The following is a 144,179-nucleotide window of genomic DNA, read 5'->3' as shown; positions in this document are numbered from 1 at the left end:
CAACCTTTGTGTGAATCGTACTTTTTGTTGGAAGCCAGTATCAGATAAACAGGGCCGCTATGAATGTGAGGAATTGCCATTAAATAACACTGGTACTGGTACTGCAATGATGATGATATCCACGTGTATGGGGATTGTCAAGTTGAATAATTGGATTTTAATTTCAATCCAAGAGATGTGAACCCTATAAGTTTGATCCTACAAGGAGTATATTCAACATGACGGCACAAGGCTGTTGTATTGGCGATATACTATATTCTCATTTACTAAGCGGTCACTTCAATGTTATCCTGGTTTTCATCATAACCACGTTCTCAACATGCCGAGGTGCATGTGTGTGTACTTTAACAAGTATTAATGAAACAAAATTGACTGTCATCGGACTATGGAAAAGTGTCACCATGCAGAAACTCAAAATGACAATGGTGATGACGTAGAGACAATCAGTATCCTTAATGTTTTACATGGTTAGAAATTACTCCCATGTGTAGGCCTACGTGACACAATGCAGATTCATAATTCTTGCGTTTGGGTTGGGGTGGGTATGGATGTCACTGTACTTAATTTGTTGGTTGCATGTTTAACACCTTGCTGCACATGATCAGTAAACCCACACCTTTCGGACACAAAGCATACACAAGCCTCTAATGTCATTTACTCTTAATTTCGCAAGGACTTCCAAGTGGTTTCATCGCACCCGCAGCGAACCGAAACAATGTGGTAAAACAAACCTGCACGAGTTGTAGTAGAGCTACCCAATAGAGAGAGTGTTTGAGTTTCTAAGGGCACAATGCAATTAGCCGCCTGTTACCCACAGGCCAGTCTGACCTATAGGCGTTTGTAATTTCAGAATGATCATCGTTCCGAGTTTACTCTCGACTTGTAGTCAGATATCTTCCCTGTTCTACGGTATGGATCGCGGCAGAATTCTTGTCCGGCGAGAATTGTGTTCTGAGACGTAAGAAACTAAAATGAGAGCTCATGATATGTCCAGGGGTTTGGAATGCGGGAATGCTGTAAAATTGCCATCAAATGGAAATGGTTTTGCTTTGGGGTAAACTTGGCAAAATGTGACTGAATGCATGTGTATAGAACCTACAGGGAATTCGGAGTTATGAAAGCATTGGAATTTAAGTTTTTCCATCCTTTTTTAACAGCACAATTAAAAGGATCTGAAAAATATAATAAACTTTTATGATCTGACCTAATTATGTTTTTGAAAATCATTGGAAATCTTATTCAACCATGTGACTGTTCGTTTGATAGGACTATGAGGATACACACAGTCATGGTGTTACCGAAAACCAAATATTTGATACCTCACATGCAATGACTCAAATCCATTTACGTGGAAATGTATGTATTTCAAAGATTCTAGCTGCCAAGATGGGGAAATTCCATTACTTTGTAGTTTTAGTCTTAAATTTGCAAATGTCAAGTGTTTGTTACTCGCCTTGCGATGCACCTTCTTATTTTGTCAAACTTCACTTTAATAGATCGAGATTTATTATTGGTAGGCCTCTGCTAAACCTATGAACCGCTTGATGGTTCAAGGGTTTGCCCTCTGTAAACATTGAGACCGCGCTTCAAGTTCACGAACTGGTTGGTCCTTGTATTCATAGACATAACAGGCTTTTAAATGATCATCTTTCCTCAAAAGAAACCTAAGGAAAAAATTGTTCTTTAATCTCTGGAATGCGCTTGGGAATCAAATGCAACTGTCGCTCCGTCAGCTAGGGTCGTCTCGAATCAAATACAAGGAGCGCGTAGAGCTCTACGGGGTTAAATCCTAGGTGGAATTCAGACTAGATAGAAAGGTCGAGCTGTAGTTGAAAACACTCCATTCCAGTCCCAAAACTCTGCTTACTAGAACTCAACGTTTGTTGTTTTCATTGGTTATCTGTATTCATAGTCATCTATTTCTTATCTGTAGATATCTGAGTTGTTTTTCGTCTTGTGGGTGGTATCCTGACGTGTTCACGTGGAGTTGCACCATGTTTAATAATGCCGCCTGAAGCTAAGCCCATCCTACAAGGTACGTCACAATAATAAAAAGCATACTAAAAGTAACACCTAAACGAGCCTGTAGAACTATAAAGTAATAAAAACGTCTCATATACAACCAGTCTCTATATCCGTTCAAGATGGCTCCCGGCATTTTGTGCAATATTTCTGTTGTTTAGAAGGGTAAGAATATCTTCCAAGTCACGCACGGCATGTTATGAGGGTACGTCTAATTGATTAAGGAACTGGCTGCAAGAACATAAGTGAGCTAATATTACCCTGGCATTCATATAAAAACAATATTGTGGAATTTTATATAAAGGTGGTTTTGACCATAGTGGGCGGTGAGAAGTGAAACTAAACACGGCCTTCTAAAGCTGACATTTTGATAAATACACGGGCTGGCCTTGTAAGATTTCACTATTAGGCGTTTTGTGCTGTCCACCTCCCATCTCAACACGCGCGTATCTAGTGTGCCATACTTTGGGTGTTTTTTCATCTTCTTTTTTTCTAGGTTTTGCAGAATTTGTTCCCGATTTTTCCAGTGTAGCGGAAATTAAATTGTCAAAATATTGTCAAACAATACAAGCTTAACTTTCAATATTGACAAACCATATATCAGAAGCCAACAAAGTAATAAGTTTTGGTGTTTAGTTTCCAAGAATGTTGTGAGGAACCGAACCCGATTCTTCGTATTGTTTGTTTGTGAACGTTGTGGTTTGATTCAAAGCCTGAGGAACTCGTTTTGTTGAAATATAATAAACTTAAATGAAATAACAGACGATTTGATATCTGTCCTTTCTGTTGCCTTGGATATCAGTCGGTAACGATAAGAGGTTTGTTTCTCCAGAGATTGGAGTCCCTAGTGGTAGTTCAAGTATCTGTCAACATGTCAAAGTTGCGCCACTGTGTTATCGTCAAACTCAAACACATCTCACTATAAAAGGTCATAATATGTTTTATCAATGATGTATACGTTGGTTGTTTTGTAGATGTTTAAACCGTTTGAGTGATCTTTGTTTGTGTCCAGACATACTTGCGCAGTGTTGTGTCATTTCAAACAATAACTGCAAGCGTGTGGGTTTGCTTGTTGATTGCAAACTTGATTTTTTTATAGAGTATATGTTTATAAGAGATAGAACGCCCTCTTGTGGTGATGTTCAAATTATTCATTATTTGCATAATTACCTCTAATACCTTTGGATGATGCACTTGATTTAAAGTCATTGGATGTAATTTTGCATTTTCATGCGAAATGAGCGACTAAGATTGTAATCATTCCATAATTGTTATTAACCAAGTGAAAGGGTTAATTATGAAAAAGAATGCTCTGAAAGAGTCTGCAAACTTGTTATGACTCTGAAAAACTTGCTTGGTGGAAGTACAACAGCTTGTATAGTACAACGCATTTTGATAAACTGTTCACTTCGAAGTACTGCACTTATTGAAAAAGATATCACTTTTTATCCCCAAATATTTGAATCTGAGCAGCGTTTTTACTGTAACTTTCTCAGAGAGTGTATTCCTTTTGTATATTATTCTTCCTGCGTAACTGCTCCAGATTATCGGCAGTATTACAACCTTTTGAAATGAAATTTGCACAGGTTAGTTTGATATTTATTTACAGATAGGATTGAAACAAATAGTGGGCTCCACAAACGCATACAGTTATCTATACTTTAAGATATGAGATTTTGATAACTTTTTGCTGCCCTCGGATATTGTGTAATGTTTTGGGGTCATGTTGTTTTCCATACTGTATGGATATTGTGTAATGTTTTGGGGTCATGTTGTTTTCCATACTGTATGGATATTGTGTAATGTTTTGGGGTCATGTTGTTTTCCATACTGTATGGATCTTGATGTAATTTTTTCTTTATGTGTGTACATGCACATAATTATCATTCTTGAAAGATCAGCAGATGCCCTAGATAGGAAATTGAATCAACTTGAACCTTCCAAATGTCAATTATGCCCCTACCTAGAGCTTGATGACTCGAAATGCAAGATGGTCCACTTTCAACTGATATATTTTTGTGAAACTCTAATCAATTGTCATATTATAGAGAACGACAAGAGAGTGTATACCGACACACACACACACAAACCCCCACACACGCAGTCTTGCAATAGCAGCAAGTCGATGTGACGGAGCACCCTAGGGGGCATAGACTAAGACTAGATATTACACCGCCCATGCAGCCAAACCAGTCTTAGCCATTTGCCGCTTACAGTCCCCTCATCGTAGCCCCGGGCTTGTTTCTCCTAAGCTGTTGACATCAAATATCCGTTCAAAATTAAAATTCACCCAAAAGTGCATCCTGGGAGTCACATAGATCGCAGATTTAAAACAGAGATAGTGTACATATAGAAATAAAAATAAAAAAACAATGAAACACACGTTCGGTAAAAACTGCTGCTTGTAAACATTATGAGCACACTGTGTTCATATCAAGATTCAAGACTTAATTCGAACGATGTATGCGCATATCGCTCAAACACTGCTGCTTCTTCTTTAGTTGTTACCCTACGGCCATTTTATGTCTGAGACAGATCAAATACGATTATAGCCAGAGAGCGCATGTAGATTAGTCTTTAGATTAATTATGATGAACGAATGTATGAGCTTTTTAATACTCGTAATAGAACCTGTGTGATTTATGACAAGTAAGCCTAAACAGATCAAAAGGAAAGTCATTTCAAATCTATACAAAATATAGGCACTTCGTGGTATTTCATTAAAAAATGTCGCCTTGAATGCGAAAATAATCTTGTTTAGTATTTATTCGATTTGGGGTGAGAAAGAATGGATATGAAACCTTCTAGATCTCGATCTCATGAAGTGCAGTTTACCTATTCGCGGGGTTTCCTTGTTATCAAGGATTTATAAGAAAACGATAGTTAGTCTTGAGTATAATGCATTAAGTGTCCAATCAAGCATAATGCTTATACAGAACTGATATTCAATGGAATCAGCCACCTCGTTGTAAACATGCTCATTTACTCATCAAAGAGTTATTTTGAACAAAAAAGGTAAGTACAGACATGTATCCTTGGCGTAAGTGAAAACTCAGTCTGCGGACCAATTATTATGGCAGGTTGTATTGTCGGTATGGTTTAGATATCTGGCTTTATCCGGAAAAGGTTTCTTAAAGTGAATAAAGGCAATAAATAGTGTCGACTGGCGTGCGTGTGCATAAAGCTCATCAGATGATGGCGTCAGGGTTGCCATTTTAACTTCTCTGGGGTGTAATACTTCATAGACGTCTTAAGAACAAAAAGTCAACTCGAACTCCATGTAAGGAAGTGATTAATGGTGGTCGCCCATTGATTTACATCAATTAAGATCCTAATAATGTTGACAGTCATCGTAAATGATGTCGTTTGGGCAGAATTATTTTTGTTAATGACGTCATGGTTATTATTAGGGCAGCTTCCTATTGGTTAAGAGTTGGACCACTGAATGCAGACTGATGATTGGTTAATAAGAAAACATGCCATATCTATCATTCAAATCTCTGTGCCATCGTTTAAAAGCAGCCAAATTTGGAAAAGTAATATGTTTGCTGCAAAAATAATTACACCAACATGTGATGAATGCAAAATATGCCTTAATGGAAGGAGCTTGGGTAATCATGATCAAAATACAATGGAAAACACATTATATTTTGAAGTTGTAGGAAAGACAGCTTTGTAAACTGACCCTAAGATTGTTAGCACTTTACAGCGTCTTTGAGTCCTTACATTTTGTCCGAAGTTAATCATGAGGAATTAATGTTTACCTTGGTGTATTTCTTGCCATTGTGGTGCATCTATTGGTGAAGACCTAGCATGGATAGCTTACTGTGGTCATTCACCTCGACCAGTTAGTCAGGCTCATCACATGGCCATAAAAGAGCTCAGATAAAAGAGCTCACCTAGGGTCAGACGTTATCATTTGTTGCTTCCTTTGAAAGATGTTGCCATCTTGGTTTTAATCTTGAAAATCTTCTTGTATGGCGACAACGTGTGGATCTGTCATTAATATAAAGGTGACTCGAATCAAATTAAACAATAATCAAAATGAGTCTTCTTCTTTATAGACAAACGGCTTTGGGTTTTTTATGTTGAAAGTCTGAGATTTTTTTAGTCCAGCATTTATTTTGGCAGATGCAATTTCAGTAGTGTAATACACCAGCCGTGTGATGTGTTGCAGTTATTATACTTGCTTTGCTCCAAACAACAATTAAGGATGAAGAAACAGGCGAAAGTAGAGACGCCTAGTGCCCTGGATGACCCTCATTGGAACCTATGTGGAACATTTCTTGTAGGTGTTAGTCCAGAGAACTGCTTCAATTTGTAAATCGACCAGAAAGCACTCTGCAATATTTGCCATTAAAAATACATTTCCAAAGTGGTCTCCCGTGGGAGCGTGTCTGTGTGCAAGTGCGAAACCCTAGCCTTGTTTCCAATTTCATCAGGCTCGGTCTAGGGTGTTTTCTTATTTTCGTAAGGGTTTCTTTTGTTGTTATTCTAACATTTTGGTGTTGTATGTGGGCGAAGCTGTTGCATGTTTACAGACGGTCTAATTTCAGCGACTTTCGTACTATAGTTATTCCGAAACATGCTCATGGAATTGATTTGGTTGGGTTCCCTTATACTTACTATCTGAAAAGGATAGATTGACAAAATGAAGAATGGAGACTAGGTTCAACTGTATTTTAGCTTATTTTATTTTCATACATGATTTTGTATTTTTTAAATTAAATTGTTGTTGTTCTTGTTTGTTTTGGTCTTTGATTTGTTGTCCTGTCTTTGAGTCGGTTTTTTTTGTGGATAACACAACTATTGATCTGCTAGATCCTTACTTGATAGGCTTTGAATATTGCCCACAGTATTTATTTGAAATAACTATGACAAAGTACAACTAGTGGTATATCAAGGGAAAATGCATGTCGTTCTCGATTTGGGTTCTTGTAAACTTGCTTTAAACCCCATCGTAGATTTAGCGAAATGTTTTACAATGCTATGCAATGACAAGATCCTAGCGGAAGTTGATTCAAGATGAATATATTCATAGTTCAGTTTGGGCGCCTTAATTTGTCTGTGCTCCGTTAGATCACTTTTGTAATTCTTTATTCTGTGGAACGCTTTCATAATTCTATGTCCTATTGAGCACGTCCATCATTGTATGTTCTGTTGATCACATTCATCATTCTATGTTCTGTTTAAGCACATCTTCATTCTACTGATCACGTTTTTTCAATCTATGTTTTGTTGAGCACATTCATCATTTTATGTTCCATGAAGCACATTAATCACTGTCGCTCTTCTGTGCTCCTTTCGTCCTATGTTCTGTTGAGCACATCATCATTTTATGTTCTGTTGAGCACATCATCATTTTATGTTCTGTTGAGCACATCATCATTTTATGTTCTGTTGAGCACATCATCATTTTATGTTCTGTTGGGCACATCATCATTGTATGTTCTGTTGAGCACATCATCATGCTGTTGAGCATATCTAGCATTCTATGTTCTATTAAGCACATTCAAAATTCCATTGAACATTTCCATCATTCTATGTTCTATTGAGCATGTCCACCATTCTATGTTCTATTGAGCATGTCCATCATTCTATGTTCTATTGAGCTAGTCCATCATTCTATGTTCTATTGAGCTGGTCCTTCATTCTATGTTCTATTGAGCATGTCCATCATTCTATGTTCTATTGAACATGTCCATCATTCTATGTTCTATTGAGCATGTCCATCATTATATGTTCTATTGAGCATGCCCATCATTCTATGTTCTATTGAGCATGTCCATCATTCTATGTTCTGTTGAGCTGGTCCATCATTCTATGTTCTATTGAGCATGTCCATCATTCTATGTTCTATTGAGCTGGTCCATCATTCTATGTTCTATTGAGCATGTCCATCATTCTATGTTCTGTTGAGCTGGTCCATCATTCTATGTTCTATTGAGCATGTCCATCATTCTATGTTCTTTTGAGCATGTCCATCATTCTATGTTCTATTGAGCATGTCCATCATTCTATGTTCTATTGTGCTGGTCCATCATTCTATGTTCTATTGAGCTGGTCCATCATTGTATGTTCTATTGAGCTGGACCATCATTCTATGTTCTATTGAGCATGTCCATCATTCTATGTTCTATTGAGCTGGTCCACCATTCTATGTTCTATTGAGCTGGTCCATCATTCTATGTTCTATTGAGCTGGACCATCATTCTATGTTCTGTTGAGCTGGTCCATCATTCTATGTTCTATTGAGCTGGTCCACCATTCTATGTTCTATTGAGCTGGTCCATCATTCTATGTTCTGTTGAGCTGGTCCATCATTCTATGTTCTGTTGAGCTGGTCCATCATTCTATGTTCTGTTGAGCTGGTCCACCATTCTATGTTCTGTTGAGCTGGTCCACCATTCTATGTTCTATTGAGCTGGTCCATCATTCTATGTTCTATTGAGCTGGACCATCATTCTATGTTCTGTTGAGCTGGTCCATCATTCTATGTTCTGTTGAGCTGGTCCATCATTCTATGTTCTGTTGAGCTGGTCCACCATTCTATGTTCTGTTGAGCTGGTCCACCATTCTATGTTCTATTGAGCTGGACCATCATTCTATGTTCTGTTGAGCTGGTCCATCATTCTATGTTCTGTTGAGCTGGTCCACCATTCTATGTTCTATTGAGCTGGTCCATCATTCTATGTTCTGTTGAGCTGGTCCATCATTCTATGTTCTGTTGAGCTGGTCCACCATTCTATGTTCTGTTGAGCTGGACCATCATTCTATGTTCTATTGAGCTGGTCCATCATTCTATGTTCTATTGAGCTGGTCCACCATTCTATGTTCTATTGAGCTGGACCATCATTCTATGTTCTGTTGAGCTGGTCCATCATTCTATGTTCTGTTGAGCTGGTCCACCATTCTATGTTCTATTGAGCTGGTCCATCATTCTATGTTCTGTTGAGCTGGTCCATCATTCTATGTTCTGTTGAGCTGGTCCACCATTCTATGTTCTGTTGAGCTGGTCCATCATTCTATGTTCTGTTGAGCTGGTCCATCATTCTATGTTCTGTTGAGCTGGTCCACCATTCTATGTTCTGTTGAGCTGGACCATCATTCTATGTTCTATTGAGCTGGTCCATCATTCTATGTTCTATTGAGCTGGTCCATCATTCTATGTTCTATTGAGCTGGACCATCATTCTATGTTCTGTTGAGCTGGTCCATCATTCTATGTTCTGTTGAGCTGGTCCACCATTCTATGTTCTATTGAGCTGGTCCATCATTCTATGTTCTGTTGAGCTGGTCCATCATTCTATGTTCTGTTGAGCTGGTCCACCATTCTATGTTCTGTTGAGCTGGTCCACCATTCTATGTTCTATTGAGCTGGTCCATCATTCTATGTTCTATTGAGCTGGACCATCATTCTATGTTCTGTTGAGCTGGTCCATCATTCTATGTTCTGTTGAGCTGGTCCACCATTCTATGTTCTATTGAGCTGGTCCATCATTCTATGTTCTATTGAGCTGGACCATCATTCTATGTTCTATTGAGCTGGTCCATCATTCTATGTTCTATTGAGCTGGTCCATCATTCTATGTTCTATTGAGCATGTCCATCATTCTATGTTCTGTTGAGCTGGTCCATCATTCTATGTTCTTTTGAGCATGTCCATCATTCTATGTTCTATTGAGCTGGTCCATCATTCTATGTTCTATTGAGCTGGTCCATCATTCTATGTTCTGTTGAGCTGGTCCATCATTCTATGTTCTGTTGAGCATGTCCATCATTCTATGTTCTATTGAGCATGTCCATCATTCTATGTTCTATTGAGCTAGTCCATCATTCTATGTTCTATTGAGCTGGTCCATCATTCTATGTTCTATTGAGCATGTCCATCATTCTATGTTCTATTGAGCTGGTCCATCATTCTATGTTCTATTGAGCTGGTCCATCATTCTATGTTCTGTTGAGCTGGTCCATCATTCTATGTTCTGTTGAGCATGTCCACCATTCCATTGTGCATGTCCATCATTCTATGGTCTTTTGAGCACATCACTATTCTATGTTCTATTGAGCATGTCCATCATTCTATGTTCTGTTGAGCACACCATCATTCCATTGGGCATGTCCATCATTCTATGTTCTGTTGAGCACACCATCATTCCATTGGGCATGTCCATCATTCTCTAGTCTGTTGAGCACACCATCATTCCATGTGGCATGTTCATCATTCTATGTTCTGTTGAGCACACCATCATTCCATTGGGCATGTCCATCATTCTATGTTCTGTTGAGCACACCATCATTCCATTGGGCATGTCCATCATTCTCTGTTCTGTTGAGCACACCATCATTCCATTGGGCATGTTCATTATTCTATGTTCTGTTGAGCACACCATCATTCCATTGGGCATGTTCATTATTCTATGTTCTGTTGAGCACACCATCATTCCATTGGGCATGTCCATCATTCTATGTTCTGTTGAGCACACCATCATTCCATTGGGCATGTCCATCATTCTATGTTCTGTTGAGCACACCATCATTCCATTGGGCATGTCCATCATTCTCTGTTCTGTTGAGCACACCATCATTCCATTGGGCATGTCCATCATTCTATGTTCTGTTGAGCACACCATCATTCCATTGGGCATGTTCATTATTCTATGTTCTGTTGAGCACACCATCATTCCATTGGGCATGTCCATCATTCTATGTTCTGTTGAGCACACCATCATTCCATTGGGCATGTTCATTCTTCTATGTTCTGTTGAGCACACCATCATTCCATTGGGCATGTTCATCATTCTATGTTCTGTTGAGCACACCATCATTCCATTGGGCATGTTCATTATTCTATGTTCTGTTGAGCACACCATCATTCCATTGGGCATGTTCATCATTCTATGTTCTGTTGAGCACATGCCATCATTCCATTGGGCATGTTCATCATTCTATGTTCTGTTGAGCACACCGTCATTCCATTGGGCATGTCCATCATTCTATGTTCTGTTGAGCACACCATCATTCCATTGGGCATGTTCATTATTCTATGTTCTGTTGAGCACACCATCATTCCATTGGGCATGTCCATCATTCTATGTTCTGTTGAGCACACCATCATTCCATTTGGCATGTTCATTATTCTATGTTCTGTTGAGCACACCATCATTCCATTGGGCATGTCCATCATTCTATGTTCTGTTCAGCACATTCATCATTTTTGGGTTTTTTTTTGTGTTAATTTATTTATTAATAATTATTATTCTTTAGCTACCTTTGTTGTACTTTTTATGGGTGAAAGCTATGGTTTACAGCCGGTGGTGGTCAAATCACCCTGACCGCCTTTCAGGAAGGTGGTTCTTAAGAAAGTTTGTCCGACCATGAAGTCCTGGATTCAACTCAGATGGTAACATGATTCCTACCTTGATGAAATTACTTGAGTGAGTGATGTAGACCGGTAGTACATGTAGTGATGTTAGTTGGAGTTGGGGCGTCTAGTACCCCCACAGGATCTTGCCGATCAATTGTGCGTTACCTTTACCACGTATCCCCTTACCTGATTAACTAATGGTGAACAAAATGTGAGGAAAGCATTTACGTATGGGGCAGTGATGTAAGTGAAGCATTTACAGGGGCTGACAGTGTGATATGAGGAAAGCATTTACGTAGGGGCAGGGCAATGTGATGTGAGGAAAGCATTTACAGGGGCTGACAGTGTGATATGAGGAAAGCATTTACGTAAGGGGTAGGGCAATGTGATGTAAAAGAAGCATTTACTGGAGCAGGCAATGTGATGTGAATTTATGGTTATTTACGTATAAGGAGGAATGTATAAGAAGCACTTCGTAGGGCCATGCAATGCGATGTAAAGGATTAAGCATTTACGTATGCTTAGTCCTTTACATCACAATGCTTGCCCTTTACGTATGGGCAAGCAATGTGATGTAAATGAAGCATTTACGTAGCGGCTGACATAAGAGAGGTTTCGCAAGCGTGCGGATACAGATACAGATACGGATATGATACCGTATCCGTTCACGTCAGCCGCGTGTTGGATTTTGTTTCGCAAAATATATTTCATTTGAGTGCGCTCGCATTCATCATGAGTGTTTTTCTGACAAACATGACCTATAGAGACCCCATGTTTTATACACTGCATTTTCTCATCGTTTTGCTTGCAAATGTCTAACAATTTTCTATGTATATCAAGCATGATACCATGCAGTGAAAGCAATTCCGTGGGAAATGTTTTTGATCTCGGACAAATATACAACTAAAAGTCTGCAAAACAGTATCCGTTTTTCTCCGACGTGTACACTCCCGTATCCGTTGCGTACGTGTGTGCAAAACAACATCAGTCGCGGATACGCGTCACGTGAACACACAAAGTGTCGACGTATCGGTATCTGTATGTGTACCCGTACATTTGCGAAATGGACACGCGTCACGTGAACACTAAAAGTGTCGACGTAACGGTATATGTATGTGTATCCATACATTTGCGAAACGGATACGCGTCACGTGAACACTAAAAGTGTCGACGTATCGATATCTGTATCTGTTTCCGTACAGTTGCGAAACGGATACGCGTCACGTGAACACTAAAAGTGTCGACGTATCGATATCTGTATGTGTATCCGTACATTCGCGAAACCTCTCTAATTTGATGTGGAGGAAACATTTACAGCGTGTCTTTGAACAAATGGACTTCGCCTTCAAGCATTTGTAATTAGTTAATTGTTTTTCACTTAACATTCATTCTCAGTAAATCCAATCGCTTGACTTGGTGCCTTATTTTGGTGAATAATATGCGTCTTACACATCGACATCAAGCACTTCACCATAGAAAAACAGTCCCAATTCAAAGAACAGAGACTCGTATCTGCCGCAGTGAGGAGCCTCGGTGCTTCTTCTTCCTCGTCTTAGATGTTTTTATATCACCCAGGAAGATTACAAAGCGCACAAACGGAAGTTTCCAAGATTGCATGTGATGTGACAAGTGACAAGTAATCGAGAGTTAGCACGGATGGTCTAGGTGACCCCAAGCTGTACCACACGCCGTCGAATAGGAGTCAAACTCAGGCGAGTAGTGGTACGCTGATCATGCTATCCGATCTGACTTATACAATCAATAACCTTACCAATGTATAATAGCTACGTGATGTCTCACTCAACATTGCGTGCTAAATTACAAACTTCAAACCCATCTTATTATCCGGATCAGTCTTTCTTAGCGAACATTAGTTTTCAAAGTTGTTTTTGTCTTGATTCAATCGTACATAGGAATGATGATTGTAACGGTCGTTAATTCAACGTGTTAGGCATGATGTCACGATCAAGATACTCATGAACATAGGGTTCAATGACCGGTAAATGCTGTGAACCATCACTAGATTTATTCAATCAAACTTCACTTTGGCCCAAATTGCGATTAGTCACGAATATTGTACTCTTAGGTTTATTGCCACTTTAAGAACTGTTTTGATTAAGAATACCCTAAGATTATCTTATACGTAACTCCCTTTCGTATTCCTGAAAGGGTCCAGTTTGAATTTCGAATTAGTTGAACCATGGAGGTAGAAATTGGTAGAACTGAATCTAAAACAAGTTTTTGTTGTAAGTTCTTGATTTTGTTTTAAGTTCTTGATTTGTTTTTGCTTCTTGATTATTGTCTAACTTCTCGGATTCTAAATCTGAGGTCTCGAAATCTTTCGCGAAAATTATGGCACATCAGAGGGAGCCGTTTATCACAATGTTTTATACCATCAACCTCTCTACATTACTCGTCACCAAGAAAGGTTTTATGCTAATAGTTATTTTGAGTAATTACCAATAGTGTCCACTGCCTTTAACTGAGAACTCTTTGAATTATTTTGAAAAAGCGTTAATCATTTAATGAATGTTTCTGAATCCAAAATCTTCTTTAACGTTTTCTTTTTTAACATTCAAGTTAAACAAACCATTCCGGGCTTATATGAGTGGCCGTCAGAAAACTACGTGGTTTTAGGAGGTGTTATTTGTTTAGGTTTACACTGACGTGAATTTCTTTAAATAAATAAATTCCTATTTTGTATTTTTGTTTGTTGTATTTTATGTCAGACACACAGCAGACTGTTGTAAGGATAGGGTTTCAGTAGCAAACACTCGCTCACTTGCAAGAAGCCAGTCGTTATTTCCGAGCCAAGTACACAAATCAATTTATCTTATTACTTTTTCAGGTTGAGGACGTGTTTTTATTATTCCAGTATTGGATCAAAGAAATTTGTCGTGTGAACCACCTTGAGGTCTTTATCATCAAAAATTAAATATGATTTCTAAAATTAGATTTAATGTGCAAACAAATATTGAGCGCAAACTTGGGCAAAACATATTGATTACAGGGAGCAGCTTGCAACCATGGTGATATACGTAATCAATGACGTCATAGAGAGTGGTGCATATGAGAAAACAATAACACGCTGAGTATTGGATCTGCTAGTGCGAAATAATGATAATGAATTGATTAAGTGACCTGAGGCTGAGGGTAAATAAACGAAGTAGCATAAAAAGGAAACAATTGCACCGCGGGATGGATGCACGTGTGTGTTAGCAACCTTAATTTTATCGTGTTTAATTTATTAGCTTCAGTATATGATGTGTATACAACGTTCAGGTTGCGTTATTGTTCCTGACACTTTATATTATGAGAAGGAAAATGCTTTCAGAGTCTTCCCATTGCAATCAAGAAACTAACGTTGACTATCTGCCTGAGAAAAGAAAACACCTTAGACCTAGATTAGAAAGGGTTGAATGTGCGAAGCCGCTATACAACCCATAATAAATAACATGCGATTTGCAGTAAAATATTCACACATGTCAAAGTATGTATTAGGGCTATGCTGAAGAAGACAGTATAAATATTAAGGTTTGGGCGAATCCTAGTTGAAGAAGGCAGCTCTATCATGAATAAAAAGGTTTGGGGGCTACGTCTGAATGGATACACCAGTACAGGTTCGTGTACGGATTTACCTTAAAACAACATGATACAGCACCAGGTTTATACATTCACAAAGATTTTCTACAATTAGTTTGATAGATTCGGTAGTGATCATTATAGTACATTATGTATTGTTATTCATTTGTTCAGATCTATGTAGGGAGCTATTTTCCTTCCCTTTTTTCCAACAAATGAATTGTGTATAACTCAATTTGAAAAGCACGTGAGTCTGTTCAATATCAATTTCATTGAAATTGCAACAAACATTTCTGCAGACAGTGTGGTAATTATAATTGACTTAAAGTTGATGTTATTATATAAATCATAGAGCGTAACGATTGGCCATGCAGATTGGATTAATTAAAATGATGCATGAAGTTCAGTGGCCTTTTTTAGCCACTTATGAATTAAAACCTAGAGGTAATTTGATAAAACCGTTGTTTGTGTTGATGGAAAGAACTTGCCGACTCAGGTCACTCACATACTGGCGGTAAAGTATCCAGCTAAAGAATTAAAACATAACCCCTAAGGTAACTTGTGTCTCGCTAAAACATTGAGTTAAGTAATTGTATTAAGTCATGTTCCATAGCTTACTGAGGGAAACAAAAGGTACGTCAGCAGATACAATTCAATTACATAAGTGTTATGTTAACTAAAAGCAAATGTGGAGTTTGAAGGAAACTCGGCTGATATATCTACAGGGATGTTTTGTCTACTTGTTAAATATGTTGACTTGTCATGAAATCATCAGATCTTGTAACACATTATTGTGGTTTTGTTTTTATTATTTGGATAGAAACTGTTTTTGGTTACCAAGAAGTAATTATTATATTATTTTGCATATGGTTCTGTGATGCTCTTGTTTGAGGTCTTTATTTGCGTTACTTCTCGCGGTTAAATTCTGCCAATTCCAAAATAAAGGACAATGGCGGTTTCTCTCCTTTAGAAGTAGGTTGCGTCAACATCTTCTGTCATCACACTGATAGGTTGCTAGGGGGGCCTTGTTACTCCCTCTGTTATAAACCACTGATTGGCCAACGGGGAGTTCATCTATATAAATATTCTCTTTAAGGACTGTAAATACCCAATAGACTATCATTGTTCCCCTTATTAAATGTATATATAACATTCTCGTCAATCAGTAAAGAAACGTTGTCATAGTAACTCATTATCTTATTGGGTGCTTCTCGTTTTAACTGACTCGGATAATTATGAATTTGAATGAAACCTAAACCACAAATCCTCATGGTACAGATTAAACAGTGACTGCAAACAATATTGTTTTCGTCCGGTCGAAGTTATCGCCAAAGACGGAAAAAACAACGGAAAAGACGATTTATAACGTAGTAAACACAAGATCTTACATTGCTGTGGGCCTGTTTCTTATTCAAGAATAAAATAATTTTGTGTGTTTTGTGATGGTTATTGAATATGTTTTCACTGCAGTAGTTAATGAAGGCTGCACGTATTTATTCGATTAACAACCAATGATTTAATAAAGTATATTTTGTTTTGTTTGATCAATAGCCTGAAAGGCCCCTTCATGTCGCTAAGATTGTATCTTAAATTAAATGTGTGTATGCTTTAAGTCAATGTGTTGGTTCCAGCATTAAAGTGTGCATGTCTCTGCCAATTCGGCAGTTTCCAGACTAACTCGGACCAAAGCTCAAATGTTTACTCTTTGATCAAACTATAGTAAATGTACAACTCATTTTTAAAAAGGTTACACGGCCCGCCCTCCCCTTGCATAACTGGGCCAAATTTCATAGCACTGCTTAGCGGCCATATTGTGCTTACTGTGTTATTTTTTATTTCATAGCACTGCTAACCGCAAGCACACGAAAAGGCATGCTAACCTTCCAGTGCTTACCGCACGAAAATAAATAACGTCACAATGCAACTCCATGGTAAACGCGCAATATGGCCGCTCACTTTTTTTTTTCTGCTAACCTGTGAAATACGCTTGCATCTTAGCAAATTGGTCTGCTACAGAAAGCAAGAAAATGGTCTTTTACACAATGAAACATGAAGCTCACAAAGGAAATTTGTGTTCATCAACCTGGACCCCACAAGCCCCACAAAGGAAATCTGTGTTCATCTACCTGGACCCCACAAGCCCATCAAAGGAAATCTGGTTCATCTACCTGGACCCCAGAAGCCCCACGAGAGAACTCTTTATAGAACAGGGAATACCTAATAATTAATAACAACACTATTTACGGGACCCCATAAACCGGATCCTTGGAATTGTGCGTGTGTGAGGGGAGGGAGGGGGCACCCCATTGCATCCATCATTCTATATGTGTATACAATACTGGATGTGCATGCCCGGCCCCGATTAGAGATTTGTTCAATAAGTCCATGAAACACAGAGGCCATGTAGTGTCATGCAGGTAACTTTAATTCCCAGTCAACCCCGTTGCGATTGACCCTCTTATAGAGTGACGCAGCTGTGAGCTTCAGGTATTTGTTGTAGTCTTTGCTCTGTAATTCAAGTTTGTCCACACACCATTGTCCCTCAAGGAAACTGGTTCTTCGTCCACAAACTTTGAATGGTGTACTGGCAGTGATAAAGAATGTTCCCTTTTGATGATGATTAATGCCTGGATACCTAAAGACATGTTAATAAACATGCTGTATGGCAATATTGTAAAACTGCAAGATAGATTGTACCCCAATTTTGAAGCTGTTGAACACAGAGATAAGCTGCAGGACACGTTAGGAATTAAGACGGGCCCTCATCTCTTCCGGTAACGTATCGATCCCATATTTAAGTCTTCCTCAATTGTAGTATGTAGTGGAGACAGTAAATCGTTTGTGATGGGAACGAGGGTGGGGATCCCCCATGGGATTCAATCAGCACAGGCTCATTAATGTAGAGACCGTGGCCAGACATTGCTACCTTGGTTCTTATAATAGTCTGTACCGCCCAGCGGGTACCAATCGATCCCAAAGGATACATCGCATCGATCTGCAGAAAGCTAAACACGACACTATCTCTGCAAGTCATCACATGAAAAACAAACATCAGGCGCGTTCTGCTTGAGTTTGCCCGCAAACAATTTGTTTGGTATCTTGGGTCTTATCAGTTATTTCAAGATTGTTACTCATTATTGAATTACTTTTATTTGTTTCCATGTTTTAGAATAGTTGCATTATCCGAACAACATTGCTCGCCTCAATCTTTCAATAATTGATTGCAATGAAGAAAAACCGTGATTGGTCAAAATTTAAAAGTTTACTTTTGGTGAAACTGGAAAAATGTTTGTCTGCAACGAAAGTCATAACCCGTGGGATCCCAAAGCCGCAATACGTCCACGTGACCTTAACATGGGTGCAGTTTATCTTTACTATCATCGTGAAGAAGCGATTTTCACTACCGTTTGCTAAACTCATTTTAAGATTTATCTTATAAGATAAGAGTTTTAGCCTGCAGAATATGTTGTTCGTGTTGAATGGTGCTAAGTCATCGTCCTGTATGTATGATATCATGTACTCATATCGTGATATCATGTACCCATATCGTCATACAAACACTAGACTTAAGGCTCCGCTTATTTCCTCTTACACTCCCTCTAGGATTTATTTACGCGGATCGTTTTCAGTTGATTTTCCCATTTGCAAATCAGATTTTGTAAGGCTAAGGGATCGAATCCTTCCCCACTGCAAGTATCGAATAACCTAGAATAACCTTTATCTCAGAGCCAAAGAATCCTTCACTTCACCTACACTTTCAACTGGGTGATTTTGTCTCGGTACTGACAAATAGTGTAGGCGAGGTACTTCCAGGCATTGCCCGGTATAACAACAAGCAAACAAGCCAGGCATGTTGACATTGTCAAACATAGTTTGACGCAAACAACGCTTTAAACCTAAAACAAAATGTCATTAAAATATTGTTCCTTAAAATTACATTTAAGAATCGATTGCAGCACTCGACGTGTATTTTAAAGATCGATGTGGACTGCTTTGGCTTTGAGTACTTCAAACCGAAACCATCAAATAGAACTTTACAATGTGAAGCATTTCAAGTAATTCGTTTCCTTAAATCGATTGAGCTTTTTGACGTGTTGCAAGTTCCGCTTGTCTTTAATAAGTAGGTTGGAAAAGAAAAGGCTGTTTTAGATACCCTCTCAAGTTGGATATTATGTTAACGTTGCTTCTTGTCGAGAGAGGATAGTCTGCTCACTGGATAGATGTCAGAATAAATCGAGATTCTCAGTTTATTAAACTAAGTTGGGTTTTTGCTTCATCTAAATTCCTCGAGTCTGTGTCGTTAACATTAGCTTGAGCGCCATGGTAATCATTTATTAAATCTTTTTTACAATATCAGAGAGAAAAAAGGATTGAAACGTACATGAAAACGTTTTAAGTGTTGTGAATCTCCCTGTGTCTGGCCTAACGGTCACAAATGATGAAGAAATCTTTAAGTTAGTAAAACCTTCCTTAGTTTGATCCGCCAACTCCCTAAATATTTTGGGTAAGAATTAACCCGGATTATGTGGCCTAGTGCACCTGACCCATTCTTAAGTCCAGCTGACCTTGAAACTGGTAAACAAACAATTAAAATATTTGCTGGTTCTACGGTAGTGTATGACCCAACAATTGGTAATTCTGACTCATTTCTGGTCTCAATGACCCAGAAATGAGCCCGGCTAGGCCCCAGGAGTTTTTCGAGTGTAGATTGAAGCTTATCAGTTATAATAACACTGAGATTGAGAAGTAAGATAGATGGACATTCTAGGTCAATATTAGATGATGGGGTTGTGCGTGGAGACAGGTAATGGTCAAAACACTTTGAGAGAGGTACTGGTCAAAACACCTTACCAGCAGTCTTCACCAGTCTTCATCACTCATCAACAAGAACCCTTTTAAGTACTTACTAAATCTCTCATTCTACTCACATTTTGTCTTCATTTAGTGAGAGTTACTTTCATAAATGGCTGTCCATTACTTTTAGATCATATTTCTGGACTACTGACATCAAGGTATAGACGTAAGAGTAAAGTTGGCCTAACATCGACTCCTTGGGCATCGTGTTTTGTTACTCGGTGATTCTTATCGCCCTGTACTAGATTATTTGTTGCGTACTCTGGGGAAGTATATGTCTCTATCAGAAGCAACAATGAGTATGAAATATAGCTCCAGGTTGGTGTTGTTATAGCAAAGAATCTGTGAAAACCATCTGTATCTAGGTCTGTGTTTTCTTAACTAATTGTCTATCATTTTGATTGTCAAAGGAACGCAAAGTTGAGCCTGGTTTCGACTCTTTCTTGTCAGTACACGGACACTCAAAATTGTGTTATTGTAAAATGTCATGAAAGCTGCACTAGTACAAAGCAATACACGATGTAGAAAAAGAATCAATCAAATCTTATTGTCACTTTTGGTTACTAGTAACTATTTGTTTAAACCTTCGTTGATTGGCACAAATGACGTCACGGTAACTTGGGTCAACAAATGAAAGTGTTGTCAAATGTAACTAGATGTAAAGTGCATGACACACCTCAAAGGTGACTGTCTCGAGAAAGATGTTGGTTCGTGCCTCTTGTCGTTGAGTCATTCCTGATAAGATATAAAGTGGGCATTTCTTCAATCGTGTCTTAGTTTTCAAACCAAGACATTTACTTAAACCACACAGGCCCGTATTAAAGGAACACGTTGCCTTGGATCGGACGAATTGGTCTTTGAAAAGCGTTTGAAACCTATTGTTATGAAATGATGATGGTTATAGAAAGATATTTTAAAAGTATATTATAACGATCCACACAAGTATCTCGAAATTGCACGGTTTTCCGTTTACGTCACGAGCTAACACGGTCGGCCATTTTATTGAGTCAAAATTTTGACTCCAAAAAATGGCCGACCATGTTTCTTCGCGACGTTTAAGGAAATTTGTGCAATTTCGAGGCATGTTTGTGTGGATCGTCGTGTTCTACTTTCAAAATGTCTTTCAAACCTTATGCATTTCTAAAGGACTTCCAACGCTTTTCAACGACCAACACGACCGATCAAAGGCAAGTCAGTCTATTTGTTTGAATATTGAGTCTCAATGGTCTATAAAGCCCATTCTATATTTTCCAATTTGATTTTGTTGTGGGTATTCCAGTCTGCTAAAGGTAATGTTTAGCATGAGCCGTGTGATACTTTTAACTGGAAGGTAGCTTTATACATTGTAATCACACCCGGGGACCATAATGCTTGCTCCTCTGAGATTAAACTCACTGTATTCCCAACCCATCAAATGGTTGACAATCAACTCGCAACCCACAGCCATTACTGTCACTTCTCCAAGTATATGAATGACATTATAGAGGATAGTGATGCAGGAAGTAACAGAAACATGTTACGTATAGAGTGTCTTACTGTTGCTTCTTGAGATGGATGTATCCTGTAATACTCGAGATAATCATTGATGTGAGGTAGACCTATCATCCTTAGCTGGAGATTGTCTAGAGTTAGTCTTTAATTCAAGGATACAAGGTGTAAAAATATCTCCTTCCATAACTCCTAAACTGTATATCAGACTGATTGCAAGTTTAAATATGTCATCACCAACATCATATTTAATAAATCACCATCAGTAACTATAGAGGCTTGCTGCGAATCATAGATTATAAATTAGTTCATGCTGTGACCGCATTTATTAAGTTTGATTAATTTTACAGTTATTTCTAAAGGTTAACTGCCAGATGTTTTACCTTGAGCCAGATTTTCTTTTCTTTTGCTTCTTTTTTCTCTTTTTTTCTCTATTTTTATTCTGCAATAATTCTAGGTTCACAGAACTAGTACAATGTGGGATTGAAGGATATACAGTGCTTGTTATTAAAATGTAAATTGTGTTTGGTTGTGGATTTAATTCATGCTCCTATTACAAATGGGCTTTTGTTTAATATAGCTGCTTAGCACAGACACAAGCTAAGCACAAAATGCTAAAGCCAAATCCTGCTTATTTTATGCATAGCAGCAAGCTGTAGGGAAATAAGTTATGCTTTAAGCAGAGCTATGAAATTGGGCCCTGTCTTGATATTGTTTTATTGAAACCTAAATAAATGCTATTACTAAGACCATACCTCTTATGGCGACTTAACATCCATTGTCAACTCTTATTGTTGTTTAGGCTTGGCACTTATATATTATCTAAATCAGGTCATAAATCAAGCGTGATATAAATCCATTGGTGGGCCTATAATATGCCTAGTAACAATATTTCTGACATTTGCGTTACCATTTTGGTGTCACGTATTCTTATGATAACATGACCATCTTTGTTAACCTAGAATTTCCTATAAATAGGGGAAATCTATTATGCTTTTATTTATGTTACAAACAAAGCTCACCTTTTTTAATTAGTTGGCTGATATATGTGTGTATATATATATTTGTGTGTATGGAATTCGCTGGTAATACGAGTTTACAACACAGACTTGTTATTAAAAACCGGGTGCCAATTCAAAGATTGATATTTTGTCTCCGAACAATCCATAAAATGTTATATTTGTCTACCCTCGAAGCTTGTTTGGAAAACAATTATGTAGACAATGAAGACAAAAACTTCATGTCGTTTGAAAACACAAAGTTTGTACCAGCCACAAAAGGTTTCATGGCAAAATTAATTACAAAGCAAATAGTCGATTTGTGAACTGAATGTGATACAGTTTTCCATAATATGCAAGGAGTGATTTCAGTGAAGTATATGGAATTTAAATTCCCTATTAGTTTGTTTGAGGCAAAAATATTTGAGACATGAAAACCTCTGAGTTTTCATTTTATCAAAACTTTAGAGGATGCAGAAAACAAACTCTTACTTGATTCTGAATGGAAGACTACTATTCAGAATATTAATGTTTTGACGCATTAAGATATCCCTTAGTCTGTATGTAGCCGCTATTTTTACTTGTCATGATCACCATCAACACTACCCATCCAAGAATCCAAGAAAGTGAGTGAAGATCATTCGTGACTAGATATTCATTAGGGATTATACGATGATAGAAAAATAGACTTCAAATACGAATATCCATATATCATAAACCATATATACCACTGACGGAGCTCGTTCGCTCAGTTTGTTATACACGTCTTAACACTCACCCACAAGACACTGAGGCGTAAAATGACTTGTCTTAGACCGGCTGGTTTATCACATCTTATACACGTGCCTGCATCTCATGACCTCGGCTAGAAGAAAATACAACAGCTTTCAAACTGTATTACTAATACCATGGAGGTAGAAATACCCTTCAAGGTACTACTACGATGGTCACGAAGTATAATGCTTTGTTTTGAGTTTTTTAATCAAACAATTCAATTCATTTTTAAAATGATTTTTTTTTGTAAAAATGTATCGAATTATTTTCATGAACACATATCTGGCAATTTTGTATGATAAAAACTAAAACCTAGCCACATTTCTTAGTTAAAATATATGCTAAAATCTTGAGGTAGAAGATTATCATAATTAATAGTGAACGGTCTTTTCATGGAGGTAGTCTTATGAACTGTCTCCACCTATCAAACCTTTCATCGTTTGTGGTATGTGTGTTTACACAGGAACTAGTCATAACGAACATTACAAAACGTGGCACCCAATGTATTAGAGTCTAAGGTGCACTCTTTTAGCAGTTTACCTGAATGACAGACTCCCCACTAACGATTCGACCTTGGCAGGTATTATTTCATTTTGATGCCAAATTGTGAAATCCTCATGACTTGCCGCCGACGCTTATTGAAGTTCACCGCACAAAAACCAATCAACCGGGTATTGTTTTGTTCGTAGTAGGAAATGAAATGTTTAACGCGTTATAGACGTCAGGCATAGCTAATTCTTAAAAAATTAAAGCAAAAACTTAATAATAAACATATTTTATTTTACGTACAGACTAAAAAGATTGCCCATGCTCCAAATATTAAAGCACTCTGTATTATTTAATATTTAGCAATAAATTAATGGATTTGCAAGGCCCAAAAAGCTTTTGGTTTCAGGTCAGACTGGTTACTTTTGATGAAATCTCTTAAATTTGTAAGAAATTATGTCCCTTTACAAATCAAATACTAAATCTTCGAGCTGTAAAATGTAGACATTTGGTCTCCTTATTTCATGAACCAATCAAAGAAAGTCATGTGGTTGCTTTTAATGAATTGATGGTAGGCTACCTCAGCGACTAGGCTTAAATGAAAACATTATGTTTTCATCCACGTTTGTTAATTAAATTACCACACAATGGATCCGAAGTTGTTAAGACCACCAATATTAAAGTATCTTATCGAAAACCAAATATGATACCTCACCATACAATGCCTCAAATCCCGTACATGTATATCGAAACGACCAGCGAAAACTATAAGGCTATCTGATCTTGGACCTTGAACCATTATAAACGTTTACATCTTCATTTGTTAAAATGTTCAACTTCGTGTTTTAGCTTTAAAGTGTAGTATGCAATAGCCAAATACGACCATAACCTCACAGAATATACTAAAAGCGTTCGGCCCGTGAACTGTTTTGGGTTCTATCGTTTAAATTATTCAATTCGAAGACAACCCAACACTGACATAAAACAACTCCCTGGAGCATTTGGGAGTTGAAGATTATTATTCTTTTGGAAATTCCTTGGGATATATAAGTAAAACGATACAGCCATATGCCAAGATGACAGATTTGTCAGAGCTTCGCTGTAGACGTGTTTGTTAAATCATTCACAAATCACACATGCCAATGTTAGCAAGTCATTATTAAACGGTAACATAGTTTAAGTAGGTAGATGATCACGTATACAAACATATCCTCAAGGCACTAATTAGTTCCGATGGAATCTTAATTGTTATTATATTAGTCGTCAAAGTCGGATTATTTGTCCTGAAGCTTCGTGGCAGCATTTGTACCTAGACTGGCCCTTATCGATATCTTATAGATAAACATATTATTCATTTATTGTGATGTTTTTGAGTTTTTTAAAGATTAAAAACAACCAAATAGAGTTCTGGGGAAAGTAAGAAGACACTGATAATAGCTGTTTCGGTTCTCTGGTAACACGTTTGTTCACTTATGGTCATTTTGTACTTTATGAGTATGGATTCTCTTGATTTTCTTGAAGTGTTGAGGATTTTTTTTTAATGGTTTATCTTTCCAGTACTCAAAGGAAAATGATTTCTTTCGTTTTTGGAACCGTTTGAATGTTTTAATCATGAAGATGTACGATTAAACTAACCTGTTGGACATTCATTCCGAAAGGTGGTCACGTTTTTAAGATGTCGCTGAAAATTCGGCGCGAATATTATGACCACGCAGGAAGAATAACGAATACCAGTCTGATAAATGGCGGTAACGCTACTCATATTCAAATTGTTGGCGTTAATGTTTTATTTTTTACAGTGAAATGTTTTTAAAAATACTCTATACTATCAAAAGCTGTTGAGGCTTCTAGACCAAAAGTTGGATTGTAACGTGATGCCAAACGTATACCTTCATTATAACAAGCATTAGTCGCTAATGATTCGTTTAATACGTTCCCATCAGACAGAAACCAGATCCACTTCTAATGATGAGACTAATTCGATTGTTCACAGGCAGACAATATTTTCTTAACGACAAAAACTGCCACAGAAGATTTAAACAAGTGCATTGAGCGACCTCCATATGGGATTATACGGCAATATTGATCCAGACTTAATCCTGCGAATGTAACATTAAAAGACGTGGAGAGACAGTAACATGACTACGTCATTAGACACAGCGTATTCTCTTATTGTGACGATAGAAAACCACAGCGTGTAATCAGATACATGCATCAATACCTCTACTTTATCTTCAGGAGTTATTTACTTCTCATTATGCTATGCTGGACTTCAAAAGGTGTTAAATCCAGACACTCTGTGTGTTTTTCATGAAAGATTTACCGATATAATTCAAATCAATTGAAGCATTTTATTAGTTTTCAAGAAGGTCCACATAAGCGTAATGGGACGCCAATAAGATTGGTGTGTGTCTTGGCATAGTTGGTATGTCGAGAGATTTAAAGCTGCTCGATAGAGTTGAACGGTTCTTGTAATGCTATTACATGTACTAGGAACTAATTGGCCCAATAAAGTGCACATCGTAAACAGACGTTAAAGCCATTGGACCCTTTCGGTACAGGAAAAAAAAAAGTTCACAGATTTACAAATAACTTACAGGGTTTACAGAAGGTAGTGGTGAAATACTTCTCTTGAAATATTATTCCATGAAATGCTTTACTTTTTGAGAAAACAGTAAAACAATATCAATTCTTGTTAACGAGAATTACGGATTTATTTTAAACACATGTCATGACACGGCGAAACGCGCGGATACAAGGGTGAGTTTTTCCGTTATTTTCTCCCGACTCCGATGACCGATTAAGCCCAAAGTTTCACAGGTTTGTTATTTTATATATAAGTTGTGATACACGAAGTGTGGGCCTTGGACAATACTGTTTACCGAAAGGGTCCAATGGCTTTAAGAAGCGTATAATGAAAAACCCACTCAAATCTTTAGCATTACTACGTTTCATGTACGTCAATCAGTTTGTGCCTCAGATGTTACAATTATTGAGCGTGTTTTACTTTACTGATCAAATATTTGCATAATTAAAAAATCATAATTCAAAATGTATTGTTAAATAAAGTTTAAAAACAAATGGGAAAACGTGATTGACAAACCAATAATGATGTGACTAACATTGAGCTTAATTTGCAAACTCTTATCTTTTCCATTTCGCTTCCTGTCCAAACGAGTTAATTTTCCCTTGTCACGCGGCTCAATTAAATAATATTACATTCAAACCATTAATTAAATAATATTACATTCAAACCATTAATTAAATAATATTACATTCAAACCATTAATTAAATTGCATGGTTGTCAATAAGACCTAATCAAACAATCCTTTGATCCTGTGTTTTCCTGAGATCATGGATTACGATTTATATGACCTATATAAATATTCACGTTCTAGGGTTGATTTTTACCTGAACAAACGGCGTTTTGCGATGCACGGCAAAGCCAAACAAACTTACAAAACAATAAAGTTAACTTTGACATTTAGCTTTGGAACCAAACGACCAAAAATAATTATTTGTGTGCATGCATTAGTCGTCATAATATTTGAGAATTTACATGACCCTCACCGCGACTAAAAGCAACAATACAGATTTTAGTTTCAAAATACTACCGGTAATACTTATTGTTGTTATTGTTGTTGTTGTTGTTGTTTTTTGTTTTTTTTCCTTTTCTTATTATAGGCCTATGTTATTAAAGAAAAACAAACTCTAAAATAGCTCTATTAACTGTATTTGATCCATCCACAGATTGAGCGTAAGGTAACTGTTATCTTAACAATTAGGATTCTTTAGTCATACAACAAAACCAACGACGTCAAATTACGTATTGGTAGCAAAGAGCGCTGACTGGTTCAAATGTATTCACGTTTGGTTTTTTTTCCCCAAGTGGTGGATTCCGTCTAGGGTTTGCGCCTTGACAATATACCGTCTAGGGTTTGCGCCTTGACAATATACCGTCTAGGGTTTGCGCCTTGACAATATACCGTCTAGGGTTTGCGCCTTGACAATATACCGTCTAGGGTTTGCGCCTTGACAATATACCGTCTAGGGTTTGCGCCTTGACAATATAATAATTTCTTACGACTCACTCTTCGTAATCTATATGTTTTTAAAAAGGGAACATGGTGTAGGACTATCCTTCATTCTCTTGAACAATTTGTTTAAAAGGGTTGAGATTTTCTGTGAACGATTCGATGTAGATCGAGCCCAAGTGTCACGACTTCATCTACTTCTATGTGATTTATTTGATGTATAAAGCACACCGAGGTGTTAGACAGGTATAATCTATAGAATATAGTGGCACGAATCACATTCCTGTCAATTCACATGTCATACAACCAAGCACCATGCCAAGCAAATAGAAGGGCAACACACTTCTATTAGGACGGGGCGCAGTTCAATTCAAATAAATCCAGTTGCTTTCAGGTAAAGTCTACTGACAAGTGATCAGTGCAGACTGATTCCAAGTATCAAAGCATTCAGAGAGACGGATCAAGTTTGATAAAGAAGGACCTACTTCTAGATATGCGATAAATCCAGGTGATTTAGGAGACAGTATAATACCAAGCTCGGAACATGTCGTCAAACTAATGGTCTCGTATCAGAGAAAATTAGGAATAATGGTTGACATATTTTCAGGGATTTAGTGGAAGTTTGTTAAATTGTTTTTATTTTTTTCTTGGCATAAAGTCGCGCATGTATATCTGTGTTTCGTTGTACAATATACTTTCTTACTATTTACAGCAATATCAATTATGCATTATGACTTTAAAATAGTTTAAGTTTGATACATTTACAACATAATTAAATTGTGACACCAATATTACAATATGTAACTAAGCATCAATATGACTTCGCAAATCAAAGCCATCATGAATTTAAGATTGACGAATGTTTTCTATTTCACGACTCGTCCAACTTCTAGATGCCACACAAGACGACTTGTTTTATTAAATAGCCCTTATTCATTTGCTTATACCTTTACAAATTCAAAACAGTTTTAGTTAAGACAATCATACAATGGCAAAACATATACTTATTAATCAATACACACATGCCGAATTTATTTTGCAATATATTTAAACATCATAAAAAATAATACGCATTGAAGAGCATTAGTAGTACAGTTTTGGTTGCCTCGTTTAGCTGGCATGAAAGGGAATAATAAACAACTTACAATAATCATACAGAAATAATATTTGACCTCAATTGTCACCACCAACCTTTCTAAAACAACACATTTTTAAAATGTCTATTTTGAAATTGGTGGATAGAAAACATTATTAATGGTACAATGAATTATGTTAAAATTTACAAGTAATACAATAATTTTACTGCAACTTCACAAATCCAGGGCTCCAGGGTATAGTGGGATACCAAATTGTTTACAATAACCGCTTTTACCATTGATGGAAAATGCATTGGAACTGTTAACTGTAAGATGTTTGTTGTTAGTCTGTGTTTTCGTTAAAATGTGACCTGAACCTTTCCCAGACCATAATTGTTTCTTTTGTAAAAAAAAAAATATATATATATATATATATAGTTGCCTCTGAAGAAGGTCCGGATTGGATCGAAAGCTAAGGCCATCTACCCTATTCTTTATATATATATATATATGTATACAAAAATAAAAAATATAAATAAAATATACACCCATTTTTTATAGAGTATTGAAACTCTATTCTTTTATTTCCGAAGGCTAAAATTATAATTGTTGAATTATTGGACGAAAGTGTATTGCATTTTCATTGAGATATGAGAATTCCCAGTTGCTGACGTCATTTTATTGATTTACGTCCTTGAAAAAAAGCCGCAGGAATTATTGTTTGGGTATTTTGAAAAAGCTTTAAAAACATTCGTGTCCTCGCAGGACTTCTCTTCCATTAGTGAAATAACCATAAAGGTGATAACTTAATTTAGCCAACAATATTTTTAGAGGGTGTCCTAAAAGTTAACGATTAGAATATTATGTGTTCCATCTTGTACTGTCTCAATGCTTTTCTATTGCTTTCCACTCAGTCTACCTCTCGTCATCTATACACCAAGCAATCCATATCAGTCATCATATCTAAGATTACACACTTCTCCATTACATCCTTGCTCCAGTATTTTATTTTTCTTTCCTCATTCTTTATCTCTGTCCATTATAATCATCGATATCAACTATCAATCTCTCTTGTTTACTCACAGTTCTCTTTCCTTCATTCTACGCCTCATTGTTTTACAAACCTTTCATCTATAAATATCTCGCAGTTTTTCTGTCCTATTTACTCTTTATTATCCTTTGTTATTCACCACAACTCGGAACTATTTTAGCCGGTAACATTCAAGATAGAATTGACCTGTGAAATATTAACTCCTGAGTGACCTAATGTATCGACTACCAGAAAGTAGGTCAGACTCAATCCATATTTATAGGGACTTGAGTTTAATCAATCTTCTTAATGATTGAAAACATTCAGATCAATAATAACCTTGGAATGTAAGAGATCCGTCGGTTTCATACAAACTCATTATCAATTCATCAAACACTCGAGTAGTTTATCATTCTCAGTAACTAAATCATATTTTAAAGTGACCGTATACTTCCCTTTCATTTATTTCACAGATTCATCCGATCCTTCTCATGTCTGTTTTCTCTCCGTCTTAAACTCTTCTCCCACTCACACATATTCTCTCAAACTATGTCTCACATTTACTCATTGACCCATAAGAACATTCACATTAACAAGACATGATACGCCATCATCAGTAATGGTCCAAATAATCGGACAAATTTGTTATCTAGAATTTTGAAATCAGTACCAATGTCCTGTGAAATATCTCCTTCTGGCTATGAAATTGTTTCAAATACCAGACTTTTAATTTAATTTGGATAATTGCAATCTCGCGCAAAATAGCACGAAAACGTATTCGTTTTCCGTTTTACCTAGACAATTTTACATGTTCAGTCGAGGTTGGTGATAATGTAGTTTTTAAAGGCAGTGGACACTATTGGTCATTGTCAAAGACTAGCCTTTACAGTTGGTGTATCTCAACATATGCATAAAATAATAAACCTGTGAAAATTTGAGCTCAATCGGTCATCAAAGTTGCGAGATAATAACGAAAGAAGAAAACACCCTTGTCACACGAAGTTGTGTGCGTTTAGATGGTTGATTTCGAGACCTCAAGTTCTAAACTTGAGGTATTGAAATCAAATTCATGGAAAATTACTTCTTTCTCCAAAACTATGGCACTTCAGAGGGAGCGGTTTCTCACAATGTTTTATACCACCAACCTCTCCCCATTACTTGTCACCAAGAAAGGTTTTATGCGAATAATTATTTTGAGTAATTACCAATAGTGTCCACTGCCTTTAATGGAAAATTACAGTACACATTTGTTATGTTTGCCCAAACTCCTGCTCAAACTGAGAACGTATCATCATGGTGAGTTGGTTACATACACTGTACATTCATAAGAGCAAGGACCTTTCTCTATGGTACATTATAGTCACATTACATCCTATAACTACAATCTACCACTTTATATACCAAGTTTTCTCATTGTATACCCTCACACGCTCATCTCATGTTTCCATTTCCATTGTTATACTAATCTCTCATTGACATTAATCTCCCAAGACATACAAACGCTTCTAATCTGGATTTCATCTTTGAAATTGAAGTGTTTCTTTTAACAATGTACCCGTGGTACTCTTCTGTGTATGGGACTAAAACTAAAACTTGGAATAATACTAAACCAATTTAAATGGAGTAAATTCAATTGAATCCTTACGGAAGTATACGCCTTTCTTAATATTTATGCATGAGGTACGTCACAATGCTAATCCAAAACGAGTCGATTGGCGCAGCCACTGCAAGTGATGGGGAACGTGCGCACATAGCCTCATTTTGGGTAAGAGTTATGACGTCATGCATAAGTATTAAGAGAGGCGTATAACCAACTTAACATTGGGGTAATTGGTCTTGAATAATTATGTATGCATAATTAGTGTTTTGTGTCATCGAAAGAATTGAAGAATTCCTTGAGGAACAAAACTATTAAAAATATTCTGTTCTAATTAGCAAACTTACTCATTAATTTTCTGAAAGCGTGCAACACAACTTTTCAGGGCACAATCATCCTTTTTGTAAACCATTTGAATATTATGTGTTATTTAAACCAAGGCTGTGTGAACAATGGTCTGCTTTGTGACACTTTTCCACATTCAAACATTCTGGTATCCAACATTTATTCTGCAATGTTGCAAGCTTTCAATACTGAAGTAATATCATGTCTTAATTTAAAACAATCGTCTAATCAATCTTAAAATAATTGCATGGTTCAAAAGGTAACCTATTTTTATCGGAAGTAATTAAGTTCTTTTCAGGATTAGTTTAAACCGAAACCGAAACAAGTCAAAATCGGGATAAGGTTGGACGATTAGTCAAGTTATGAGTACATTATTAACTATTTAATATAATATGTCAAATTTGCATCGGGGATCAAGAATATTCATTTTGGTTTCTACCCATATACACCGATGCGTACATATAATAAAGATTTGTTTTTTGGTTTGTTTCTCATTTTTTGGCACTGTTAGAAAAGTTAAAGTTTACCCTGATCTTTCCAAATGTGTCATTTTTGTAAAATATCAAATATCACAGGTTTTTAACTTGTTATAACAAACAAATAATTCAAACACACAAAAAAAACGTGACAAATCTGATCAACAACAGGAAAAGAGGGATAATACTATAACCAATCTGATTCCAAATTCCCTTTTTTTAAACCATGTTTACCGTTACATAAATGAGCTATCAAGCATTAAAGATTAAAACATTTTGTTTTTAACGTTGACGAAATTACGAACAAACAATCAAAATAATATGAAGAATGTGAAACAAAACGTGAAGACTCTTTTTACTTTTGGTCAGTGATTTCAAATAATCGACTACAGATAAAGTAAATTTGCGTACAAAAAGTTGCAAAACATGTCTTTCTTGTTAGCTTTGAGTTAGTTCAATTGAGTTTTCTTATGAAATTGTTACGGTGGCGTTGTTGGGCCCATATCGGCCATGTTGTACGTTGAATCAATGCTCATAAATGTAGTTCCATCTCGACTTAAGAAGTGTCCTTTTTGGCGAGATCCACAACGGCAAAGAATCTTCTTGTATGCTCTTTTGAAACTTTTATTTGTGAAGGCATAAATGGCTGGATTAAGGGCGCTGTTAACATACCCTAACCATGTCAAAAGGGGCATTACGATATGTGGTGCAGATATACATATTGGACATAACGGTCCAACAACGTTTACCACAAAAAATGGCAACCAACAAACAATGAAGACACCCACTACAATCCCGAGAGTTTTAGCTGCTTTATGTTCTCGATTCATTCTTGATAATAACCTCCTTCCAAGTATTTGATTGGCTTGTGTTCTGGAATCAGTTGCTACTGAATATCTTTTGTTACCTGTTCCATTCACTGATGCTCCTCCTCCACGATGGATCCGTAGTGATACTGTACCATTTGATTCGTTATTGCAATTGTTTTTTCCTGTTGAAACCAACTTGGTACCTGATCTTATGTGGCGCATCTGTGCTGCAGCCGCTCGGTAGATCCGAAAGTACATAAACAGCATTATGATGGATGGTATGTAGAAAGACACGCATGAAGACAGTACAAGATAGAAGGCATCCGAAGGAAATGTACAAGTATTATCTGCCATTGGTCCCTCAACAGCATGCCACCATGCAATACAAGGGAACGATATAAAAGCTGAACAGCACCAGACTAAAACAATAAAAATTAAAGCAACCTTTTTGGTCATTCTTCGCGGATAACTTAATGGGTGTGTCACAGCCCAAAACCGGTCTAATGAGATAACGCATAAGTTCAATATTGAAGCTGTACAACTCAGTATGTCCAATGCGTGCCATAGGTCGCAAATTACACCTCCAAAGATCCAAATTCCACCATTTAAAGTATCAAAGATGGAGATTGGAACAACAGTACTGCCAATAAGTAAATCAGCAAATGCCAAAGATACGATGAAATAATTAGTAATGCTTCTTCGCAAAGAACGATCTTTGTAGACTGCTACAATGACTAATGTATTACCAAATACAATCAGTAACATACACAGGCAAAGTATTATGCCTATAATAGTCAGGTCGACTACACCCATAGTTGAGCCTCCGTTTTCTTGAGTATTATTCACTGGTTGTGTACTCTCCCATGCTGCACTTGATGCTGAATATAACGTAACGTAACCTACGTTTCCTCTTGTTACATCCATAGCGATTGTTACAACGACATCGGACTTGACGTAGTCTTACTCAAGGCTGTAACATCAAGCTACCGTACCACGTACCTTGCGATGTACCTAGCGCGTATGTACCTAGCGATGGTCGTTTCATTCAAGTCCAACTCAGACTGCATTCCTATAAATTTGGCTCATTCCAAAACGTGGAAATTGTTTAGTGCTTGTTTCTGTTGGTAATTCATGCTGGTATCACAGTTGGTTACCAATCTCTACCAGTAGCCAGTAAATCCATATTTTGAAAATGCTGCTGAGGATGCTCCTAATCCGGTTAGATAATCTCAGTCCACCCAACATCAAACTTGTTCGCACTCCGTGACGACTCTGCACCAAATATTGGCAGTGTCATACACAGCATGGGCGGTCTTCACACATCGTGGATAGAGCATTGCATGCTGTAGCGTGAATGAAGGAGTAGGCGGTGACTTGTGTATTGCGTCAACGCGTAATGCAACCACTCGCAGACCAGTCTATAGTCACAACAAGGGATGTGTTTCTATTGTCTTGCTTGCTAAATCAAGTCTTTATTAAGTCACGATCGTTGTCATAAATAGAAGCTGTCCAAATAACATTCGTGCGTCCAAGCTTCTTTTATTAGACCAATGTAGCAAGTATCGTAAAAAGTACATCATCCATAATCGTGAAATGTTTCAGTGTATTTACATGTATGTTGGGTGTATCATCAATAATTACATATAATGCTGACAAAAAGGTAATCGACATGTAATTATGTTACATTAATGATATGCCAAGCCAATGCAGTTCGTCTTGTACACAAATGTTGTAGCTTTTTATGCAAAAATTTGATTAGCCTAAAGAAAATATTGAATATGATCCTTTTGCATGAGGACTATATCGAATGACTCGAGTGTGAGTGGGCTTTTCGTGTATCCAGGGTGAACTACCTCTAGCTATTCACAAGTAGTTCTTGTGGGATTTCGTCCTTTAATCCTGTCCGGTTTAGATAAAGCAGACTGTATCGAACCTTTTGAAATTGCTTTCTAAGATGGCATGTCTCCTTTTCGAAGGTAGAAAGCACTTTGAGTAAATGAAGTCAGTATTGTCACAGTGTGATTTCAAGCTCTTATTTTAAGGTGCTCCTTTGTGTTGAGCCGACGTAGCCTCTACCTCAAGGCGTTAGTACGAATATACCTTGCAGTCATGGTAAATGGTGAATTCAACAATTCGTCGTAAAATGTAACATTAGGGTCAGAGTTCAACTATGGCGTGTTCGGGTTAAGTTCAAATCATGAGAATCACGTCTGACAGTTCGTGACACTCACGTGACCAGAGTGACGCATTAGGTAATCAGTTAGATTAACGTGGTTGATGTGATGGCACATACGAGAATCTTGATCAAGCCATCATGATATCGTAGAAGTCATCCAGCCTAAAGATGTCAATTGGTAATGGTTATCAAACTGCTTCAACGCCAACATGAACAGTTCACGGTTTCTGCTCTAATGCATCTTTTGTCCGTTATACTTGCCGTATTAACCAATACTTTGCGTAGCATCGAATCAACATTTTGAATGTTTCCTTTGCGAAGAAAGAATCCAGCAATAACATTTTACTGATGTGTTCTTTCTTCCTGTACGTCTCCCCATTCAAATTCCTGAATGTTTTGAAAGAAAACAAACAATAAAGGTTTGAATTGAAAGGGTGTGAGTTGCTTATCCATCAATAAGTCAGATCGAATTACTGAGAAAGAGATCGATTCTTCAGGACATATGTAAACCTGTAGAGTTCAGCACACACGTTAATGTTGATCAAACTCAGTACACGACATACTGGATTGAAAACACCATAGATTTGGTTCATACATATGTATTCGAATCCTAGATTAGTTCATTAAAATCAGCATTGCATACATTGCTATAAGAAGGTGCTTACTATACGTGGATGCTGCGATTGGGAAGTTTGTTTACATATACACTCATTTCCATATATAAATAATGATATATGCATATTAATTGGATGGATGAAATGGTAGACATTAAGAGCATGGGTTCAAAGTAAGTAGTACTAGAGTAGTAGCCTGTCAAATACTTATAAAGTCAGTTCCACTAATCAGTTTCCAATTAGGCAATGGTTTGTACACCAGTACACATCACAGCTGCAATTGTATCATAATTTATCACTGGTTTAATTTTGTCAGTTGAATGCTTTTACATTTTAATCAACACGAAGGCCTGGCCCGATTCAGACACCCGCGTCTGACTTAAATTCACAGCACTTTAAAATACTGACATCACGTTTTGTTTGGTTTGTAAGATTGGGCGTGGGTATAATGGTGAACATGATCCAGTTCGTTTTGGGGGAAAGTCGTATGAATTTATATTATCAGTTAAACCGCTCCGTATAGTTTGTGCGTTACGACATCGGTAACCATTAGATCGGGGAATGTTTAAGCTGATCATCATGATTAAAGAACACAATAATAGGATTTGAATGATTTGAAAGATTCAATCTGAAAATGTATGCATGAAGAGTTCTGTTGTTGAAGCTAAATTGAATTGATTTTATGTAGGCGTCTTGTCTAGTATGTTTTGGGTGATTGATTGCTATACGTATACAACTAGGCAGCCTGAAGTGACATTTGGATGTTTGAGGTTGTACAACAAACTACACTGACATATACAATAATATTAATATGCTTAAACTAGAACTGGTTTAACAAATTTACATAAAGAACTCTACAATACAAAGAAATACAAATGTCAAACAAGCCATCTGAAAATAATGTCGTCAAAATTACTAATGAAACCAGTAACAATGGCTATTTTTGTTAAGACATCTGAACTTTATTATATAGGTTGAGATACCTAAATCATAAACCTCGCTCTATCATATTAAAATATCATGGTTGATATTTGCAAATTCAGTCTGGTGTTGAATTTGCTAAACGCTTGGTTAGTAATAATAGTACTGTGTATTTATTCAGCCACTTGATTAAATTTACTAACCTGTTAGAAAGAGCTAATGATATTAATATTAATAATTTGGTGAGATGGCTAAATAAGTAGGATTTGAAACTTTGCATGGTGGAAATAAGATATAGAAGAGTTTGCGGTAACACCATGTAATAACAATTGTTATTACATGGTGTTACCGCAAACTCTTCTATATAATATGGCTAAAGAAAAGGTTTTTTAAAAAGCAGGATATCTGTGTTTCATCAATTCAGATAAGAGCAAAAAGTAGTCGGTTTTCGTCATGGTTTTCGTCATGGTTTTCGTCATGGTTTTCGTCATGGTTTTCGTCATGGTTTTCGTGTAATCATTTCGAAGTCAACAAGCTGTTGACTTAAGTTATATTTTTACTTTAGTGCAAATTGTATGAATTTGGTAATATTGGCATGTGTGCATGTAAAGTGTATCCGTTTTTTGTGTAACAAGAATACTAATTAGCATAATGCCTGAATCTAATATCGGTTTGCATTGTGTAGTGAGCTACCTTGTACCATGAGTTCGTGTACCATAGTGGGTTCGCGTTACCCATTGTCAGTTGCTTATACAACATGTGCAGTAATGTCTGCATGCTCAAATCGATTTCAGTTTTGAGTTCTATACGGATTTTTGATAGCACTCATGAAATTGCCCAAATACAAACTGATGACAACAGAAAACTACGTGATAGCTGTCAACGAAATGTAATTTAAGTGGAATTTATGAGCAACTTACCTATACAGTGTAGTTTGGTTGTGGTATATCGCAGAGTTACTGGCTACTGGTGTGTGTGTGTATTGGGCAAAGTGTTTAACCCATTACACAAAACGAGCATCGATTGGTGATGGTACGTCTATTGTCAAGATGATGCCAAGAGTCTGGCCACGCTATCGTACACTCATTCATAATCATAGCTTATGATTAACCATAGTTTGACACTCAGGATTTATAGAGTGGGGAAACCGAACAGCCAATCATCTATTGATCAGAGTGAATGATTAAATACATGGCATACCTGTCTCTATTCATGTCTATACTAATGAAGGTCACATTGAAGTCAAATATTTAAATTATTGAATTCACATTAGTGTTGATTTTGAAGACACAGATTATCTCAATAGCTTTAATAATCGAATTATATTATTAGTTGAATAGAATGACTTCATCTATACTTTGTATTGGAAGTAATGTATTTCAATGTCGTCTTTATGCACTATATACTCGCAATGCGGGTAACTACTGAAATAGTTATTCAAAGTAAATTTTTGTGAGAAAGCATGTTGAAACTTCACAGTGATTTAAGCACTGATGTCCATTCCGCCGGATGCAATACTTCATTCATCTTTTGTTATTGTCTAATGATAGGCCAAGGTAATGACTGAAGTTTTGTCCGTGTCAGTGACCACTACTGTAAGTGATCTGGAATGTAATATTTAATATAGTCAGCTTGTTCTTTTAACGCGTGAATATCTGATATGCCTCGCAGGCATTGCCACGTACTTTGATTCCTTAACGTTTTACCACGACTGACTGTATGGACTCATTGAAGACGACCTAATCCTACATGAGAAGAATGAGAAACCTTTGTACATTGCATTGCAAATCTTTGTTGTGTACGGAAAGGGATAACTGTGAAGTTGATACTTATACTGTTGTGTAATATAGTCAACGTTATCAATAATCGATACGGCGATGTATTGATATTCAACATGGATGTTACATACGTTCATGATTTGAGCCTTCAGGAATGACTTTGCTTTGAACGAAACGTCAGGCCTTAAACTACTTGTTTGCATTTATGGCATGTGTCATTATGGTTGGATGCAGTTTGCAACAGCTAATTCTATTTTCTCATAAGTTCATGTAATTAACATAACCCTGTGCAAGTAATATCGCTTCCAAGCTCGGTATTTCGTAATGTCTAGAAAACTGCAGCAGTGTTGATGGACACCCATCGAGCGTTGATTTTATTAATAATTAGTTTGACCGTGACCGCACTGGGCAAATTGATCAATGTATTAATATCATATTGACGTATTTTTAATAAGAAAAAGACAAGCCACTAGTGACCCATAGTTCAGTCATGCTGTACTAATGTGGTATTATTGCATATCGAGTGTTATCCTGTGGGGAAGACACAATGTAAATACAACTAAGGCTGTCCTGTAGTGGGATTTCTTATAGATTTATGTATACAACTATAATGTTTGATACAATATACCAACATTATTAAGTCTTAAAGTGGTTTCTTTATCGTCAACATTCAATTCTTTATATTCAGATTTATTAGCTCGGAATATGCACCCAAAAAAACGAACAGTGTATTAGAGTTTAAACGTAAAGTGTAGTCGTTGATCGGTGGTCATTTAATCTGAAGACACTTCCCAGTTGATGTGACTACTTTATTCTATTGCAAACGATGTATAAGTTTACTCTTTACAGAAACTGCAGATGCTTCGGTATTATTCATGTACAGATAATTCAGAACTTTTTACTGATACAATAATACTTATGTCTGTAACTATATATTATGAAAGCACAAACAAAATAAAGCATTTGTAATAAGTATAGATGCAATGTTCCACATACCTCAATGTTTAGACAGTTCTAATGTTATTTCAGCTGATCACTGAAGGCCTAACAACATTATTTTAACTATTTTGATAGGAACGCCCTATTCTGAATGAAAGGTTTACCAATAATAATTATTATTTATATTCTACTGTAGATTCACGGTCAGTTATTTCTGATCGTCATCCCGTTTTGGTATTTTGGTATATATCGATAGAGTAATTGATGAATTTCACCCAACCTGTTGGTGTCTTACCAAACCATTCGATTCTACAAAGAAATGATGAAAAGACCACACTGAGAAGAGAAGAGTACTAGTTGAAATGAAGCCGTAAAGGAGCAGATAATCCTAGTGCGCTTGAGTGATGATGTATTATAATCTAGTCTTCCTTTTCTACTATAGTGACTGTAAAGAAGTGGACCCTAACGACAAGTTGTTTTCCTGCCTTAAATAAAGGGATTTACAGCCAGTAGAGTTGAACACCGTGCTCTTTTTGCTTATGTTCTTAGCTGGTGTGCACGACCTTGAAATGTTGTGAGATGCCAGTCAAATTCAGACGTTCTGCACAGTACATGCAAATTTATTGCCGCTTCATGACGTAGCTTTTGGGTCATTATAGCAGAAAGACGTCATTATAATGCATTGACTCTATTGTTAGGACCAGAGTGGTAAAAACACATCCTTTGATGTTATTTATGTTTTAATGGAAGACTGCCTCCCGTACCCCTCCCATCCAATGATGAGGAGATGTAAAGCTATGCTTCAGATTACCAATCACTAACAGACTAGAGGGACCACTACAAGTCTTGATTAACCATGAATTCTCTCCTGGCTTAACCTTTTGTTAAGTTCCTTCAATGCATTGATGGTATGAGAAAGGGTAAATGGGTGTAGTTGATGATGTTTACCATCTAAACCATTGTAAGGAGCATCTGAAGGACATTATGTAGGGTTGTTGTTATAGGAGGAATTCTTCAATTGGTTCAGAAGACTACTCTCACTTGAAAACATCTCAGACAGTTGATGCCATCCTGGGGTCATTTGTTGTCAGCTATTATACTTGATTTAATATGATGTGATTTTTGTATAAGACTATTGGGAATTTCAATTAGTTACCTAGTACGGGTGGTGTCCCAGTGCCCATGATAAAGAGGCAGTAATGACGCCTTAATGGTGCCATGATAACCTCTAAGTTATCTAGTTCATTCCTACATTGGGGGTCAACTTAGGACACATAGCTGATTAGTATTGCTGATGTGTTAGAATTCACTCCTCGTTATTCACCACGTGTTGGAAATAACTTAGAGACTCAATAAAGTCAAGCCAGTGACTAGCAATAATAACAGCTGATGTCGTTTTTATATTACGACGATGATGGGTCTAATCTACTTACTTCATTTGCATAATTAGTACTAATTGACATTGAAGTATGCTCAATTATACTAAGTACTGTAGGTAATGTGTTCTGGAATGTCTTGAAAATCGAATAAGCATATACACAGTTACGATGTTTATTGTATGTATCGACAATAATTTGACATCTGTATTCATTAGTTCCAATATTGAACCGGAAATCTATTCGGTTTTTTTTTTAAGTGAGCAATAAGCGTTTATTACTTAATATAGGTAATTGTTCTTGAGATCATTTATAGGAATCTAAGGAACAAACAACAATATTCGTTTCGTTTTAAATCAAGTATCAAGTTTTGTTTGTCAATGAAGAACACTCTATCCATTTACTGTTGTACCTGTCTTAACAAACAGTAAGTCGTCTATGCTCGTTTCTATTGAAGGCTAGCTAAAAACATTACAATTGTGTTTAAGTGGGTTGCGTTAATTACTGTAAGTGTGACCAGTATTTGTTGTCTGCAATAAGTTGTGATTGTAGACGATACTTAATCATCGAGTCATGATGCATGTGGTAACAGCTGTCATTCACGATACGTACTTACTCAATTACCTCAGACATTTATCGAAGCTTATACAGTCTGTCGCATCGTAGCTAATTAAAAACTAATTAATTCCTGATTTAGGTTTGTTATTGATATCTACGTATTGTGAGTAGATTCTTTGAAATAAACAATGGAAGCAACTGTGACAATAGACATTTTAACTGTCTGTAAATTGAGGTGTATCCTGGTATAAATACAACCGGAAGCTTGGTCCATTTACTCAACTTAATGAACCTTCAGTCAGTGGATTATTTCTATTAGCTCAAGAGATTTCATCAAGGTTTCTCAATTTGTGTTGAAATCCATGTTGTCATTATTTGTATAACTTATCCTGGACTTCTTACAAATATTTATGATTTTTGGACTGTTTGTTCTGCGTAGATTATCGCCGCTGTACTGAAAACTACAATTTTGTCAGAATTTGCAAAGCGATCTTTTTAAATGTTTCATTATAGACTAAATTTAAAATATGGTGTTATGGATGCGTTTCGTTCTTCTAAGCATTTTAATGGCGTCATAGTTTAAAATAGTGTCAGGTTAAAATAATACAGCATTGTATATTCGACCCTAACACTGAAATTTGCTTTTACTTCACAAAAATGCATTGTAATTTTTAATGCATTTACAAGGACTTAAGTCCACAAGGACGTGGCTTGCGATGTGGTTATTAAATTGCTGTTTGTTATAAGATTGCTCAAAACCTTTTGCCATTCGTGCGTCAAGGTTTTCGTCTTTAAATTTTCGATCTATGTTTCATAAATCACTGTAAACCATTTAAACTGATATAAGACGTATGTCTGCACTGGGTATACAATATAGCTCTCTGATCGACATTGGGTATTATTTTACCTGTTTGAGAACTCATCTGTGTCATTCAGTGTCAAACAAGAAATAACAAAAATCTTCTTTAAGAATGGAAGGTAAAACAACATCTCTTTCGATACACAAAATGGTGTTACCGCAGACTATTAGTCATACCTAACCATCCAATGCCTCAAACCCCATAAACAACATCACATTCATTCAGAATAAGCGAGATAGGACCTATACCATACGAGAATGTTTTAAAAAGGGTGATGAGGGGTTGTTTAGCAAGGAATCTGCTCAAACCATTATTCCACGAAGGCTTTCATCGAGGACTGTTGTTTACTCTTTAAAGATAGTGGATGCATAAAATATCAAACCTCTGAAAGTTTGCACTCACATGGTCGTCGAAGTTGCGAGATAATAATGCAAGAAAAAACACCCTCGTCACACGAAGTTGTGTGCTTTTGGATGGTTGATTTCGAGACCTCAAATTCTAATTTTGAGGTCTTGAAATCAAATTCGTGAAAAATTACTTCTCTCGAAAACTACATAACGTCAGAGGAAGCCGTTTCTCACAATGTTTTATTTTATCAACCTCTCCCCATTACTCGTCACCAAGTAAGGTTTTGTACTAATAATTATTTTGAGTAATTACCAGTAGTGTCCACTGCCTTTAATGTTCGTCTCTTCTTCTTTTGACTCTGTCGTATGTAACATTACAACGGCGGAAGTCATAATGTTTTTGTGTTTCAAGTTATCATCATCAATGCCAAACAGGTGCAATAAATTTTTTAAATAAAGCTATTTGAATAACAAGGTTCTTAATCAATCACTCTAAACATATATTTTTTAGAGGGCGTAGTTACTTAAAGGTCGATGCCAAGGTTTGAATTTTTCTATGATTTTTAATAGTTTTCAGTGATATTATTCAAGGCCACATATTACGTATACGTTTTGTTAATTAACTCTACTAATAAATACAAACCAATTAACCTTTGGTTTGTACTGGGACCGTATGTTTCTCTCTCTATCAATATTTGTACCAGCTGTTAAACATGACTTATTCAAATTGAGAACTAAATGATATTCAGATGTAATGAATGGTGACTGACGTATATTTACACTTTACGTGCCATGGTACGTTAAGTGACTGACGTATATTTACACTTTACGTGCCATGGTACGTTAAGTGACTGACGCATGTTTACACTTTACGTGTCATGGTACGTTAAGTCTAAATATACGTCACTTTACGTGTCATGGTACGTTAAGTGTAAATATACATCACTTTACGTGCCATGGTACGTTAAGTGTAAATATACGTCACTTTACGTGCCATGGTACGTAAAGTGTAAATATACGTCACTTTACGTGCCATGGTACGTTAAGTGTAAATATACGTCACTTTACGTGCCATGGTACGTTAAGTGTAAATATACGTCACTTTATGTGCCATGGTACGTTAAGTGTAAATATACGTCACTTCTATTTACACCCAAATACCAAATACCAAGTGTAAATATACGTCACTTTACGTGCCATGGTACGTTAAGTGTAAATATACGTCACTTTACGTGCCATGGTACGTTAAGTGTAAATATACGTCACTTTACGTGCCATGGTACGTTAAGTGTAAATAAACGTCACTTCTATTTACACCCAAATACCAAATACCAAGTGTAAATATACGTCACTTTACGTGCCATGGTACGTTAAGTGTAAATATACGTCACTTTACGTGCCATGGTACGTTAAGTGTAAATATACGTCACTTTACGTGCCATGGTACGTTAAGTGTAAATATACGTCACTTTACGTGCCATGGTACGTTAAGTGTAAATATACGTCACTTTACGTGCCATGGTACGTTAAGTGTAAATATACGTCACTTCTATTTTCACCCAAATACCATTTAGTTCTCAATTTGAATAAGTCAATGCGAAGTCAATCAGAATAATTCAGGATCATATTTATATGGAAATGATATGAGGTTCCCGCTTGGCCCATAAAGCGCATTTCCCTTTGAGGGTTACTAGCACTTATGTCACTCTTGTGTCTCCAGCTATATTCAGAGATGATACAATATCATAAATTATTATGAATAAAGTGAAGGAAGACGTCTTTCTTTCATATGTGATCATGCTCATAAAATGAGATGTTTTACTTTAGCGTAATACATCATCAAATTGACTAGGCACATGAGTAGGTGTGACTTTAAATATAATTGCTCCCAACTTGATTTATACGAGAGGTATAGTGTAAGCCACCTGCTGAGTATACTGAAGGCAATGCGATATTAAATGCCACAATGTGTAATCGTTATTTGACTCACTAAACCTATTCACTAAACCTTATCTGAAATCATTCATTATTCTTAATTTGAAGACCTCTACTATGAAACTATCTAAACCGAATACAATTTACAGATAGTGTTTAAAATGACCTTACATCAATTCCTTCGAGTCATATACTTAGTCCACTGATCTCCCTAGGGAACGTTTAGATGTTATAGTCTGATTTTAGTAGAGAGTATATAGATTGAGTTACTAGGATTAGAGGCCGGAGTCCGATGGTTAAACCAAGAGGCTGGCAAGGTCTCTAGGCGAGGCGTCAAACCCCACACTAATCCCATTGGTGCCTGCTAATGGCCAAGCAGCCATAAATGAATTAACTCCCTCAACAAAATGGTGTAGGGGTCATGTGACGTCACAAGAAGAACGGCAAAAAAAAACTCTGTAAAGGAAAAATGAAATGTTGCTTTCATAGGAGAATAAAGAGATGTTTCTGTAAGAAGCTTTTACCTTGATAAAATGGACCTCTTTTTTATTATAAAGAAAGGAAATAGACGCAACCTTTTAAACTGAAGGAATAACTTGAAATAACACCTTAAAGGCAATGGACACTAAAATTAGGCCTACTCAATATCAACATAAAACCCTACTTGGTAACGAGTTATGGGGAGCTGATGATAGTATAAAACATTGTGAGAAACGCCTCCCTCTGAAGTAACGTAGTTTTTGAGAAAGGAGTAATTTTCCATTAAAATATTTGAATTTGATTTCGAGACCTTAGAATTAGATTTTCTGTCTGTTTTTCTTCCACTATTATCTCGCAACTTCTACGGCCAATTGAGTTCAAATTTTCACAGGTTTGTTATTTTATGCATATGTTGAGATACACCTAGTGAGAAGACTGGTCTTTGGCAATTACCAACAGCGCCAGTGTCTTTAAGGCCGCATTGTCTACTTTTAACACGTCACCTTATATCAAAGTCAACCTTAAATTATACGACTCGTAACAGCCGCTATAGCTTCGTGTATTAACATACATTGTACTTACCCAATATTCTCTCACCCAGAAGCAGGAGATAAATGTCAAATGCAACATGTTTCAAGAAAGAAGTCTTTTACTCCATGAATAAGAAACCAAATGTAATATAGTCCTTAATTGAATCAACGTAAGCATGTATATCTAAAAACCCATCGACTTGGTTCACTGACATCCATAATTGAGGTACACCAGAGGATGCTGAATCAACAAAACACCACCCACTCACACTACAATATTCTACACAGCATGCGACCTACCCCCTTCAAAGTATCCATCCCAATACTGGACTACTCTGAATGCATAATAACTGCCAATCATCCTTATTTAGGAATACCACGCCCATACAGGAGGAATATCCACCTCTGGTAAAACTGTAGCTTAGCAAAACCCAACAGACACACTTTGCCTTTGATCATTTGTGTTGTTTGCCTTCTTGGTTCCTGATCTAGCTAAAGCAAGGTCAGACTAGGGCACTCTCTGTCTTTGATCATTTGTGTTGTTTGCCTTCTTGGTTCCTTGTCTTAGCTTTTCCACTCTCACTCATGGAACTTCAAGCCAGGACTACAATTTACGCCGACACATTTTTCCCATGGACTATACCACACTGGAATGGACTCCCCCACGATATATTATATTTCAAGACAGCGATTAAAGCTCACTTTATTTAGACATTTCCACTAGGTCATTGGTCAGGTCATAAAACTCTGCTGCGATGCGGGTATCCGTTTTTATCGGAGTATAATATATCCAGATCCACATTGTAGGCACACTCTGCCTTTGAGCATGTGGCTTGTTCGCCTTCTTGGTTCTTGACCTTAGCTTGTTCGCCTTCTTGGTTCCTGATCTAAGTGTGGCTTGTTCGCCTTCTTGGTTCTTGACCTTAGCTAAGCAAGGTCCAACAGTAGCACTATCGGATTCGCATATGTGTTGTTCGCCTTCTTGGTTCCTGATCTAAGTGTGGCTTGTTTGCCTTCTTGGTTCTTGACCTAAGCTATACCCAAGGTCCAACAGTAGCACTATCGGCTTCGCATATGTGTTGTTCGCCTTCTTGGTTCCTGATCTAAGTGTGGCTTGTTCGCCTTCTTGGTTCTTGACCTTAGCTAAGCAAGGTCCAACAGTAGCACTATCGGATTCGCATATGTGTTGTTCGCCTTCTTGGTTCCTGATCTAAGTGTGGCTTGTTTGCCTTCTTGGTTCTTGACCTAAGCTATACCCAAGGTCCAACAGTAGCACTATCGGCTTCGCATATGTGTTGTTCGCCTTCTTGGTTCCTGATCTAAGTGTGGCTTGTTTGCCTTCTTGGTTCTTGACCTAAGCTATACCCAAGGTCCAACAGTAGCACTATCGGCTTCGCATATGTGTTGTTCGCCTTCTTGGTTCCTGATCTAAGTGTGGCTTGTTCGCCTTCTTGGTTCTTGACCTTAGCTAAGCAAGGTCCAACAGTAGCACTATCGGATTCGCATATGTGTTGTTCGCCTTCTTGGTTCCTGATCTAAGTGTGGCTTGTTTGCCTTCTTGGTTCTTGACCTAAGCTATACCCAAGGTCCAACAGTAGCACTATCGGCTTCGCATATGTGTTGTTCGCCTTCTTGGTTCCTGATCTAAGTGTGGCTTGTTTGCCTTCTTGGTTCTTGACCTAAGCTATACCCAAGGTCCAACAGTAGCACTATCGGCTTCGCATATGTGTTGTTCGCCTTCTTGGTTCCTGATCTAAGTGTGGCTTGTTTGCCTTCTTGGTTCCTGATCTAAGTGTGGCTTGTTCGCCTTCTTGGTTCCTGATCTAGCTAAAGCAAGGTCAGACTAGGGCACACTCTGTCTTTGAGCATGTTTGTTGTTTGCCTTCTTGGTTCCTGATCCTAGCTAAAGCAAGGTCAGACTAGGGCACACTCTGTTCTTGAGCATGTGTGTTGTTTGCCTTCTTGGTTTCTGATCTAGCTAAAGCAAGGTCAGACTAGGGCACACTCTGTCTTTGAGCATGTGTGTTGTTTGCCTTCTTGGTTCCTGATCTAGCTAAAGCAAGGTCAGACTAGGGCACACTCTGTCTTTGAGCATGTTTGTTGTTTGCCTTCTTGGTTCCTGATCTAGCTAAAGCAAGGTCAGACTAGGGCACACTCTGTTCTTGAGCATGTGTGTCGTTTGCCTTGGTGGAACCTGATCCTAGCTTAAAAAGCCAGGCCCAACTAAAGGGCAACTATTTGAAATAGTGTTTATTGGGAGACCTACTTCTTCTTCTTGCTTTAAACAATCGCGGTTGTGTTCGGCGAAAGTTTGTCTTTAAATATTCCTACTTTCTCTGATCGACGGTCACTCATGTGGATTTCATGTTGACTTTCATATATGGTAGTTGGCTAAGTTGTTTGAATCCTGCATAACTTAGATGATGGCTTTTCCATGTGCCAAAGTGATCATGATAAAAAAGGGCATGTGACATGTCTGGATTTTCGTTTATCGGTTAATCGGATTTCCTTTTCATAATGTAGCCTAATTCGATAGAGATAAGAATTCACCCCGAGACATCAACTATGTGCTATTTTTGTCATCTGAAAAGTCATTAACAAATCCTTTTTTTTTCTAAGTATTTATACCAAAGATAATGTTGGACATGGAAACATGATTTAGTAATGTTTTGATATTGATTTACAAGCGTGTTATCGTTGATCATTATCTTCCTTGCAATTAGCTGATGGTGAAATGAACATCCATGATAGTCCTCTTATCTTAATAACCTATAAGATAAACTTTCAGATCCCGCACGACACAGATCTTTATCTTCTCTCAAAATTCTCCATATATAACTCATCAAATCTAGATTTCAGAAATGTTGGTATTCTGAGTTTCTCTACTTCTTGCTGTAATGGCCGCAGTTAGGACGACCGTTGATGATAGATTCAAACCGATCTCTTGCGAGTGTGCCGGCCGGCCAACGGAGCGGCTTTCTAGGCTGGGATGAGGCACGATGGCTTGCATACGGACTGCTTAATTTGCGTGTTATTTCACCACAGCGCAATCTCATTTGCCGCCTGAGCTCCTCTGAAAGACTTGGAGTTTGTCGCCAACCAAGCGAGTCTGATTTGTACAGCACTATAGTCGGTCAGGATGACCCCAAAGTAGGGGATTTTCAGAGAGTCTCTTGAATTAATGTGGTGCCATTGATTGGCATTGCTAGTGAGACTGGAAATGAACTGTCGTCGTCAAATCAAACTAATAGCTATATTTCACAAAGGGTTTTTGTGTATCAGGTGGTAACTCAATGGCATTGACACTATCACGTTACCTCAAGTGATAACATAATAAATTACAATTACAGGAAGCTACTGATTGACTTGAGTAGGAATTCAAACTTGTAGTTGATTGTGTACTTTGATTATTCAGATAATACTGTCATTGTTCAATTGTTGATTTCTAAGATGATTTGGACTATTATTTCAGCTTGATTGATTGGGAGAATGTTTATTTATTTTCTAGTTTTAGTTGACGTTTTTACATTATCTCACTGCAATAAACGTTTGTTTCATTAATAATCCATATTTTAATTGTTGTACGCGACATAACGTATTTACTGTTTGACACTGTTGGAAATTGCATTGACACCTGGCTACGACAGTAACATCTGACCAGTAAGCTATCTCTACCGTTAAGATTGGAATGCAGATTGGAGAAAAAAATCGCTCCGTTACTGCCAATCCTATTATTGCTTACAGTCAAAATATATACATAAGGACTCCTGGAGTGGATGTGATAATAGAAGAGAATGCATTGAATACTACAGCCCAGGTCCCGGTGTAATCTAGTTGCAGCTTGATTTGGTTTTCATGTTTAGACCACCAGGTTTGAACATAATCATCATTGATTTAAACTGAGCTACTGAAATAACCTCGTTTTCAGGGGCTTGGCCCCCTCTGGCTTATGAGATTGATTTTATCTCTTGAGTCATGGGTAGCCAAGATGTCTTACCGGTGTCTTCGCCGCCACACAAGGTCAAGACCGATCGGAAAACTCACTTTCTTTGGTCGAAAAGAACAAAGATTTCCTTAAAGAATCAATTTTCTTTTCAGAAAAAATGGCGGACGTGGATGCTTTATGTTTCATCAAAATTCCATAACAAGCTACCCCCCCCCCCCCCGCATCACACTTTAGAGTTTTCTCTCACATTTTGGGAAAGATAGCCTGTGTTAAGATTAGTGATTATATTTTGTCTTATTGCTCTGAACAATAAATGAGAAACCCAAATATAGGCTACAATAAATAAGAAGTTTGTTTTTATTGAAGACATTATCACGCAGTAGGAACTTCTTCAAATTTGATTATTTCTACAATCTTATAATACGGATATCCAGGAGTGCTAAACTATGTGAACCACTTCACCTTCCGTTAAATATATTGATGAATCAGGGGATTTTGAGTTACCATCAAACACCCTTAATGTCTTCGCGCACTATTTTTATTTTTTTAAAGAAGCCCAGAGGAATATGTAAAGCAAACAACTAATGAAGTAGCGGATATCCTGTCCCGTCAGGGCTTTCTAAAGTAAGCAGGCATCAACCTGTTTACTTTACTAAAGGGATATGAATCCTAACAGGAATACTAATTTGAATTTCATGTGGAATTATGAACTGCCCAGAGTGATTAGACTTGACTTTGTCAATTTGAATAATTAGTGGTCATGAGCAACTTTAAGCTGTATAAAACGAGATAACTTTATTATAATTTTGGGTTTAAACTCTTCTGGGTTCTTAATTAGCATGGATTTAATCATCGTCGCTGCTCAGCTCTAATTCTTCTGTTTGCTTGAATCAGAACCGCAACAAAATATCAAATAAATGAAACAATGTGTAAGATGAAACGCACTGCACCTCTTTAGTCAATGAGGATGTTTTCTTTTGTGAATAAAGTACCAATGCTGAAAACTCTGACAATTTAATGATGATGAAGGTAATTATCCATAAACAGCATTTCTAATTATACTTGTTGCATCTTCTTAACGGTTGAACAGTAAAAAGGGAACTTAATTTATGGTTTTTCTTTCGTCAGATAATTATTGTGAAACTAATTAATTTCTTAAAATAAAAAAAATTCCACGACAATCATTATTAAACTTATGTAAACAAGGGTGTATAAACAATTAGTTCAGATTTTCTTTGATGACTAAATGACATCAAAGTATTGCATTTGAGTACGATTGTACCATCGGGCATTTCTGACGATGATTATTTATTGCTTATGTCTTTTCTTTGAAATCACAACTGAACTCCTTAGAATAATTCTCCTCCTCCCATCCTCTCTGTGTATACCGAAATGCCTCTTGCCTGCAGAGTTGAATTCTTCAAGACACTTTTGGAAGCTCCTTGGGATTTAATGCGCTTTCAGTATAAAGTCTATGATACTGGCCAGTGTATAGACGAGCTCTATCTCTGATAAGCCATCGACCCCGGGTAATATGTCCACCATAGGCAAGAATAACACTAGAAATTAATAATTAAATAGATGTCCATAAGTGTCATAAACTACACGCAGTGCACGTAGTATCCTGGTGTCAAGTTATCAGCTGGACGTATGTTGGCGGCTTTTGTATTTGATCTTGATTTGAAGAATTGAATTTGGAGAACATTATTGAATGATGTAGGGCTATAAGCCACACCCCCTTTTAGTAGAAGGAGCAATTAGTCAAGGTGTGAACAATTAGTGATTTGTATTTACTGGAGGGAGTGGCTTTGAAAATGAATATCTTAACTCCTTCATTCTTGGCAACGGTAGGAATTTGCCAATATTACAAATTAATAATAATAATAATAGTAATGAGAACTTATAAAGCGCACAAATCCATCAAAGTGCTCATGGCGCTAAATACAAAGAATAATATTTACAACCAAAATTGAAACGTAAGTCTAAGCTAAGAAGAAATCCAGAACATGTTGAAGAGAAATACAATACAAGTGCAATATCAAAGAAAACATCGAAGGGTAGAAATCAAACCATTTTCTCAAATACTTGGTTGAAAAGATGTGTCTTAAGGTTTTTCTTAAATTGTGTTAAAGAAACAGATGATTTTACTAGTGCTGGCAATTTGTTCCATAGGCGTGGGGCAGCATGTGAGAAAGATCGGTCTCCCCATGAATGATTGGATATGGGCTCAATAAGGAGACTAGAATTGTAAGACCGGAGTTTGCGAGGAGGATTGTATGGTTTGAGTAGATCATCAATATATGCAGGGGCATTGTTGGTGAGTGATTTATACACAAAAAGCAGCAAATTAAACCTGTCTTTCCTCAGCAAAGAATGTCGATGATTATAATGTCGTAGAGAGTGGAACGATTTGAATGCTAACATTTATAAATCATACTAAACCATTGAACCGATGTGCTTATGTTAACCTTCCTTTAGCAGAGTAATTATTTATCTCATGAATGTTTGAGATGGTTAGGATCATTAAGGAAATAGACATTATTAATAATACATTGGTCGCTATGTATTTTCATGACACGGTACTATCCGATAGAAACGACGACATGTCAGGTTTAAGGCTAACCCATAAATATCTGTGATATGAATAGAATTCGCTACGGAGGGTGAGGTTATTGTCCGTACAATAAGAAACATATAGTGTGAATCGTGGGTAAAGGGAGTCGTGCCTGTGTGGTCTGGTTTATTGCTGACACTACCTATACGAATAACCCCAGGGATTCCGACATGCCGATGGCCTTTCCATTACACCGTAGGCCATGTGGTGAAATCATTGCAATCTATATCTAAAGTCTCCTGGCCAACTCTTAATATCACACATTGTAAATGTAGTCTGAGATGTTCTGATATGAACTCAATGTTCAACATGTTGAATTAATCACACACCTCACGATGTTGAATTAATCACACACCTCACGTTCCATTCCAACTTTGTTGATTTGGTTTATTTTTCACAAAGAATCTAATGTCTGTAGAATTGTCTACGGGATGGTGGTTTAATGACTGTCTGTTGATGTACCGTAAACGAAACTTAGGCCGTGTCCGAAACGGCGACTTCGGCTACAGCTACGGCTAGATCGCGCGCGTCTGCCTATTCTTCAATACTGGTAGACGCGCTGATCTAGACGTAGCTGTAGCCGAAGTCGTCGTTTCGGACACGGCCTTACTGTCACCTCGTTAGACCCACCTTGTTTCCCACGTAAACAACAGTATCATACAAACAATACTCGAGAGCAATAGGGCTGGGAGCGAGGTTGTTATTACCATAGATTACTGGTATCGTATGATAACGAAAAACGAATTTTCTGACGTAATATTATCTAAGATTATGTGTATTTTGAAGTAAGCAAAGCTCTGGGCTCATAATTGTTTGGGTGGTGCCAAGTCTCCTTTAATATGACTCTCGTGTTGTCGTAGTTAAGATATACTGTACTTGGTTGCAAACAAGCTCCCAAATTAATTACTAGAGTGTGACAGGTTGTCCTAATTACTTATTTGAGTGAGATGTTGGGGACTTGACCTCGTCAGAAGGTGATCTAGGAGAAAAGAACGCCTTCATATTAACCTAAAATATATGTCGAGCGCCATTTGTTTTCCGATAAAAAAATCGAACTTTACCTTCAAAGCTTTTCAATAACTGTGTAATTAGTTTAGAACATTTAAGGGTTTGCAATGTAGGATTTACAGAAGAAGGGTTGTTGAGGTTCGAGTGGGTGATAGTCGTGTTGTATCTTTAGGAACTGTAGCGTGGAAAATAATCATATATCAACCTATTTTGGATGTTATTTCCTTGAGGGGATTGTGTCTGTCCGCCAGGAGTAGGTCCGGATGGGTGTGTGTTGAAGTCGCTGTGTTGTCAACAGATTTGTGGCAAGAAACTCCACTCAAACAAATTAGGCCTAAGCTTATTTTTTTAGAAATCACATGTAATCACCAGTTTCCGTTTTACAATATAGTGGATTTATTTTTTTTTATTTTTGTAGTTATCATTTTCCTTCTTCTTTCAAGATGTACACATACATTGACTAGGGTAGGCCTACATGGCCTACGCTATTTGTATTCTATTATATATTTTTTTGCGGATGGAGAAACACGAATTTCAGAGAGTCGGGAATTAGCAACTTCTCCAATATCTGGAGTTTTTTGTTTTCCTGGAGTTTGTTTCCAAAGAAACAAACACAAACCCTTGGACTGGACTTATCTTAATAATCCTCGTCGATATTAATTGTATATTCCTGCCCCTCCTTAGCTCCATCCAATATAATCCTTCATTTCTAATGTTGATCTCTACCACCCCCCCCCCCCCACCCTTTCCATGAAAAGACCAATACTGTTCAACTTCATGGTCGAGTACCTTGTCTGGCAAAAATTACAGCACAAACAAAATCAATAATGAGAAATTGAAGGCTGATGAGTGAACAATGGAGAACAGAAAGGATAAAGGATCTACTTGGATTGGAAATTGGAACATAGCCGAGGCTAGATCGGCAGATAATGGAGAACAATGGAGAACAGAAAGGATAAAGGATCTACTTGGATTGGAAATTGGAACATAGCCGAGGCTAGATCGGCAGATAATGGAAGATTTGACAACACTTTGGTTTTCAGATAATGCAAACATGACTCGGTTTGTTTGTTTTAGTATCCCATGTTTTAGCTGGTTTTACTTATATTTCTATGACTTCATGTACTCTTGATACCATTATAACCTCTTTGGACCATACTCGACAGTGGCAATTATAGAAGTGGACCTCGTTATTGGGGGTTGCCTTTATACACACTGTGGCATGGTTTAGTTGGCAGTCTGGTTATTAGACGTGTCCTCATTTTTAAGGTTGTGGTAGTTACAGAAACGGTGGCCTCAGTTCGGCTACAATGGTTGGATTTTGGGAATATAAGTATTGTTTCATAAACTATATTTTTACTCATATACACCTGTTATGTACACTAAGTTAACAAATCACAGGCATAATTACCCGGGTGGGATTCGAACCCACGACCTTTGCAATTCTAGATCAGTGTGTCATACCAACTGTTCTATGAGTATAGTTGCTCCTGTATGATCCAGTTTCCCCATGCACCACCGCACTTCGTCGACCTGTGCGGTTTTATGATTAACAGCTTGATCCACACACGTACTCCTTTTCACACATTCTAATTAAACAGCAGCGACTAATTAATTGTTCATTTAGGCTTTTTGATGCACATAATTGCGTGTTGGTTTTTTTCTCTTGGATGTATGGACTGACAACGTGTTGTAAACTGCATGTACATACATACAGAGAGCCTCAAATGTGTCTGTTCTTCAAAGTTAAATTAAACGCATGCATAAGCTTTAAAGCTATTATACACTTTCGGTACAGAAAAAAGTTCACAGAACTTACAAATAACTTACAGGGTTTACAGAAGGTAATGGTGAAAGACTTCTCTTGAAATATTACTCCATGAAATGCATTATTTTTCGAGAAAACATTAAAACAATTATCAATTCTCGTTGTCGAGAATTACGGATGTATTTTTAAACACATGTCATGACACGGCGAAACGTGCGGAAACAAGGGTCGGTTTTCCCCGTTATTTTCTCCCGACTCCGATGACCGATTGAGCTTTAAATTTTCACAGGTTTGTTATTTTTCAGTTGTGATACACGAAGTTTGGGCCTTTGGACAATACTGTTTACCGAAAGTGTCCAATGGCTTTAAGATTCACATAAACGAATAATGTAAAAGAATGCGCATGGAGTTCAGACTGTCGAACAAGTATTTAATGTTGGAGTGGCGTAGACGTGGGTGGGGCCATGGAGCTATAAAATGGTGGAGCTGTGGGGACCCTAGCTCCCCTAGTGCCCCTCAATTGAGATCACATGCACACAATAAAGCTTCGAGACTTTTTAAAATAGTCACCCACCACAACATTTTGTTTTAAGTTACAAGCTTTAAATTACAACAACTCCCATTGTTGAACGTTATGTTTCAGGTAGCCTTTAGTCAAGGCGCACGCGGCACACCGGATAGCACACACAGCCCCAAAAATGTAACGCACGAAAAAAGACTATCACCGCGAGCGGCGAAGCGCGGCTATGTTTTAGGCGGCTTGCCTATACTTTAAGATTCATAATAATGAATGAATTAAAACAAAGTTAGTGCATAAAGTGTGTTGTGATGTAAGGTATATTTTATGTTCCTTTACCTTTGTAACATGTCTGAGTGTACGAAACATATAGACCTTCAAAGTTCAGGAATTAAAGGTAAAGTCTTAGACTGTTTTTGTCAACTTCATGCTGATTTATTGGCCAATTATGAATTTTCAATAATGAAAATAGTATTAATGTCACCTGTGGAAATTTCAGCTGAATATAGTGTGTACTTGTAGAGAAAACATTTAATTGTCACATATTTTCATCAAGAAAATGCCGTCCGAGCATCCACACCTTTAATAGCAGCATGCCATCTGTTATAACACCGCTAGAGGGCGTAAACTGCCTAAGGTTTAGATACACTCACTTTATATATAAACAGTGGTGTACAATTCTTTGTTACTAGGCGAACTTAAAAAAAGAAGTAATCAAAATTAATGTCATCAGAAAGTGGGTCTTTTCGAAATAATTTGTAAGGGAATCTAAATTTAAACAAGGGCATCAAATGTCCCCCAAGGGAGTGATTTGTGATATATTCCCCGTTTGCGAGGACTGTGTGTTGAAAAGTTTTCTCTTAATTTTGGACTACTATAGGTTCTGCCAATCCACTTTGTATGTTCCTACAGCGCAACAAAAGGCGATTTTAAGTGATAGTCTTTTAAAAACCACTCGAATATGTTTAATAACTTGATCTTAACGCAGAGAAGTCTCTGACGACACTTTGCGTGACGCTCCAATCACAGTCTTGTATTGTATAATGATTTGATCAAATTAGCAGTTTGTTACTAGCAGCTGATATTTATAACCATGAGTGATTTATGAATCAATACTTTGCATCTTCAAGATGGCAATGAGGTCCTATACATTATTGTTACATCATCCATAGTGCCTCCTTCAAAAGTGAGGGCTGCAACGCGATTTTATCTTTCTTATACTTGATTTGTCTTTCAATCGCTGCCTCACATTACTAGAGTTCTAATTATACAGATTTATGCGGAAAGGACAATCCAACAAACCCACCCATGTTTCTAAACTATTCTAATACGAGGCGTTACCAAATAATGAGGCAATTACGACATCAAGTATAATTTCAGAATAGATTTAATGATTACTCCAAGTTCTCTTCTCATCTACAATCTTGATTATCTAGAAGTTACTTTACTTTTGAGTTAATGGTGAGACCATTGTATTTGACATGTTTGAATAGAGAAAGTAAAGGGACAGCATAACTTATTAATATATTCTTGCTTTCCTTAAACACATTGATCAATCTGTGAAAATAACATCAAATTGAACACGTTTTAATTGAAGATAAAAACCGCGTTTTTGTATTGTTAGAGATTGTGTGACCGCTCATAACAAGCTTCATTCAACTTGACTTCTATTTCCTCTGATTTGACAATATTTCAGACGAAACAATTGTTCATTAGAATCAGAAAGCTTTCATCTTTGTTTGTTTTTGTTAATAATTGCAAATAATATATTTTGTACATAACTAAAATCCTGGAAAAACATGTTTATTTATCTGGTGGGGTTTCTGTTATGCAAACTAAAAAAACACAACTTCGACAGATGTTTAAGCTATTAGTGACACATGCTGCTAAAATATTTAACATCAATTATAATTGTCTTAAGTAGTTAATGGCCTGACATTTCGACCCTAGCAGAGTCTTTCTCGGAAACAGTCTCTCTGTGCGCCTTCAGACAATTCAAACCCATGGTCTAAACATCCAAGAAGGAAATGACCAATGTATTCGTCTGTTGCCTTTTACCACATAGGGGTATATCCCCCTTTTTAGTCTACTTTATTCACTAATTAATTACTTTTCTCCCCGTTCCCACCCTTGGTTGAGGGTTGAAATGTCGGGCCATTAACTATTTCTTTGCATTTATACCATGGGTCCTTTTGGTTTGTAAAAAGTTTGCAACGGCTTATTCTGTTTTCTCATCAATCATAAATAGTAAATTCGGTATTATGTAGAGCACATTTCTGTGAATTTGAATTGCAGCAAAGTAATTGTTGATTAACTCATTTGAAGATAATAGAATAGAATAATGATTTATTGTCACTTGTATAACAAAAAAAGAATATTAGTACAGTGAAATTCGTTTTGGTCTTGCGTGTCTGAAATACTTATGCTTAATAGAAATTTACTTTGTAGTTGAATGATAATAAGAAAATAATGTCCAATTCATAGCACACATCAATCACTTCTTGGAAGTGGTTTTAAACAATGATAATACATTTAATGTGTGTGCCAAGTACACCAATTTGACACAAACCTTGACGAATTAACACCAAACTAAAACAATGAAAGCCATTTTGAAAGTAGGAATGACTGTGGTTGAAGTCTCTGTAATAATGAGTTGCCAAATAAATTATCTCAAGGCACTTAAGGAAAAGTGACCCAATAAATATACACCTGGTCCATTCGAGATAATGCACTAAGCATTCACACTAAAGAATCAAACACTATTACAAACAAAATATGCATTTTATATATCATTCCTTACCGGATGAGTATAACAATATTTATATCATTCTCACTCTTAATAAACATTTGAAAGATTTCATTTGTTTGAATAATACCTCCATTAATTGAGAGATTATGGCGTTGTACTGTTGTCACTAAGCTTTAGTAACATCTTCCTCCTGAACTGAATCATCATATTCAAAAGCTTTTAATGTTTTCTGACCAATCAAGTCATAGATGTTTTCCGGAGCATAGCCCTTGGGTTCTGCAACTTTCACAGTCAGCATATCTTCAGAAAGAATGGTCCCTTCTGGGATGTCCTTTGCAGCAACTACACTCTTACCAAGCTATACAGAAAAATACATTCAACAGTATGCAAATGGAATCCCACAAAATGTGAACTTTGATTTATTAACATAAACGCAGGGCAAAGTTTGATGTGTAATTAAGTTTTCTAAAACCTGTTTCTCCAATGGCTGGTTTCTGTTATATTTTTTTGGTTTATTACGGATTCTTTTTGTGTTGGTTCTTACCTTGTTATGACAAGCAAGCTCACATTGTCGCATCTCTTTAACCCTTGACCCCAAGGCTCTTTCAAGAAACCTGATTTTTGTGATAAGCTCCTTCAGTTCATGTGGTTCTGTGAAATAAAGAGTTAAGATGAAAGCAACATGGTAAAACACACATTGATCAAACAAAAATCCATATTCTAAGACACACCCAATTTCTTCTATTTGAAACTGAACCCACCTAAAGACGCTTCATGGTCACTGCCCTTCCAGGTTTTGTCTAGTGTTATATGCCTCTCTATTACTTTAGCTCCCAAAGCAACGGCACCTAGGGTGATTGTTTGTCCACTCTCATGACCTGAATAACCAATCGGAATGTCTGGAAACTCCTTCTTGTATTCCTGCAAAATAAAAACAAAACATACAACATTATAATAAATATTATAATATGCCCAAAATATCCCTGGGTTTTTGTCAATAATATTTCAAGGTTACTATACCTTCTCAACCTCTGGACAACGAAGACCACTTAACTCTAAATACCCAATCTATATTTATGTTGAAAATTGACAGCCCAATACTACACTGACCAATTTGAAATGATGTTGAATTAAATCTTAATTTTACCTCAAGAATTCTAAGATGCACATCTTCTGGCTCCAATGGATAGGCACTGGTGCATTGTAGCATGCAGAAATTGACATTCTCAACTTTCAGGGTTTGGTAAACCTAGAAATAATAAAAGTTTGCCATCATTTAATGGAATCTTAAAAACTATTTTTATTATACTTAACTCGAAGTGGACACCAACTTGTTTTTATATTTTGTTTTCTATTTTTCTGAAACTTTCCTTCGAAAGTGTGTTAGGCATTGGCAAAATTAAAGTCACCTGGAAGTGGTATTTTGTCAAGATAAAGCTTTTGTCACTAAAATATATGTTTTGATGAGTAGAATATGAATAAACAGTTAACTAAGGTTCTAAATATTTAGTTTCCATTTTATTAACAAATTTAAAAGTAGACCCGACCCGAGAGGGCGCTGTTCGTGATGTCAATCGAGACGCGATATTTGAAGCACAGCGGCTCGAAGTGTTTGCTGCACAGCACTGGAAAAGACATCGGACCGGACCACTTTGCAAAATGACCCCATTTTTAGTTGTTTTGCTGCCTCAAGCAGCAATACATCAGCAGCAATACACATGGTCGACATTGCCGGAAAAATGCAAGAAATAAACAAACAAACTCACGACTAGGACTTGCATGTACTTGCACGTACGTGTGTTCCATGTTCGATCGAGGCAAAGTCTGCCTCGATTGACATCACAAAAGGGGTAGGCGGAGTCATCCCCCAAACAACTTTTGTCTATTTTTTAACATATAAATTGTTACAAACAATTACTCAAAAAAGTATTTTATTGATCATTAACATATACTCTAATGTTCGAAGAAACAAAAATTCTATTTCCAGGTGACTTTAAGGCCTAGACATAATACATGTATATGCATTTATGGTAGGAATATACAAAGAGATAAGAAGAGTAAACAATATTCACACTGAAACATTCTTGTTCCAAAGGTTAAAATTACTTTGAATATTGATCTGACAGCAGATGTTTTTGCCGGTGTTGCTCAAAACCATAGACATCTGTTACAATGTATGATAACTAGGGTTAAATTTACAGTATAAAATTAAAGCACACAGCAATCAATTGTCTGGATGATGGTCTAGATAATGTGAATTAGTTGACTACTTTACAATCATAAAAGGTTTGTAAAAGGTTTACATCATCAGTGTCATATGACCAGGGGATTCTATTATGTTGGTCAGTAATGTCTGCCTGAAGGGTGTCCTCCAAATAAAAGGGACAATATGACCAACCTACATACCATTAGTATTGTATCAGACTCCACTGCTAATAAGGTTTGTTTGTTTGTTTGTTTAATATCCGAGTGTGTGTCCATGTTTTACCTTCTTCATTGTATCCATGGATTGCATCCCAGAAGATACCACCATTGGTCGGCCTTTCTTGGCAGATTTTGTAAGAAATGGAAGATTGTTGGTATCACCTGAGCCAACTTTGAAGAAAGGAACGTCCAATTTATGCAAAAACTCCATCGCCGCCTGAAACAAAAGAAAAATCAAGCCAGTATTACCTTCCTGATTAAACAATAGGCACATTTCCAAGTAAACATGACCAGTACATTTTGTTTAGACTTTGTAATTTAAAGGTTTATTAGTTATTAAGGACAGTGTTTTGGGCAATGAACTTGACATAGACATTCTACCTGAATGCTGCAGGCTGGGCCCGACAGTGGTTTTCCACTTGGTTTGATTTCTGATTCCATCCCATTGTTATTGGTTTTTTTTTCTTGGTCATTTGTCTGAGCACTTTGCATCCTTGAGAAAAGAAATCATATTAATGTTGTTAATATTTGTTTTTATTTTGTTATTATTATTATTGTTATTATTATTATTATTATTATTAATAAAACACAAATATTGTTTACAAGGATATAACAAGATGTGAATATTTGTTTTATTCTAACAAACCTCATCCATGCCCGATGCTGTAAAGTAGATGCCAACTTCCTTTGCGTAATCCTTCAGCTCTTGATACTGATCATGACTGAACTCCAAGAAGCGTTTATGTTCTCCATAAGTCTTTCCAAAGGAGTTCTTGGACTTGTAAGGGCGAGCTAAAGCCGCTTTATTGAACTTGTATTGTAATTCTGATTTCTGAAATTTGGCACAGTCGGCTCCTGCTTCCTACGATAAAATAAAAAGACACAAACCACAAATGATATCACTTTTTAGGAAGTTTTCCTTTTGATATGTCAGGAACCCTAGGCTAAATGCCCTTTGAAAACCTCTTTCTTACTTGTTTGCTTTATGTGTTGTTGCTGTATTCCAAATACCCATGTACTGATACTTTACATTGCTATTCCTTGTGATGCCAATCCTATATGCAAAGTTTATATGAAAGTTTCACTTTATTTGCAGCTCTGTATTTATAGGTACATTAGTTAGTCATCCAAGTATAGTATTAAACTTAAAACATGTAATAAACAGCAGAAACAAAGATGCTTTCTTCTTTATGGTAGCCAGGTATAAAAGGTTTGAAAGTTAACTCAACAAGTTAACAGATTTAAGTACTAGGCCTACGACTGTTTTGTTTTCCTTTATTGCAGTTTCAACAATTAATTGAAAAACAGGCTTTGAAAATTAAAAAGAGTTCAATTTCATTGTCTAATAAATATGACACCAGCTCTTCGCTAGTGAGTAGGTTATTTATAAAAGGCTACTAATAAAAAGTACTACATGTATATTATAAAGTCTCTCAAGTCTAGATAGGAGAAGTTTAGCTGACTGGATGAGTGACTGTGTAATGCATGCATGACTCAGCCTAAATTTACTTTGCGAGTGAGTGACTGGCTGAGGACTGTACTGGCCGAGTGGGGAGACCGGGAAGTCTCTTATTAACATGATTAAAAGATTACCCGCACTCCCTGGAACCATGCTGGAACCATCTGGAACCCTGTACCCATGCGTATACGCACTGAGTGACACAGGGGTTCCGCACAGGGAGCCTGATTGGAATAAGGTGTGACAAACTCCTTATTAGTATATTTACATAACAAATGACACACACTCCGAAAGTCTTAATATCAAAATAAAATCAAATTGGTTTTTACCTTGACTATTTTAATCATTTGCTTTGCTATTTTGATGTCTCCCTGATGGTTTTGACCAATCTCTGCAATAACGAAGCATGGATGATCCCCTCCAATCATACGACCGGGAGCTATCTCAAATTCAAGCGGCATTTTTACGAGATTTCTGCAACTATTCTGTAAGGGAAGGAACCACCGTCGGGTAGCGATCAATGATTATTTCACGTGGAATGTATGACATTAACCTTCGACCTTGTTAATAAATACACGTCAATTGAGGGCGCTATTTGAGATAAGTGGCAAAGACATTATTTTGCTCGATCGGAGGGGGCGGGGTGTATTTCCCGGAATAAATTTTGCAAGCTCTTGTTAAGCTTTGTTATATCATTCAAAAACACTATTCACACAAATCATTGGAATCAAACAAATTGTTTGCATTTTCTTTTTGATTTCAGGCCAATTTTATTTGTATTTATAAAGCATAGATCCACATAAATTTCACCTGGTGGGTGTTTGCAAGATGTTTGGCAATTATTTATCTTTTTTAGGCTCTAAAAACACACCTAAATGTAGTACTGACTTAATGATAATATATCAAAATATAAATTTCCAATTACTGGATAAAAACTGAAAATAAATTACACAATTTACAAATAATTGTTGTTTTTGGTAAGCAAACCTGTTGAGAATAATTTGTCACAAAATATTGTTGAAGTTTAGAAGATTGCACCTGAAGACCTGCAAAACCAATAATACTTTTTTCAATTAGAACACTTGGATGTTGACAGAAAAACTGACTTTTTTACTATTCATTATTTCACTTAAATTGAATCATCATCTGCTTTGAAAATGGGATCACCTGCTTTGAGAATGGGTCAGACCAGTTGAAAATGGGATCACCTACTTTGAAAATGGGATCACCTGATTTGATAATGGGATCACCTGATTTGATAATGGGATCACCTGATTTGATAATGGGATCACCTGATTTGATAATGGGATCAAATGATTTGATAATGGGATCAAATGATTTGATAATGGGATCACCTGATTTGATAATGGGATCACCTGATTTGATAATGGGATCACCTGATTTGATAATGGGATCAAATGATTTGATAATGGGATCAAATGATTTGATAAATGGGATCACCTGATTTGATAATGGGATCACCTGATTTGATAATGGGATCACCCGATTTGATAATGGGATCACCCGATTTGATAATGGGATCAAATGATTTGAAAATTGTAACACCCGGCAGCTGCTTTGAAAATGGGATCAATTGATTTAAAAATGGGATCACCTGATTTGATGAAATCTTTGCAGGTTGATCAATATTGACAACTTCAGGTTTTTACTCAATTCCTAAATAAATAATGAACTTCACCACTTCGCATTGGTATTACAATTTGGTTTCAAAACAAAAAAACATGAGTCTAAAACTTTCTGATTAAAACTAAATATTAAATTAAAAATTAAAATGATGTGCAAACAGGCTTTGAAATAACCCACAGTAACCACAGCAATTACAAGGTTCCAATACAATCTTACATCACCCAATCCTATAGAAAAGCCCTTTATACCAGATAAAATAAGCTGTGCCCCTTCAAGGCTTGTAGAAATGAATATTTGCAATTCGTTGGACCAGTCTCCTCCACCATGAAGTTGTTTTGTCAATCCATCTTCCTACTTCCAATCTATTTTAATATTCAAATTATCCCTTTTTGCAACTCTTTCCCATCCCTCATAATTCCTTCGAGTAATTTGTAAACAATTAATGAGTTTTACAAACTGTAGTTGGTTATAACTGCTTAGAAGCAGATCTGACAGACCATCTTCCGTCATGCAGTGACATTCATGTAATGACAGACGTTTCAGACATGTAAACTTATTGTGTCTAAGAATAGTTTGTAAAACATTGGTAGTAAAACTGTCAACTCGTATTAGTCCTATAGACTCCACATTAACGCTTCTTGATAAAATAAAGCTGAGGGCTTCTTCAGACAGTGAGTCATCTCCATTCCGACACCAGAAATCTAACTCGACTAGTTCTGTCATTGCTGGATGATTATTATTAATGTCACCCAATGTATTAAACACTTTACCATTCTTCATCATCAGAAGGAATAACTTCTGTAAGTTTGGACAAAGCTGGCAAATAACAACTGGGTCTAAACCACTGATATCTTGAAGAGATAGGACTTTCAAATCAGGACCAATCTCGATAAGGACTGGCATCACACCATCTTCAAATGTAATATCTTCACTTTCCTCACAACACAACTGTAAATCTTTCAAATTGTGCATTTTAGCAAGGTGGCATAAACCTGAGTTATCAAACCCACCAGCAAATCTGAGGTCAAGTTGGGTCACTTGAGGACATATTGTAGGAATCGCTTGTAACATTTCATTGGATACTGATATAAAATCCTGACATTGTAATGATCGTAGTTTGTATTTGTAGCATTCTGGAGAATTGATGAGGGATTCTATATTCTCTATATCCTCATCAAATAAACAATTAATGAGACTTGGGTAATCTACCACTTGGAGTTGAGGTATGTTTTTGAGAATAGCACGCACTCCCATCTCTGTGACAAGGGTGTAAGAAACATCTAAGCGTTTTAATTTAGTTCCACGCTTACTGGAAGCTACTTCTTGACATAGCACCATGAGATCTTGATCACTTATTTGACAGTGTTTCATGGACACATCTTGCAGTTCGGTACAATTCTTGAATATAATATGTGCAGCAGAACTGCGCAAGTTTGTCTTGGTCACATATAGAGTAGATAGATATTGAAGACTGGTAGCTATTGCATGAAAACCTGCAGATGTAACTCTCTTGCAGTTGGTCAAATCCAGTTTATGAAGGACCTGTAAAACAATACAAAAATACAATTAAAATACAGAATAAACTACACACATATGCACTGTATCATTGAATTCAGTTTATCGTCAACTAGTTGAATGTAAAAACATTAATTCCCACTTGATTAGAAATATTGACCCCTTTTCAGTGACTGTGTTGTCCCGCTGGCCATGTGCCAGTTATAACACTAAATGACCAGTCCCCATTCTGTTTAACTAGTCTATCATCGGGCTAGTTTATTGCTTTTAAGTCCTGACTCTTCCTGCTGGCTATTTTATTGCTGAAGTCCCATCCTGTGTATAAAACTGCTTCATGTCAGTTCAAATTACAAGTCCCATGCTAAAATGACAATGTTGAAAGACAACCTTGGACCAATGAAAAAGCTGATGGACCAGTGATATAACAGAGCTACCAATCAACCACCCTTAGGGTAACGTCCAAACTTAATAATAATAACAAATTCTTATATAGCGCATTCCACAATAACCGTATCAATGCTTTTTACATTAAGTCCCGACTCTTCCAAACTTGTGGATCATGCTGAGTAAACCAACGTAAACATAAACTTAACTCTAACTGTCTAACTGGTCCTGCTGGCCAGTCACAGAAAAAAGTTAAACTGTTAAAGGCAAACCTTTAATTTACCTTACAAGATGATGCAATAATTCCTGCAACTTCATCGTTTACAATACGATTGCAACTACTCAGATCTAGATGTTGAAGTGCACGACCAAACAGCAATAAATGAAGACACGACCTACTTAGTCGCTGTTCCTTAATAAGAACATTCATAACATCTTGAGCAAGCTGGGAATCTAAAAGGAAATGGAATCAAATGAAATGAAATAAATGAAATAGTGAAAATTAAAATTGTTAATTCACAATCACATGAATTATTGAACAAAACTTTTAATGTAGTGGTGTGGTGGACTGGTGGTGGATGGAAGGGGTCTCCAGAATGCAGAAAAGGCAAGGCATATGTCGAGAAATAAAGGCCTACTTGCATGACTTTACAAACACATATGCAATTCAATATCACATATTGTTTTCAAAAAGGTTTGAAATATACTGATGAAATTAACTTTATAAAATTATTTACAAAAATATTATTTTAATGATGTTGCACTCACTGAGCTCATTGAAGGGTCCAAGGACATGCAGATAATTGGCTTGACCCAAATGGTATTCCTCATAATGACCAGTCCAGTGGTCAATATTCTTAGCAATAAAACTAAGACAGATACCATGAAGTGTACTGGGTGACAGACGCTTTGGCATTGCTGAAATGTTCAGTGAAAATATATTTTACTTCCTGAAATTCTTGATAAGTTGATTGATTGTTAGACTTAGTTAGAGTAGACCGTCTTCTATCTGACGGCGGATGGCAGCTCCCTCCGAAGACTAAAGATGGACGTGTGACACTGCCGACAGTTTATGTTTACTGCAGAAACTCCAGATCATGATGATTGCACAATGGAAAGAAATGATCTCTTCTTCTATACTAAACCTGTCTGAACTGACGTACATGACAGCTGGAAGTTAAACTATGACGTGTTACTTTAAAAGGATGGGTTGTAGGTTTGTTATGTTGCGCGCGCTGTTAGGCAGGCAGGCAAGGGGGACAGGCATGGGCGGGGCGGGGGGGGGGTTGTCGATAGCTGATATGACTTCATGCACTCTGGAATGTATCCCTCAAAGGAAGAAGGGAAAATAGTTTCTTCCACGTTTAATTATGCGAAATCTAAATGCAAGTTTGCAAGCTAAAACTCCCTAGTTCCGCCCCTTCTACAACTTTAGCCCATTGTTTCTGGGGTTTTTTCTTATTAGTCTGGTGCCAAGAATGTCTTCATCATTATCACATGGTTTTGTTGGACAGGATCTTAGGTATCAGACATTGTACTGGATTGTTTATTTTCGTACGGATGAGCAATCGTACACTGATTCTTGATTCTTTGTGGTAAGTTTTTGTATCATTTCTTCATATTTGTATTGATATGAAATAACTTAAAACGTAATCAGTGAAATATTACGTTATTCAATCTGTTATTTTCTACAAACCTTCCACAGTTAAAAGCGACAAATTGATACATTTCACCACCAAAACCAATTCTCTATCCGACTGTTTACTGTTTTTGTGTTCGTCAACTCAATTGACATTCCTATAAATATATGAGTGTGACTTTCTGAGTGTATTGGGGGGGGGGGGGGTCCATACTCGACAAGCTTTGCTTTTTATGGGCCCCCTCCAACTCCACCACCTTGTGCTCTGTTTTGATTTTGGTTTTGGTTTTCTGTAATTAATATTGGAAAAGTTTCCGTATGGCGCCACCACTTTTTCATTCGATATGAAATAATATAGTATCTAATTTACCTCAATGAGATATCCCTTTTTTGAAAAAATTAGTGAAAAGGTGGTGGCGCCATACGGAAAGTTATCCTTAATATTTTGCCTTTGCTTGTAAATATTGTACTATACTATACTATAATTCACTTCTTATTCTTCTTCAAAGTTCTTCTTCTTCCTGTAAAGTGCTGCTTCAGAAAATTTGAACATTACTACATTGTTTTGTTTATTTGTTTGGTTTTGGAAAAAAAAGTGAATTGAATTGAAATTGCTCCATCCATGGTGTGAGTTTGTTGTGGCATTTCTGACTCTTTTTTATTTCTTGAGCTTTTACTTTTTGTTCTAGTCTTTCAACATTTTTATTTTTATTATTTTTTAGCAGCTTCACATAACATTCCAAAACACAATAGTTAAACCTCTTAAAATTATATAGGAAATGGATTTTTTAAAATATTATTAGTTGAAATTTATGTTATTAAGAATAAGATTCAAATTATAAATTTTTGTTTTTACCCGTACACCGATGTGTGTTAGCACTGTATACTCAGTACTTCCCCGAGTCCTGTGAAAAAATAACTCAGGCATGTTACTCATGTGGGATTTGAACCCACGATCCTTGCAATTCTAGAGCAGTGTCTAACCAACTAGACTACCGAGGTTGCCCGGTAGCTAGAGGCAGTTCGAATCCTATGTTTTGGCAGCTGGTACCGCAACGATATATAATAGACGTTAAATTTGCATCGGGATAAAGAATATTAATTTTGGTTTTTACCCATACACCGATGTGTGTTAGCACTGTATACTTAGTACTTTCCCGAGTCCTGTGAAAAAATATCACAGAGATGTGAGGTATTGCTATTTACAAAGCTATTGGTACATGTTTGGTATACAAGTTGCATACATGTACATCTCACTCGCTGATCAAGAGGTCTAGAGCAAACAAAATTTAATCATTGCCTTTTTTCATGGATTTATTAAAAGTGGTTTTATTTTTGATGAATTATTTAGCAATCAAATTTACAATAATCTTGATGATTTCATTGTGTGGAAAGTTAACACACTGGAGTCGTACTTTTCTGTGCAAGTGCAGATAGAGCTTTATAGCACAATCTTTAAATAGAATTGTAAAATTCAAAATCATTTAAGGTCAATTTTGCCCACACCAATTTTAATTGTGTGCTATATTTGGAGGTTTTAATTCCAAAGAAGGTTTGACATAGTGGCAATTAATGTGTCTGTATTATTCATGACATATTTTCGGTCCTCCCTTCTTTGTTTCAGATTCTTAATGTTGTGTCTTGATGTAATTACAAAAGATGGAGGAAGGAAATCCTGATAGCAACTCAACACAAAAAGACATCCTCATCCCAGCAACAAGAAATGAAGATGATATTAACCCATTTGAAGAGTATATGTGGATGGGTGATCCTAAAGAAGAGGATGAGGTCAATCAACAGGTAGGTTCAAGGTCAAAGGTTAAGTGTTATGTCTTACAGCTTGACATCATGTTTCTTCAAGATACATGACACATATCATACGAAGTAAATTATGTCTGGTGATTATACCAAAAGGGAGGCTATATAACCTTATAACCTTATGGGGGGATTGCAATTTTGTTACTGTTATTGTCTCTCTGCATATTGTGTGCATACTGTTTATTTGTTTGTTATTGTATGCCTATGTGGTTTTAGGCTTCAAAGAAGTTAACTCTATAGTACAGCCAGGTGGGAGAAACTTTTCTCTCAAAGTTGTTATTTTGGGGGTCTTTTTTAGGGGAAAGTGTTATGTCTTAAAAACAAAGTAAAGAAAGATGTAATAAGCACTGCACATTGTGTGTGAAAGCCAATGGCCAAACTAAACTAACCCCGTTGATGTTGACACTTGACCCTTGGAGCTTGACCTGAAGGTTCTAAAAAGAGATCAATCACACCAATCACTTCATTCCTCCTCCCATCTGTGCCTCACTGTGACCTGCCCCCCCCCCCCCCCACCACCACCACCTGGGACCTTGTGTATCTTAATCCCTGCAATAGGTATCTTCTGTGGGACACCACACTGAATTGATGCAATAGGTTATTACTTTAGTAATGCTGATGTTGTCATTAAAAAGTTGTTGTTTCAAATATTTGTGTTTAGATAATGGAAGAAATTCTGGAGGAGGAATTTATAGAGTCGTGCTTTGAAGACATGTTGGAGGAAGAAGCTCTTGGTTTGTTTTCTCCACCTAATGCAGACGGAGATACTATTGATGATGGAATCCCATCCCTTCATAGTCTTAGTATTGACAGTGGAGCTATTAGTGATTTAGATGCAGATGGAGTAGTGGCAGGAGAGAGTGGTATAGTAGAGGAACAAGACATCACTTGGAGAGGAACAGCAGAAGGAGTTGCTCCTTCTGGGTTTGGAGGACATGACTCGGAAGGAGAATCAGATGTAAGTATCATAGTTTTAGAGAAGTGTCTTAATACTGAGTGTATGTTGACAGTGAAGGAAATTGTGTGTAGTGTAGCAGCCCCTACCCGTGTCAACCCCCTCCTCTCCCTTTGCTTGCATTAACTGTGGCAGAGTCTGTCATGCAAGAATTAGACTGCTCAGCCACAGCCGCCGCTGCAACAGAGATGACACCCCCCCCCCCCCCACCCCACACACAGTCCATTGTCGGGGTTGACGGACAGATGCCTACTATTTTGACACCCTTCTGACAGACTACTTTTTCTTTCAGTTAAAATTGAAAGTATTGTCAATGAAAAACATAGCTTACCAATTAAACCATAAACAGCATGTTTATAAGTTCTTCATAAATCCTGTGAAGACATGGTATTGGCCGAGATACAAGTATTGTCATGATTGACATACCTGGCACCATGGACCAAAGATATTGGCAAAATAGGGAGAACACCAATATCAGGCATGCAACTTGCCATAAAATGCAGAAAATACTGAAACTAGTTTGTATTGGGCCCTTTTTGTTAGGTTCCCCTAGCATCCCCCGATACATAAAGCAACAAAAACACTACGGAGCCAGACTATGCAGAAAATAGTGTACACGATAACAATTGTGTCCTAGCCGCGTATTGGGCACTTACAGTGTCTGGTTCCCGCTCACCCCATTTATAAACTGCACATAAAACACTACGGAGCCAGACTGTGCATAAAATAGAGTAGAAGGTATGCTGTACGAGGAAAACTTGTGTCTCTGTGATTTCATTTGTAGCGGCGGATTTCCATTTCATGAAACGTGGAAATCTACTGATCCGCGGAAGAGTTGCATGACTGCAACAAAGGGCTAGATAGCTCAGCTTGTAGAGCGCGCTGGCATGTTAATCTTGAGGGCGTTAGTTTAAGTCCCACTCTAGTAAATTTTCTTTGTTCAACCCAAAATCATGTAATTACTCATCTTAAATAATGGTGTTGCATGATTTTGCTTGTTGCATATCAAAAATAACAACCAAGTAGAGAGGAGAAAATGTTATAATTGTCTTATTTTGTCCTGTTTTCTTCTTCAGAACTCGGACTCGGATTCTTTGGGTGATAATCCACAGAGGTAGATGCTGATCCTACACAACAACAATGTACAAGATTTATACAACACGACTTCATCATTAAGCCACTGTATAAAATTGAATTCAATTTTAGTGTGGACCCAAAAATGTGTATATTGTGTTTGCAAAGATTGTGTTTGTATAAAAATAGATCAAGTTGTGAATACTTGGAAGATGTACTGATAGTACAATGTATATATATATATCCTTTTATTTTGTTGATGACAATACAGCCATTTAGTTAAATTTCACTTTATATGTAAAATGTTGTAAACTCAAGGCTGGACCTTGAGACAGTTTTCTTAAACTGAACCTTGGTCTTTTTATCGGTTCCTTGTGTTACAAAATGTTTTGTGGTTTGGGTTTCATATCCAATTATTTAGTAGTAGTTGTTTAATTAGAACCAGTAGTTGTTTAATTAGAACCAGTAGTTGTTTAATTAGAACCAGTAGTTGTTTAATTAGAACCAGTAGTTGTTTAATTAGAACCAGTTTTCTAAACGGGGCTCAATTTCATGCTGCTTAGGCAGTAAGTTATGCTCAACCAATTATGGTAGCAGGAAACCAGGTAAAGACTGTACATGAGGAATGGTAGTTAAGACATTAACCATATTATGATAAGCAAAATTGTTATGTGCTGAGCTGTTTCTATTGCATAATCAGCTTCATGAAATTTGGGCCATTGTTAGTAGATTGTCACTAATTGACAGGTTTTTCACAAATGTAATATATTTGCAACCAGAATTTTGTTCAAGATAAGACTTAAAGGCAGTGGACACTATTGGTAATTTCTGAAAATAATTATTAGCATAAAACCTTTCTTGATTACAAGTAATGGGGAGAGGTTGATAGTATAAAACATTGTGAGAAACGACTCCCTCTCGAAGTGCCGTAGTTTTCGAGAAAGAAGTAATTTTCCACGAATTTGATTTAGAGACCTCAGATTTAGAACTTGAGGTCTTGAAATCAACCATCTAAACGCACACAGCTTCGTGTGAGAAGGGTTATTTTTCTTTCATTATAATCTCGCAACTTCGATGACCGATTGAGCTCAAATTTTCACAGGTTTGTTATTTTATGCATATGTTGAGATACACCAACTGTGAAGGCTAGTCTTTGACAATTACCAATAGTGTCCAGTGCCTTTAAAACTAAACTACAATGTAGGTAATACTCTTTTCCGTTCTGTATGACACAAAAACGAGGAAAAGAAAATTTGTGCGATGGAAATTAGTTCAGACAGATACATTTTTCAATTAATGCATTTCATTTCATTTTCAAATCTGTTTAAGGTCATCAACATTAGCGTTATTTCATACCTGAGAAACAGTTGGCTCTAAACGGATCACTGTTAAACATTATTACCTTATATAGGCTCCAAAGACTTTGAAATAAGTATTTATTTTCTTTCTCCGATAATGCAAGTAACGTTTACAAGTATTCAGACTAATTATTTATGTAAATGTCAGTTATTGCTGTGGAAAAGAAAGTTTAAGGAATCTAATTAAACTCCACGAAGTCTGGTTTGAACATAAAATGTTGTGGTAGCTCCAAAGTTACAGGTGGTATGCGTGAAAGCGCAAGTGATAATTGGTCGACTCAGCACTATAATGTCATTAACTACATTCCATTCTTAAAATAATCATAAAATCCTTAAAAATGTTACACAAAATTGAAATTGAATGATTCTTTTGCCACGTTTTTGGAAACCACCCTTAATCAATAGCCTTCATTTACCAGAAGGTCCAAAATATGAAAGAGTCAATATTTTGAAATCCATACAAACTGACCTTATAGTTCTGAGCTGACGAATAAGTATACAAGGCCTTGTTGCATTTTAGGGCAACATTTGAAAAATATAGCCTTGTTGCATTTTAGGGCAAAATTTGCAAGGTACACATGGCCTTGTTGCATTTTAGGAAAAAAGGCTACAGCCTTGTTGCATTTAAGGGCAAACTTTGATAATTTCACAAGGTTGCTGCATTTTAGGGCAACATTTGAAAAGTAAACAAGGCTTTAGACTTGTTGCATTTTTGGTCAAAATTTGCAAGGTACACAAGGCTATAAGCCTTGTTGCATTTTAGTGCAACATTTGGAGAAAAAATACAAGGCTTGTTGCATTTTAGGCAAATTTGAAAAGTACACAAGACTATAGCCTTGTTGCATTTTAGTGCAAATATGAAAGTACACAAGGCCTTGTTGCATTTTAGGCAAATTTGAAAATATCACAAGGCTATAGCCTTGTTGCATTTTAGGCAAATTTGAAAATATCACAAGGCTATAGCCTTGTTGCATTTTAGTGCAAATTTGAAAAGTACACAAGACTGTAGCCTTGTTGCATTTTAGGCAAATTTGAAAAGTACACAAGGCTAAATATATATAGCCTTGTTGCATTTTAGTGCAAATTTAAAAAGTACACAAGGCTATATATATATAGCCTTGTTGCATTTTAGTGCAAATTTAACAAGTACACAAGGCTATAGCCTTGTTGCATTTTAGTGCAAATTTGAAAAGTACACAAGGCTATAGCCTTGTTGCATTTTAGTGCAAATATGAAAGTACACAAGGCCTTGTTGCATTTTAGGCAAATTTGAAAATATCACAAGGCTATAGCCTTGTTGCATTTTAAGGCAAATTTGAAAATATCACAAGGCTATAGCCTTGTTGCATTTTAGGCAAATTTGAAAAGTACACAAGGCTATAGCCTTGTTGCATTTTAGTGCAAATATGAAAGTACACAAGGCCTTGTTGCATTTTAGGCAAATTTGAAAATATCACAAGCCGTGTTGCATTTTAGTGCAAATTTGAAAAGTACACAAGGCTATATATATATAGCCTTGTTGCAATTTAGTGCAAATTTGAAAAGTACACAAGACTATAGCCTTGTTGCATTTTAGGCAAATTTGAAAATATCACAAGCCTCGTTGCATTTTAGTGCAAATATGAAAGTACACAAGGCTATATAGCCTTGTTGCATTTTAGGCAAATTTGAAAATACCACAAGGCTATAGCCTTGTTGCATTTTAGTGCAAATTTGAAAAGTACATAAGGCCTTGTTGCATTTTAGGCAAATTTGAAAATATCACAAGCCTCGTTGCATTTTAGTGCAAATATGAAAGTACACAAGGCTATATAGCCTTGTTGCATTTTAGGCAAATTTGAAAATACCACAAGGCTATAGCCTTGTTGCATTTTAGTGCAAATTTGAAAAGTACATAAGGCCTTGTTGCATTTTAGGGCAACATTTGGAAAGTACACAAGGCTATATATAGCCTTGATGCATTTTAGGGCGAATTTAAAAAGTACACAAGGCCTTGTTGCATTTTAGGCAAATTTGAAAATATCACAAGGCCTTGTTGCATTTTAGGGCAAATTTGAAAACCCACCACAGAAAAATATATGCTGCCATGGAATGCGAGTCTGTTGAAATTCGTGGCTTCTTGCAGGTAAGATTTGAGTAATGAAGCTATGAAAATTTTCCGCCTCAGAAATGGACCCTGATATCCAGGACGTTGCTGTAGTATAATACGAAAGTGTTAGGCCGCCAGGGGTAAGTAATATTCCATGTGTTATAACATGCAAAAGTTGAAACATAAAAAGACTCTGTGAGAAACTTAGAAGGTTCATTATATTACGTTGTTTTCATTATAAATTGCACAATTTATACAAAATAATCCGTTGACCCTCGTACAAATTAAAAATCAAAAAGATATACATATAGGATTTATATTATTTGCTGGATAAAACAAAGAAAGATAATAAGCAAACCCATTGATACACAGCAACTTCCAAGTAGTTTGAAATTAAGTTGTAACCACCATGTGTAAGCAATTTGAGTCACTAATTATTTAAGAAGTAATAATAAATCAAAAAGGATTGCATACTAACCTTGGCTAGTGTATTAAGATTTACTATTAAACACTTTTGCTTGATGCTTGTATTTACGTATGATTTCACACTGCTTTGTGGAATTTCACATCTGCGGAAGAACAGTTTTATGAACTGTGCTGTCCAATTTATTAACATCTTACCTTATGATGTATATAAGCTGAAATATGTCTTCATTGTTCCTAGATATCATCACAACATGGATTCATCAAGGAGTATTATAAAGATGCTAACAGTGGACAACGGTACATGGATTCTGACCTATGATCTTAAATTGAACATGTAAACAGTCAAACTGAAATACTAGAAGTCAATATTATTTCCTTCTAACTATGAAGCTATGTCCATGTTTAAGTCGCTATGAAACTAGAACTTGGCGGGCATATCAAACATTCCTAACATTATTAAGTAGTTGTCACTTATCAAAATGGATAATTACAGAAACAAATAATTCAGTGAAATGTACAATGTGACTATTGACTTGGATTATTTGCATTAATGTACATTTCAAAAATCTTCTTATTTAATATATTAAATTCCCATAAACTTAAATAGTTCTTAATTAGTATTCACATCTCCTTGCAACTTTTATTATGAAGAATGGTAATGTATTCCACTGGTTCTGTTTGGTGTAATTCACTCTCCAGAAACCAACATTAATTTCATAAAATTTACATTCATATTCATTTACCATCTATAGAATTTTAGCTCATTTCATAACCACTCTATATAACTTTAAAATTTATAAAAACTACCTGTATTTTTGTAGCAGGTAATGATTTCAATCTAATCAAGTTTTAAACCTTATTTATTAAGCATTTTTACCATAAGTTACACAAATGCCAGCACATTGAGGAACACCTATAAACTATGTCAAAGTGCATCTTAACATTGTTGGTGTAAATTTAAATGTTTGTTTTCTTCTTCTTGAGTTCAGTTTAAATGTCACCAGATTACTGCGTATTATTTGATGCTAACATTAAAAGACAAGATTGTATGATATCAATATGTCTCATAGTACTGATTAATGGATCATAATTGCTAAGTACATACATCACATAGACTGAATCCGTTTGGTGTATTTTAGTTAAGTTTACAAGGTTTCTTATTAAGGTTTGCTGTAGTTGTTACTAGTCCTAACATTCACACATACACTCCAAACGCCTCCTATATTCAATTGCCCAAGTGAAGTATTTGCAATGGTAGGCCCATTTTATAACACTTACTTAATCACAGAGTAAAGCGTTTCAATCTTAACCAAGTCCAAGCAAAGAGGTTTGGAGTTACATAAGAGAACGGGAATGGATTCAATCTTATCCACGTCCAAGCAATGAGGTTTGGAGTAACATAAGAGAACGGGAATGGATTCAATCTTATCCACGTCCAAGCAATGAGGTTTGGAGTTGCATAAGAGAACGGGAATGGATTCAATCTTAACCAAGTCCAAGCAATGAGGTTTGGAGTTACATTAGAGAACGGGAATGGATTCAATCTTAACCAAGTCCAAGCAATGAGGTTTGGAGTTGCATAAGAGAACGGGAATGGATTCAATCTTATCCACGTCCAAGCAATGAGGTTTGGAGTTACATAAGAGAATGGGAATGGACAAATTTAGGCTTCACACACTATAGGCAAACTGCATCATCTGTTGGGGCTAATACATGAATGCTTTACAAAGCATAAAATAAACCAATACTTCATACTATCTACATGAGAGTTTGACCTTTACATCCCATAACAACAAGGTCACTTGTTTGCAGCAGAAAAGAGAATTAGAAACAAAACTTTTTAATTGTTCCATTAGCTGCTTGGGGAAAACCCTCCATTCCGGTGAAGCAAAATGAACAGCATGCTTTAACTACCATTGTTGGTTTCTTTTATTCACCAAACACTAAGAGATTTTATATATTAAATTCATGTATATTTGTTTATAAACATGAGCGTGATCTGTCATACTTTGACAACAATCGGCAATTTGAGTAAAGTTTGAGAAGATTGAAAGTAAATAATAATGATCCAGTGATGACCAGTAACCAAAAGTGTGTGACTTTCTTATTCAAACAATGGTGAATACACATTTGCATTGCTACAAAAAACCCATATCATTACACAATTAAAAAATCTACAAATGATCCTTATTGAAAAATATATACTTATCTCTTTTACTACATGTACATATTATATGCATATGTAATGTACCTAAATTAATACACAACCCTTCAAACAATTTATCTGAAAGCAATTGGTAGACTTAAAGAACATAAGATAGCCCCATCTCCAATATATATACATATACAAGTGACGACACCAATGGTGATGTTCTCATACACTTCATAACAGAATCAACTCCCTTTATCAAGAATACTCTCATCATTCTGGCTGCGTGTGAGACCCTAATAAGTTTCTTAAGTTTCATAACAAAATCTTTGGGCCAACCCAACTCCCTTTATCAAGAATACTCTCATCATTCTGGCTGCGTGTGAGACCCTAATAAGTTTCTTAAGTTTCATAACAGAATCTTTGGGCCAACCCAACTCCCTTTATCAAGAATACTCTCATCATTCTGGCTGCGTGTGAGACCCTAATAAGTTTCTTAAGTTTCATAACAGAATCTTTGGGCCAACCCAACTCCCTTTATCAAGAATACTCTCATCATTCTGGCTGCTTGTGAGACCCTAATAAGTGTCTTAAAATCATAACAGAATCTTTGGGCCAACCCAACTCCCTTTATCAAGAAAACTCTCATCATTCTGGCTGCTAGTGAGACCCTAATAAGTGTCTTAAATTTCTCAGGTTTCCCTGGTACCAAATATCTGAGAAAAATACACGGTTTAATTAAAGGTTATGAAATGAAAAGAACTATGTTCTTTACTAATATTTTGGCAAATAGTAGAATTATAATATAAATTGAAATACACAGATATGTAATTGTTTTGTAATTTAGGTCTACCAATGCTATACCACATACCTTGCTATACCATTGCTGCATTGTCATAACCAGATGAGTTGTTTTGAATAACATAAAGTTCAGGTCTCCTTTCAGTGTCTGGTGTACTTTGTGATTGAACTCCAGTCTGAGATGTATTAAGATTGGTTTCTATACCTCTAGCTGTTTCTCTTGCCTGGTGTTTTGGATTACTATTACGTCTTTCACCTTTCTTTGGTTTGACTTGGATTAGAGCTGATGCTAAAGAGAATCTTGATTGACCAACAGGAATCTTATCTCCATCTGGCATTGGCATTTGCATAAATAAAGTAGCAACTTGGGCCTTGTTGTCAGAGCACACTTCAAAGGAGAATGCAAAGGTTTGTTTCTAGAAATAAAAAAGGTCATAACAAGTATAATTAGAAACTTCTCTATTTAGGGGCAAAAGTTATGTACAAAATAATATTATGAGAAAATATAATTAGTTATTGCAAACTGCTTACCAACCAGAAGGACCTATTGTTTAGGTGCAAATAAGTTAGTGGCCTAACATTTTGACCTAAGCAGAGTCTTTCTCAAAGGCTTAACGTCTTTGGTGTTAGTTTTTGAGAAAGACTCTGCTAGGGTCAAAAATATCAGGCAACTAAAACTAACTACTTTTTATATTCATCTCTAAAACAAAATTGATTGGTTACATTTTTCTTCTATTGCATAAAACAACAAATCTGTGAAAATAATTATGTTAAGAAAAATAAACTTTTGTGTGCTTTGAAGTTTTTTACAGATTCAATTGTTTACGTGAGAAATTACTTCTTTCCCCAAAAACTACACTAGACACTAAACATTTACCTAGTAAATTTTTATGTTAGTTATTCTGAGTAATTACCAGACGGTCCAGAGCTTTTAATACAGTAATTGAAGTTATTCAAACACCACACAAAATCCTAGTGAAACTATTTTTGAGCTCTGAATAATTGGACAATCTGTGATAAAATGGTAGTGTCCTAAAGCTTACTTTGTTAGTTCCAGCTACTATATCTGGTGGGACAGTGTTCTCAATCACAAGATTAATCGGAGCAAAAGGTCTTCGGGCCATCACAGCTAACTCAACAGCTCGATTCTAATGGATACAAACAGAGGTGAATTAAATGATAAACAATGAAATGTCTTCACCCATATATGATAATTATCTGCCCGACTGTGGAAAACTTTCCCTACATACTGTATGGGAAAACTCATGTCTTTCTGCATATCATATAGGATTTGAAGCATATTGCATGGTGAGGTATCAATATATGTTTGGTTTGTGGTAACACCATGTGTGAATCTACTTGCCAGTTAGAGTTTGTTCTTAGAGAACTGTCTTTCTTTGTTTTACTACCGCGGAGTAGATTTATCGGGTGTTCGGGAGACTTCTCAGTTCTGAAAAGAACTGTCCTGCTTTTTAACTATTACCCGGGCAGATGGTAAAGAAAATAGGCTGGGACTACTACTTTAGCTTATAGGATTGTGATTAACTGTACTACCGCGGAGTCAGTTCTTAAAATTGGTCTCAAAGTTTTGACTAGCTGGCTCTAGTCATCGTCAGGAGACTGCATATTCTTGTAGCTAGCAATATGAAACCATAACAATGGCAAAGAAGAGATTTATGTAGTGTTTCAGAAGCTGCCAACACTCCCTGATTCTGCAGAAAGTTCACTGAAAATAGAACAATCTTTCCATGTTATTTTGTTGTAAAACATTATTGTTGCAATAAAGCAACAAGTGTTAAAGCAAGTGTGCTAAGCAGGGACAATGCCTATGTTTTCCTACCAATCAGGCTGATATGGGTGAATGTATGTCGTAATGTGTTGCCTGGTCCACTACTATGCACTAACTTATGACATTGCTTCACACTTATTTCAATGTGTAATAATTCTTGCATATTTGTTTATTTTAGCAGATTATCTGCTGAATGAGTAGTGGATAAATGGATGAACAATCTACACAGACACAGCACGATGAACCACAAAAACATCATGCATTATTGACATTATATCAAATAAGTACATGCTCAAATTGAATATGAATCAATACAACATGGAAGTAAACACACTTTGGTAACGAAACAAAACATAAAACTATGAAGCAATTGAAGTTTGATCAGAGCGTACTATAAAAATGGTTTTAAACATGATTCTTACTGATATTGATCAATTCTTGCCATCACGTAATTGTATTGGTTATATAATCCAACAGAAAAGATGATTTATTGATAGTCGATTGGGATCGATCTGAAGAAATGATCAACTTGGCACCTTATAGAAAGACTCAAACCCAAACCAGAGTGCAATAACAAATATTGCCTTAACACATACTTACCTTCGCAATCAGGGATATATGAGTACATTTAGCAATAACACTGTGTCTTGATAACCCACAGGTTTGTTTCAAAAGTTTATAAATGTCTTCATGAACCAGAATGGTATTAGTGGCAAAATTAGTGGCAAAATTTCAAACCCCTTTTTCAATGTTGATCAACAACAGTTGATGGAAATGAATATATGTGTGTGTTTAAACTAGAGAGCTCTTCAGCACTTACTTTTCTATGCTTATCTATTCACCAGACAGCGTTATTTATGCACTGGGATAACTTTGCAATGGTGGATTTAGCTTTATTATAGTGCAGTAGCTCTGAGTGACATTTAAATGTAAAATGATGTGTGATATCATAGATTACTTACCTGTCTACGGTGAAAACGATCCCACAAGTCTTTCACTTTCAGAAAGGTCGCAAATAGCACAATGATCACAAAAAAGCATACAAAGAAAGTAACGAGCACAGTCACAAGATCAAAGGAAGGCTGATAGAATGTTATCTAATACCCAGGCAAGATGCAAGAAGAAACAAAGAGAAACAGACGAGTTGTAGAAAACCAAGAGATGGGCAGATGTTAAATGAGAGATGAGAAATTAAGAAGATGGGATGATGCAAGTCAAACATGATTGGAATGATATGTGTATGAAGATTTGGGTTGAGATGTAATTAGGAAGTGAGATGTGGGTAGAATTAGAAAGATGTAAAAAATGATGCATGATAAGACAGGACAGGTAAATGAAAGAAAAAATGAATTAAAGAAATTGGTGAGGTAGGATTAAGAGAAGATGAAGGGAAAAGTATTAAGAATGAAAGCAAATATTAGATACAAAGATTGAAGAATTAGATAGAATGAAGAATGGGGAACAAATAAAGATGATGGATTAAGAGAACACATTAATAACAAGGTCAACAAGACAAAGTGGAGTTAACAATAAATGTGACATAAAGAAAGGGAAGGTTTGAAGAAAATGCAGAAGAATGGAAGAAAAACAATCACATAAAAACATGGAAGAAAGAGAAAACAGTCCACAAAAGAACACACAGGGAGAAAATGGGAGAAAGAAACAAAAGACCAACGTTAGACTTCCATGCTACAACACAACATGCACAAATTAGACTGATTAACATGCCATACTCATTCCTTCAACACACTTATTAAGAGTCTGCAAAATGGTTCATGGTTTTAATCTTTGGTCATGGTATCTATCTCTTCAACTCAATGATGGTTGATTCTGGAGTCAACTCTATGAAATGTGCGCAAGGTTATGAATTCTGGCATGTTAATAATTCACACTAACAGATACAGGTGCAAGCAGAGTACAGTCGCCACAAGTGCACTAAAACAAACAGAAATAACCAATATTAATCAAGCCCCTTATTACAAGGAGTGTGATCCTGGACCTATAAGGGGACAGATGATCCTATCATTGATGAATTCTTCTCTCTTTCAGTTACCTGTTGCCGACGGAAGCTATCATAACGTTGTTTCACTTTCCAACCAACCACGAAAAAGAGAAGAAATGATAGAAAACAGCTGAAGAACACCACAAGAAACTCTAGCAGATTCAGAAGAAGAAATCGCTGTCGAACTGACACCTGCAATGTGGTCGCATAATGGGTCGGTATGGGTGCAAGATGGTTGACAAACAAAAGGCATTATGGGTAAAGAAAAGGTTTAAGATTAGCAAACTCCAAGATCTGGTTTTACAATTTGATAATGCACACTGCAAAAGTTAATTGTCTATCACTCATGTGACTTATAGAGCTACCTGTAGGGATATAAATGGTGTGGGTTATTATTAGATTAAACTTGACTTAGTCTACTGGGTTAAATAAAGCTGACTGTGACCAGTATGTTAGAACTAATAGCAGCAAGCATGGAAGACATGAAAGTGGATTGTCATTAGTAGTACAAAATGAAGATGAATAATGTGCACAAAACGATGAAGTAGTTTCTAAAGAATAAATAACAAATGGTTAGCTGCCTTGATACCAAAAATAAGGTACTGTCTTCACTTACCTTTATATACAGCAACAGAAACTCTAATTAAAAATGCTGGGTTCAACATTGACTGACTATCTGTGTACACTTACCTTGTTTTTGAATTGCATCTCACTTCACAATTTCTATAAGTTTAGAATTTATATTAAGAGACATTGGAGTCACACTAGACTGTTTGCAACCAAGTGCATTTCAAGAACAGTACTTTTGACTGGCTTAACTTGGATGATCTCATAAAAATGTTCATCTTCATCAGTTATAAACCTCCACCTGTGACGTCATGCTATTGTTCCATCACTCCATTATTTTGAAGGAATGGCTCGATGGCTACCTGATTACTGAAGCCCTGGTACATTATAGCATGATGTCACTGGTGGAGGTTAACAACAGATAATCCCCTTGGTGTACGCTCCATTCCTGGAATACAAATGGCACCCACCTCTGGCATTATCCTATACCAAATGGACATCATTTCTTTCTGTTATATATTCTCAGGCTTAATAGATTAACATCATTCAAGAGTGACTTTTAGATCATATCTTGATGTCATAAATCAGAATACAATTGTCCTTAATAATGGATAGGGAAACAATACCTGTGTAGTAACTTGGTCAGTGTAAAGCTGATAGAATCGCCACACTAAACCCATCACAGTCAGCATAATAACAAGGATGATGATAAAGGCTAACAGAATTTGAAGTAATAGACCCAAATCATCCGACTCGACGAAGAACACCTGGTTTTTAATCATCAAAGATAAATCCTTTTAATAAGATGTTGATTCTTTATTAGTAAGAGAAGAGACTTCATAGGTTTCAATCCTAGTTGTCAATTGCAGAATTGTGTTGTTATAATAACATACCTCCTTTTATTAAATTATAATATCCAGATGACTTTGAGTGAATGACTGGATATTAATTTGGGTTTTACTCATTCACCGATGTGTGTTAGCATTGTATACTCAGTACTTTCCCCCGAATTCAAAGTCACAGGCATATTACTCGGGTGGGATTCGGATACATGACCTTTGCAATTCTAAAGCAGTGTCTTACCAAATAGACCACATGGGTTGCCTGATACATGTAGCTAGAGGCAGTCCAATTCCTATATTCTGCGCCTTGAACACCCAGCAGGGTGGATATGTGTGCATTACAAGTCTTATTATTATTATTATTATTATTATTATTATTATTATTATTATTATTATTATATTATTATTATATTTTAGCTGAGAGTACCACAATGATTTAATAGATGCAATATCCCTGTGATTTTTTTTTGCAGAACTCGGGAAAGTGCTAACAGACAAACATGTCGGTGTAAAGGTAGAACCAAGTTAATAATCGTTATTCCGAGGCAAAATTCCACATCTATTAAATGACTGGAATTAACGTTCTTGTACAAGCATCAATATTTCCTTTATCTTTGTGCCTTACATTGAGACTGCTAAAGAAAATGTACTAGATAGTAAATATGGTAAAATGGTCAAAGAATAACATGTGATGACAAAATGATCTAGATCAATGAAGGCTTTGTGAAACTACATGCAGACAAGATTCCTAAGAAATTCTAGAGAAAAACAAATATTAGTCTTTCACAGTAGAACCGCAAGATAGTAGCTTTTTCTAAGGAAACAGCTCAACCTGCAAGGAAGAAATGTTTAGACAATATAACCCTTGGTAAGCTGCAGGATTGACCTCCTCCGGAAATTCATGGGTTTATTTCTAGGGAATTAGGAAAACGTTCCCCAGTGTGAATAGGGCTTCAAAACTGAAATGTAAACACAAGAGTGGTTAGTTTGTATTAACTGGAGATTACTGCATCTACACATCTCTCTGCATTGTTGAATCAGATGAAATTATTTAAACCACCTAATGTTCATGATACATCACTGATTGAGTTTCAACAAAAGAATATTCAGGTGGACAGTTTACTTTTATAGCAATATTCATAAAGTACTCAAAAAGAACTCTGTCTGAAACCAACTTGAATCCAGCTATTTGGTTTAGATTTTGATTTGCAACAATAAAACAAAACAAAGCTGCAGGAACTGTACATAGCTTTGGTGCATTTTGGCAGTCGTAACCAATAACTGTTTTGGTGGAGTTGCCCTTTGGTTAAAGGGAAGGTACACTCTTGGTAATTACTCAAAACAAATGTTAACTCAAAAACTCACTTGGTAACTAGCTTCGGAGAGCTGTTGATAGTATAAAACATTGTGGGAAACGACTCCCTCTGAAGAAACGTAGTTTTTAGAAAGAGGTAACTTCTCACTAAAACAACAAAAGACTTCTAGCTAGAAGTCTTTTATTCTTATCTGAAAACACATAAATTCGTCCAACAAGGGTGTTTTTTCTTTCATCATTTTCTCGCAACTTCGATGACCAATTGAGCCCAAATTTTCGCAGGCTTGTTATTTTGTGGTTATGATGGGATACACCAAGTGAGAATACTGGTCTTTGACAATTACCAAACATGTACCTTCCCTTTAAGCACTGGCCATTGACCGAAATAGTTATTGGTTATGATCTCCAATACGCACCCCTGAGTATGCACAATGTCCCATACAAACATAAACAAGGGTTATCAGTGTTTATTAATGAATGTTATGATGTACTTCATGTAATTGGTGAACTTAACACAACTTGTAAGTAAGATGTGTTTAATTAACACTTAGATATAGGAAGGAGTGTATTCTTCCATAAACCAATCATGTATCATACCCTATAAACAAAACAACAAAAATCAAAATATAACTTGTAAATAAAATCACTTGTTAGATTAATTGAAAATAGTCCAAGACTTCTTGTTCTACATCTTGGTTGAAGATCTGTCATATGACCATCAGAAGGAACACCTAAACAATGAATGATGAATATTCATGACAAGCGGAAGCTCTAAAATAATGAATATGCATGAAAATGATCTTCAAACACAACATGATGAATATAAATAAGAACATTCTGGTCACAATCAGTTACCCAATAGACAAAATGTAGTGATACTTAGCCACACAAATAAATCAATGTTAATTAAAAAACAACATAAGGTAACTGTTCAAAAATCACTAAAGAAAAAACAAAACATATGCAAAGAAACAGTAAATATCATCAATTAGTATCATGTTTCGTTCAGGGTAACAATCCTTATTTGTCTGCGGTAATGATTTAATGAAAAAAAAACCTAAATGATTCTGATTGCTGTAGTTTCCCTTGTACAGTTGTATCTATCGGGTTGATCTGAGAATCATTCATGTCTGAAATGCTATGGAAAATTTAACTTTGAAAAATATTAAGCTCTCTTGACTAACAACCCATCCCCCACCCCTTCAATCAAACATTGACAACAAAATTCAGTTTCAAATTAAAACTAGACATAGAATTTTTGTTAATTACAAAAACACGGTGTTCGGTTGGACGTTACGTGATGACGTAGTTCATAAACATTGAACCATAAAGATGACTTTTTCTACAACGTGTCGTTAATTTTTATAGTTAAACTTGTATCACAGTTTTTAACATTTCCTTTATTCTTCACAAATGCAATATGTTTGTGTGAGATTGGCTTTAGGTTTTAATTTGCAATTTATGGAAACCCTTTAAAAATTTAGCTACCCCTGCACGGGATGATGTACACAGATTTGATAATCAACAGCGCCCTCTTTTGTTGGACAAACAAGAGCGCTTTTGGGATTCCCCCCAAAACGTTCACGCCATATGATTTTTACACATTTTAAACGTTGTTTTATTGTTATTTAATACCTGATGACGTCATTATGATGTAATTAGGCATGTGTTGTCTTAAAAACACCAAGGTTCAACTATCTGTTGAGTTTCAAGGTTCAAATCGATCTCAATCTTGAGTTATGCCATAGATAAGCTCAAAAGTTGTTTTTTTTTTTATGAAAAAAACACGAAGGTGAACTTTTACCCAGGGTAACGACCCGGAAGTTAAGGTCGTACGATTTTGGCGTAAAATTTTCAAATGTTTCCCAAGTCTTTATCTATCCGATGCCCAAGCATGAACATCATAGCTTTTATATTCATTGATATACAGCAACAAGCAAATGGTAATTTTTCAACATTAAAAACCTTGTCATGACCTCATCAATGACATCATCATTCCAAAAAAGTGGCGGTTTCATCTACTCACTATTGCCTATGTACATAGTAAGTTTTAAGTTTGTACAAGCTTTACTTTTGTTTAAAAGCTCAAAAGTTTTTTTTTTTTTATGTAAAATACACGAAGGCGAACTTTGACCCAGGGTAACGACCCGGAAGTTAAGGTCGTACGATTTTGGCATTAACTTCTCAAAATGTTGTCCAAGTCTTTATCTATCCGATGCTGAAATAAGAACATCATAGCTTCAATATTCGTTGAGATACCGCGACAAGCAAATTGTAATTTTTCAACATTCAAAACCTTGCCTTGACGTCATCAATGACGTCATCAATCAAGAAAAGTGGCAGTTTCATCTACGCACTAGTGTTTATGTACAAAGTAAGTTTTAAGTTTGTACAAGCTTTACTTTTGCTTTAAAGCTCAAAAGTTGTTTTTTGATGAAAAAATGCGAAGGCGAACTTTGACCCAGGGTAACGACCGGAAGTTAAGGTCATACGATTTTAGCGTTATCTTTTCAAATGTTGTCCAAGTCTTTATCTATCTGATGCCCAAGTATGAACATCATAGCATTCATATTCGTTGAGATACAGCGAAAAGCAAATGTCGTTTTTCAACTTTAAAAATCTTGCCATGACGTCATCAATGACGTCATCATTCCCAAAAAATGGCGGTTTCATCTACTCACTATTGCCTATGTACATAGTAAGTTTAAGTTTGTACAAGCTTTACTTTTGTTTAAAATTGCTGGAGAAGGTTCGCAGGGAAAGAAGAACACGAGGGGAAAAAAACCAAAAAAACATAACAATAACAATAGTTGTTCGGCTATTGGCCGAACACCTAACAATAACAATAGTTGTTCGGCTGTTGGCCGAACACCTAAAAATGCTTTTAAATCCATTACAAAAACCATTCCATTGGCTACTTCTTGAGTAAAGTCTGCTGTAGAGCGCAAACTTATACCATCAATTGGCTACTTGGTTTGGTTTAAGTTGTTTGTCTTCTATAAGGCAAACTTGTAACACTTTTGACTATGAACATGAAAAGCCTTCTTTTTGTTACCTCAAACGCCAAAGGTGTGGTGAAGTTGGAGATGTACACAAAGAATGTTGTGTTAGATTCATCATCAAAGTTGTAGTCCGAGTTAGAGAAAGTTGTGCTGAAGTAGGAAGTACCTGCTTCATACGTGACTGCTATCTCCTGACCAGGTCTGTCGTCTGTTTAACACAAAATCACAAGAAATAAAATCAATACAACATAAGTAGTCCACATTACAAAAATAGCATTGAATCTAGAGAACTTTCTGTTAATGCCACAATGGAGGGGGGGGGGATTTTGTAGCTTTTTTATACTGTATTTCATTTATTTTGTATGAAAAATAACCCAGGTTTAATGATTTTAAGCATTAAACCTGGGTAATTTTTTGTAGTAAGATCTTGCTCTTAATATATGAGGAGTAAGGTCTCAAACGCTTGTTTGGTAAACACTGTGCAAGTCTCGCGCGCACCGGAGCGAGAAAACACGACAACTGAAGAACTTTATTTGTTTAATGAATCAAATCTTTGCTTTAATTTATTCTTAATGCTGAATATGAACAACAAAAATACCCTATAGAGCTTGTTTAAATTAGTTTTAGCTTTTTAAACAAACACACAATTATCGGTTAAAGTCTATGTATAGACAAAAGTAAAACTCTGGGACAAGGATGTTTGTTTGATCTTAAATTTTTTGAAACCCCTTTTGTAAATGTACGCCCGAATGTGAAACTACTCACAGCTGGTTTATACGCGGACGCACGATGGTCGCAAGGGCGTTAGATAAACGCGTGACGCAGTTTAAAGAGGAAGCCGACGCCTAATTGACCAATGAAAAAGCTTTTCACCCCGCGCGACCAAAACAAGCATCTGCGTAAGTTTCGTGATCGGAGATGGGCACAAATTCTTAATTTTTACCAATTAACCTGACCTGAGCTCAAGTTTAAATATCGGTTTTTCTTCGTTATTATGTTAACTTTATTTTTACTTTTATATATGATGTTAACTAGTATTACATTTTTAACAACATGTCATTTTTATGGTCATAAACTATATTAAACTAAAGTAATGGACGAAACAAAATCTCCCCAACGTAAAACTCCATAAGGTTGGGACCACAATGGTCCCGGAAGTTCAAATCCGCGCGAGACTTGCACAGTCTATTTTGTTTTGTTTTCTCAAATCAAATTTACATTACCTGTTGCAATGGCCAGTTCTTGTAGCCAGACCATTATAAAGTGGTGGGCAATAAATAAATAAAAATTTAATTTAACCAAGGGCGAGCAGAACACCAACATTATTCATGTTTAATTATTGGACCATCATTGCTGAAGTGGGGCCAGGTTTCCAAACTGTCTTGTATTATGGGAACGATACAATAAGTTGAATGGCCATGATGGTATTCTTTCTATGTGACATTTGATATTCCTTATCATAAGCTGTGTTTCAGATCAATGCACAGTGGACAATATTTTGAAATCTGTCCTGGGCAGCACAATGTATTTTGGTTCAACGGCTGGCCAAAAATGGCAGGGCCACCCAGCACCGACAAGCGTGGCGACAAATCTACCCCCACCAAATCAAATACAGACTCTTCTAAGGAACACCGGACACTTCGACACCCCGCGAACTCAGCACCTGCAAACTCGACACCTTGATAACTTGGCACCAACTGGGAACCAAGAATGTCGCCACCATACAAACTCAGCACCGGCCTTTTTGTACTAACATACTCGGCACTAAGTGATATCACTCTAAGAGTCAAGTGGTTAAAAATAAAGAAGCGTACGTGTACTTACACACAAATTTTTTATTTACAGTTAGTAGCTTTGAACGCTGTTACTGGCAAAATCACTAGTTATGGTAGCTGGTAAGAATTAACTGCTTCCAAACTTTTGAGAAAATTGGGGTCGGAGATTTGTTTTCCCCCAGAAAATTTACCGTCCGCACTGTGTTCAGGCAACAAGTTTTTAAAACGTTGTTTAGGCCTAGCGTGCCTAGGCTGAATTGCGTCCATGTCGGTGAAAATGCCGCGCCATTTTTGTGATGTAAATTGTTTATGTATTAGGCTTTGGGAAAAATAATCTAGAAAGGATGACTTACTTGCTCCAGAGCACTGGTATATAATCTAGAAAGAATGACTTACTTGTTCTGAAGGTTACATTCAAATTAATCTCTTTGTTGACTTGCAGAGTGAACTCTATGTCTCGATTACTGACTTCAGGTGATGTCATTAGATTAATCATTGTAAGAAACAGTTCATCATTTGACGACAGATTGAATGTGTATTTAAAATTCATTGACAAATCATCTGTAAAGAGATCAACAAAAAGATAATAGAATTTTGAAAAGTTGAAATGATCATGTCATACTATTGTATTACCAATAATAAACCACTGGTATAGGCAACCACCAGAGAGTTCACCAACCACTGGTATAGGCAACCACCAAAGAGTTTACCAACCACTGGTATAGGCAACCACCAGAGAGTTCACCAACCACTGGTATAGGCAACCACCAGAGAGTTCACCAACCACTGGTATAGGCAACCACCAGAGAGTTCACCAACCACTGGTATAGGCAACCACCAGAGAGTTTACCAACCACTGGTATAGGCAACCACCAAAGAGTTCACCAACCACTGGTATAGGCAACCACCAGAGAGTTCACCAACCACTGGTATAGGCAACCACCAAAGAGTTTACCAACCACTGGTATAGGCAACCACCAGAGAGTTCACCAACCACTGGTATAGGCAACCACCAGATAGTTTACCAACCACTGGTATAGGCAACCACCCGAGAGTTTACCAACCACTGGTATAGGCAACCACCAAAGAGTTCACCAACCACTGGTATAGGCAACCACCAGAGAGTTTACCAACCACTGGTATAGGCAACCACCAGAGAGTTCACAAACCACTGGTATAGGCAACCACCAGAGAGTTCACCAACCACTGGTATAGGCAACCACCAGAGAGTTCACCAACCACTGGTATAGGCAACCACCAGAGAGTTCACCAACCACTGGTATAGGCAACCACCAGATAGTTTACCAACCACTGGTATAGGCAACCACCCGAGAGTTTACCAACCACTGGTACATGTATAGGCAACCACCAGAGAGTTCACCAACCACTGGTATAGGCAACCACCAGAGAGTTCACCAACCACTGGTATAGGCAACCACCAGAGAGGTTACCAACCACTGGTATAGGCAACCACCAGAGAGTTCACCAACCACTGGTATAGGCAACCACCAGAGAGTTCACCAACCACTGGTATAGGCAACCACCAGATAGTTTACCAACCACTGGTATAGGCAACCACCCGAGAGTTTACCAACCACTGGTACATGTATAGGCAACCACCAGAGAGTTCACCAACCACTGGTATAGGCAACCACCAGAGAGTTCACCAACCACTGGTATAGGCAACCACCAGAGAGGTTACCAACCACTGGTATAGGCAACCACCAGAGAGTTCACCAACCACTGGTATAGGCAACCACCAGAGAGTTTACCAACCACTGGTATAGGCAACCACCAAAGAGTTTACCAACCACTGGTATAGACAACCACCATGGAGTTCACCAACCACTGGTATAGGCAACCACCAAAGAGTTTACCAACCACTGGTATAGGCAACCACCAGAGAGTTCACCAACCACTGGTATAGGCAACCACCAGAGAGTTCACCAACCACTGGTATAGGCAACCACCAGAGAGTTCACCAACCACTGGTATAGGCAACCACCAGAGAGTTCACCAACCACTGGTATAGGCAACCACCAAAGAGTTTACCAACCACTGGTATAGACAACCACCAGGGAGTTCACCAACCACTGGTATAGGCAACCACCAAAGAGTTCACCAACCACTGGTATAGACAACCACCAGGGAGTTCACCAACCACTGGTATACAATGTAGGCAACCACCAGAGAGTTTACCAACCACTGGTATAGGCAACCACCAGAGAGTTTACCAACCACTGGTATAGGCAACCACCAAAGAGTTTACCAACCACTGGTATAGACAACCACCAGGGAGTTCACCAACCACTGGTATACAATGTAGGCAACCACCAGAGAGTTCACCAACCATTGGTATAGGCAACCACCAGAGAGTTCACCAAACTATGTGAAGCTACTTCCCGCCTTCACGTATGTATAACTACAATAACAATAATCGCATAATGCGCAAATATCCCCCTGCAAGATGTTCAAAGGCGTGGTAAACCAAAGAAAAGAAAAGAAAACAGGCACAGCTAAATTAGTCTTTGAAAACCAGTGACATTGGCAGTTCGTCACAATTTGAGACATAGTCAAGGTTGAGTTGAAAATCTGTAAATCCATAAGTCAGATTCAAACTTGAAGAGTTTGAGATTTTGTAAACCGTTGTTATTGGCCCCATGACCAGGGCACTAATGTAAAGAGCATTGATACGGTTATTGTGAAATGCACTATTATTATTATTATTATAAACAGGATGCAACAGTAACACAAGGGTTTTTAAAGCTCTACGCGGTTTACAAATACAAGAATAGTCTTATGTCAATTGAGAAATGTGAATGTTAATTACACTCTACATAAGTTGCATGTTGTATCACTTACAGTAACATGTTCCACCATTAAGAGGGTTGCCATAGTAACGCTGTGAAACATCACATCTACAAAAAAATAAAAAGACAAAAAATATTCATGTTGTAAAAGAATTATGAAAAAGTTGCCATAGTGTTGACTCATTTCCTCAACTTTTTTTTAAAACTGAAACACTGCAGATAGAATTTAGCAAGACTTCACTTTTGCTTATTGTTAGAAACTCTTGCGCACTTTATAAGAAGCCACTACTATTATTATGATAAATTACAACTTACCTGTCACAGTACATGCCAATTATTCCTTTAGTGTCACAATAACACTTTCCTGAGATATCGTCACAGTTAGTTGTTGCATGATTATTACATTGACATGGCGAACAAGATCCTCCATTTAAAGGATCACCAAAAAATCCCTCAGCACAATTCTGACACTGAGGACCTGAAATATAGAAAAACAAAAAATCAATCACTTGACTCTCAGTTTCCCGTGTGGTTTATATTGATATCTGAAACAAAAAGTTGCATCCCCTTAACGTGATCCCCTGGCTGCCACTTCCCAGGTTTATCGTAATTTGGGTGTGATCCCTGGCTACACGGCAGTTAACGGTGGTATGGCTTCTGACTGGCACCCCGAACAAAGATATTGACAAAATAGGGAGACCGCTAATATAGGGGTAGATAGCTCACTTGGTAGAGCGCCGGCACGTTAATCGGGAGGTCATTGGTTCAAATCCCACTCTAGTCAATTTTTTTTTCAACCCCCAAAATCATTTCAAAATTTACCCAGTCAGTTTCGCTTGTGGATTATATTGACATTAGACTATCCATTACACCATATGACAGTGATCAACATTTGTTACCATCATGCATGACTGATTTCACAAGCTTTCACATGGCAGAAAACTAACAACCATTGTGTGGTATAACAAAGCAAACAGTAACTGATAAATCACCAACAGTGGAATTAAACCTTGCATGGTTTCTCCAAGGGGGCAAACCACTGATCTCTATTATACTGTCATAACAATAGAGATCAGTGGAGCAAACCCAGGGCCTAAAAAGCCAGTAAAAGGTTAGCCCCATATATAATAGGGCCAATCCACTTTACATGTATATCCATGGCTCCAGCACCATTATAACTATCTTTGCCTGTTAAAATTTGTCATGAGCTGTGCATTCTCGATCATGTAACTTGATCAATCAAATGCTACTGTACGCCTACTTGCTGGAATTTGTTGAAAAAAATATCATAAGTTTTTGGGGAAAATCAAATGGTTTTCAAGACTGAACGTTTGGAAATATCCAAAGGACCTCCAACAGAATGTGGTAATGTTGGACAAGATTTTACAAGGGGCCATGGACACTACAAAAAATGTTGTCTTTTCACATGGGTAAATTTTGTAGAATTTTACAACCTTGCTATAATAGCTAGGGACACTTGCTAAACTAAACTGCGCCAATAAAGTATCTAAACACTTACAAATGGTCTGATATATCAGAACCTGAAGTAGTATGCAAAAAATAGTTAATAATCTTTTTAAAACAAAGAACATGATTCACTTCCAATGACATGGTATACCATCCATGCGATAAATGAAGATCTTAAGCAGCATGTAGTATATACCTGTTGTATTGTTCTGGCAGTTTACACAAATGGAGCTTGTTTCATTCACACACTGACTGTGTCCATTACACTGGCATGCTGGGGAAAAAAGCAAATAAAACCAAACAAACAATGGGTATGGGGAGTCAACAAAAATTGGCAAACTTAAAACACCCAAAATAAAAGCTTGTTATAACATCAACAATAATTATGAAAGCCTATTTCAAGATTTGATTACACAAATATCAATATCACAGATTCTGAGTTCTCAATACTCACAGTATTCACTGCTTTGTAAATATAGCCTCTCAAGAAATATTTCAGAACAAAATTTAAATTCATTTGCATTTGTTTGTGGTAGCCTTAAAGTACACATCAGATGGACCCAAGAGGTACGTCATAACTCCAGCAATGAAATTCCTACATGGAGTTATAACAATACTTTGTAAAACAAAAGTTACCTTCTACAATGAGTGAGCTAGATTTGTTATGAATGCATACATACGTACAATGGTAGCAGAACCAAATGCATGATTGACGTATCTTATTCAATGGATTTAAACAAGGCAACTTGACAAATCAAGATACACATGTACATGAATTGTATTTCCGAATGCACCAAACTGAATGTGAAGAACAAACAAAATTTGGTTTTCAAGTTTACTTAAAAGTACATTTTCTGCAATTCAGTAAGGCTTGAAACTGTTTCTTAATACAACATTTAGAAAAGCTTTAATTTTGGGGGAAGATCGGGATTACAATATAAAACAAAATCAATGTGTGGAGAAGGGGGGATTACAGAGGTTAACAACAGTGCAAATACTTTAACTGTGCGGAATACAATGAATAAACTCATTACATATGGACATTAATGCAGAATACAATGATGTTCTCAAGACATGTGGATATTAACCATGACTTTCAAAACAAGCCAATCAGTTTCTGCTACTCCCATGAATTCTACTACACATATTTCCCATTCAATGTAATGTGAAGTGAATGGGAGCAATCCAATACTCAATGATATAAAACAGCATGCCCAACATTAATGTACACACCTCAAATAATAACAGGGATACAGCAACAAGTGAATCTAAAACACATGCACTCTAAGCTATTTCAATCATTGGTATGAATCAATCAATTGTATAATTGACACTGGCACTCTAGTTAATTATCCACATTGCACAATGTAATAATACAGACATCATTATGGAACTATATGTACATTCAACAAGTGTTCAATGGTTATTAGTGCACTACATGTTGTAGTACATGTACTTGTAATAAGAAATTCCTGTTTCTATCATGATCAGTTTATTTTCTATTTTTATTAAGCTGCAGCACAGCAAACAAGTTCTAAACAAACTCACAAAGAAACAGTATGACACAAGGTGGCAGCAGATAGGTGCCAAGGTAACTCTTTGTGTATGCCTAGATTGATTTAAACCATGAAGATTAACCTACATGTAGTATGCCTAGCTTACCAAAGTCACACATTCAAAGAGTCCTATAATTTATCATAATAGACATGAAAGGAATCCAGTTTTTCTTGATAGAAAAGGAGTGATAAATTGTGTACTTACATGGACATTCAAAGAAGAACCAGCTGTCATTAGGACATAGCCCTGCATCTATAAAGGTATTACCATCATTATCCAACTTGAGAGGTCCTGTAAGACTGCCCTCTATACATTTACCAAGTCCATTGCTTTCCCCAGAATCACACCAACCACAGTGTGGATCAGCATGACATGCATCACAGGTTTTCAAAAGGGAACAGTTAGAGGCTGAAATCAAATCAAATGTAGCATTGCGTTCATTAACAAGAGTGTAATTCATGATGAATTAGTTACTAGATGTACACAGCTATCAATCTAAATTTTACTACACTGCAAGTATTGTATGACCACATCTATCCTGACCAATGGAATCGATCCTAACTTTGCTCAAATGAAAATGACATGGACTACATGTACGATCATAATTAATCTGGAACTCTTCTTGTCATGCTTGTGGCACATCTCTTAGAGTTTCAGTGTTTTACGGATATTAAATGTACTTCTCAGACCAAAATTGCCCTATTTGATAGACATAAATTTGCAAAACATACAAGTTGTATATTTACCTGGGCAGTTCCGTTTACTAGTTTGCCATTCCCAGCACAGTCCATAAGGGAATGATGTAATATAAGATTTGGAATCCACACATCGATTTTGATTTGTACACCACATACATCCATCTTCATCTAAGCATTGATTACATGATGTTCGAGAATCACATGTTATTTCACATGTAGAATCACCCCCTGTAAAGAAGTTAATACATTTGTTACTGTATAACCTAATGAACAAACTCTATTACAATTAACCTTGAAGACACTGGACACTATTGGTAATTGTCAAAGACCAGTCTTCTCATTTCGTGTATCTCAACCTATGCATAAACTAACAAACCTGTGAAAATTTGAGCTCAATTGGTCGTTGAAATTGCGTGATAATAATGGAAGAAGAAGAAAAAACCTTGTCACACGAAGTTGTGTGCTTTCAGATGCTTAATTTTGAGACCTCAAAATTAAATTCTGAGGTCTAGAAATCAAATTCAAATATTTCAGTGAAAACATAGGGAGCTGTTTCTCACAATGTTTTATACTATCAACAGCTCTCCATTGATCATTAACAAGTAAGTTTGTATGCTTAGAGTGATTACCAATATTTTAGTGTCCAGTGCCTTTAACATATGCATTGGCTTTATACAAGAATATTCATAAATACCTTGGAATAGTTTGTCTATCCTGATTAGTTGAAAGGAGATCACATGGCCATGTTTTAACAATATAAGATGAGGGGTATTTTAACATGGCTCGGGAAAATTTAGTTAAAAGAGATCACTACCTGATGATTGTGCGGTGCGCTCAAAGTTCACAGCCCAATTTATTAGGTTGCATACTCAGCTTGTGCAAGTTTGAAACTTGCATTGATTATAGCTTATGCGTGCAAGTTTGAAACTTGCATTGATTATAGCTTATGCGTGTCAGTTTGAAACTTGCATCGATTATAGCTTATGCGTGCAAGTTTGAAACTTGCATCGATTATAGCTTATGCGTGCAAGTTTGAAACTTGCATCGATTATAGCTTATGCGTGCAAGTTTGAAACTTGCATTGATTATAGCTTATGCGTGCAAGTTTGAAACTTGCATCGATTATAGCTTATGCGACCAAGTTTGAAACTTGCATCGATTATAGCTTATGCGTGCAAGTTTGAAACTTGCATCGATTATAGCTTATGCGTGCAAGTTTGAAACTTGCATCGATTATAGCTTATGCGTGCAAGTTTGAAACTTGCATTGATTATAGCTTATGCGTGCAAGTTTGAAACTTGCATCGATTATAGCTTATGCGTGCAAGTTTGAAACTTGCATCGATTATAGCTTATGCGTGCAAGTTTGAAACTTGCATCGATTATAGCTTATGCGTGCAAGTTTGAAACTTGCATCGATTATAGCTTATGCATGCAAGTTTGAAACTTGCATCGATTATAGCTTATGCGTGCAAGTTTGAAACTTGCATCGATTATAGCTTATGCGTGCAAGTTTGAAACTTGCATCGATTATAGCTTATGCGTGCAAGTTTGAAACTTGCATCGATTATAGCTTATGCGTGCAAGTTTGAAACTTGCATCGATTATAGCTTATGCGTGCAAGTTTGAAACTTGCATTGATTATAGCTTATGCGTGCAAGTTTGAAACTTGCATCGATTATAGCTTATGCGTGCAAGTTTGAAACTTGCATCGATTATAGCTTATGCGTGCAAGTTTGAAACTTGCATCGATTATAGCTTATGCGTGCAAGTTTGAAACTTGCATTGATTATAGCTTATGCGTGCAAGTTTGAAACTTGCATTGATTATAGCTTATGCGTGCAAGTTTGAAACTTGCATTGATTATAGCTTATGCGTGCAAGTTTGAAACTTGCATTGATTATAGCTTATGCGTGCAAGTTTGAAACTTGCATTGATTATAGCTTATGCGTGCAAGTTTGAAACTTGCATTGATTATAGCTTATGCGTGCAAGTTTGAAACTTGCATCGATTATAGCTTATGCGTGCAAGTTTGAAACTTGCATTGATTATAGCTTATGCGTGCAAGTTTGAAACTTGCATTGATTATAGCTTATGCGTGCAAGTTTGAAACTTGCATCGATTATAGCTTATGCGTGCAAGTTTGAAACTTGCATCGATTATAGCTTATGCGTGCAAGTTTGAAACTTGCATTGATTATAGCTTATGCGTGCAAGTTTGAAACTTGCATTGATTATAGCTTATGCGTGCAAGTTTGAAACTTGCATTGATTATAGCTTATGCGTGCAAGTTTGAAACTTGCATTGATTATAGCTTATGCGTGCAAGTTTGAAACTTGCATTGATTATAGCTTATGCGTGCAAGTTTGAAACTTGCATTGATTATAGCTTATGCGTGCAAGTTTGAAACTTGCATCGATTATAGCTTATGCGTGCAAGTTTGAAACTTGCATTGATTATAGCTTATGCGTGCAAGTTTGAAACTTGCATTGATTATAGCTTATGCGTGCAAGTTTGAAACTTGCATCAATTATAGCTTATGCGTGCAAGTTTGAAACTTGCATTGATTATAGCTTATGCGTGCAAGTTTGAAACTTGCATTGATTATAGCTTATGCGTGCAAGTTTGAAACTTGCATTGATTATAGCTTATGCGTGCAAGTTTGAAACTTGCATTGATTATAGCTTATGCGTGCAAGTTTGAAACTTGCATTGATTATAGCTTATGCGTGCAAGTTTGAAACTTGCATTGATTATAGCTTATGCGTGCAAGTTTGAAACTTGCATTGATTATAGCTTATGCGTGCAAGTTTGAAACTTGCATTGATTATAGCTTATGCGTGCAAGTTTGAAACTTGCATCGATTATAGCTTATGCGTGCAAGTTTGAAACTTGCATTGATTATAGCTTATGCGTGCAAGTTTGAAACTTGCATTGATTATAGCTTATGCGTGCAAGTTTGAAACTTGCATCAATTATAGCTTATGCGTGCAAGTTTGAAACTTGCATTGATTATAGCTTATGCGTGCAAGTTTGAAACTTGCATTGATTATAGCTTATGCGTGCAAGTTTGAAACTTGCATTGATTGAATTTTGTGCTAGGAGCTACTTGTACTTAGTGCTCAACATATTTAGTGCTCGCAGAGTCGATGTGAGCTGAGGCTTAACTCTCAGATTTGTTCTAATCTTTTAAATTGTTTTTGGATGTTTTTAACAGGAAGTTGTTTATGAATACAAAACGAAAAAGAGGTGTTGATTCATTCTTGAAATGTCATTTAAAACCTGTCGGGGCCATGCCCAAGGCATGCGTGTGGTCCTTTATAACATAGCCACAACCCTGACATTAATGAATTAATGAATTACCTTGAGCTGATTCACATTTGCCATTAGAAAACCACTGACAAGATGCTTGCAGGTTGCACAACTCACAACTGAAAAATCGTGTACAGTCCACACTGGGGCAAAAGATGTCATTCTAGTAACAAACAAAAACAGAATAAAATTCATGAAGAGTGTCCATGTAATATGGAACCTAGTAAGACCATATGGAACCTAGTAACTTATTTTTAGTATAAAGCGCTATATAAATGTAATTACTCAAGAGAAGTTCTAAGGTAGAGTTCAGTTTTGTGATGCATTCATTTTCCAATAGACAGAGTTCAGTCTCTAACTTCACACCAACCCAGTGTAAATTGGTTTGTGTTGAAAACCAACAATATGTACAGACCCATTTGTTGACTGATATCCAATGTTATCATGTTATGGAATTTCGATCTGTAAAGAGTATCAAATCAAACACTATGTTAACCTAAGGTTAGAGACTTCTAATTTTTCACCTTCTTAAGGATATAATTATTGAAAAAAATAGTGAATCACAATCTTGAATTTTACCTTGGAGCTCCTGTTTAATTTAACCATATTGCCATGGCAACATTTCTTTGCACTTCTTACCATAGACCTTTTCGCAAATACCTATTGCGCAATCGCTAACTGTTGAATGAGGTGCATTCTGGTCTAGCTAGCTAGCAATCAAACTCGATTGCTACCTAGACCAGCATTTACCTCATTCCACGGATAATGAGCGCATACAGAGTATTTGCGATAAGGTTTATGGAAATCTGGGTTTATGGCACCCCCTACTGCAGGGAATATTATGGGTAATAAGCCTCAAATTCCATGGGATGAAGCTGTAAAATTAGGCCTTATCTCACTGCTTGGTCAGCAGAGCATGAATAATGCTGTAGATAACTCAGATAAGCATACCTTCAGGACCCACATTCATTGAGCTGCTAAGCAGCCAATTTTGTGCTTAACGGGCGCGCCTAGCAAGTTTTTTAATTCATGGCTTTGCATAAGCAAGGTTTTTTGCTTAAAGCGCGAAGCAAGCAAAACGGATCCTTAAAGCCCCAATTTTCAGCCTAAGCACCCTCCCTGTTTAAAGCACTGCACAGAGTGCAACATCATTGCAGTCGGTTGTTAGTGTGGTGGCACAGCTGTGTGTATTTTATTTGTGTGTTAGTGGTAGGTGCAGCGAAGTAAACTTTTGTCCAAAATTGTTTAGAAATGTTGTACAATGTATCTTCTTCTTGTTTACTCTCAAGATAGTGTGTAACCTTTCATAAGGGGTTCAAATTACCCCTTATGAAATATTATTTTGAATGGTTCAAAGTAGCCTTATGAAAGGTTACACACTATCTTGAGAGTAAACAAAAAGTTAACAGACAGAGAGAAAAGGTGATGATTTGTTTTTCATTGCCACTCTGCATTTATTTCCCCCGCCATTTTGTCAGCACTTTCTTCTTTTTTTGCTTAAGCAAACGATTAAAAATATTGCGCACACAGTTCGTTTAGGTGCTTAAGCTAGCAACGACTCGGAAATAGTTTTACGCTTAAGCAATTTTTTCGGCTACAGTTAGCAAAAGAATTTGCTCACCATTAATCAGCTTCATGAAATTGGGCCCTGGTCTGTATGCTTGGTAAGCAGTGCGTAAAGAATACTCTTGATAACTTAGACAAATCTGCTTAATGTGAAGACATTGTTTGCGTTTGTGTGTTTCCATTTGTTGTTGTAAATTTTTCCAAAAGACCTCTCAATCCAATAAGACAAAATTCAGAGTAGATGACTTGCTCAAACAAACAAGCCTTGCAGACCTACCTGATCTGAACATTCTTCAAGTGGTTTACATTCATCGTTGCACCAACCACATCCTGGTAATTGTAAGCAGTCATAACATACATCTTCCACCAGACAGAAGGATTCTAAAACATATACAAATATTATAATACTGTTGTTAACTGGCACATTTCACATAAGATCAGACTTCAAACACATACATCTTCCACCAGACAGAAGGATTCTAAAACATATACAAATATTATAATACTGTTGTTAACTGGCACATTTCACATAAGATCAGACTTCAAACACATACATCTTCCACCAGACAGAAGGATTCTTAAACATATACAAATATTATAATATTGTTATTAACTGGCACATTTCACATGAGATCAGGGCCCAATTTCATGGCTCTGCTTACCGCCGAATTCTGCGCTTACGATCACAATTCCCTGCTTGCCGGCAAGCGCCTCGTTTCTGTGCTAGCATTGTAAGCGTAGAATGCCTAGTAACGTGGAGTACGCACACGCAGAAGCCAAAATTCACCGCTAACTCGTGAAATACACTTGCCGTATAAGCACAGAATTCCCTGCGCCGATTCTGTAAGCATAGCCATGAAATTGGGCCCTGACTTCAAACACATACATCTTCCACCAGACATATAGATTCTAAAACAAACGCAAATATTACAATATTGTTATTAACTGGCACATTTCACATGAGATCAGACTTCAAACAATTGAGTAGCGCCCATTAACATTGTCACCTTCAACATCCTTCACCTAGTGCAACAGCAGTGCAACACTAGCAGCCCATTCAAGTAGTGCAACACTAGCAGCCCATTCAACTAGTGCAAGCAGTGCAACACTAGCAGCACATTCAACTAGTGCAAGCAGTGCAACACTAGCAGCACATTCAACTAGTGCAAGCAGTGCACCACTAGCAGCCAATTCAACTACCGTAGTGCAAGCTGTGTTTATGGTGTAAACCGAGGACTTCTCTTTGTTCTCCCATTGTTTGGACATAGTTTATTTTTCAGACGTCCCAATTGGTTTTGTACACAAAATTTAATCGAGGACGTCCTCGGTGTGACTTTTTCCCGGATCCCTTTTGTTTATAACCATCTCTAAGTCCTCGGTTTGAATGCGTACACATGCCCACACACACGCACACACACGGAAAGACAAGGCAAACACTATATGCCCCTTCGGCTGGCTTTGCCGGCAGGGCATAACAATAATGATAAATTAGATGTTCATGAGTGACTCACTTCTTTCAGCTGGACATTGGTCTGATGAATTGCTATGTGCTATGACATACATGTTGACTTCACCATATGAAATACACATATTGCGTCCATAATCCCATTCACAATTCAGTCCTGGTTTACCATCCAGACAAAGTGTGGTATTCAGCAATACAGAGCAATTAGCTGAAGAAGAACAACAAAACAGACAAAGTGGGACTTGAAGTGTGATGTCAAATTAAACACAAAATTGCAAATAGTTTATTTGAATTCAATAAGATAGCAAACATACATTTATTTAATCCTTTATAAATGAAGATGTATCAAATAAAATTAACCTGTGAAAATTTCATTTCAAAAGATGGTCGCAATTAAAAAATAATCTCTATAGGAACCCACAATATTTGAGAACACTTTTATATTCAAATTTTGAGGGACAAAATTTGATATTTTTTTTCCAATAACCGTAGTTCTTCAAAATAAAATGTTTCTCAAAATGTATAATACTATCCAAACTGCTGTATTTCTAACCAGGAAAGGTTGTTCGCCATTAATTTTTAGGTAAACAGAACCTTTGAGACCTACATGTAGTAAACAGACTAATGTATGTACACATACCTGGGGTGTACAATAAGATACTTTCTTGCATAACACCAGTGAATCCACTATAAATGTAGATTTGGCCTTTATATTCTACAGCTGCATGGCCATATCTTGCTATATTTTGGGACAGGTATCCGTTGTCTGAAATATCACTCCATGTTTTACACTCTGAAACAAAGATAAGGAAATATGATTAGAAACATGGAACAAGAAGTAAAAAACAACAGAATTCTTTACTTTAAGGCAAAGTACAATGTATACTTTTGGTTTTTTGAACCATTTGATTGTTTCATTCAAATATATATGTAGATGTATACAAAAAAACTTACTTTGGAAAATTTCATTTCAAAAGGTGGTCACGTTTTAGAGTTAATGCTGAAAATCGTGGAAGTGTCGTGGCCAAGCGTTTTAATAAGAGCACCGAATTCAAACTCTGGCGTTTCTTGGCTCTGCTTACCGCCGAATTCTGTGCTTACGATCATGATTCCCTGCTTACTTGTGCAAGCAAAGAATTTCTGCGCTAACCCTGTTAGCGTAGAATGCCTGGTAACGCCGAGTTCGCATGCGCCAAAGCCAAAATTCGCCGCTAACCTGTGAACTACGCTTGCCGTAAGCACATAATTCCCTGCTACCATAAGCGCCGATTCTGTGCTTACGGTAAGCAGAGCCATGAAAGCAGAGTGTGGGTTCGAATCCCCAGCCAAGACACTTGTGTCCTTAAGCAAGACACCATTGCTTCGTCCTTCGGATGGGAAGTAAAGCCGTTGGTCCCATATGTTGTGTAAAAGAACCCAGTGCACTTATAGAAAAGAGAAGGGGTTCGCCCCAGTGTTCCTGGCTGTGGCTGCTGTATGCGCCATAGCACCTTGTAAACCCTTATAAGGTGCTAAATAATTCTTTCTGAAAGTTTCTAATTTAGCGCCTTGAGTACCTTGTTTGGTAGATATGTGAGTTATATAAAACTTTGATATTATTATATTATTATTATTTGAGTAAAAGGTTTGATTTGTTTACTTACCTTCAATGTTTTCTTAGATATTGCATTTGTATTGTATTTCTATACCACATGTTATAGATTTCTTCTCATTCTTAGGCTTGCGCTTTAATTCCATTTAAAATGGTGTTCGGCTAAGTAGGATGTAAGTCTGAGTGGTCCCATGAAACCAGCAAGCCAAGGCAAATTATCGGTTGTAGCTAGAAACATACATGTAAGTAACAAAACAGACTCACTTGTATCATAAGCAAGGAAGTCACTAGAGAAGCACTTAGCACCAGTAAACTCTACTGAGTCTGTGTGAGTGTTACCCCCAAACACATACAAGATGTCATTAAGAAGGACTGATGTATGAAGAAACCTTGGCTGGTTGCTAGATGGTAGAACTCTCCTATGGTCATAAACAAATATTAAAGATTCAATTAGCCTTTCAAGAATTTAAATCACAGCTTCTGGCATGATGACCTCAAACAATTGAACCCTTGACACTACATTGCTACTATACAATTGTTGCACGCTGTGATTTGGGGTCCATGGGTTTTGTACACTCGAGGGGAGAATGGCACCTGAGGCGTGATTTGGGGTCTATGTGTTTTGTGCACCCGATGGGGGAAATGGCACCTGAGGCGTGATTTTGGGTCTATGGGTTTTGTGCACCCGATGGGGGAAATGGCACCTGAGGCGTGATTTGGGGTCCATGTGTTTTGTGCACCCGATGGGGGAAATGGCACATGAGGCGTGATTTGGGGTCTATGTGTTTTGTGCACCCGATGGGGGAAATGGCACCTGAGGCGTGATTTTGGGTCCATGTGTTTTGTGCACCCGATGGGGGAAATGGCACCTGAGGCGTGATTTGGGGTCTATGTGTTTTGTGCACCCGATGGGGGAAATGGCACCTGAGGCGTGATTTGGGGTCCATGTGTTTTGTGCACCCGATGGGGGAAATGGCACCTGAGGCGTGATTTGGGGTCCATGTGTTTTGTGCACCCGATGGGGGAAATGGCACCTGAGGCGTGATTTGGGGTCTATGTGTTTTGTGCACCCGATGGGGGAAATGGCACCTGAGGCGTGATTTGGGGTCTATGTGTTTTGTGCACCCGATGGGGGAAATGGCACCTGAGGCGTGATTTGGGGTCTATGTGTTTTGTGCACCAGATGGGGAAATGGCACCTGAGGCGTGATTTGGGGTCCATGTGTTTTGTGCACCCGATGGGGGAAATGGCACCTGAGGCGTGATTTGGGGTCCATGTGTTTTGTGCACCCGATGGGGGAAATGGCACCTGAGGCGTGATTTGGGGTCTATGGGTTTTGTGCACCCGATGGGGGAAATGGCACCTGAGGCGTGATTTGGGGTCCATGGGTTTTGTACACCCGATGGGGGAAATGGCACCTGAGGTGTGATTTGGGGTCCATGGGTTTTGTGCACCTGATGGCTGAAATGGCACCTGAGGCGTGATTTGGGGTCTATGTGTTTTGTGCACCCGATGGGGGAAATGGCACCTGAGGCGTGATTTGGGGTCTATGGGTTTTGTGCACCCGATGGGGGAAATGGCACCCGAGGCGAAGCCAATGGTGCCATTTTCTCCTCGGGTGTACAAAACACATGGACCCCAAATCACATCAGGCAACAATTGTTGGTAACATCATCTTACCATTCTTTCTTCACAAGATCATACTGGTAGAGACTATTTGTCATGAACTCTGAGGAAGACTTCATTGCGACACTAAATCCAGCATGGACATAAATCACATTCTTGCGAGGGTCTAATACACTAGAATGACCATAGGTTCCAATTACTTGAACTCCTGTAGTTTCAGCTATTACCCAAGTCTGGTTCACTGTGGAGTATAAAGTAAAGACAGTGTAAGACAATACATGTTTGGCTGTGTTTCTTAGAAAACACATTTAATAAGTTAATACATGTAGCTGTTTTACACCACCACTGACCAGGCAGAGTTACCTAGATATAAATGTTTTGATAGACTTAAGAGAGGTGTTACTTATGATATCAAATGGTGTAGAAGGAAACACAAAACCTCAGTAGATTTTTTACAAATTATTAAATATCAAACAAGGGTGTTAAATAATTAGAACTGTATATTACTGGAATATTTGTTGGGTTACTTTTTAGCCATTTACCTATATACACAACTATGATTATCTTCCAGTACGCGCTAATCCACCAACCAGATGCTCAAACTGGAGGGGGGATAAAAACATATATACTACTTCCTCTGTTTTATATACTACTTCCTCTGTTTTTATTGCACAGTGCGTTTTGTGAGTGTCAATGCGTCCTGCTCCGTATACTGACAGTGCAAAAAATACATTCTAAACTTTGTGTGCGTGCATGCTGTTTCTGAAAACGTTCTGAAATTTGTAACTTTGCGCGTTGCACATGAGACTGGCAGATAAATTCGTTATAACACACGCGCTTGTGGAATACGAAAAAAATATAGCGCTTCTGCGCCCCATATCCAACACGGCCGAACCACTCGCGCTTGGGTGATAACTTACATCATCCGATTTTGATGCAATCTACTATACATGTTATACTTTACTCACCCAAATTGTATTCCTGTACCATGTTAGTGTAGCCATACTGTGGACTGTAGCCAAATAAAACTAACATTGTTTGATTGTACACATGTGCTGAATGTCCTTCCACACCAACAGGTGGAACTCCGTTATCTGTTGTATTAGGACGAAACCATGTTGATGATGTAACGTTGAAGATGACCAGTTCATTTGTGACGCTCTTGCTGCTTAATGAACCACCATAGATGTAAAATGCATCCTGATAGAATGGGGAAAAACACAAGATCAACTTATCTATATTATACTACACTTCAATTATACTCCTGACGTTGACTAGAGCAAGCTAGTCCAAACGTTGAGACCAATTAAGAACTCACACAGTGCAGTTAACAACAATCCTATTTATAACCTAAAGAAGTAGCAGTCCTAGCCAATTTTCTACCTTCCGCCCCAGGTCGTAGTTAAGAGGACAGTTCTTTTCATGACTGAGAAGTCTCCAGAAATCTGAAACGCTACTCCACGGTAGAAGAATACAGAAGACATGATGTAACCGCAACCAAATTTATATTCAATTTAAATACTGTTAATAAGGGAATAAAAGGGTAGCGATGAGTTCTTACACGGATGTTTAAAGCCGGAAGGGTCGAATTGCCGTGTTCGGCTCGTGCGCTAGCGCACCGCAACGCCACTCTGCATTTATTTCGCCCGCCATTTTGTCAGCACTTCTTTTTGGCTTAAGCAAATGATCTAAAATCTGGCACGCACAGTTTGCTTAAAAAACTATCATAACATAAGTTTTTATCTTCCAGTACGCCCTAATCCACCAATTAGATGCTTGAACTGGAGGGTGGTATAAAAAACTATAACCAACTTCCAGTTTTTATATTGCACAGTGCATATTGTGAGTGTCAATGTATCACGCTTGCAATACGGACAGTGCAAAAATTTAATTCAAAACTTTGCGCGTGCATGCTGTTCGTCGTGAAATAATGTCCTGAAATGTTAAACTTTGGGCGTTGCAAATGAGACTGGAAGATAAAATCATTATCACATGCGCGACGGTCTCGTGGAATACAAAAAAATATAGCGCGACTGCGTCCATATATAACTCGGTCTTCGACCTCGTTGGATATGGTATGCAAAAGCACTATATTTTTCTGTATTCCACTCGGGATTGTGTGATCACTTATTATGATGTAAGCATATGGCACTTAACGCATAAGGCAGTAACAATGACAAACATGTATGAACTACACCATGTTGACTACCCTACCTGATATAAGACTGCAGAATGGCCAAATCGAGTCACTGGTAGATCTCCTTCCGTTTCTAGTTCTAGTGATGAACCATCATCAAGGTTGTGTCTGAGGCATATTCAATCAAAAGGTTATTTGTAGATCAATCAATGCACTAGCATTACAATGATTTTCTGTCAAACTTTCTAAAGAAATAATTACTTGTTTTTTGTTATTTTTTTATTTATTTTTTTTCTAACAATAATGAAACTTTCTATTTTACGAGGAGTACAAGTGTATCAACAGACGTGAATCACTATAGTATAGCCAATGAACTGGGCAAAGTTGATGGTGCTATTTAGTAAATGTTTCTGCAAGGAAGCATCAGCAGGGAACCAGTCAAAAACAATATACATTCATGATGTCATCACATGGTAATTTTGATGGTTAATGTGGTGAACAATGTTATGAAATTAGGGCCCAATAGTACACTTATTATGACCAAATAGACCCCTTGCATGTGACGTCACCCCTCAAAAAATGCCTGCACTGGGGTCAAAAAGCACCCCTCTGTGGTCAGAGGAGGCAAATTATTGGACTAGAGCTGTTCTTTGTGCGTGAAAACGTGCGGGTCACTGTAGCGTTTCGCAGTATGCAAGGGGTCTATTCTCTGTCAGGGTTTGTGACTGGTGCATGAAGTTAGCGTTACCTAATAATGGAGAAGTTACGGTTGGCATTAAAGTCATAACCATCAAGTATCCAAAGTATTTCATCTTGTTGAATAACAGCAGCAGAAGCTCTTCCATAGGTATGACTATCTAGAATCTGCCAGTAACCATCACTGTCTATTTGACCACAATCCCATCCTAAACACACAGGAAATGACACACCATACAATATCAAACTACACTCATCGTACATGTACAGATTACTACATACAGTACGTATTATGAACATAACTCACAAGAAAGGTATGAATTAATCATGAAGGTAGAAATGAAACATTTCAAGGCACAGCCAACCTGCGCCCAAGGGGCGAACAGGCAGTCGCCTCTGTGTTGCCTTCATAAAGTATCGTAACCAGAATTAATTAACAGAAACACCTACATGTTGGATTGGTGCTTCATGCATTCAAGCTTTTCACAATACATCAATTAACTATTTAATTAATTTATTATTAGTGAGGTGGATTAAGGACAAAAAACACGAAGATCGTGACACGGCAGACAAAAGCACCAAATTTTCACCAAAGTATCAGTTTGACCCGTAGATTTAAAAAAAGTCATGCTCCAAAAGATCTGAGCATGGGATGACCTTGAAATTACGTCATAATGACGTCATTACGTCTTTTAATGTAATAAAGCAAACGCAAATACCATGGTTGGTTTTCTACATGCCCAAATTATGTTTCTGAGGCCAAGGAATTTAACGAGGGTGGTATTAGTTTGTAACAAATTAATATCCTTTATGGTGACTATGTTGATGCTCAAAAAATTGCAATGACCTTGACCTTATTACATTGGATTTACTGATTTCTAATGTCACTGATGATTTAATTTCTTCGGTTTCAACTCATCATGATCTTCCTTCTGACCATGCTGCTGTGAAGTGTCTGATTAATATTGCTCGCCCTCCAGCATCAACTAAGACATTACTTAATCGCAAACTTCGTTCAATTGATATGCCTTCTTTTAAATCTGATATTTGTAACTCTTCTTTGATGACGGATCCTGCCATCGATTTAGATGAACTTGTTTTGCAATACGATTCTGTTCTTAAGGATATTCTAGATAATCATGCTCCTGAAGTTCTAAAAACTGTAATACTACGCCCTCATGCTCCATGGTATAGCGATACTTTATGTGCAGCCAAGCAAGTGAAACGTCGTCGTGAGCGAAAGTGGATAAAATCTGGCCTTGCTGTGCATCATGAGTTGTATAAAGAACAGTGTATTATATACAGAGACATTGTAAACAATAGTAAATCTAATTATCATCGCCATCAAATATCCGAGTGCAACCAACGAAGTCTGTTCCGTGATATTGACAAGCTTTCTTCTCCAAAGTGTTTGAAAAAGCTTCCAAGTTTTGATAATCCTGTTGATCTTGCCAACAATTTCGCTAGTTTCTTCGAAGACAAAATTAAGAAACTGTATGGCAGATTTGATAACAATCATGCTTCACCCATCTCCGTTGACATTCATGATCATTGTACTTCGTCATTCGCCACTTTTCGTGTAGTCACTTCTGATGAAGTGATGAAGATGATCAAATCTTGTTCGATTACCTCCTGCAAGCTGGACCCTCTGCCATTATCTGTTTTTAAGGAGTGTTATTCTGAATTGCTGGCAGTCTTCACAGAGATTATTAATAGATCTTTGTTTTTTGGTCATTTCCCTGATCATCTTAAGGAGGCTTGCATCCTGCCACTTCTGAAAAAGCAACATTTGGACCCAGAGTGTTTTTCAAATTATCGTCCTATCTCTAACTTGAGATTCATCTCCAAATTGATTGAGCGTGCTGTTGTTAGTCAACTTCATGACTATCTCCATGAAAATAACCTCCATGCTAAAATGCAGTCTGCTTATCGTCCTTTCCACAGTACTGAGACTGCTCTTGTTCGTGTGCAGGACGAAATCTTACGTGCACTGGACAACCATAAGGAAGCAATCCTCGTGCTGTTAGATTTTTCAGCTGCATTTGACACTATCAACCATGAGCATCTCATCCAACATTTATCTTCACGCTATGGAATTACTGGAACTGCCCTTAACTGGTTCTCTTCTTATCTGAACAACAGAACCCAGCATGTTCTCATCAACAATGTTAAATCAGATCGCCATCATCTCTGGTGTGGTGTTCCACAAGGAGAGATTTCCTGTTTGCAGACGACACAGCCATCACTACACACACACACCAGATGACCTGCAGCAGCTCATGGATCGATGTTCTGCAGCTTGCAAAGACTTTGGACTTACCATCAGTCTAACAAAAACGCAGGTAAGGGGCCAGGATGTTGATGAACCACTGTCTACCAGCATCGCCAACCATGAGCTTGAGGATGTCCATGAGTTTGTGTATCATGTCTCAACCATCTCCGACAATCTCTCGCTGGAAGTAGAACTCAACAAGCGTATAGGAAAAGCTGCCACAACACTCTCCACGCTTACAAAGAGAGTATGATGCAACAAAAAGCTTTCAGAGCCTACCAAAGTCGAGGCCTACAAGGCGTGTTTGGTGAAAACGCTCCTCTACGCCAGTAAATCGTACCCTAGGCTCCCTTCAAGAGCATAGACTCGACGCCTTCCACATAAAGATGCCTGATGCGCATCCTCTGCATCTCCTGGAGAGACCACATACCAATAACACAGTGCTTGATAGAGCGGCAAGTCTCCTTGTTTACCACCCTCAAGTAGAGACGCATGCGTTGGCTGGGACATGTCACCAAATGGAGGACGGACGTTTCCCAAAAGACCTCCTGTATGGAGAGCTGGCATCAGGGAAGAGGACGTTCGGAAGACCCAAAGTTGCGCTACAAAGACACTTCTAAATGTGACCTCAAGTCACTTGCCATCAATACAACCACCTGGGAAGCAGCCACTGCAGACCGATGAGCCCGGAAGCAGGAGGTGCAGAGAGGTAACGGGCAGATGAGGGATGACTCCCGAGGAAGGCCCAGCCTCAAGCAGTTAGAACAGCTCCATCTTTCACCTGTAGTTATTGCGGTAGAGACTGTCATACCAGCATTGGACTCTACAGCCACACCATACACTATTCCCTAGCCGACATCCAATAGCACAACTCTGCGGTTCTCAAGGATTGACGGATGCCTACTACTATTAATACAAAAAGTTTAATTTTTGACCCTATTTGAGACTTTTTTGCAACCTTTCCTGTGAAGTTCCCCATATTCGCTATTCCACATAATTAATCTGACCTATAACCTATATCCGGTAAGAATCATTGTGTTTCATTGTGTTTAGTGTTTTGGTGGATAGTATTGTTTATGATATCATGATGAAACACCACGGTAATTATACCATATGAACACAAAAAGATTAGCATTTTGGCGAAACCACACGACATTAATTTTGTTTTCAAACTTGGTGTGATTTGTGTAGTATTGATGATGATCACGTCATAATTACATCATTATACTCACCATAAAGGATATTACTTTTTGTTACAAACTTATACCACCCTAATTCAAATCCTTGACTTTTACAAAGATAATTTTGGCATGTAGACATCCCACTGCATGGCATTTTCCTATGCTTTATTACATAAAAAGAAGTTATGACGTCATAATGACGTAATTCAAGGTGATGCCATTCTCAGATTTTTTGGAGCATGACTTTTATGAAATCTGTGGGTCAAACTGATACTTTGGTGAAAAAATGGTGCTATTGTCCGCCGTGTCACGATCTTTTCCTTAATCCACCTCACTATATTGACAAGTTTGACTAAAGAGGTAGGTTTTGTGGTATGCTCAGGGTGAAGGACTGCTTCTCAGTTTGTGTTTTAAGTTTCATTGGTAGACAGACCCATAGATGGGGGCTTTTTATGAGGACCCACCTATGTTACTTACCCTGATACCCAGAGTCACACACACACTCCTTCTCAGTAGGGCTACATTCTCCGTGGTCACTACAGTTAGAAGGACATGCTAATATGTCACAACTATTCCCAGTCCAGAGGGGGTCACAAGTGCAATTATTATATGTTGGATTACACACACCGTGGTTGGAACAGCCGTTGGGACATGAGTCCACTCTATGAAACAAAAACAATTCACACAAATATTGTAAATTACATTTCATGTGTTAAGTATATAAAATACATAATATAAGACTTTTATTTCAGTGAAACCTTACAGAATGTTTTGTTACCTGTTAATTTCCCCTGCAGAATAAATAGTTAAGCAGCTGTGTACATTTGCACAAATGGGTGGTTCTTGTTAGAGTTGTATTTGATAATAAGGCAATAAAAGGGTAGCGACGAGTTCTTAAACGGCCGTTTAAGACCGGCAGGGTCGTTGCCTTGTGATTAAGGCGGATCCCTTTTTTAAGGTCCTTGAGCTCTGTACGCATGAGTGTTGCATTTTAATGACTGAGACAGTTTTTAGATATTTGTGCGCGTTGTTAGTCTTGGTGCAAGACGTTTTTTGTTTTCCTTTCTCACACAGCCCGGCCAACTCACCAACAGCGCCCGCATCGCCCGTAACAAGAAACGTCGTGTACCAAGACTGGCGCATAAGTATCTGAAAACAACAGCTCCAGCTGGTTTTATCAACCGGTTAAACACCCCACGTGACGCGCTCTCCACCAATAGGAATAGAGAAACTGTCTGAGGTATTTACGAATACTTCAAACTTGCATGAGCTATGCAGGAGATCTTGCTGGTTAATATGATTGTAGGATTGTGTCAGAAAAGAGAATGTTCCAGCTAAAATCTCAACTCATGTTGGACTCAACCCAAAATGGACTGCATGTTATTATGTTGTGCATCCATGCTTGTGTGTGTGTTTTAAAGTGCATTTTACAATTGGGTAGTTTGAGCTCTGAAGATTGGGAAAAGTCTTGTAATATTTGTGCAATCTGCAGATTGTGCAAATCCAATAATAGAATGCTCTCAATATTGAATAAAACTCATTTCTTTGTCAAAGCAATTGCCGGCTACCTGGTTCAGACCCTCCTCAGCTGCAGTGAAGGAAAAACTGCGTGGAATCTTGAAAGTTGTGCGAGAAAGTCCTGCAATGCCGCCCTGCTTTTATAGGCGGCAAGTGGCGCCGTATGGTGGGCAACCAGGTGGCATTTGGCGTGAAGTAGTCACCAATCGGGTGCCATTTGGCGCGCTTTGGCAGGCTATCCGCCTCTGTTGGAATGATTTGGCGCAAGCAAGGTGCCACTTGGCGCCATGTTGCGCGAAATCTCATTGGCGCAACATTCCAGTTGATTCCAATAGGCGGATTGTTTTTGCGCCAAAGGGCGATATGTTCACGCCATTTGGTGCCACTTGGCGGACACTTGGCTGATTGCTCGATGCAAGTGGCGCGACGAAAATTTCAAACATTTTGAAATTTTCTTGCCGCCACATTCAAATTTGGTGCCGTTACGGGCCACCACGAGCTATCTGGGGGCAGTTTGAGCCACTACACGCCACTAGGCACCTTATTGGCGACAATAGGCGCCACAGTAAATTGCATTGGTGCAAACTGGCACCAACTGGCGCTGGCCCAGTGGACTCCTAGCAAAAGACACTGGACACTATTGGTAATTGTCAAAGACCAGTCTTCTCACTTGGTGTTTTTCAACATATATGCATAAAATAACAAACCTGTGAAAATTTTAGCTCAATTGTCGTCAAAGTTGCAAGATAATAACAAAGAAGAAAAAAAAAACCTAGTCACACGAAATTGTGTGCTTTTAAGATGGTTGATTTTGAGACCTCAAATTCTGAATCTGAGGTCTCGAGAATCAAATTCGTGGAAAATTACTTCATTCTCCATAACTATGTCACTTCAGAGGGAGCTGTTTCTAACAATGTTTTATACTATCAACCTCTCCCCATTACTCGTCACCAAGTAAGGTTTTATGCTAATAGTTATTTTGAGTACATACATACATACATACATATCAGCATTTATATGAGGCACCTTTTTCCCAAGGTTACAAAGCGCCTACAGAAGATGCAACAAAGAAGTCCAAACTCAAGATGTTCCAATGAAAAGTGAAATAAACCAGTCAGCTATTTCTGCATAAGTGAGTCTTTAGTAGTTTCTTGAATAGTTTATGTGAAGTTGCATGGCGAAAATGTGATGGTAATGAGTTCCATAGATTTGGAGCAATTACCAATACCACTGCCTTTAAAGGGATTGGCTGGATCATAAAATAGACTCAAACCACAGAGACATCGGTCAAGTTTTCTTCATGTATTTCGGTTTTATTTCAACTTTTGTTGAAACATTTTAAATTGTTTTGGGTTTTTTTCCTTTTATAAAGTTGTGCAATAAAAATAATGATGTTCAGGCAACCACTTATTTTTTATAGACCACTGAAAGTTATAAGTCAATAAATAAAAATATTGCACTCACCTGTAAGTGACATTAAATCCCTCAAATTTAAATGCTGCATCACTGTAGAAATACAAGTATGCATAGCCTGATGTGGTTGTGACCTCATGTATGATGTTGATGTTTGGATAACGAACAGGTCCACTGTGTCAACAATCATAGGAAATAAACAACCTTAGATAGATTTATACATGTACACTGCGCTCACATTCCAACATTAAATAAACAACCTTAGATAGTTATACAATAAACAACCTTAGATAGAGTTATACAATAAACAACCTTAGATAGAGTTATACAATAAACAACCTTAGATAGAGTTATACATGTACACTGCGCTCACATTCCAACATTAAATAAAATAAACAACCTTAGATAGAGTTATACATGTACACTGCGCTCACATTCCAACATTAAATAAAATAAACAACCTTAGATAGAGTTATACATGTACACTGCGCTCACATTCCAACATTAAATAAAATAAAAGTGTTACTTTAATCCGATTTGTTGACACCTCAAACACATGACAGTAAGGGTAGATGAGTAATTAATGTATTTCACACCATTGGTGTCAGAGTAAAAGTGTACATTGGTATTTTAATAAGTAATAAAATTAAGTGTTTAAGTTGATTATTTATTGGTCTTTCAATTCATTCAATGTTATACCCAAGAGAGTTAGAATATCAGCTCAAAGCGTCTCTGAGCCTTTTTGTGCACTTCCAGTTGGGAGATGAAAACTAACAATATTAATAATTATACACTTATTAGTACAAGAAACAAGTTACACCGAACAATTTACACTACCATGTACATGTACCTGGCCATGATATACATGTACAACATCAAAATTTGTAGTTTTTTTTTTTTTTTTTGTAAGCCAAATTTTGGGAACCTACCTAAAAGCTGCAACAAGTGGTGCATAAATAGAGTCTCCATCAAAGATATACAAATAATCCCAGCTGCATTCTGTGGCAAAGAGTTCTAGATAAAAACTAATATCAGTACCAGGCCTGTCATGAAGAAAAGAAACCATTATTTAGATCAGCATGTCACATAATGAATCAGGGTTAAAGTTTACACTGAACCACAGGCGAGAGGCCAGTAATGTTAGTTTCTTGCGGACATGAATAAAAGTCTGTTGGGGTGTTATAAAACAAATATCGATTGCTTTTGCTTTTACTTGTGCTCTGGTAACAACTATAAATCCCGAGGTGATCTTCGGAATCGGTCCGGGGGAACGGTCCGGGGATCACCTCGGGATTCGTGAAGGGTAAATGGAACGATCCGGGGATCACCTCGGGATTCGTAGTTTCAACCATAGCACTCGAAGCAGTCAATTATTGTATACTAGTGTATACCTGTAAAGATAAATGAGAACTAAAATGCATGTTAAACTGTGTCAAGAAGTCTGATCACATTTTTATTCTGGTTTGGTAAAAACAATTCTTCTGGTTTGGTAAAAACAATTCTGGTCCTGAAAACATTTTAAACAACAAGCCCTGTAGTCTTGTGAAGTATACTAGTGTACACCCAACAAGACAAAATGAGAAACAATGTTAAACTGTGTCAGGAAGTATTGTCTCATTTTTATTGTGGTTTTGTAAAAACAATTCTGGTACTGAAAATATTTTGAGCAACAAGCCCCCTGTGATGTATCGCTGAAGGAAGTAATGCTCACATCATCAAAACCTGCAACGTTGGTGACATTACTACAGTATACGGGATCTAATTTTGTTGTATTATACTATAGGTCATCTTCACAGGGCAGTGAATCATGCACAGATTCATTGGCAATTTTCATATTAGACTATGACTGACTTGAGTGCATGTATTTTCAATTCCTTTGGCAAGCAATTGTAGTAGGATGTCAGTTTCTCAATCTATAACAGCCTGGCTGATACTGTGTTTTAACATCGTAGGCTTTTCCCAAATCAATTACTACACCATACAGCCAGGGTGATGCTGTGTTTTAACAACATAGGCCTTTCCCAAATCAATTACTACACCATACATGTACATACAGTGTTACACTATATTAGTCAACGTACAACACGTGATAAATGGAAGCATGATTATAAATACTTACTTGCCACTGTCTACCAGCCATACACACGTTGTGTCGGTTTCATATTGTCCTTTAGAGTCATATATTGAGCCTACTGGTGAATCCAACCTAAAAGAAAACACAAAAGAACAAGACCAATTATGAAAACTGTCTTATTTGCAAATGCAATGCTAAATTGCAGAGATACATGTAACAACACGGTTTGAATTTAACTGGCTTTACAGGATATGAAAAGCATTGGTAGCTATAAAATAATTCGCCCCAACATCAGAACAAAAACGAGGAAATCCTTTAGTAAACATTGAATAAAATCAGAACATTTTATTAGCTTTTCATCTCTTCAGTGTATATTTTACAATACATGCCTCCCACATTAGACATGTTAGAAATAGATTATTACCAAGCTTTGTTTGACCATTTGACTGCATCTTAAAATGGCTGTGCTGCATGCTGCAGATTTACATGTTTTCATACACAAGGCAGGTAACAAATTTCTAATATTTACTATTTACATATGTATAAAATTGAGTTGAAAAATATAAATGAGTAGAATAATTTGTAGACTACACAATATTTAAAGATTTTATATTCAGTTATTTTTATTTTTGTGCATAAACAAGTTTAAAATATGAAATCATTGGCCCTTGAAGTAAGGTAATTAGTGTATAACACTTATACTTTGATTGCCATGAATGTGTCTATGATAGAGCCTTACATGTTCACACTCAGGCCGTGTCTGAAACGGCGACTTCGGCTACAGCTACGGCTAGATCGCGCGCGTCTGCCTATTCTTCAACACTGGTAGACGCACTGATCTAGACGTAGCTGTAGCCGAAGTCGTCGTTTCGGACACGGCCTTACATAAGCTTCAAGTGTACTGTCTCATGTAGCAGAATCACTTTTCACTACCCATACATTGCCATACCACCCTGTAATGTACATGTGGGCACACACAGGATAATTGTTCAATGCAGTAGACTGCGATTTTCCAATACTGTATCTGCAGGCAATGTATTAAATGTAGAGTGAGTCATGAAAAGGGTGTTACTGGGATATTGAGTCTTAGATTATTGGACAAGATTAGACAGGCATCAGTCAGGCCAGTGTTGTCTCAGAACATTATATGTTATAAAACATCACTTCTGACAATAAAATCATGAACACTGTACAGAAGAAAGTGGTGTATGCGAACAGTATGTTACACAAGAACCTGTACTAGAGACTTGCTTTTCCTTTACAAATGTTAATATGAATACTTCCACATGTGACTATACTTGAACTGTACGTCTTCATTTATTATGTAGACCAACAATTAACTTACATACTATGATGAACATGATTTGCACAACAAGATGTGATTAGAAAATCAAAACATAAAGTACATGTAAGGAACTTCATTGAACCATTTGATTGTTGGGATCATGATCCTTCAAAGACTATAGTACTTCAGGTTTAGGTTATGTTCAGATTAAGTAAATACAGTATGAACCATATGCTAACAGTCTAAAGGCTCAAATGGTATAAAAAGGTACATTGACCCTACAGGTGTACAAACTTTTAATCAGTGACCAATAAAACATAATGATCACTATACTAATGAGGGAAAAGGTCAATTCTACCATGGGATTGAACTGACATGACTGAGTCAGAATCACACATTTCCAATCTCCGTGTATAGTGACTAGTCACCAACCATGGAGGGTAGACCGTAGACTCATACACATGGAGGAAGACTGGCGACTAGTCACATACCATAGAGGGTAGACTCATACACCTCCTTTACCAAACTGTGTACAAGGGCTACCTACACTAATTGCATGTCAGTTACCATGGTTACAATTTCTACCAAGGTTAGAGCCCCCTTTGTTAAGACATGTTGGAGCCTTATTCATAAATAATTAGACAATTATTTTCTAACAAGTGATGTTTAATACCAGATTAACAAGAAAGCCACCTATTAAAGTACAACCACACATTTCAAGAAGGCTTTTACATTTACCAAGGTCAATGTATCAGGTGAAATTGGTTGTAATGTTTGTAGACAATGTACCAATAGGGAAGCAAATAGCAGCTGGTGTTACATGGTGTAACCATGGTGTAACACATGGGTATTTAGCATATGACTAGATAATATGCGCCTACTTTATGATGATGATCGTTTTAAAAACAAGTCTGGGAATGTGTAAAATGTATACGTAGAGCTCTGAAAACATACATAATCAGGTTCCATTCACAATGTACGTATTACAACAATAAATGCTTTATGGAAATTTGCATCATGGATGAAGAATTAGTTTTGGTTTTACCCGCCATCGCTGTGTGGTGTTAACACTTGTATACTCAGTACTAACTTTCTTGAGCTCTGTGAAATAAATAAAAGCTGAGTAATATGCCTCTGATTTTTTTCCAAAGAAAAGCCAGGGAATGTACTGAGTACACAGTGCTACAAAAGTAATTGTGTGTTGGGTAAATTTCATGTTTTGTTATCGAGGTCTAAATTCAGTCCATGTCCTCAATAGCCGATGATCACAAATTGATTGATTTTAATGTTACTGGTAGGAATTAAGAAAACATTGATGCGATTTACCTCTGCTCTACACAATAAATTACAGGATTAGAACTTGTCTCTTGACATTGCATTTTTTTAGTTAGTCTACTCTTGGTGCAAGACAATTCTCGTTTTTCTTTCATGCACAGCGCGGCCAACTCACCGACTGTGGCCGCACCAACTCACCTGACTTATAATACAAAAAATGGTTCACTTAAAAAATACTAGTAAATCTAGAGGAATTGCAGTAAGGACCAACAGACCAAAGATCTAAATTAAGAGTCGCAGATTTTCTTTAAATATAACTGGGGCAAGAACCGGGGCGGAGAGTGGACTAAGTCAGGTGAGTCAGTGCAGGTGCTGTTGGTGAGTTGGCCACACTGTGCGTGAAAGGAAAACGAGAAACGTCTTGCACCAAGACTACTGTTCAGTCAGTAGTCCAGTCAGTGGTCCAACAGCCAGCATGGCCGTTAGAATATTATATACCCAGTATTGCCCAACACAATGATGCTAGAAACTCCATGATATGTAGCCTCGATGCTCACAACAGGAAAAAATAGTGCATGGCAAAAGTGATCTTTAAATATATTGTATGTGTAGCCTTGTGTGTATTTAGATTTGTAAAATTGTACACTACATTGTATTGTGAAGTTGAATTTGTATAAAACACTGTTTTCAATGTTAAAAAAGTGTTTCAGCCATTTATAAACAGTATTTGTAGGCCGACTTTTTGTAGGCCGCCATGTATACTTCCAGGACAGTATGCATGCAGTGGGTAGGCCTACACGAAGCGGAGGAAACATTCTTTGCACATTGGAGGTGTACAATCATGACAATGCTACAATTTTCAATAGAGCACATTATGTCACTATGGTAAGCATCTAGCATGAAGTACAGAGTTCATTGTAGTGTTTGTACAATGACTGCTCTTGACAAACAAGGATGGTGTACAGGCTGGCACAATAACAAAACAAACAGTCAAATATTCATTGCAATCATTGCACAGCATACACAATGCATGCAATATGAATTAACATTAAACAAGGTATCAAAATAAAGCAATGTACGTAGTCATTGTGATTTTAGCATTGACATCATATGAGCATGAACACCAAGTAAATGTAGGCCTTAGCCTACATGAAAGGAAACACAGGCTCAAAGTAAAATAAAACCACCAACAACACTCATGATAGTGCACACGTACATGTCTAGTACTTGTATCAGTGCACGGTCATAAGAAGAAATTTAAGACATAAGAAAACTTTATTGATCTCCAAAATAAAGAAATTGCACACCGCAATAGTTCCTGTGACTTTTCGCAATTTTGTTTTAAAGGTTGCACACAATGATGTATTGTAAATGTATTGTGAATGATGAATGAACATGGTATTAATAAATACTACACTGTACAGATGTTTGTGGTCAACAACACGACTGAATGTAATGACAAGTCTGCAATGACAAGTCTGCAATCAAGCTTGGTATACTATACTAGTGTGTGTGTATGATTATTTCTGTATGCTTAGGATACAACGAACAATACTGACATGTGCACTGAACTGTACAATTTTGAACTAATTAATTAATTAATTGATTTAAAATGCACACGTATTGTGTTGACTGTTCATGATATGCTATGTGCACACCACCATTTCCATGTATATTTCAGGTACAATCCCCTGATTTCTTGAATTTGCACTTCAGCCAATTATCCATGTCATTGTCATTTAATGTAAATTTTTGTATTCTAATAAAATAAAATAAAACAGCTGCTAATCAAGGCCTACCTGCTTCACCTCCTTTTTACAAATTTTCTATTTTATTTTATTCAAAATAATGATTAATAAGCATTGAAAACGTTTGGTAAGTGTCAAAGACCGATGTTCTCACTTGGTGTATCTCAACATTTAGCATAATATGTAAAATACCAAGCCTGTGAAAATGTGGACTCAATTAGTCATCGAAGTTGCCAGAAAATGATGAAAGAAAAAACACCCTTGGTGGACGAATTTGTGTGCTTTCAGATAGGACTTTATCTACTTTGCTTATATTTTTACGGGTGTACTTTTCTTTTAACTGTTACTTACATGTAATGTATGTCATTTTCTTAATCTTTTGCAATTTTTACTGTCATGCGCCCTCGAACAGGCTGGTCCTTGAGAGAGCGCAATACATTTATGATCAATAAATTAGTATTATTATTATTAATAAATAGTGAGAAATTACCTCTTTCTCAGAGGGAGCCGATTCTCACAATGTTTCATACATGTACTTCCAACAGCTCTCCAATGCTCGTGACCAAGTCAGTTTTCAAGTTAATTTTGTTTTGAGTAATTACCTATCATGTACCTTCCCTTTAAAGATACTGGACACTTGGTAATTGTCAAAGACCAGTCTTCTCACTTGGTGTATCTCCACATTATGCATAATGCATTGCATAAAATAACAATACTATGAAAATTTGAGTTCAATTGGTCATTGAAGTTGCGAGATAATAATGCAAGAAAAAACACCCTTGTTGGACGAATTTATGTGCTTTCAGATAAGAATAAAAGACTTCTAGCTAGAAGTCTTTTATTATTTTAGTGAGAAGTTACCTCTTTCTAAAAAACTACGTTTCTTCAGAGGGAGTTGTTCTCCCAAAGTGTATACTATCAACAGCTCCCCATTACTCGTTACCAAGTAAGGTTTTATGCTTTAATAAAATAATTATTTTGAGTAATTACCAATAGTGTCCACTGCCTTTAAGGAGAATGCCCACAAAAACAAGTCTAGCAGCTCTGTACTGTATGTGTTACACAACATCACTTGTGGAAAAAGGAATTATAAGAAATTAGGGTTATTGCTACTGGCACAACAATTAATAAAAGGCTTTAATAATAGCGCTGGTATGAAGGAATATATATTGTGTTTTCATTAGCCTTTTTGAGATGCATACGTATGTATTGTGGACACACTAAGAGAACACTCTTTCGTTTGGGTACTACACAGACCATTTACAAACCTACATTGTTATACCTCGGTAACAAACTGTGAAGTTTGATTGGTCGAGAACCAATCATGTGATGCGCATCAAAAACGCATGTTACATGGCTTGACGGGCCGCCGGGTAACATGAAAGGTGATATGTACATGTACACCAGTGTACATCACCTTGATCGTTCCCGGCGCTGGTCGATTTCCAGCGCTGTGTACGAAACAACCGCGGGTTCAAGGGAATTATTTCTTGTTCGTCTGCTTATTAAACAATGAATAGTCCGTCGTAATAATGTTTGCAGATGACAACAGAACTTTGAGAAGAGGAATAACAATTATACAAAGGTATAACTAAACAATTGTTGCACACTGTGACTGGGGTCCAAGGGTTTTGTACACCCTCGAGCGGAAATGGCACCCCCCCCCCCCCCTTCGGGTGTACAAAACGCCATGGACCCCCGTCACAGCGTGCAACAATTGTAATATACTGTACATGTACACATGTAATAGTGAGGGGGGGTTAGTGTTATATGTCCAACATATACCTCACAATTGTTTTTAGACTCAGGGATTTGTATGTATTATGATTACATTGTACAATAGCGATAAAGTTTGGTTTCGTTTCTTGCTCCACCAGCAAACTCGCATCATGAGCTAGGAACTGTGTTTGTGGCATTCCCACACAGAATGCATTAATTAAGCACTTATTCAAAATAAAATCAATTTGTAAAAAGGAGAAAAGAACTAGTTACATTTTCAGTTGATTCATTATTCAAGTCTATTAACAGTGGTCAAAATTAAGTGTGTTTCATGGTAGTCAGCAGGGCTAGTAACTAATTTTTAGTAGCCCTAATGAGTTTTTGGTAGCCCTAATGAGTTTTTGGTAGCCCTAATGAGTTTTTGGTAGCCCAAAATTCATTTTACAACCATCAGCACAGTTCAATGTTTGGTTCTGAGAAAAATTCCATTTGCTTGTAAAACATATTTCTTTATTCCCTCCTAACTGTTTTGTTTATTTGTTTGTTTGGATTTGGAAATAAAGTGAATTGAATTTAATTGAATTGAATTGAATTGAAAAGGCTTTATCTGACAGCTCCCTTTGAATGAACTGTTTTGTAATTATTTTACTTCCCTGTCTATGCCCTACTCTCACTTTCTGGGATAATTTAATACTAAATTAACAATGAAAATGTAGAAGTAGGACGCAATACCTTACAGAGTAAGTGAATGTCCGGCAAAATTTAAGCAAACACAAAATTAAGGAAACCTGATTTTAAAAGTTGAAAACCAGTTCACACTTTATGTCCCTGAGGCCTGGGCAACCTTAAAAAGCAGTGGGACATCCAAGAATCAGAGAAAGTCACTACTCACCAGTGCTATTGCTATGGGAATAAAAGGGTAGCGACTAGTTCATAAACTGCCGTTTAAAACTGGCAGGGTCGTTGCCATGTGATAAAGGCCCGAGCTGAAGGCAAAGGCCTTTATCGCACGGCAACGATCCTGCAAGGTTTTAAACGGACGTTTAAGAACGAGTTGACACTACTCTTTTATTCCCTTTCATAATGCCCTTTTGTTAAAAAACATTGTAAAAATACAATTATATAGACACTTTGACAATTGAAAATTTGAGGTTTGAAATATTTTTTTCAAAAACTTTGTGAAGAATCTGTTGCACGTGGGTTGTGTACACGCGCCCGCGCTAAGAAACAGATTACGCGCTGTTACTTATATAAATTGCATTCTGCATGATAACCTTGCGTGTGCACGCTCGACACGCGGAAGCCAGCCGGTTATTATCAACCGTTTAAACACCCCCACGTGACACACTCTCCACCAATAGGAGTAGAGAAACTGTCTGGAGTATTTATGAATGTAATAAATAGTATGCTCACAATGTTCATGTATAATTCAATAAATGCCTATTCTAAACTTTTGAGAGACCCAACTGACCGTGCCCTACAGTTTTTTCAAAACAACCATCCATAAATACCTGACAGTTTCGCTTTTCCTATTGGTGGAGAGCGCGTCACATGGGTGTGTATAAACCTTTGATAAACCAGTAAAGAGTGTTGAAACATGGGCGTGACACACCAGCTTGCACCTGTGCTTATAAGACAGTTTCTTCATTCCTATTGGTCGAGAGCAACGGCCAGGACAGTTGTGCCACATCAAGCGACACATGCGACGCGCACAGCATTCCCTTATATTATAAGGAGTTGTTTATTTAAGGGCCTTACCATTCCATAGCTGGAGGGGTGTTGTGTTGAAAGAAATCATTCAACAATTACAGATTTTGCATCTATTTTACTTTTTGACCAAAAAGTGTTGATGTTTTTCGACCGAAAGGTATTTATAAATGGGAATCAAAGTGTGTTGAATCGGAAACTCAACTAGTGGTTTAAACCCGCCGAGGCCTGGTTCTTGATGATTTCCCTCAATTTTTTCTCGGTAAAATTATCAAGAACCAGGCCTTGTGGGTGTAAACCTCTAGTTGAAAACCTCTTCACCACACATTGATTTCCTTAAACCCCTTTTATTTATCGAAACACAGTCAATCGTTACAAGTCTTCCCTTGCACTGTCTTTACTGTGTAGCTTTGTTTTTCTATACCCACTATATAGGTCACGTGATCACATGTAAACATTGGTAATGCAATCTCTCTTTCTTTCTGGTTATTTTTTACAACACACAGCACAGTATCTAGCCTACTATTTTTTATGTATGTTATTATTATTAAATTGAAGTTGCATTTTTTTAAATTAACTTTAAAGTAAACAATTAAAATCATGATTGAGGAAGCGATACGAATTTGATGGTTTAGAGTTTCGTATTTAAAGTTACAGTTAAAGAGCCAATAAAATAAAGGATGATCTCAATATGTCAACTATTACCTTTTTATGGCCAAATAGACATCGCAGATACCGGTTAATAACCATTTTACTCTCAAAATTTGCATTTAGTAATAAATATCTCAAGTCAAAAATGCACCCGTCCGCGCGGCTTTTTCAGCCACGAGTCAAAAACGGCTGATCTATTCATTATAATTAATGACCCTCGATGCCAGTGACGAATTTCCCCTATTGGTTTTGAACACAGTTCTCCAGCTTTGGCATTTCCACACCAAAAAGCCGCCACTGACGTCACAACTCCTTTGTCGCGCGGGTTTGTTTGACCCCACGTTTTTCAGAAATTTGGCTTGGAGCGTTCTGGAGAAAACCCATTTTTATCGTGTTTTAACGTGAGGCAAGTCGCAAGTTAAGAGACTCATTAAATGATTAAACATTTTTTATGTTTCCTGGATGGACTGCAGCTGTTAGAAAACTGTAATATCTATATTTGAGATCATCCTTTATTGGCTGTTTACTTTAAGCATGCTATTGTCCTAATTATATTGAAAGTATCCGTATCCAAAAGTACATTTCCTTACCTAGTTCGGCCAGCGCAGTGTTCACACAAGGTGCCCGCCCACCCAGTATCACAAACACATGAATCTGATTGGCAAACTCCGTGGTGGCATCCTCTGTCACAATCCGATGAACACAATGTTGGTAAAAACAACACAATTATTATGGCAACGATAACTAAAAGATGACACTCAAGAAGCCTAAACTTGGACTTCGAGAAAAAGAATCCAAATAAATGATGGTCTAACATGGCAGCGTTTGTTGAAGTTTCACGTTTAGTAATTGTGGCATGTTGTGTCATTCTTTTAAATAGTGGGAAAACATCCACTCGCTCAGATCCTTCCTCCTTCTTTCTTCCGCGTACGTCGTCCAGCTGCTGCGGATGCGCAGCTTGGTAGAGAGCTCCGCCGTCCGCCGCGCTGCCGTTTTCGCGCTGCGTATCGTGCACGATACTGTGTGTGCGCGTGTGTGTAGCCCTTACATGATGTAGTCTGGCAAACAGGACGTGTTTTGTTTAAATTGGATTGCGGTAGACGGGAGACTATGGCCGTGTCCGAAACGACGACTTCGGCTACAGCTACGTCTAGATCAGCGCGTCTACCAGTGTTGAAGAATAGGCAGATGCGCGCGATCTAGCCGTAGCTGTAGCCGAAGTTGCCGTTTCGGACACGGCCTTAAGCACAAAATTCCAAGCTAGTTAACAGTAGAGGGCGGTGTGCGACCTCATGCGCTCAGACAAGACAAGCCGCAGTTGCTCGTCGAATTCTTATCCTCACTGACCAACTTTGTTCTGCATACTGGAGAGTGAGTGACTTTTGTTCGCCGCTTGATCGATGAGTCGTCGGGGTACTCTATGGTCGGGCTAAGCTCGCTCGGTCACCAACATCATAGAGCAAGGAACGGTATCATCATGGAGGTCAAACAACTTGCAAAAAAAAACGCAAACAAAAAAACATGTCCCATAAACAAACAAACACCTCAACACACAAATAACTATTTCAACATATCGGCCAGCAAACAAACAAACAAACAAACATGCAAACAATAAAACACAAAACACTGGGCAATCAACCGTAACAATCTCTCACATCTCTTGATGAGCAAAGTCCTCCTCACATAATATCTATAAGGCCACTAAACCGCTTGCCGCGCTTCACCATTATTTTTAAAAACTTTCAAAAGGACAGTTTAGTGAAGCATGGGGAATTCCTTCCTTGAAGGCGCCCGCCTGAGTGTTGGACTGATACATTTCTGAATAACGAGCAAATCTACGAAAGTGGATCCTAAAACATTCATTATCATTAAGCACAAGCGCTAAGCACAAGCGCTAAGCACAAGCGCTAAGCACAAGCGCTAAGCACAATCGTGCAAGAAGTAGCACGCAGATGCTAAAAATATTATATATTTTTTTTATAAGAATTTGTTTTAACTTTTTTGGGGTTAATAATAAATTTATTCCTTATGTAAAAAAATAATAATAAAAAAATCTATGTCCTTACCCTTAAAAAAAAACACGCACGCAGCATGCACGACGAATCTATCGTTCGCGTCCCAAAGAGGGCGCTCTTTAACTTTGTGTCCGCTTACTCTTGGTCGTGTACCCGCTACCCTCTATAGACAGAAACTAACTATCGGGAAGCAAATTATGGGGAACCCGACGATGTCTCGTTAGTTGGTTTACTCCATGTGGTTAAAAATCCACGAACCCTTGATTCCATGTGTTTAAAACGGGTCCTCCCGAGTTTGTCGGTGCCGTGCTAAATTATGGCGAAGGTAAGTAAATCACTTTTGAAGTTAAAATGATATAGATGACATGCTCTTGAGTGTTAGGTAGTCAGGTTGGCTCAGTGGTTTATGTCCCTGCCACTGTCTACCCGGGAGCCTGGTTCGGTTCCCGGACCGATATTATCATAATTTTTAGCAAAGCCTTTTTGTAATTTTAGTTTTAACATTTAACTTTAATAACAATGTTTAACTTCATGAATTGAACGTGGCCTAATTTTTCACAGTTTAATCATGGTTTAATAGTACTACGAACTACTACACAGTAGTCTATTTCAGTATTTGTAGTCCATACTGCGTGAGTTTTCTGAAAAATGTCCATATCCTGCCACAATCCTACGAGTCGTAGAAATTTTATTTTTATTTATTTTATTTTAATTCTTCGGACAAAAAAAAAAAAAAAAAGCAAAACAATAAAACAAGCACAGGCCGTCCAGGGAAGGGCAAAAGTCCAAAAACTGTCATCAAAAAAGATGTGCCCTTCCAGACCTAGGTCATAAAAAATACACATTATATACTATACATTAAACATTCTAAAATTGCAGTAAAAGTTTAAACAAAAGATGGCAAGTAAAAAGCAATAACACAAACGATAAACACAAGGTACTTTTTCAAAATGCCTAATTTTTCACAGTTTAATCATGGTTTAATAGTACTACGAACTACTACACAGTAGTCTATTTCAGTATTTGTAGTCCATACTGCGTGAGTTTTCTGAAAAATGTCCATATCCTGCCACAATTTTTTCATAAGGTTTGCAAAATATCAAGAGAGGGCACTGTTGAACCCACACAAATGTATAGGCGTTGCAGGGGCGAGTCGTAGAAATTTTATTTTTATTTATTTTATTTTAATTCTTCGGACAAAAAAAAAAAAAAAGCAAAACAATAAAACAAGCACAGGCCGTCCAGGGAAGGGCAAAAGTCCAAAAACTGTCATCAAAAAAGATGTGCCCTTCCAGACCTAGGTCATAAAAAATACACATTATATACTATACATTAAACATTCTAAAATTGCAGTAAAAGTTTAAACAAAAGATGGCAAGTAAAAAGCAATAACACAAACGATAAACACAAGGTACTTTTTCAAAATGCCACAGATTCACAACAAACCTACAGGGCCCGAAGACAATGACAGTAGAAAGCCTCCCCGAAATACCACACACCGAGGAACTGCAGCCCCCGAGAAATGAGCAAAACAAGCCACAAATTGCATAGAAACTGCCTCATACTCCTTCCCACAATGCATTTCATTTCTGAATCTCGATAAACCTTATTCATCAAGAAATAAATTAGTTAGGATCTGGTTTAAAATTAAACATCCATCTCTACTTCTAGAAACTAGTCATCTGCCCATCCATATGTCCATACTGTACATAGTCAGACCATAGTGCTTTTTAAATAGTTTGAAAAACTAACTAACCTAAAGTGGTGGGGGGACACACTCTTTTTTTTCTTTTTTCTCCCATGTCTAAATTAAAACTGAAATCTCTTCATTGTCTTTATAAAACGTTTGGTAATTAATGAAAACAAGTATTAACTTAATAAGTTAAAATCTGACTTGGTAACGAGCATTGGAGAGCTGTTGATAGTATAAAACATTGTGAGAAACGGCTCCCTCTGAAGAAGCATAGATTTTGAGAAAGGTAATTTCTCACTAAAATAATAAAAGACTTCTAGCCAGAAGTCTTTTATTCCTGTCTAAAAGCACACAGTTAATATCTACCAGTAGTCAAGTTACAAGCTTATTCCATGATGTTTTTCATTGATTGTTGTTTTGTGGTCTTGTTATGAAGAAAAATGCTATACCAATGTAATGCTGTTTATGACATAATTTTCTTGATCTTAGACACGTGGAAAAGCTGTGAAAAAGGCAAAGGTGAGCAGCAGCAAAAAGTCCAATATCCGTTCCAGTAAGTCACTAACACCACGTCGTGCTCGCGCACTGGGAAAGAGTTCTAAGAGTACTTCAGGTAGCAGCAAACCCCCAAAAGGCTTCTGGAATAGAGCCAGTTATGCTGCTGGTGTTAAAGCTGGAGTTATCAAAGATAAGAGAGTCGCTAATGATGCAAGGAAACAACAAGAGCAGGGAGATGAGAAAGGAAAGGAAAGAAAACTTGACAATGTAGAACATGAAGGAGAGGAAGAGGTAGAAGAAGATGTTACAGAAGATTTTGCTGGAGAGGATTTGGAATATATCCAATCCATGGGTTTTGGAGAATCGTTTCTTTGCAGTGTTGATGACAGGTGAGCAACAACATGTACATGTACATACTTCTGTACGAAGTCTAAATGTAACCGTGGGAGTTTATTTTGGAGAGAGCAAAGTCATTTTCATTTTTGCAAAGGGCACTTCCATTACAAAACCATTTAGTCTATGTATGGTTGTGAAATTTAGAAGGGGTATCAAGGCCAAGACCAGGGCAACAGATGCCACGCCCTCCGTGACCTCCATGAAATTCAAGGTTTGGTACATGTACGATCATTTATATCAGATATTTTTAACATTGGAATGAATTCTTAATTTTGTTTGTTAGCAATTTCTAAAAGCACCAACAATTAAAGAAACAAACATTTAAATAAGAAGTTGAGTAAGCATTCTTTAGCGATTGTTTTGAGGTTTGTATTTGGTTTTTTAATTGAAGGTGTTTCACAGTGACAAATGCATGTACATGTAGTCTTCAGGTTAATTGATATTTCTTGTTTTTACATGTTCATGTATAGTCATTGTAAATTTCTTTGTGTTAAAGGATACATTTTTTCCCTTTGCAACTACCTGTAGCGAACTTCCAACACAACCCAAAAGCAGCAAGAGAAAGAGGGGTGACCATGATAATAAATTGGCTCCCTATGAAATGGAGCCAAGATCAGTTCCTAAAGCAACAACCGATGCCCAGAAAAAGATGAAGCAGCTTCTTCCAATTAAGCATGCTAAGGGTTTTGAGTTCAGATGGGAGGAGGCTCGTGAAGAAAAGAAAGAAGATCAAAGTGTGGAGAATGAGGTGGATCAGGAAGAAGCTAAGAAAGGTAACATTGGTGTATTCACCATTGCTTCTGTATTCAACTTGTTCTGTCATTATTTGCTTCTTGTTGCTCTATACTTGGTTATTTGTAGCATGGCGATTGATGGTATACTGTAGTTTAATCACTTAGCTTCTGGGAATTTTTACTGGGAAATTTATGGAATTGGCAGAATTGTTTGTTTTTTGAGAATACCGTTGTCATAATGAAACTCGAAGGTTCTCATAAAATGCAGCGGGATTTGGTCTCTATGGACATGATGTAGAGCATATGAAAAGCTTTCACTGTGAATAATCCCAAAACTTTGGTGGTAATTTGACCATGGTGACCAGGTGTGCTTGAAATTGGGAACACTCAGGTTTGCCTCCCTCCCATTGAGTGTAATTCAAGGCCGCCTATCAATTTCTCAAAAACTTTTTTCTACAGATATTTCTAATGTGATTTTGATTTTAGAAGAAAAAAAAAATCAGATTAAAACCTAAACTCCTTGATTTGCATCCAATAGAGGTCGAAGATGAGAAGGTCCCTCTTCCAGCTCTTAGCACTGTGGAGTTATTTGCCCTAAGACAGAGGAAACTAACACTAAGAAAACAGAGGATAGCTGGTTTATCACATGCAGTACTAACTGATCCAGAAAGACACGTGAGTATCAGTGTTTAATTAGTAATGAATTTAAGTTGGGTTACTGATCCAGAAAGACATGCGAGTATCAGTGTTTAATTAGTAATGAATTTAAGTTGGGTTACTGATCCAGAAAGACATGTGAGTATCAGTGTTTAATTAAGAATGAATTTAAGTTGGGTTACTGATCCAGAAAGACATGTGAGTATCAGTGTTTAATGAGTAATGAAATGTATTTACTGATCTAGAAAGACATGTGAGTATGAGTAATGACTGGTCTAGAAAGACATGTGAGTATCAGTGTTTAAGTAATGAATTTTATGTTGGGTTACTGATCCAGAAAGACATGTGAGTATCAGTGTTTAATGATTAATGAATTATATGTTGGGTTACTGATCCAGAAAGACATGTGAGTATCAGTGTTTAAGTAATGAATTATATGTTGGGTTACTGATCCAGAAAGACATGTGAGTATCAGTGTTTAAGTAATGAATTATATGTTGGGTTACTGATCCAGAAAGACATGTGAGTATCAGTGTTTAAGTAATGAATTATATGTTGGGTTACTGATCCAGAAAGACATGTGAGTATCAGTGTTTAAGTAATGAATTATATGTTGGGTTACTGATCCAGAAAGACATGTGAGTATCAGTGTATAAGTAATGAATTATATGTTGGGTTACTGATCCAGAAAGACATGTGAGTATCAGTGTTTAAGTAATGAATTTTATGTTGGGTTACTGATCTAGAAAGACATGTGAGTATCAGTGTTTAAGTAATGAATTATATGTTGGGTTACTGATCCAGAAAGACATGTGAGTATCAGTGTTTAAGTAATGAATTATATGTTGGGTTACTGATCCAGAAAGACATGTGAGTATCAGTTTTTAAGTAATGAATTATATGTTGGGTTACTGATCTAGAAAGACATGTGAGTATCAGTGTTTAATGAGTAATGAATTATATGTTGGGTTACTGATCCAGAAAGACATGTGAGTATCAGTGTTTAAGTAATGAATTTTATGTTGGGTTACTGATCTAGAAAGACATGTGAGTATCAGTGTTTAATAAGTAATGAATTTTATGCTGGGACGTGGGAAACTTTACCTGAATAAGAAGTTTTTTTGACAGTAAACACTTTCCTTACAGATTGGTAAATTAAGGGACCTTCGTATGATGCTGTTTGAGAAAGAAAGAGATGTTGCTGTAACAGTTCAGAAACTAACTATGGTGTCACTGGTTGAGGTCTTTAAAGACATTGCTCCTGGATACCGTATACGAGAATGGGGAGACAAAGCCAAATCAGTTGAGGTAGGTATCATAGGCAGAGAGCAATCGGTGTTGCAAGCCAAGTTGGCAATTTACATGTTCTTCTTTAAGGGTTTGTGGAATTAAGGTCTTTAAAGACATTGCTCCTGGATACTGTATACAAGAATGGGGAGATAAAGCCAAATCAGTGGAGGTAGGTATCATAGGCTGAGAGCAAAGGGTGTTGCAAGCCAAGTTGGCAATCTACAATGTACATGTTCTTTAAGAGTTTGTGAAAATCTGTTCTATGTGTTCATGGAAAGATCAGCATTTACACATGTACATGTATAGCACACGACCTTGTGGTTTAGAACGCCAAACCTACCAACATTTTGGCACAAATACTCCAACTTATCTGTCTGCAAGTCTGGTTGATTTACTCCAATAATTCCACTGATAATATATTGTTTTAAATTTTGCTACCTCAGCTGAGCAAGGATGTGAAGAAGAAAAGAGATTTTGAAGAAGGATTACTGAAGCAGTATAAGGAATACTTAACATTCTTGGAAAAAGCTTGTAGAGGTAAGTAAACATGAAGTACTGGAAAGTGCAGTTTAAGAATAAGACATATTGGTTACAGTGATGTGATTACCTGATTAATAAACAAAACTCTTGTATCAAATGCAGGACGCAAAAAGAGTAAAAAACAATTGCGTCGAGAACAGGAGGCAGGTAAAACGATCTTTGAACTCCCAGACAATGCGAAAAAGAGTATCGCTGAGGTAGCTGCAAGATGTCTGTGCTCACTGATGACAAGCTTGCATCATTTCAACTATCGTACCAACATCATTAATGTTGTTGTTTCACTCATGGTGGATGAAAATGAAGAAGTGAGTTTGTGGAATTACCTTTTCAAAACTACATGCTTAGAATATAAGTAAATCATCATATTATCATCATGCTCTGTAAAGTTTGTAGAGTTAGCCTTTACCAAGTGCTCTAATCTTATGATAGGGCTTTGACCTTTAAATAACTCGTCTATGAAGACCTAACTAATCTATTGATTTTGGGTACAATTTCATATGGCTTCTTGGACAGAAGAATTGGCTTGTTGTAAAATATTCTTTGCTTGCCAGAAAAAGATAACTGGCAAAAATACCACATGATCATATTGACTGTTTGTGATATGCTTTGCATAATACTCTATTGACCCCTTGGCCTGACATCTGACGCTGCTGATACTGTCTGTTTATGGTCTGTCATTTTAGGAATTGGTTATCAAGTAACCATGCACTAAAATGCGCATTACACAGTGATAAACAATTTGGGTTATTTTTGGCATTATACATGTATAAACGTTTCTGATTGATTGATTGATCGATTGACACATTGATAGACTAACTCTCACAGTGGCGCAACCAACATTTAATGTGATGATGACTAATGATTACATCAGGTGTTTTGGGGCAAGAGCAAAACATTTGTTGAGAAATGTTCTGTTATTAATTCTATGAAATTGAACCCTGATTGTTTTTCTTCAATATTTCTACTTTAATGTAACTATAATTGTATTAAAAACTGTACAGGTCTCCAACACATGCTGTCTGAACATCAGACAACTCTTCAAGATTGATTTCTTTGGTGAGGCAGTTATAGACGCTGTTCGCTTTATTAGTAAACTTGTTCGCAGTCATAGCTACAATGTCCAGCCTAAGGTATGCCTTTATAACCCATATCAGCCTAACTACAGATTTTACATAGAGCACACAGTGACACAAATACTATATAAATGCTTACATTGTACCTACCATGCACAGGCTGTAGATGAAGATAAAGTGAGTTTTTTTTTTTGCCCATCACAAGTATCAGCTGGAAAAACATGGTCAAATATAAATCACCTTTAAACGGAACTATGTGGTCTTTCCAAACATACACAGTTTGTTTAGGCATGTTTATTTTAGGAGGCAGTAAATAATTCTGTTACAAGCTTGTGTGTGAGACTGATCAGGCAAATTTCAGGGTAAATGAATGCATTTGACAAAATCTTTCTTCATCTTAAAGATGTAAATCGAACATATTTTCTAAAAACAAACCCCAATTTCATGAGAAATTTTCCAAGTCTGTATTATAACTGATAATAAGAACGGCAACTTCAAGTTTATTTGTATTTCTTTTATTTTTATTTCAGGTTCTGAATGTATTCCTCTCCTTGAAGATAAAAGATGTTGCTCTACCTGAGGAAGGAGACAGAAAGAAGAAACTTATTGAGAAGAAAGAGAAACTAAAGAAGATGTCAAGATCTCAGAAGAGAGTGAGTGTAGTAAATGTTTTCAATCTAATTGTTGTTTTCATCTGTCTTTGGATTAAATATCTCTTTCTTCACATCATATTCATTCAAACAAAGGGAAAAAACTGTAGTTGTGAGCATCATTAACCTAGACAAGCTTTAACTAGAAAACATGCAACTTTTTCCTTTCAGCACCAAAAACGTCTAGCAGAGGTAGAGAAAGAACTACAAGCTACAGAAGCCACTGAGAATAAAAACAAACGGAGGAAGCTGGTAAGATATAAAAGATTAGAGATTCAGAAAGACATGGAGGATTTTGGCAAAATAGATCATTGTGTTAAGTATTAATAATTAGTAAAAGTATATCTTGAATTGAGTGTTGAATGAAGGGGTGTAAATGCACTGGTCTGTGGCTTATATCCTATTTGAATGATATGAGTGACATACAGTAGTTCTATTTGAAGCCTACCCAGTTGATATTGCCAGGGGTTATCTATCTATCTTCCAATGAGTACATCCCTCAAGAGGAGTATAGTCGGTTTAACTAAGTATTAGTCCTAGAAGTTATCACAAACTTAAGGCTAGTCTTAACATCCTAACTCAAGATAATACTAGTCTTAACTCTTTGTGACAAAGCAATAAAATGCATTGTAAGACAAATTGTCAGTATTACCATAGAGATTAGCATTGTGACATCACACTGTACTAAGCAACTATGATTGTTATGCATTTAAGATCAATCTTGGCTCCCCATGAAATCGACCCCTGCCCTATTGGCAATGTGAAAGTGATACACTAGTTTTTTATGTGTGAAGTCTGTGACTTTCCTCAATGTTATTGGCAGGAACTCCATGTCTCATGTACAGTATGAACTGATGGCATAAGAATCACTTATTAACAACAGGGGAACACAGAATTTTATTTGAATTTTATGAAATTTAAGTTGTGTGTGGACTGTATGTGACACTGACATTATATCCAAACAAATTATCAAGGTTAAAATGATGTTTACCGTGACTCTTTAAACAGGAGAATGAACTTAATGTTGTTATCATTATCTTTTTTTATTGTCATTCTCAGCATACAGAAATCATCCAATCTGTGTTTGCTACATATTTTCGTATTCTGAAGAAGGCCAGTAATTCTGTTCTGTTGTCATCGGTCCTGGAAGGCTTAGCCAAGTTTGCTCATCTCATCAACATTGACTTCTTCGATGATTTAGTAAAGGTTCTGTACACGTTGATCGATACTGGGGTAAGTGCAATCATAGAGCTATCAAGTTGCATTTGTTCGATTATACAAACAAGTTTTTCTTAAAAGCATTTCAAGGAATTGTCCGGATAACAATTTCTTTGTTTGTTCTTTGTTTGAATGTAAAGGATCTAAAGTATAGAGAGAGTCTTCACTGCGTCTTGACTGCATTTCAGATTCTATCTGGTCAAGGAGATGTTCTGAATATTGATCCAACTAAATTCTACTCACTACTCTACGTAACCATGACTCAAGTACATGCAGGTAAACAAACCTACTTTTAAATTGAACTCCCTTTCATTTGACCATTTTAAATCCAGTGGTACTAGCTTCTAAACTATAACATTAAACCTCTACTCTTTCAAGATGTGTTCTTTAACATGAGAGTTTACTGGTTTTCTGACTTGGTTGAATTAAAGGTGAAAGCTGTGGTGATGCTTAGCTGATTCTTGACTGTCTAGAAGCTATGATTACTAAGCGACATAAGCAAGTGACATTCCATCGTAACATTAAACCCTCTACTCTTCCAATATGTGTTCTTTAACATGAGAGTTTACTGGTTTTCTGACTTGGTTGAATTAAAAGGTGAAAGCTGTGGTGATGCTAATCTGATTCTTGACTGTCTAGAAGCAACGATCACAAAACGACATAAGCATGTGACATTCCATCGTAATATTAAACCCTCTACATTTCCAACATGTGTTCTTTAACATGAAAGACTACTGGTTTTCTGACTTGGTTGAATTATAGGTGAAAGCTGTGGTGATGCTAAGCTGATTCTTGACTGTCTAGAAGCGATGATTACTAAACGACATAAGCAAGTGACATTCCATCGTGTTTTAGCTTTCCTAAAGCGTGTTACTACACTATCACTACAGATGCTGCCTAATGGTACATTGGGATATTGTTGTGCCATAAGGAATATCATGAAGGTAGGAGTAACTTGTACATCAGACACTGGGCTTTTACATTGCATTTAGACCACATCTCTTTTTAGTATTTTTCCTGCAAGGTATGCAGAGCAACACTTTTGATGTATGAGACCTTTTCCCTTTACATAAGCACCATGTAATGGGTTACAATGTGCTGCAATGCAATATGCAGCCAATCAAACCAGGAACACCAGGACGGACCCCTTCTCATTTCATTATTCGTTAAATGCACTGGGTTCTGTTATGTGCATTACGAAACACACGGGACCAACAGCTTTATGTCCCATCTGAAGGATGCAGCCATAAATGTCTTGCTTAAGGACACAATCATGACTGTGACTTGAACCCACACTCGGCTTGACGCGCATTCTTATACTTAAAGTTATATAATGTGTGTATTTTCTATAAAACACACTTGCTTCAAGCTGATAATTAATTACGCTACACTGTCTCATAGCTGCAATTATACAGAGCATTACAATTAGGTGATTTGAATTTAAATAAATATTTACAGTTTAAAATAGTTCCTTATTTTCTTTGTCTATTTGATTGAAATTCTTGTTCTTTGATTGTGATTTACTTAGTGGTACCCCAAAAGTGACCAACTGCTTGACAATGAAAGTTTAGGAAGTGGAGTTTATCTTACTGAGTTACCTGAACCAGAGCACTGTAATGCACAGAACACAGCACTATGGGAACTTCATCTTCTCAAGGTATTTCATTCATGTGATGTTTTGGGTGAAATGTAATAATGTTACTAAGGTTTATTTGTTTTGAGTTTCCTGTGAGGTTCTTGTGTTTTGAATTACCTGTGAGGTTCTTGTGTTTTGAGTTACCTGTGAGGTTCTTGTGTTTTGAGTTACCTGTGAGGTTCTTGTGTTTTGAGTTACCTGTGAGGTTCTTGTGTTTTGAATTGCCTGTGAGGTTCTTGTGTTTTGAATTACTTGTGAGGTTCTTGTGTTTTGTGTTACCTGTGAGGTTCTTGTGTTTTGAGTTACCTGTGAGGTTCTTGTGTTTTGAGTTACCTGTGAGGTTCTTGTGTTTTGAATTGCCTGTGAGGTTCTTGTGTTTAGTTTTAACAGCAAGGTTGTTGTGTTTGTGTTTACTTGCAAGGTTCTAGTGCTGGATTTACCTGCAAGTTCATTTGTATTGATGTTGGTTCACATTTTTATCTTCATAAACTTGTTGTATGTTTCTAGAGCCATTACTGCAAGGTTCTTATATTGGGTTATCCTGTACATGTGTGTATAGTTCTTGTGTTTGTGTTTACCTGCAAGGTTCTAGTGCTGGATTTAACTGCAAGTTCATTTGTATTGATATTGGTTCACATTGTTATCTTCATAAACTTTTTGTTGTGTGTTTCTAGAGCCATTACCATCCAACGGTTAAAAAGTATGCTGATCACATAGCACGAGGGAATCCTTTGACTGGGGTAGGATCACTACCACTAGACCTTTCAAGAATGTAAGTTATTTTTGATTCTCTTAAAAACAGTGGACACTATTGGTAATTGTCAAAGACTAGCCTTCACAGTTGGTGTATCTCAACATATGCATAAAATAACAAACCTGTGAAAATTTGAGCCCAATCGGTCATCGAAGTTGCGAGATAATAATGAAAGAAAAATAACCCTTGTCACACGAAGTTGTGTGCGTTTAGATGGTTGATTTCGAGACCTCAAGTTCTAAACTTGAGGTCTCGAAATCAAATTCTTTCTTGAAAACTATGCCACTTCAGAGCGAGCCGTTTCTCACAATGTTTTATTCCATCAAACTCTCCCCATTACTCGTCACCAAGAAAGGTTTTATGGCAATAAATATTTAGAGTAACTACCAAGACTGTCCACTGCCTTTAAGCCACAGATTTGTAGATCTTCCACAAAAAGAAACCACAGGATATTCTGATTGCAAAACCATAACTTGTAGGTTCACTGTGAAACTATATTTTTATCTAAATTTCAGAAAAAAAGTCAAAAATATGTAGGTGGAATATGCAAACAAGATACATAATGTACATTCACCACTTAAAGTCACCTGGAAATAGATTTGTTTTTCTTCAAACATTAGAGTATATGTTTCTGAACAATAAAATATTTTTTTTAGTAATATTTTTAACGATTTATATGTTCAAAACAATAAATAAAGTTGTGGGGAGTGACTCTGCCTACCCCTTTTAGTGAAGTCAATCGAGGCAGACTTTGCCTCGATCAAACATCGAACACACGTACGTGCAAGTACATTCAAGTCCTGCATTTTTCCGGCAACGTCGACCAGGTGTATTGCTGCTGGATGCAGCAAAACAACTAAAGATGGGGTCAGTTTGCAAATCTTTTCCAGCGCTGTGCAGCAAACACTTTGAGCCGTCGTGCTTCAAGGATCCGGAATACACTACACATTTTGACATTCAGAGAAAAGTTCTTTTCAAAAACATGACGCCATCCCAACAATTTTTCCAGCTAGTGGGGGAAGTCGAAGAAGGTACCTGAAAGACGTAACGAACCTTAAGGAGCATTTGCCTAGCGTGAAAAAAATCAGGTAGTGTTTCAACTTTGAGGGCATGTTTTAGCTTGCGCCAAGCCTCACTATCTTGTGTTGGCACTGCATGCGGTTCATCGCGCCTCGATTGGCGTCACGAACAGCGCCCTCTCGGGTCGGGTTATTTTCAAATTTGTAAATAACTTGGAAACTAATTTTTTTAAACCCTAGTTTATTGTTTAGTCATATTCCACTTATCAAAACACATATTTTAGTGACAAAAGCTTTATTTTGACTAAATACCACTTCCAGGTGACTTTAAAATGTAAGTCATTTTTCTTTTAAAATATCCTTGGAAAATTTTCAAAAAAACGCTACCACGATTTGAAATTTAATATTTGTACAGGTTAGTTTGATTGTATAAATCTACAATCATAAAGGATAAAAACAATCCGACTGTTCCAAGAACCAAGGGTATACTTTGCCTTTTTAGCAATTTAGTAAAAGAAAACATTTACTCATGTGATCATTATAGGGTTCTTTTGGCGAGGCTTTCATACATAGTATGTAGTACTAAATGTAATTGTTTGAATTCATTTTAGGTCAGCACAGAAGACATGTAAGCAGTTTAACCCCGCTTCTATGACCTTTAACCCCCCGATCGATACTAAGAGAGTAAAACGGAAGACAGTGGTAAGTTGACTTGACTCATAATATTTTATTGACTAATATGGACAAGTTTTCAACTTCAATCAGGTCTTCCAGAGAGCACTGTTTCTGAAGACCTCCCTCCCACATGGACACTATTGGTAATTGTCAAAGACCAGTATTCTCACTTGGTGTATCTCAACATGCATAAAATAACAAACCTGTGAAAATTTGAGCTCAATTGGTTGTCGAAGTTGCGAGAGAATGATGGAAGATAAATGCCCTTGTTGCACAAGTTGTGTGTTTTCAGATGCTTGATTTCGAGACCTCAAAATAAAATTCTGAGGTATCAAAATCAAATTGGAATATATTAGTGAGAAATTACTTCCTTCTCAAAAACTATGTTACTTCATAGGGAGCTGTTTCCCACAATGTTTTATACTATCTGAATCAACAGCTCTCCATTACTTGTTACCAAGTAAGGTTTTATGTTAATAATTATTTTAAGTAATTACCAATAGTGTACAGTGCCTTTAACATTTTACTTCTGTTGCAACTTTGTACACTGTATGACCATAGTGCAGTGATACAAAGGACTTGACCTTAACACTACGCAGTGTATAATGTCCAGTGAAAACTGCTGTGGGCTTGTAAGCACCCCTGTCAATTAAACACTATCCAAACTACTTGTTTATAATTGTAATTTATCTTCCTTTCCAAATGTTAATGATACGTTTTAACAATTTTATTTTACTAAAGAGTGAGTGCATGTAATTTCATTTCAACAATAACTTGGTTATGATCGCAACTGCTAGAAAGATAAACTTTTATCAATATTGAAATTTGGGATAATAAAACTTCACGGGGGCAAGTAAAATGCACAGTTCACTGTCCTGGTTGGTTACTGTGCAAGGCCTAACTCAACAGTATAACTATTGCAATATATCACAATACTAGGCGATATATCGCTTGCCATAAAAATATACAAGTTCTCTAGGTTAATTGGCTAGTAATTTGCATCGATCAGACAAGTATTAAATGTATCATGTACATTCATCATGCATTCTTATGCACTGTACATCCTTATGTTTTTTTTTGTAGCTTTCATAAATTGTGTTAACTTGTTTAATTTATTTCTGTATTTTTATCTTCAACATTAGAACTTGTTGTCAGGACCAGATTCAGAATACGTCCAAAAGCAGTTAGAGGACCTTGTGAGTAAAACGTTATCATCAACAACAGATTGCAAAGACATCGAGGAAGATCTCCCCTTTTCTCATTATCGGAACCACAAACTGATTGTTGGAAACCAGTTGAAAAGGAAAGACATGACAGATGATGAGGTGAACCCAAGAAAGAAACTTAAAGTTCCAAGTAATGAGAGTACAGAGACAATAAGGAATGGTCAGACAAAAATAGAAAAGCCCAGACACAAGCGAAAAAGTGGACAGGTTGTTAAGTGATGGTAACTAGGAAGTAATATGTATGCTTCAATATCCAACTGTAGGAAAAAGTGGACAGGTTGTTAAGTGATGGTAACTAGGAAGTTATATGTATGCTTCAATATCCAACTGTAGGAAAAAGTGGACAGGTTGTTAAGTGATGGTAACTAGGAAGTTATATGTATGCTTCAATATCCAACTGTAGGAAAAAGTGGACAGGTTGTTAAGTGATGGTAACTAGGAAGTTATATGTATGCTTCAATATCCAACTGTAGGAAAAAGTGGACAGGTTGTTAAGTGATGGTAACTAGGAAGTTATATCTATGCTTCCATATCCAACTGTAGGAAATAGTTCTGGAAAGACATTCACTATCAAAGTTTGGGTATTTTAAGTTCTTAATTTGCGATTTGAAAGTCTATGCTATTACAAAACTGGAATCAAACCTGATTTAATTTATCCGTTTTTATGTAATAATCATTATTAACCTTAAAGGCAGTGGACACTATTGGTAATTACTCAAAATAATTATCAGCTTAAAACCTTACCTGGTAATGAGTAATGGGGAGAGGTTGATAACACAAAACATTGTGAGAAACGTCTCCCTCTTAAGTGACGTAGTTTTTGAGAAAGAAGTAATTTTCCACGAATTTGATTTCGAGACCTCAAGTTTAGAATTTGAGGTCTCCAAATCAAGCATCTGAAAGCACACAACTTCGTGTGACAAGGGTGTTTTTTTCTTTCATAGTTATCTCGCAACTCGGACGACCAAATGAGCTCAAATTTTCACAGGTTTGTTATTTTATCCATATGTTGAGATACACCAAGTGAGAAGACTGGTCTTTGACAATTACCAATAGTGTCCACTGGCTTTAAACCCAAAGAGGAAAAAATTAGTAAAATAAAACCACAAGGAATGTTTAACACCAAATTTATCTCTTTAAATCTTAATTTGAATATGTACATGATTATTTGTTTGCAAAGACACAACTTTTTAAAACCTTGCCTTGCAAGGTTTTAAAAAGTGCAGACAATTCATTAAATTTAATAATATCCGTTAAATCATTGGTAATTGGTGTTTTTCAAGAAAATGTGGATGTGTGGTCTGATGGTGTAGGATTTAAAATGAAATATCACTCCCTTGACCGTTTTAATATGTACATTCATGACGAGAAAAAAAAATCAAATGGTAATGGTAAAACAGACCTTGTTATAAAACTTGCACATTCAAATGATGGTTGGATTGCTTCAAAAATTGCATTTAAAACAAATTTAAATAACACCTAGAAAAATGTTTTCACAGGGAATTATGTACTTTCAGTCAGGGTATTTTATAGACACGTGGAAGTACATTTTTCATGTCTGTCAGTAATATACATGTAATCTACCCCTGAAACATGTTCTCTCAGGGTGATTGTTTATGAATTATTCAGTCGTAAGTACATTGTAAATCAACTATTCCAAACAGCATGTCACATTGTTTGGAATAATGGATTTACTTATGACCGAATAATAACGGCAAAGTATCACATTGATGATGGTATAACGCACATAACAGTAACAGATATCTACTTCAAGGGTATGCAACACTCATTAGTCAATTTGATTGCATCTACATATATGACTGTCATGCTTGAAAACCCCCAGAAATAATTGTGCCTATAAAGGCTACATTTTTTGAGAAAATACACAAATAATTATTTCTTATCGCGCAAGTTAAAACCATATTATGTTTGAAAACAGGAAATATATTACGCCCCAATATTTTTTTGTGATTCTGATCACAAGTTTATTATTTCATGTTATTTTAATGTGTATGTTGGCTCACAGATCCTGATGTTTAACAATGACCATTGTTGTTGTGCTCTCTCAAGAAAAACTATTATAAGTCATTTAACAATACATAAGGTAGTCAAGAAACACACCAAACTTTTTACGATGTAGATGTTCACTGACTTAGTTGGAACACTGGTCAGGATTTTTATTTGTGGGTGGTCTGCCATCAACATTATTTGTCATTAAAGTTTTACAAAACAGACACTTTATCTGGTTATTTTAGTCCTTTATTCAGTTGTCTATCCAAAGTTCCAATTGTTTTGTATGTACAAATTAGGAAAGGCTCTAATCCCGACCAGCTCCATGGTTTAAGGTGGCAAATAACATTAAAAAACAAATGTACCATGCATTGTCAAAGGGTAAAAATACAAGCTGAAAGATTTCCTAATCAATACACCCAATATAATTTGTAAAACCAAATCCTGCCCCAAAGCTTTTTTGTTCTATCATGTCCCAAAAGATTGTAGTTCTTTATTTATAAGAATCTTTGTAATCTCAGTTTTCAGAGAAATAACGGGCCTGTATGCTTCCTTTTTGAAAAGGCAAGGGCACCAAGGCATTTTCTCCTTGGTAAAGGGCACTGTGTAAGGGCACCAAGGCAATGATCAGGGGGCATTGAGGCAATTGCCTTCGTTGCCTCCATCAAGTATCAGCTTCTACTGGAGCATTTCAAGGGCACCAAGGCAATGATCAGGTGCATTGAGGCAATGGCCTTCGTTGCCTCCATGAAGTATCAGCTTCTACTGGAGTATTTTAAGGGCACCAAGGCAATGATCAGGGGGCATTGAGGCAATGGCCTTCGTTGCCTCCATGAAGTATCAGCTTCTACTGGAGTATTTTAAGGGCACCAAGGCAATGATCAGGGGGCATTGAGGCAATTGCCTTCGTTGCCTCTATGAAGTATCAGCTTCTACTGGAGCATTTCAAGGGCACCAAGGCAATGATCAGGGGCATTGAGGCAATGGCCTTCGTTGCCTCCATCAAGTATCAGCTTCTACTGGAGCATTTCAAGGGCACTAAAGCAATGATCAGGGGGCATTGAGGCAATGGCCTTCGTTGCCTCCATGAAGTATCAGCTTCTACTGGAGCATTTCAAGGGCACCAAGGCAATGATCAGGGGGCATTGAGGCAATGGCCTAGGGGGCATTGAGGCAATGGCCTTCGTTGCCTCCATCAAGTATCAGCTTCTACTGGAGCATTTCAAGGGCACCAAGGCAATGATCA

The 144,179-nt window shown here is 37.0% G+C and overlaps 6 protein-coding genes across 12 annotated transcripts; 2 read left to right on the top strand and 4 right to left on the bottom strand.

Annotated features, from left to right (window-relative positions):
• Positions 1-31,461: 31,461 nt before the first annotated feature.
• On the bottom strand, positions 31,462-34,241 carry LOC117295164 (dopamine receptor 2-like). Its single transcript, XM_033777736.1, has one exon. It carries the CDS (start codon positions 33,860-33,862, stop codon positions 32,609-32,611), a length of 1,254 nt encoding a protein of 417 aa, XP_033633627.1. The 5' UTR covers positions 33,863-34,241; the 3' UTR covers positions 31,462-32,608.
• Positions 34,242-56,674: 22,433 nt separating this feature from the next.
• LOC117294985 (sialic acid synthase-like) lies at positions 56,675-62,481 on the bottom strand. The gene is made up of 7 exons (XM_033777544.1): positions 62,267-62,481; positions 61,125-61,340; positions 60,543-60,695; positions 59,202-59,303; positions 58,816-58,975; positions 58,599-58,705; positions 56,675-58,412 (listed from the first exon to the last, which is right to left on the bottom strand). Exons 1-7 carry the CDS (start codon positions 62,396-62,398, stop codon positions 58,221-58,223), a joined length of 1,062 nt encoding a protein of 353 aa, XP_033633435.1. The 5' UTR covers positions 62,399-62,481; the 3' UTR covers positions 56,675-58,220.
• Positions 62,482-62,692: 211 nt separating this feature from the next.
• Positions 62,693-66,651, bottom strand: LOC117295079 (EIN3-binding F-box protein 1-like). Of its 2 annotated transcripts, XR_004519630.1 has the most exons (4): positions 66,252-66,651; positions 65,767-65,936; positions 63,441-65,126; positions 62,693-63,313 (listed from the first exon to the last, which is right to left on the bottom strand). XR_004519630.1 is itself a non-coding variant. In XM_033777648.1 (3 exons), the coding sequence occupies exons 1-3, from the start codon at positions 66,397-66,399 to the stop codon at positions 63,936-63,938; spliced, it is 1,509 nt and encodes a 502-aa protein (XP_033633539.1). In that variant the 5' UTR covers positions 66,400-66,651; the 3' UTR covers positions 62,693-63,935. The 2 variants fall into 2 exon arrangements, 1 of the variants encoding a protein (XP_033633539.1); XM_033777648.1 differs by having other exon boundaries at positions 62,693-65,126.
• Positions 66,652-67,013: 362 nt separating this feature from the next.
• LOC117294813 (polyadenylate-binding protein-interacting protein 2-like) lies at positions 67,014-71,840 on the top strand. The gene is made up of 4 exons (XM_033777346.1): positions 67,014-67,078; positions 68,747-68,922; positions 69,602-69,898; positions 70,972-71,840. Exons 2-4 carry the CDS (start codon positions 68,782-68,784, stop codon positions 71,011-71,013), a joined length of 480 nt encoding a protein of 159 aa, XP_033633237.1. The 5' UTR covers positions 67,014-67,078; positions 68,747-68,781; the 3' UTR covers positions 71,014-71,840.
• A 2,788-nt stretch (positions 71,841-74,628) lies between these two features.
• On the bottom strand, positions 74,629-125,774 carry LOC117294366 (attractin-like). Of its 5 annotated transcripts, none has more exons than XM_033776738.1 (24): positions 125,440-125,774; positions 116,510-116,596; positions 115,320-115,433; positions 114,442-114,564; positions 111,937-112,121; positions 108,059-108,215; positions 107,388-107,478; positions 106,142-106,373; positions 105,228-105,414; positions 103,812-103,966; positions 102,597-102,749; positions 102,003-102,164; positions 100,769-100,872; positions 98,977-99,088; positions 95,665-95,844; positions 95,123-95,326; positions 93,558-93,635; positions 92,210-92,372; positions 91,947-92,002; positions 89,481-89,645; positions 87,363-87,517; positions 82,777-82,917; positions 78,836-78,940; positions 74,629-78,208 (listed from the first exon to the last, which is right to left on the bottom strand). In XM_033776738.1, the coding sequence occupies exons 1-24, from the start codon at positions 125,715-125,717 to the stop codon at positions 77,867-77,869; spliced, it is 3,729 nt and encodes a 1,242-aa protein (XP_033632629.1). In that variant the 5' UTR covers positions 125,718-125,774; the 3' UTR covers positions 74,629-77,866. The 5 variants fall into 5 exon arrangements, with proteins under 5 accessions (XP_033632629.1, XP_033632630.1, XP_033632631.1 ...); XM_033776739.1 differs by lacking the exon at positions 82,777-82,917 and adding an exon at positions 81,635-81,775; XM_033776740.1 differs by lacking the exon at positions 82,777-82,917 and adding an exon at positions 80,544-80,678.
• A 1,323-nt stretch (positions 125,775-127,097) lies between these two features.
• LOC117294367 (nucleolar complex protein 3 homolog) lies at positions 127,098-141,680 on the top strand. Of its 2 annotated transcripts, XM_033776744.1 has the most exons (18): positions 127,098-127,189; positions 129,047-129,444; positions 129,980-130,224; positions 130,724-130,860; positions 131,989-132,150; positions 132,576-132,669; positions 132,775-132,977; positions 133,674-133,802; positions 134,276-134,398; positions 134,567-134,647; positions 135,455-135,628; positions 135,754-135,889; positions 136,376-136,557; positions 137,142-137,270; positions 137,924-138,021; positions 139,634-139,724; positions 140,840-141,130; positions 141,201-141,680. In XM_033776744.1, the coding sequence occupies exons 1-18, from the start codon at positions 127,181-127,183 to the stop codon at positions 141,210-141,212; spliced, it is 2,694 nt and encodes an 897-aa protein (XP_033632635.1). In that variant the 5' UTR covers positions 127,098-127,180; the 3' UTR covers positions 141,213-141,680. The 2 variants fall into 2 exon arrangements, with proteins under 2 accessions (XP_033632635.1, XP_033632634.1); XM_033776743.1 differs by having other exon boundaries at positions 140,840-141,680.
• Positions 141,681-144,179: the final 2,499 nt, after the last annotated feature.

This window comes from Asterias rubens, chromosome 9, assembly GCF_902459465.1.
Source record: "Asterias rubens chromosome 9, eAstRub1.3, whole genome shotgun sequence".
NCBI classification, from domain to species: domain Eukaryota; kingdom Metazoa; phylum Echinodermata; class Asteroidea; order Forcipulatida; family Asteriidae; genus Asterias; species Asterias rubens.
Note: the sequence above shows the minus strand (reverse complement) of the source record. Positions and strands in the feature narration are given on the sequence as shown.

What these genes read in the sequence shown, in the direction of transcription:
- LOC117295164 (XM_033777736.1), bottom strand. Translation starts at nt 33,862, where the DNA reads ATGGATGTAACAAGAGGAAACGTAGGTTACGTTACGTTATATTCAGCA.
- LOC117294985 (XM_033777544.1), bottom strand. Translation starts at nt 62,398, where the DNA reads ATGCCGCTTGAATTTGAGATAGCTCCCGGTCGTATGATTGGAGGGGAT. An exon ending in CAGCATCGGGCATGGATGAG is followed by an intron (nt 60,696 to 61,124) that starts GTTTGTTAGAAT and finishes CTTTTGTTTCAG; the next exon opens with GCGGCGATGGAGTTTTTGCA. An exon ending in TGACCATGAAGCGTCTTTAG is followed by an intron (nt 58,706 to 58,815) that starts GTGGGTTCAGTT and finishes TTTATTTCACAG; the next exon opens with AACCACATGAACTGAAGGAG.
- LOC117295079 (XM_033777648.1), bottom strand. Translation starts at nt 66,399, where the DNA reads ATGCCAAAGCGTCTGTCACCCAGTACACTTCATGGTATCTGTCTTAGT. An exon ending in TGGACCCTTCAATGAGCTCA is followed by an intron (nt 65,937 to 66,251) that starts GTGAGTGCAACA and finishes ATTTCCTTTTAG; the next exon opens with ATTCCCAGCTTGCTCAAGAT. An exon ending in TTATTGCATCATCTTGTAAG is followed by an intron (nt 65,127 to 65,766) that starts GTAAATTAAAGG and finishes ATTGTTTTACAG; the next exon opens with GTCCTTCATAAACTGGATTT.
- LOC117294813 (XM_033777346.1), top strand. Translation starts at nt 68,782, where the DNA reads ATGGAGGAAGGAAATCCTGATAGCAACTCAACACAAAAAGACATCCTC. An exon ending in AGGATGAGGTCAATCAACAG is followed by an intron (nt 68,923 to 69,601) that starts GTAGGTTCAAGG and finishes ATTTGTGTTTAG; the next exon opens with ATAATGGAAGAAATTCTGGA. An exon ending in ACTCGGAAGGAGAATCAGAT is followed by an intron (nt 69,899 to 70,971) that starts GTAAGTATCATA and finishes TTTCTTCTTCAG; the next exon opens with AACTCGGACTCGGATTCTTT.
- LOC117294366 (XM_033776738.1), bottom strand. Translation starts at nt 125,717, where the DNA reads ATGACACAACATGCCACAATTACTAAACGTGAAACTTCAACAAACGCT. An exon ending in GATCTTGTGAAGAAAGAATG is followed by an intron (nt 103,967 to 105,227) that starts GTAAGATGATGT and finishes TTATGACCATAG; the next exon opens with GAGAGTTCTACCATCTAGCA. An exon ending in TAGTAGCTGGAACTAACAAA is followed by an intron (nt 78,209 to 78,835) that starts GTAAGCTTTAGG and finishes TTTTATTTCTAG; the next exon opens with AAACAAACCTTTGCATTCTC.
- LOC117294367 (XM_033776744.1), top strand. An exon ending in TGTCAAGATCTCAGAAGAGA is followed by an intron (nt 134,399 to 134,566) that starts GTGAGTGTAGTA and finishes TTTTCCTTTCAG; the next exon opens with CACCAAAAACGTCTAGCAGA. An exon ending in GAGTAAAACGGAAGACAGTG is followed by an intron (nt 139,725 to 140,839) that starts GTAAGTTGACTT and finishes CTTCAACATTAG; the next exon opens with AACTTGTTGTCAGGACCAGA.